The 130352-nt window shown below is 36.8% G+C and overlaps 4 protein-coding genes and 3 pseudogenes across 6 annotated transcripts; 6 read left to right on the top strand and 1 right to left on the bottom strand.

Moving 5' to 3' along the window:
• The first annotated feature begins 21431 nt into the window (after positions 1 to 21431).
• On the top strand, positions 21432 to 26542 carry LOC142613636 (dnaJ protein ERDJ3B). Its single transcript, XM_075786073.1, has 10 exons — positions 21432 to 21860; positions 21977 to 22125; positions 22227 to 22356; positions 23339 to 23450; positions 23904 to 24020; positions 24218 to 24304; positions 24760 to 24819; positions 24899 to 24976; positions 25872 to 25943; positions 26053 to 26542. The coding sequence occupies exons 1-10, from the start codon at positions 21787 to 21789 to the stop codon at positions 26209 to 26211; spliced, it is 1038 nt and encodes a 345-aa protein (XP_075642188.1). The 5' UTR covers positions 21432 to 21786; the 3' UTR covers positions 26212 to 26542.
• A 1425-nt stretch (positions 26543 to 27967) lies between these two features.
• On the bottom strand, positions 27968 to 30758 carry LOC142612741 (transcription initiation factor TFIID subunit 13-like). Of its 2 annotated transcripts, none has more exons than XM_075784890.1 (6): positions 30620 to 30758; positions 30050 to 30152; positions 29924 to 29961; positions 29002 to 29061; positions 28838 to 28912; positions 27968 to 28298 (listed from the first exon to the last, which is right to left on the bottom strand). In XM_075784890.1, the coding sequence occupies exons 2-6, from the start codon at positions 30150 to 30152 to the stop codon at positions 28170 to 28172; spliced, it is 405 nt and encodes a 134-aa protein (XP_075641005.1). In that variant the 5' UTR covers positions 30620 to 30758; the 3' UTR covers positions 27968 to 28169. The 2 variants fall into 2 exon arrangements, with proteins under 2 accessions (XP_075641005.1, XP_075641006.1); XM_075784891.1 differs by lacking the exon at positions 30620 to 30758 and adding an exon at positions 30379 to 30510.
• A 9610-nt stretch (positions 30759 to 40368) lies between these two features.
• Positions 40369 to 48945, top strand: LOC142614266 (exosome complex exonuclease RRP46 homolog). 2 transcript variants are annotated; one of them, XM_075786848.1, is made up of 9 exons: positions 40369 to 40488; positions 40628 to 40766; positions 40924 to 41037; positions 41663 to 41763; positions 45395 to 45415; positions 46358 to 46430; positions 46507 to 46574; positions 46986 to 47118; positions 48380 to 48945. In XM_075786848.1, the coding sequence occupies exons 2-9, from the start codon at positions 40661 to 40663 to the stop codon at positions 48493 to 48495; spliced, it is 732 nt and encodes a 243-aa protein (XP_075642963.1). In that variant the 5' UTR covers positions 40369 to 40488; positions 40628 to 40660; the 3' UTR covers positions 48496 to 48945. The 2 variants fall into 2 exon arrangements, with proteins under 2 accessions (XP_075642963.1, XP_075642964.1); XM_075786849.1 differs by having other exon boundaries at positions 40399 to 40488; positions 40604 to 40766.
• Positions 48946 to 54820: 5875 nt separating this feature from the next.
• Positions 54821 to 63338, top strand: LOC142612281 (carotenoid 9,10(9',10')-cleavage dioxygenase-like; annotated as a pseudogene).
• Positions 63339 to 67100: 3762 nt separating this feature from the next.
• Positions 67101 to 68096, top strand: LOC142612280 (uncharacterized). Its single transcript, XM_075784391.1, has 2 exons — positions 67101 to 67631; positions 67866 to 68096. Exons 1-2 carry the CDS (start codon positions 67101 to 67103, stop codon positions 68094 to 68096), a joined length of 762 nt encoding a protein of 253 aa, XP_075640506.1.
• A 21-nt stretch (positions 68097 to 68117) lies between these two features.
• On the top strand, positions 68118 to 82178 carry LOC142612279 (carotenoid 9,10(9',10')-cleavage dioxygenase-like; annotated as a pseudogene).
• An 8775-nt stretch (positions 82179 to 90953) lies between these two features.
• LOC142612278 (carotenoid 9,10(9',10')-cleavage dioxygenase 1-like) lies at positions 90954 to 125499 on the top strand (annotated as a pseudogene).
• The last annotated feature ends 4853 nt before the right edge of the window (positions 125500 to 130352 follow it).

Below are 130352 nucleotides of genomic sequence, written 5' to 3'. Positions count from 1 at the left end.
TACCAACTTCAATGGCCTCTAGCAAGAACATTCAAGCTTCAACAATAGCTACTTCAATTAAACTTGGTACGGCTACCACCAATAATTGCATTGGTGCAATCAATCGTAGCCAACCTAAAGCTCACAATCAACTTCGAGCTCAATCAACCAAGGAAGCTAAGGTCCAGAAAATCGTCTCCTTAGACCCTCTTACAAGAAACAAGGTCATCAACAAGGACATCTCCACCTTGGAACACCTCAAGTATGGGGGCAAATTCCCTTCTTCCTTCACAAGAAGTTGGTCGCACGATTTCTCTCCCATCAAAGGGAACCCAAAAGATGAGATTTCATGTGCTCACTTCAATTCACTTCCTTCTCCATCATCTGTGGAAGTTGTGTTAGTCATAATGACTAACACCTCTACCATGGAAGAAAAGATGGATGAAATGGAACAAAGGGTCGTCCTTCTCACAAAAACACTTGAAGATAAGGACCTTCAAATTGCAACTTTAATGAACAAACTTGAAGTACAAGATCTTGGTGAATCAAGCCATGGTCATAAAATCACATCTGCGAAGGATGATGAAGGGAGAGAAATTGAAAACACTCCCTGACAAGAACATTCCACCTCAATGACCTCGATATCTGTCCAACAACTGCAGGACATGATAACGAATACCATACGAGCACAATATGGAGGTTCTTCTACAAATTCTCTCATATATTCAAAATCCTATACGAAGCGCATTGACAGTATGAGAATGCCAAATGAGTATCAACCCCCCAAGTTCTTGCAATTTGATGGCAAGGGAAACCCTAAGCAACACGTTGCTCACTTTGTAGAAACTTGTGAGAACGCAGGGACTCAAGGATGCCTCTTTGTAAAGCAGTTTGTTCGTTCACTAAAAGAGAATGCCTTTGATTGGTATATAGACTTAGAACCCAAGTGAATCGATAATTGGGAACAACTTGAGAGGGAGTTCCTCAACAGGTTCTATAGCACACGTCGCACGGTAAGCATGATGGAGCTTACCAATACTAAGCAGTGGAAAGACGAGCCCGTTGTTGACTATATCAATCGGTGGCGTTCTTTGAGTCTAGACTGTAAGGATAGACTTTCTAAAATATTTGCTGTAGAAATGTGCATCCAAGGCATGCACTGGGGACTTCTGTACATCCTGCAAGGGATAAAGCCCTGAACATTCGAAGAATTGGCAACTCGTGCGCACGACATGGAATTGAGTATCTCTAGCCATGGAAATACAAAACCTCCTATACCTAAGGAAAGCAGAAAGGAAGTAAGGAGGAATGACAGGAATACAAAAAGCAATCTCAAAGACCCAATAACTGTTAACACTACCATAGTTAAGATTCCAAGGAGAGAAGCAAAGGCAAATGAAAAACAACTTGAAGGATGGCAAAAGAACGAAGTGCGTTGTCTGACCTTTAAGGAACGTGAGCAAAAAGCATATCCGCTCCCCAATGAAGATGTGCCAAACATCTTAGAACAACTATTGCAATTGAAGCTGATTGAATTGCTAGAATGCAAGCAACCAGAAGACATAGGGAAAGTTAATGACCCTAACTACTGCAAATATCATCACATCATTGGCCACCCAATTCAAAAATGCTTCGTCTTCAAAGAACAAATCATGAAGCTTGCCAAAGAAAACAAGATAGATCTAGACCTTGATAAAGTTGTCGAGTCAAACCATGTGACCGTTACTTATAATGTACTTCGAACTCTCAGGCAAGGGGCAAACACCAATAAGGCTTACAAATTGATTGACAATGATGGTGTAAGGATCGGCCCTATCAATAGGAAGATCCTCAAACGCTTCTATGCTTGAAAACTGAGGACTGCTCTTCGGTAAGAGCTTAAACTACCCATTGCAGCGCTACAAGGGTACATGATGTCTTCCCATTACCTTTGAAAGCGTACAAATGAAGAGAAATTAATCCCACTCTATGCCACCATTTGCGAGTGTGGCGTAGTGGCTGGATGCCCATGTCGCCCTTGAGGCCGAGGTTTCAAGTTCGATTAGAGGTGATACCCACTATTTCACAATTGGTACCCATGAAATGCCGTGGGGTGTAGGGCAAGGATTACACACGTGAGCCCTCCCATTTTGTGAAAAAAAAAAAAAAAAACAAAAGCAAAAACAAAAACAAAAACAAAGAAAAAAAATCATCAAAAAAAAAACAAACAAACAAAAAATGTTGAACTACATAATGACTTGATCCCTCTCTGGGGTACGTAGGCAACTTAGTACGCTTCACTAAGTTCAGTCACATGAAAAAAAGAAGGATTGCTAGTCTAGCTTGAGGAGTTTTCCAAAGATCGTTGTAGTAGAAAATGAAGACTAAATGAAGTCTGCATGGCATTCCCCATCTTCTACGGACATTCTCCCATATTTATGAAGTATGCTTTGCATCACTTATCTCTTGAGGGCATCTTCTTGTACCTTGCAAGTCTAAGCTACATCATCTCTCTTCTGGGTTATGCTGCTTCCAAGGACGGACCCAGGATTTCAAGCTAGGGGGCCGGAGTATAAGCAAAAAAAAAAAAGTTACTAAGTGGTTGATTTTCCCATAATCTACAAATCAAATAAGAAGTACATATATTATCTCACAACAGTACTAATTCTTGATACTGAGTGAAGGTGAAGGCTAAAATTCGGGTAATATGCATTAATTATAAATTTAATATTTCTCAATTGTTAAATTTTCTAATTTTCAATTAAAATTTTGTATAATTTAAAAATATTACTTATAGCATTATGAATTAGCAATATGAGCAAAGTCGCAATTTTATTTTGTAACGTTATTTTGGCATTTTTATTATATTATGTATTTGTTTTTGACTCTTTATCTTTGTCACTCACTCACAACCCCCAATTTATAATGCACTACTTTTCTTACCTTTACTTGTTTTTGCACATTGTCAAAGTCCCAAATACAGAACAAGATTATATCTCTACAGACTCTCTATCTATAATTTTATTTTATTCAAAAATCACAACTCAACTTAGTTCTCATTGTCTCAAACACTGCAAAAACAAATAAAACAGAGACTCCCAAACACAATCATTTTCAATAATCCCAGATAAATAAATAAAAACCACAATCACATAACAGATTCAGAAATCACAAACATTATAAAATGTATTTATTGTAGAGAGAAGAATCATGGCAAAGATAAATGTTAGGTTTTGAACTTGAAGGAGAGAAAAAAAAAAACTCGGAGCAGATCGGATTCGGGATGGAAGCTAGAGGCAGCAGCGGCTGGTGTTAGAGGCGTGCATGAACTTTGGGTCAGTCACTAGGTAGATCGGCCGGTCTGTTGGGTCAGTGGCGAGCCTAGGTCATGGGCAGGATGGCCAACCGGCGATGGCTGTGGTGGCAACGGCGTGGTGAACTCTCCTCTATAGATTCTCCGATCCCTATCTCTCGACTTCCTCTATATTTTTTTTCCTGAATTTGGTTTAGGTTTTAAGTGTGGTGTGGGTTAATCACTTAATTAGGATTTTAAACTTTTTGGGTTAGGCTGGTCGGCTGGGCTAGGGGGGCCGGAGAGGGCTTAATTTTTTGAAAAGAGGGACCCAATATTAAAAGTGTCCAAATTTGGCTAATAAAAAAAAAATTGGGCCAAGGGGGGCCCGAGCCCCTTTGGGCCCCCACCTGGGTCCGTCCCTAGCCGCTACATAACTCTGAAATTTGAACCACATCATCTCCCTTCTGAGTGGTGTCGCTTCACATCATGTCTCTAAAATCTGGACGCCGTCGACTTCCTCCAGAATGATAGTAGATCATATATTTGAAGTCGGTGTTGCATCATCTCTCCTCTATGGGCATGTGTTGACATCTTCAAAGTCTTGGCAGCATGCTCTGGCATCTTCAAAGTATTGGTATCATTTTTTTCCTGCATCTTCAAGGTTTTGCGGGCATTTCCTTGCATCTTCAACGTCTTGTTGGCATCTCTGAAATCTTGATGTCTGGCTACAGTGCTATGCACCCTCGATGTCTGAGCTATGTTGCCTCTAGAAATTGGTGCTGTTGTAGCTTTATTATAAAGGTCAATATTGGTGCAACTTCAATGCGAGTACAAGTGCTAATGCAAGTGTTGACATAGCTTCATGGCAAAGATGAATGTCAGCACGGCCTTAGTGCAAATGAAGTGTTGACGCAAATGAAGTGTTGATGTAGCTTCATGGCAAAGATGGATGTCAGCACGGCTTCTAAGCAAATGAAGTGTTGACGTAGCTTCATGGCAAATATGAATATTAGCATGGCTTCAATGCAAATAAAGTGTCGAGGCAACATTATGGCAAAAGAAGAGTGCTAGTATGGCTTCAGTACAAGGACAAATGCTGGCGCTGCTTCATGGTAAAGACTCTTGATGTGGCTACGTTGCAAAGATTCTTGATATGGCTACGTTGCAAAGACAAGTGTTGGTGTGGCTTAATTGCCAACACCAGAGCTAGTACAACTTCAAAGATGAGTACTGGCGATAGCATTATTGCCTAGCTGAATATCCTTATGGAAACGTTGTTGCAAAGACGAATATCACTAAAAGATTATTAGAAAAGAATGTAACAACATGAATGCATACGTCACTGCAAGAACGTTGCTATCAATTAAATACAAAGCCACCAAATGAAGGCAAACACTTCTATGAGAACGTCAATGTAAAGTTTGATGTCAAAACCCAAAGATCAAGGAAACTCAGCTGCAAAACAAAAACAAGCAACAAAAAAAAATTGTTAGGCAAAAGATCTCATGGCACGTATTAAAAAGAAAATCTTGAAAACAGGAGAAGAAAGCTGAAGGTTGAGCATGTGTCTCAGTGATGAATGAAGGCAATAGCATGGCTTTATATAAAAAACTTCTGAGATAACAGACAAAAAGAAAAAGGAGAGTAGTCAAGCCATTAAATGCTACTACCAAACAGATATTGTTTGAAGTCAGACTTTGCAACTCAAATGCACACAAAGTCAAAAAAATACTGCACTTGTAAAAAATAATAATAATAATAATAATTTGCGCTAGATCTCAGAAAATGCTTATAGGTCTGCAAAGTATACATATATCATCTAGGCCGCATATTGTTCAAAGCGACAGCGCTACCGACCTTAAGAGACAATTGTTGATTAACCAATCTACCCGAGTTGTCAACACTATCAGAGCCGCCGAAGACCATAAATCCACAAAAATCAACCCACAGAAATCTCCTAAGGACTTCGAACAACAAGACCCAGAAAAGACGTTCATAGTAGAGCCATAATGCGCCATCACGCGCGGCCACAACTTCTCAACGACCTGTGGATTCCTCATTCAAATCTGTACAAATCTAAGAAAACTTTTACAAAATTGATGCCACAACTAGATCCATCGGCCTTCGATCTACAAAACTTGAAAATTTCAGGTCCAAAAGATTATCCAAGCACTGCCACATGCACAGCGCCGCCAAAACATCAAAAATCACAGCCTACTCCTTCACATCTGTGCAAATCATATCACCAATTGAGAAAACTAAACTCATCACTTGATCCAGCGGCCCCTGATCCGCAAGACCTAAAATTTTTGGATCCAAACTCACCTTCACGCGCTGCCACGCGCCTCTAGAAGCTCCAACGAACACTTCCTCAACGAACATGCACTTACACGCGCCTCCATCAGTTGTCACGCGCTCCCAATCGCAGACATTACTCCCACGCGTCTCCATGATGCGTCACACGCTCACACGCACCCCTCCAGCGATATGATGTCATGATGACGTCATTCTCTACTACCCGGTTTGACCCGAACCGACCTAGAAATTTGACCCGGATCCGGACCGCCTAAAATTAAAAAAAAATGCTTTGACCAATTTGGACCTTTGACTTTGACCAAAAAGTCAAAATTTTCAAAACGGGCCTATCCTACTCGGTTTTTCGCATACATTTTGATTTTGGGATTTGTGTCTTCAACCAAGACTCAAAAATTGCACAATGGTCCAATTTCTAGAAAGTTGACTTTTGCACTAATCTTGACCAAAAGTCAAAATTTTCAAGAAGGACTTGTCTTGCCTAATTTTTCGCGTATATTCCAATTTTGGGGTCTATTTCTTCATTTGAGAATCCAAAACTGCTCAAATAGTGTGATTCTATAGCTGTTGACTTTGATGGAAGTTTGACCAAGAATCAAGATGTCTGACCAAAACTTGTCCTATTTAGATTTTCACAAAGATTCTGATTTTGAAATCCGCTTATTTGTTTTGAACTTGGAGACCACCAATCTGACCCACTTCTCCGAAGTACTAGCAGTGTCCAAAACTTAAGCTCCCAAAATCAAAATTGGAGATTCATCCACTTAGTTTGGGTTCCCTCAGGGTTATCCTCCAGGCATCATCAAGGCTCCCTTTTCAAAGAACAGATGAACTCTCACAAGTAGGTCTCAAAATTGAAATTACATTGGGTCACCAGTCTCCCACCTACCATTCCCGTTCGGTGCCTACCATCTTCGTCTACCGTTCCTTCCAAAAAATTTCATCCACCATTCTCAACTACCTATCTATCGTTCTTCATCTCTCCATTATAAATAAAAGGGTCGGATTCACTGAATCTCATTAAGAAAAAACACAGTGAATCATGAAATGAAGATTTGCTTCTTTCAAAATCTCAAACCTCATTCTCACAGCCATTCCTCACTATAGTCTCATCATTCTCAATACCTAGCAACCAATATTGCTTCGTAATCAGCTTGAACTAATGGTTCAGCAGAAACCCTCCTCACAACATTATTGTTGTTTTAAAATCCAAACAAGCTTTGTTTCCCCACTTAACGACCTTATTTGTCCATAAAATTACTCATAACAAGGTCTGCATTGTTGTTCCATGCATCGTCGGGCTTGGCTAGCCAAGAAATCTAAGTGCAGCAGAGACACCTGTTCCTAAGATCAGGGCTCCTGTAGTCTCTCTCCAATTGCTTGGTCTTCCATTAGAAGCAGCAATTCTGAAAAAACAGCAACTTGGCTGGTTTCTAAAACCAGGATCGCAAGTTAGCTCCACCTTTCATTTTGTTGTGCTTTTCCAACAAGTGGCATTAGGTGAAGGTGGTGAAAGGTGTATGGGTATCCTAAAAATTGTCTCCCATCCAACACTTACGATGACCTCCAAGGAACCAGTTCATCAAAAATCAGCCTTAGGTGTCGGTAAATGGTCGCCAAAGCCTCATTCCATATTCCCACCAGCGTGGGGCCCAAAGGTCATTGTTGTTGGTACCTCAAAACACACTTTCTGGAATTACTCCAACTTAAAATCAGCTTGAAGAATTTCAGAAAATATACTTCTAAAATTACTTCAACTTAATGTCCATCAGCATGGTCCCGTCACACAGGCACATTCAACGACTTGTTGTTGGACCTTATTTAGCATGCAGTCAGTCCCACATCTGATGCGAACCTCAATCGACACGCTTTGAGACCCAACAAAAATATTGGAATATTTAACCCAGGAAAGCTAAAAATCAGATTTATGATAGAAACCCTGACCCAACGTTTATAATCGAAACGCGAACCAAAGGTATAAATTGACCTTGACCCAATGATTATAAAGAATCACGAACCAAAGGTATAAAGTCTGAACGCCACAAGGAAGAATCCTTGATAAGTTCACAGTTCTTGAAGAACCAAAAGAGAGCAAAGCCTCACCTTTTCTGAATTTTATTCAACAATATCTAAAAAACGTTTACAGACTTCAGAGCCTATTTAAGGGCTCCAGAAAACTTGACAGACAAGAAAATATATTCTAAAATAACTCCTAATTGATACCTTACCATATCAGGAATCAAGTTTGACCTAAAAAGCATTAAATGCACCTAAAAACAAGGAAAATACCTAAAAAAACGTACTAAATAATAAAACCCTAAATAAAAGCTGATTTGGTCTGAAATTAGCAGATCCAAAATAGGAAAAAATCTGCCTTAACTGATACAGAGCTGGAAAGTCAATCAGCCATTAATTCATGCCATAAATCACTCCCAATTAAGTCAGATCAGCCCTAAATAGCTTGAATTAAATTTACTACACTTTCATCTTCCTTTGGGCCAAGCTTGGAATATCCTGCATTAGAATCAGCCCAAATCTCTTGAATCAGCCCATTAAGTGCTTCTTGGATCTTCTTGGATCTTGCTCTTGTAATAGGCCCAACTGGAACATGCAATGGATCCTTGAATGCTTGTTGATTCTCATCAACATCCCAAGGTGTTCTTCCCAGAAACATCTACACCAGAGAGTCCCCAACGTATAGAGCCAGCGCCATGGTGTCATATGTTTCACCCATTCACTTTGCTTCATCTCCATCTTCTTCACCACCAACATCAACATATCCAGAATCCATAAGCTTCTGAAATTACCGCAACTTAACCTAAGTGAAACAATGACATGTGCGCATGCAACCACTCTCCCACATGTCCTCGCCGTAATCCAAAGTATATTCTTCAGAAATAACTTCGCCTGGACTTCGTAAAAAACGCGAGGCTAGCCCTATGACTCTGCATGTTGTACCCAGCCAACATCCTCGCCTCTTCTCCATCTTCTACACCCTATGATCGCCACCAATGATCCAAAATACTCTATTGAAATTACCTCAGCTTAACCTCAGCTGAAATGATTCAATCTTGCAAGTACATCCAAGTTCTTGCAAGTAACTTTCAACCTCACCAACCCACTCCAAGTACCATGGAACACTCTTTTGAAATTATTTCGACTTAACCTCTGCTGAGAAAACTCGATCACGCGAGTACATTCAAATACTCGCAGACCTCTTTTCGGTCTCATCAAAGCCTTTCATATGGGTGGGTCTACTCTTCTGAAATTACTTCATCCTGCTAAAAGCTCCACCACCTTCAACTATTTCACTTGAAGAGTTAAGTATAAAAATCCATTTTCAAGACTCATTCACTCACCACACTCCAAAAACTATTTGCATGAACGAGTCTCAAGGGGGCATTTGTAGAGAGGGAAAATTTCTGACCTATCATAAGCTGACACATCATACTATCAAGTCTACAAAATACGACCAATTACAAAGCGCCACGTACTACTGCTAGGTTTTGCTATCACTATTCAGAAACCAATGGAAACTTGCCAAGTGTCATTGAAATAGGGGCATAAAATGCATCAGCATGTGTAAGCGATGACACAAGCAATCCAGCACGTGTAAGCGATGACATAAGTAAACCAGTCAGGCTGTGACATGTGTCACCAATCAAACTCTGCCACGTGTCGCTCACCCACCCCTAAACTTCTATAAATAGAAGCCTTCCTAAGGCATTTAAAGACACCAAGCCATCTAGAGCACAAGCAGCATCAGAGAAGATTCAGAACCACTCAGAAGTACTGAAGCTCTGCCGTAATCAAGCCCTGAAGCCTCCAGGAACTTCAAGAACTTCAACCTCGAATACGAAGAACATTCGAAGCAGAATCATCCAAACTACTTGTCTAGATCTTAAAGTTCACTAAAATCAAGCTTAAACGCCTCTAGAAATCTCAACAAACCACAAATTAGCGAAGCTCTACGGATTCAAGCCTCCAAAGCCCCGAAAAACTTCCACCACAAACCTTCAAATACGAAGAACAATCGAAGAGGAATCATCCAAATCATATTCCTAGATCTCAAATTTCACTAGAATCAAGCTCAAAAGCCTCCAGAAACCTCACAAACCACAAATCAACGAAGCCCTATGGATTCAAGCCTCTAAAGCACCGAAGAACTTCCACCACAAATCTTCGAAGACGATGAACACACAAAGAACACGAAGAACGTGAAATAAAAAGGATTTCTAACAAGCTCATAGCCAGAGATTCATTGTAATTATGTTTCAAGGATCTTCGTTCCATTCTTTAGCTAAATTGAAGTATATTCGGTGTTCGAATTAAAATCACATTACCACAATTCCAATCAACAAATCTTTCAAGGAGATCGAATCAGAGGGTCAATCTTTTGTAATCACAGAGAATTATACCACACATTCATCAATACAAATTCGCATTTGTGAAACTATTTTACTTGTTTGATTTATTTCGAACCAAGAAATTTAGTCGTCCACAAGTGCAAAGACCTTTTGGGGCCTAGGCGTGAAGCGCAAAGCGCAAGCGCATGCCTGATTGAAGTGAAGCGCACATTTAAAAATAATAATTGAATAAATTTAAAAATAATTATTAATGAGAAATGCAACAATCAAATGATCAAATTATCATAGAAATTGAAATAAAATTTTTTATATAATTCATATAACATTTAGATAAGCCCTACTTTTGCAATTTTAACACAAAAATTGCAAATCAAGTCATTTTATTTTTTTGGATAAGCTAGATATGAGTACTTCCATATAATATCATTTCTTAAATCTCCAATATCCATAATGCCCTATGACTAATTAGTAATATTAGTTAATAATTTAATCACTTGTAACTCTATAGGAATTAGTCTACTACGTTCAACATCAACCACTAAAGTAACTAAACAATTGCCACAAATATGTTATATTGTACTTTTTTTCCCATGAATGAGCTAAGAATATGAGGACATAGCAACATGGTAATTGGTACCAAGCATATATTCAAAAGGGAAAAAATAAAATAAGAAGAAGAAGCTAGGTGGGTTACTGTTTCAAGGAAAAAAATCAAGAAAAAATAAAAATAGGGAAGAACTGAGAGGTTGTGGGTTGGGTTTTAGCCTTTTAGGACAAGTTACACTCAAAATATCTTTTTTTGATAAGTAAGTTACACTAAAAACATGTCAAATCAATGGTTTATATTAATAATGTCAAGATTCTAAAGTTTTATTTTAGTTTTGATTTATTTTTTGAAAAATATAAAAAAGCGCGCTTTGAGCTTTTTGAAAGAGCGCAAAAAAGCACGCCCAAAAGCGCGCTTCTTTGAATAAGCCTAGCTTTTGAGGCAAAAAGCACTAGAGCCTTGGGGCTTTGAGCTTTGAGCTTAAGCACGCTTAAAGCACGCTTCTGCTTAGCTGCGCCAAGGCCTTATTGGTCTCTGCACGAAGGTAGGCCTCAACCTTAGCCTCATTCCTGGCATCCTTGACCCACTCCTTTGCCACAAAAACCTCTTAGATAGCCTACATAAACAACAGAGGAATATGTTAAAAAAAGAGAGAAAGAAAGCACCCTTGGTGAGGCATGTCTAGAAACTTACCAGAGCAAGGTCCCTCTTTAGGGACTAGAAAAGGCCTAGTAGCCTCACATGCTTCAGCACATCCATGTCCCTCAGTAGTAGGAGGGGCTGCTCTAGGGATTCGGCCAGATAGTGGGTGTGCCCTTTCTGAAACTCCCTAATGCTGGAGTTCCATGCATTGGCAAACCCATCCAGCTCCACCCGAGGGTCCCAGGTTGGGTTTTGAAGGTGCACCTCGGCCACGGTCTGGTCTTCCCTGCTCTTGACCGAAAAGGCCTTACCCTTGCCCTTGGTCATCTTTTGCTGCTTGGGGGGGGGGAGGGACCTCATCCTCTAAGGGACCAACTCCCCCTCCTCAATCCCATCCTTATCCTTTTTTTTCTTCTTCAGGCTAACAGGAGCAAAAATGTTGACTAGAGGAGAAAGAGGAAGGGGAAGGGTAAGAGGAGGCTGAAACCCTGAGGCATCCTTAGGGCCTACCCCCCTAGCCTTGAGGAGGTCACGCAATCCCTTCTTTTTGTTGCCTAGCAGCATCTCATCCTCCTTGACTAAGCTACTGTCTGCGCATGCAATGATGAGCTTAGGGAGCGGACAATGGAAGATCTCTCTAGCTCGTCTTCCAAGTTCGAGACCTAGATTATGAGTCCTCCATGCTCATCCCTATATTTCTCAAAGTGGAACTAGTATATCTCCACCTCAAGTGACAAGCGAGAGGACGCTATTTCCTCTCTCTGGACTACGGCCTCGCGGGGAGCATGGTGGGAGGGCAGTTCCATGTGAATGACGTCTTCTCTGGTAAGGAACTCAGGCGTAGTGACGTCTATCCGAGCCAAGCGAGGGTCTCTGGCTCTGATCGCGTGGCCCATGTCCTGGAACGTATCAGATATGTGCTTAAAGCCGAGGATGAGGTGCACGGCTCTCAACTGTCTATCCGCGCTTACGAACACCTCGGACCTCAACACTTTATTGAAATCAGCAACGTTGACAAAGCCGATGTTGGGAGCAATGTACCTTTTATCTGCAAAGAAAGCCGAGAAACAAAACTGTGGTCAGAATAACGAAACACTCCATAGGAAAGAAATAAAACACTAAAAGAAGCGAGAAAGCAGCAAAACTACAGAACTAGTGCCCATGTTAAAGGACCTAAACCTAGGGTACCCCACCTGGCTCTCCCTCCCTGACTAGGCAGTGAAGACCGTCATGCCAGTCACTCGAGACAATCAAGAAGTCGTCTTTCATGCCCTGTTGGATTTGGAGAGACACAAGATGAGCCTCACGATAGAAGACCTAGACTTGAGGTAATACCCCAAGTCTTCGGGCTGATGGCACTCATACATCCATATGACGTCGTGCCAGGTAAGGTTCAACCCAATGTGCTCGTTAAGAGCGTCTACACTACCCAGGACTCTTAACGGGTTGGGCGCGCACTGGTGAGGGCAGAGCCTATAGGCTATCAAGTAGTCTCTAGTGACCCTCCCCATGGGTAACTTCATCCCCCCTTCTATAAAGGCTATCATGGGAATGGCAACCTCCTCTTCCCTTCTATGGGTATGCCAACTACCCAGAGGGCAGTACCACAGGGAAATGCCTTAGGGAATGTGGTACAAAGCTCTAAACCTGTTCATACTAGAGGGAGAATCTACTAGGTGAGTGAACCTACCCATCTAAGTGAATTAATGAGAAGTGGAAGAAGTTTTTATAAGGAAAGAAATAAGGAACAGAAGGCCGAGGATAAAATAACCTAAGAAGGAAAGAACTTACGAAATTAAAGGTGAGGGTCGCTACAAAAGCTTCTTGAGAGTTTGATAATTTGAGAGTTCGAAAATTCAAATGCTTCAAAAAGTGGAAGAAATGAACCCCCCAGGCGCCTTTTCTAGGAGGTGGAATTTGGTGGGAGTTATCACGCCCAAAATTCGAGGAAAAATGCTAGCAGTAGGATCTCCATCTCACCGTAGGACATGGGGAACAAAGCGCAACTTGGAGCATTTAATGCGACGTTATCAGCCCCGAAGCTTCGGAATAGATACTGAATACACGAAGCGACGTTCTCACGTGGGAAAAATAAGGAAGCGTGTGGAACCAATCATTCAAGATCAAAACCCCACTTTTTCTCCTCGGACAATAGGGAAATTTTGAGGGGTTATCATGGGGTACAGAAATCCAATGAGGAGATCAGACCACGTGTCATAACAGAGGTTAAGGAGGCCACTGTAGCTCCGAGGAGGTCACGCCCTCAAATGGTAAGGCCACTTCAGTGGCACGTTACCAGAGGTCATAATGAAGAGAAGGAGCTTCGGAGAAGGGGCCAATCCTGACTGAAGGGATGGTGGCTGCCACCCCATTTAAAACTTCCTACCAAACCTCCTGACCGCATTTATGTGGAGAAGACCCCTAAACAGTGCTGTCTTGATTAACGCAACTCACAAGGGGTTTGGGAAGGGGTCTGATGGGATAAGTATTCAAGTGATAGCCTGGGCGACCAACAACTGGAGGGCCAAGATCATTTAAAGGGAGCTATATAATGTGAGAGACCCTCCAGAGGGAAGGAGATCTGAAAAAATGGTGGAAAAAGATACTACAACAACATAGAACAGAAATTGTAACTAAGTCAAGAGGAATATATTCAATAACTATTCTCCTCAGACTTTGCCAAGGAGCGATTTTCTTCACATACAGTCCAATTTTCTTTATTTTCCTTGTTAACGTTGATCTACTGTGCGCATTGATTCTTCCGTGGAAGCCCAGCCTTCAAGACCATTCTCTACAAATTTATTGTGCCGAGCTCTTTAGGCCTTAGTCTTGTCGCTCTTTAGGCCTAGGATCCAAATCTCTGCCCTTGCATTATTTTTAAGTAAAATTTTAGGCTACAAAAACTTGGAATTTAAACATTTGATTGATTGCGTAGTTATTAAGATTTGATCATCTGAAAATTTTGCAAATATGAAGAATCTAAGAAGAAAATATAATCCAATGGTGACTTTTTCAAAATTCATATCCAATAAAAGATATTTAGTGAAATTGTTGCCATCAACTACAACCAAGTTTGTAACTAAATCTCGTACTTGATAGAAATGCGTTCAAATTACACTTTTTTAAACGATAAATTTATAAGAAATCTAACAATTGAAATAATATCATTAAATAATTATTACTTTTCACCTCACTTACTAAATTAATAGAGTTTTTTTCTCTCTATTTATTGCTTTCGCATTAAAATCATATCACTTGATTCACATATCTAAAATGACACTTCTTCAAAAGTTTTCTTCAATACATTATCCTATTAATCTATCTTTGTTTTAATCTCTTTGTACAATCAGAAGAAAAGAAGTAATATTCCAAGGTTCATTTCATCTACGTATGGCAGATATTAATTTGAGAAGAAGTTGAAGCAAGGTTGCTGTAGAATGTTTCTTACTTCTTACTAAATTAGGATTTTGAACCAGCTCGAGTTGGGTTTTTAGCTGCAAAATATGAATTCCCCCGAATCATTACCTAACAAAAGAAAATGTTAACTTTGGAATGTAATATATACTTTGTTCACTTACCAAAAGATGATTAAGATATGAAGACACAAATGACAGTATTTAATCCAACATCACTTCTAGTAGTTGCACTTCCTATCAATCTCTTTCATAAATCATAATCAATGAAGAAATTTTTTTTGACAAGAGCACTCGACCCACCGTATGTATAACATGATCATTGCTTCATTCATCAAAGGGGCATTAAAAATTACATTAGAGAAAAAGTTTGGGTTTTGCATGTCTCAAAACATGACTAGTAACCTTTTCCAAATGAAAAGAACAAAAATGTTTAAGACATTTAAAGTTTAAATCACTTATTTTTGTTGAAATTATCAGATTATTTTTTAAAAAAATTAAAAATAGCAAAAGGGTCTATAAAATCATATTTTACTTTTTTTCTAAATAAATTCTTTATTGTTCAATAAATAAATAAAAAACAAAAAGAGGAAGATTGGGGATGGGGACTGGCCCAGTCTAGCTAATAATAACTACTTTACCTGTTGGACCAAAAGATGGGTTGAGATATTGCCTCTCTAAAAACAAAAGAAGGTTTTAGAGCATCCACATTAGTAGAGCCATAATTTTAGCTATTTGGCTTTACTAAAAACTACTTTATCTATTTTACCTTTTCACTTTACAAAACACCCAATATTAGTGGTTTTATTTAGCTTTCAACACAATAAAATAATATAAACAATACAAAAATAATAATATATTTACTATAATAAAATAATATATCTACTACAATAAACAGTAATCACAACCACCACTTCACACAACCCACCACCACCGGTCAACCACCACCGAGTTCTTGTTCTTTCTTCATTTTTTTTCTTAACAAATTCAAGATTCAAAAAACTACCTAAAACCCATTGTTCTTCCTTCTTTATTTCTTTCTTAAGACCCAAAAATACCCAAACGCTTGAGAGAAAAGGGTTTGTCGTTAGAATGAGGCTTGAGAGAAGAGTATTTGCTGTTAGATCGTCGCCTAGGTTCAGTCCAAATCGTCGCCTAGGTTCAGGTGCTTCGTTCTCGTTTTTTCTTCTCGTCGCCTCGGTTCTTGGCGAACCACCACACCCACACCCATGGCATGACCCCCCCACCCACACCCACATGGCAAAAGAAGAGACCCTCACATAGCAGAGAAAAAATTGAGATGAAAGAGAGAACAAATTAGAGAAGAAAAAGAAAAGAATTTGAGTGAAATTTTGAGAAGAAAGAGAGAAAATGTTAAGAAAAGAAAAGAGCAGAGAAAATGAGATAGGAGAGAGGGAGGGGCAGAGCATGAAGAGTAGAAAAAAAATATATTAAGATATTTTGAAGCAACATAAAATACTCTTCTTCTTTTTTTTTTTTACCTTTAAGCTATAGCGTACTGCCAAAAGTAGTTGTGCACTGTAGTTATAGAGCCAAATTATTTGGTTTTGACTCCACTAACGTAGCCATATTTTTGTATAGGGGTGTGCATGGGTCGGGTTGAGGGAATTTTTTGACCCAACCCACCATGGTGGGTCAAAAATAATTCGACCCAACCCAACCCATCACATATGTCCAACCCAACCCACATGGGTCGGGTTGAACCCATGGGTTGGACACTTTTTTTATTATTATTATTAAATTGAACCCATATTTTTTTATGAATTATATAATATATATTAAAGAAAGTAATAGGATTTTATATTATATATGTTTGTAGGAATCGATGAAGTGCTCTACAGCTAGGTTTTAACTTTAAAAAAAATATTTATTAAAATATGGGTGGGTCGGGTCGGGTTTGGCGGGTTTGTAATTTTATGACCCAAACCCAATCCGACCCGCTACAAAATAAAATTTTATAACCCAACCTAATCCACCAAGACCTACAAACTGACCCTACCCGACGGGTCGGGTCGGGTTTGGCGGGTTGGTGGGTTTTCTGCAAACCTCTATTTTTGTATTTGGTGGTACTAAAAATAGCAATATAGCTTTTTAGTACCACCAGTATTAATGCTCTAAGAGCACTAGCAATAATGGTGTTAAATAGCTATATAGTTATTTTTAATACCACTAAATATCAAAATGTACCCTGCAATAGTGGAGCCAAAACTATATTTTTTGACTCCATAACTACAGTACATAGCTACTTTTGGCTGTACATTGTAGCTAAAAGGTAAAAAAAAAAAATATACATACATACATACATACATACATACATATATATATATATTGTGTTCACACTGCTTTTGTCTCTCTGTTCACTACCTCTCCATGTCTCTCCCAATGTCCACCATGTGTTCACACTTTTGGCTGTGGTTTTGTTTTGGTGGTTGAATGAAATATTATTGTATTATAATGTTTATATTATTTTATTGTGTTAAAAACTAAAATAAAACCACTGTTGTTGGATGTGAGAATGTCAAATAGATAAAGTGACTTTTTATGGTACTAAAAATCTAAAAATTTAGCTCCACTTCTATGAATGTCTTAGATTGATAAAAAAATTGAGCAATGAAGCTGACAAATTACCCATGTTCTTTGGTTTAGAATATCAAAACAAAACATGACAATGATTTCCCCGTGACAAATACTATCAAATAAAATAGAAAGATCGCCTTTTAATCTGTACTTTCTAATTGGTCCCTGGCCTCGAACTCACTTCAAGGTAACCAGATCAGATGGCTATTCATAGCCGCAAAGTTTGGTGTGAGTGTAACAACCCAGGTCTTTTAGTTACCAACCAGATTTGTATTACTCGCCATGCCGGTTCCACATTTTGGTTAACAGTGTTACTAACTCAATTTTTACCACAGCTTTTACAACAAATTATGATCAAGTGTTAATGATGAACAATCAATTCAATAAGCTGTTGGGCAAAAATTATAGCAAAAGTTGTGTTTTTATATTACTAATAGCACTCACATAAGTGGGTGCAAAATTGTACAAAATAGAAAAAAATATAAAATTTACACTATTTCCTAAATCTACTCCGTATCAGTCCGACTATTATTGTGTAAATATGCATATTTGCTACAGTAACCGTGCAAATATGCACGGTTACTGTAGATGTATATATTACTATTTTATTAATTTTTTCTCTCACATTTACTCTCATCAGTCTCTCTTTCCGCACACTCTCAACATTGCCTAACCACCACTCAATCACCACCACCACAACCCATCACAACCCATGAGATTCCAATCACAAAATCAACCAAAAACAAAGAAAAATCAATCCAAACCCAAAATCAAACCTTCAATGGAAAACTCAACAATTTAGAACCAAAAATCAAACTTTTAACAACAAACCCATCAACCCAAACCCAAACTCAAATTGAAACCGCCGTCACCACTGCCATGGAGAGCTTGCTGCTTTCTTTGCTCGTGGAGAGTTTGCTGCTATCATTAGAGAAGAGAGAAACAAGTGCAAGACAAAGGAATAGATCAAAAAATAAAAAATGAAGGGAAAGGAACATAGGAGAGGAAGTAGAGAAAAGTGGGATTTTGTGAGATAAAAAAGGAAAAAAAATAAAAAAGAGGGTCAGATTAGTGGTGGGGTTAAAAGTGTTTTAGTGGTGGGGGTTAAAAGTGGGGGGAAAGGAAGCTTCCTTACTTGTAAATATCTCTACAATATAATTTAATTATAAAGAATTATAATTGAGTTTTTTTTTTTTTCAATGAAAGCATGATTTTATTTGGAATTTTATTAAAGTCTATATTACAATTTTTAATTCAAATCAGTGCCCTTTTTTTTTTTTTTTAAACTGAAATCACACTAATTGTAAATAATCTCTCTCTCTCTCTCTCTCTCTCTCTCTCTCTCTCTCTCCAATGCATAACCCTTAAACTACACATCGAAATATTTCATTAATGATAGAATGATGGTCGAAGACACTGATCTGTCGGTTGTCGCCGAAGCTATTATTTTGGTGGTCTGGCCACCAGTGCTGGCAGCACGGTGGGCGGAGACACCAATCTAGCGAAGTTTGCCGGAAACACTATTCTGGCGGTTCGACCATTGGACCTCCACCACAAACGGCTTCATTGGCCGAACCACTGGTATTGGTAGTTTACTTAAAATATAAGTTTAAATTAAAAATGTATGACCATTAGGGAAAATAATACAAAATTGATGAAGAATGAATATTTTATTGAAATATTTTATAAAATAGATAAACTGAGGTTGGTGTTTTGTAAAAGTGATGGTGTAAAATAGAAAAAGTAGGGTTTTATGTAAAATAGACGGAATCTTTTAGAAGAGCTGATGCGGTTGCTCTAATATGCTTTGTTGTGATGTTAGCCACTGACACTATTTTTATTATAAACTAATCACTATGTGTAATATCAACAAATATTATTATGTTCTTAGACTTTTTTTTTCTTTCTTTTTTGGTTAAGTGTGTTTTCCCCTCTATTTATTATGCAATTTTAATATGCTCTGGGTTAAAAATAAATTTAGTTCCTTTTTTTTTTTGGACACAAGATAAAATTTCTACTCTAACCTAATCTAAGTATATATGTGTATGAAGCTCTCTCCTGGAGACTTGAACCCCGGCCCTTACCCCCCACACCCTACAAGCACTTATACTTGTGGAGTGACCATCGCACCAAAAGTGTGCGGTAGTAAAATTTAGTTCCTTGACATTTGCTTCAGTTGTAAAATCAGTTACTAAGGTTTATTTTTAAATTTAGTTTCTCAATTTGTTAAAATGAGCCAATTTGGTCCTTCTTCCAAATCAATTAGCAAGTAAAGCAATTTAAACCTTTTTTTATAAAAATAAAAATAATAATACTTATCAAAATGTTTGGATCTATTATATGGCGCATCTCATGAATGTTTTCATTTAAATTTTAAATACAAAAATGTTTAATGGATGTCATTTTCACACAAATTTAAAAGGAATGACTATATTCATTCATTACTTATTATAGAATGGACACTATATATTGAAAAAATTTATCACATTTATAAATATAAAAAAATTAGAAGGAATATTACAACTACACCACAATTAAAAGAGCAAACGCAATTTGTCATTTTTTTCCCCCTAACAATGTGGCCAACCAATTCATATGGGCTTGGGTTTGTATATTATATGGAAAAGCTAAAATAGTGGAAAGGCCCGAATTTTAGGACCATGTGAATCTGTTGTATTTTGGTCTTGGAACAAATGCAAAATCTGTACCTATTGCAAACGACAACAAAAAAGTTTGTTGTCGTTTTTTGGGTTGGAAACTTCAATTCTCTAAGGCAAGATTACGAGGTCCAACATTTCTTGCCCCTATTGTCAAGTTGTCAATCTAATATACAGTTGAAGCCCAGTCTTTGTTATTAGAAAATTATAAGAAATGGTTTGAACGACATTCCTTCAAACTGTTGGGCGGTAATTCTAAAAGTTATCTGTGCATAATTTTCATCCTGGACACAATCAATAATCATAAACTACTGTTAAGATTCCATTTATTTTGAGTTTTTACCACAAAATAAAAAAAGCTATATTTGGTGCAATTAAAACTTCACAAGTATAAAATTCTTGTTAGATGATGGAGGACAAAAACCTAAATTCAAGTTTCTAAGAAAAGTTTTACATACTTATATACCACTTATATTAGGCTAGAGTATATTTATATATATATATATATATATATATATATATATAAACTTGCTAATCAATGGAAAACCATTTTTAACTTCACAAAAAATTACACTGAAATTGCGATTCGTGAGAGGCTCTCTTCCTACCTTAATCATCCTTTTTATGGGGTCATTACTCATTACCACCTTCTCCACCCCTTCCCACTCCTCTATGCCGCTGTCCCAAATTGCTTGGCTTTTGTTCCTTTTTGGGATATTCCAAATGAAGTTCTCTTTTAAAAGTCAATAAGTGAATTTCCTAACATACCCTTCACTTTGATATAAAAGTCAATACCCCTCTTTCACTAAGGTTTAAATTAAGGATGGTAGTTTTGAAAATCGTTTTTTGAACCCATCACTAAAATTGAACCCTTCACTAACATACCCTAGTTTTGAACCCTTCACTAACATACCCTAGTTCTGAACCCATCACTAAAATTGCTTTTTTGTTCACAAAAAACATAGTAACAATCTGTTATATAAGATTTGTTGTGAAAATATTGTAAATGATGTTCTGTTAAAAAATGAAATTTTCTAAACAAGCATAACAAAACGAGATGGAGGGAGTGGAGTAGAGTATGAGAGTATCTTATATGTTATATCTCTCACTATCAATTTAGATAGAAAAAAAAAGGACAAGGTTTAGTTACAAAACTGGTTGTAGCCTAAGACTATAAGTCTATAATCATACTCAATAAAATAAATATTACTACATGTTTTGAAAGATTTAACTGTTAAATTGTATATTCTTTACACTCTTAATACACATGTCCAATTTTGTATTAATTGAATATTATTTATTATATAATCTATAAGGTTATATTCTATACATAATTTTAAATTATTGTAATTTAAGTAATTTATTGATGACATAGCTATTAAATTTTAATTTTCTAAAAATTTTGTAAGTATGGAAGATATAAAAAGATGATATAATCTAATGATGGATTTATCAAAATTTATTTCCAATAAAAAGATATTGAGTAAGCTTTTTGTAACTAAACTATAAAAAAATTCCTTCAATAGAAAATGTTGGGCCAAACAATCCAAAGTGGGCCGAATCTGGGTTTGGGGTTTTCCCCACCCCATCCCATACGTTCAAAATTCCAACCCACTTGACTCGCAGTCGTAGACTTCACTCGTGCCGTGAATTCCACGTCCATTCCTTCATTCAGTTCCAGGAAACCACAAACAAAAAAGGACCCGTCCACGTGGCCAAAACTCATTCGTCGAAACACCCTTAAGCCCTCCTTTCATTGGCCAGTTTTGGCAAGAACACGTTGCAAATCGTAGTCACTACTAAACTATAACCCCCAGTCAATTTATTTTTTTCTTTGATTTTTGAGGTTCAGAGAGTCTTCTTCGATTCCCATTTCTTTGGTCCCCAATTCCACACACACAGATTCAGATACAGAGCCAATATTGTTCCTCGCCAAAAGATCTGAAACCATAAAAATCCCTAGGCATTAATTAAAATTTTTGTTTGGTCCCTATCTATGGCGAATCGAAGAACAACAAAGCTCTTGTTCCTCCTTTGCACTCTGTGTTACGCTCTCTCCGCCATTGCAGGGTAATCCTCTCTTTTTTTCTTTTTTCTTTTTCTCTCTCTCTCTCTAAGCAACTGCTATGAAATTATATGCAAATGGTTGAAAATAATCTTATTTTGTTTGTTGATTTGGGGATTAGAAAGAGCTACTATGATATACTGCAAGTGCCACGTGGCGCATCGGACGATCAGATCAAGAGGGCGTATAGGAAGCTAGCGCTCAAGTACCACCCGGACAAGAACCCGGGCAATGAGGAAGCTAATAAGCGATTTGCCGACATTAACAACGGTACCTTTTTTTTTTTTTTTTTTTTAATAATTAATGATCCTAATTGTGTTTTTTTGTTTAGCGCTTTTAATTAATGTATAGTTGATTAATTTAATGAATAGCGTACGAGGTATTATCGGATAGCGAGAAGAGGAATATATATGATAGGTACGGAGAAGATGGACTGAAACAACACGCAGCTAGTGGTGGAGGCAGAGGTGGTGGAATGAATATGCAAGACATTTTTAGCCAGTAAGTCTTATTGAACTTGTTGTTTGAATCTTTGATGCATGAAAAAAAGCTTTGAGTTTGTGAGTGTTACATTGTTGTAGTACAAAGTAGTTGCTGCATTGGAAGATTGCCCTTAAAGAATGAAAATTTCCCAAAATAAAAACAAAGGACTTGGGGAAAGTTTCATTTTCAAAAAATTAAGCCAAACATGGTATTCATGAAGTTGTGGACAAGGTTCAGGGGTTGTTAATACTCTAATTTGGTCAAAACTTTTCAGGCAGGAGATTGATGCTGTAGTGTAGTGTATTAATATGCTAAAAAAAATGGGACTTCAATGGTTATTGTTGGCTAGTATTTGATAGAAATACACATGAAAGAAATTAAGAAATGAATAAACTCAACTGGTGGTTACTTCCTCCGTTAAAAATGGAGTGGAGGCTGAGGTCAGTCATGGAGATTAATGTATCTCTTTTTAAAGATATGCCAATTTAGTCATGTAACAAGCCAAGAAGTGAGTATCATGTGGGAAGCTTGAGGGACCAACTCTGTTAGAGAAGTATAAAATTGAATCACATCACATGGCATTCACTAATTGGCTTGTTATATGGCTGACTTGGTATGTCTGTCGTAAGATATACTTTCTCAAGGTCATGGGTTCAGGACCCATTGGGGGTGTGTAATCTTTCGAATAAAAAATAATGAAGAATAAATAGAGATGAAAGAATGACCCTCATAGTGTTATCCCCTTGGGCATCACATGATCCAAGAGTTACTACATTGTTCGTTTTTGTTGCTAACTTATATGAGGAAGCTGTTATTGCACATGTAAAAAGGGTTTTTGTGGTTTTTAAACTACATGTACAAGTGTAGTGAACAATCTGAATGGGTAAGCAGATTGCTTTTCTTTGTTGTTTTAGGGATGTCCTGTTTATCTTTTGTAACCTGTGTGGTTGTGTCCACAATGTGCCTGTCTTTTTACTAAAGACTTGAAATTTTCTTCTAGGTTTTTTGGTGGAGGCCAAATGGAAGAGGAAGAGAGAATTGTGAAAGGCGATGATGTGATTGTTGAACTCGATGCAAGTTTGGAAGATCTGTACCTGGGAGGTTCAGTGAAGGTAAGATCATGTCTAGACTTGTAATTTTAGGACATGCTTGCCTTTTTTTTTCTTATTTTTTTAAACAAAAGGAAATCTTTTGTGACATGGGCAAATAGCAGGAAAGACTAGCACAAAGCAGCATGCATATTAGTCCCAAGAAATCTTAAATGGAAATCATTGAAGTACTAATTACTTTCCATTCCTGTCCTATCTGAGAAAATTAAAATGGAAATAATTGAACTATAGTCTGCCCTAATAATCAAGTACTTCATTTTTCTGCCGAGCTGTAGCTTAGTACCTATATTGTTTTGTCTAATTTCATATCTGCTAGCTGATGGAGAAAATAGAATAACATGCACTTGTTCTGAGTCTTCATACTAACCTTCTGTCAGCAGTACAACCAAATAATGATATTTTAATTGGTTAGATGATTGCTTTCTTCTTTATGTGACCTTTGCGTGGGATTATCAGGTTTGGAGAGAGAAAAACATTTTAAAGCCTGCCCCGGGCAAGAGACGCTGTAACTGTAGAAATGAGGTTTATCACAAGCAGATTGGTCCAGGGATGTTCCAACAGATGACAGAGCAGGTATATAATGCCATTGATCCCTTTTTTTCTTTTTCTTTTTTGATGGTGGAGGATTCTTTTGTGTAGCTTCAAATTATAGTCCATACACTGCAGTGGCATGATCAGTTGTGCTATTTTATTCTGTTTCCACCTCTTTGTGGAACACCATCTCTTGGATGCTATTCCTATTTTATTACATGTTTCACATGCCCTTTCAGGTCTGTGAACAGTGCCCAAATGTCAAATATGAACGGGAGGGATACTTCGTCACTGTTGATATTGAGAAAGGGATGCAGGATGGGCAAGTAAGCTTTTTATATTTCATAGTGGATATTGTGTTCCTTGTTCGTGACATAACAGTGTTATACTTATCCTCTTCTTGTTTTCATGTATATGCCTTTATCTTGCCAAAGACTGAATCCCATATTTTTGTGATTGTGGACATGTTTCACATCATTATGTTTGAATTGAATGAATCAGTCAAAAGCAGGGTGCCTTTGCCCTTTAACCTATGAAGGTGTTTCAGTACTGTAGTGATGTAAAGGTTCTTATTTATTTCAAAAAGAAAAGGGAAACTGGGGTGGGGTGGGGGGGGGTGGGGTGGGGTGGGTTGGGTGTGGGGGGGGGGGGGGGGGGGGTGGGGAACTCAATTGCCATCTGGAGTAGAGAATATTTGCTGTATAAGGGTGCACTCAATGGGAAATATTTGTAAATGTAATATTTCTTGATTTTCAGAATAATAATTATATGCTTTTCACAGGAGGTTGTATTTTATGAAGATGGTGAGCCTATAATAGATGGAGAAGCTGGAGATTTAAAGGTTAGTTCTTTAACACTGGTTTAGTGATTGGTCTTCTGTATCTACTATCTACTGACAATAAACACCATGTTTTGGGCAGTTTCGTATCCACACAGCACCCCATGATCAGTTCAGACGGGAAGGCAATGACTTGCACGCTACCATCACTATTACACTGGTAATGAGCACTTAATTTAAGCTCTGTGCATATTAATAGCTCTAGTTGTGGGTTCAATTTGCTTTTAATACTCGTAGGGGAAATTGGGTCAACATGTTAAGGTTTGAGCTTTTTCTTGATATATGATAATTAAAAAAGCAGCATAAGGGACACAAAGTGGTAGTTATGGAAGAGAAATTCCCAAAAAGCAAAAACTAGCTTCTAAAGCTCAAGACAAAGAAAAACAAATTAAAAAAATAGTAGTAGTAGCCACTGTTCAATCATAAAAAGATCTCAAGAACAAAAGATAATATTTCTGATTGGAGTGTTGGACCATAGATGAAAGGAAGCCAAAAAAAAAAAAAAAAGGGAGGGGAGGGGTGGGGTGGGGGAGATGTTCTGTTAGGCTTACTGAGCCAAGAGAACACAAATGATGCAAGTAGATTTTAGAGAAACTCTGATACGAGTTCTAGGAATGTTTTTGCCTTTTACAATATGTTTGGAAATTTTTTTAAAAGAATAGAATGGATAATTCAAAAAAATAAAAAGAATGGAATGGATAATTCAAAAAAAATAAAAAGAATGGAACATGGTGGTATTTTTTTCTAGAGTGATTGGGAGTTTATAAAAGGAGGAAAGAACAGGGAATTTTTTTTATATAGTTTTCTCTCGCAGTCATTCCATTTCCTCCTTTTAAACTTCCAAAAAGAAGAGAATTGATGCAATATTCTTAAAAAATGTCTTTCAATCCATTCCATTCATTTCTTTCCTCCCAGACGGATGATGTTTATAGCTAGTCTGAGCAAATATCAGACATTTGTGTACGCATTTCAATTTTCATCTTCTCTTCAACTTTATCCTCTTGAAACCAAAGTGCTTGTTTTCATGTGGTGTTGATTTTCTGAACCCTCTCCAGGTTCAAGCTTTGGTTGGTTTTGAGAAGACAATCAAACATCTTGATGACCGTTTGGTGGACATCGGCACAAAGGTAAGGAAATATCCTCTAGCTTTGTTTTGTATCACTAAGATCGGTGGCTGACTGGGTGAAATAAATTATTAGGAGAAACTTAACTGACATCACTGTCTTGACTTCACAGGGAATTACTAAGCCAAAGGAAGTGAGAAAGTTCAAAGGAGAGGGGATGCCATTGCATTTTAGCACAAAGAAAGGGGATCTTTATGTCCAATTTGAGGTTCTATTCCCAACCTCTCTAACAGAGGACCAGAAAACACAGATTAAGGCAGTTCTTGGTTAGGGTATAGGTGAAATGTTTTGTTTGGGTTCCAAAATGTACCCATTGTAACATGAGGATGTTCTTATAGAGAATTCAACGAACCTTGAGGTCTCTCCTTTTCTTTTTTTTCTTTTTTTCTTTTTAACTCTCTCACACTCTCTCTCTCTCTCTTCAGTTAAGTAGTATTTTTCTAAGGTGTTTTAGCTGTAATCATTTTGAAGCCACTTGGATAATATTTTTTCCTCATTGGCGGTCTAGTTTCTCCCATGTTTAAGGAGAACTACAATAGAAATGGAAGAGTATTAAATACTGAAATATTTTATATTTATTCAATTTGGTTCTCTTTTGCAAATATAGATACAAATGCTGGGAGTCATTAATCATTATACACCTTTTTCTTTTGAGTAATATTACATTCACAACAAATTCTAGATAACAAGTTAATGCTAGTCTATGTTGCACGGACACGATGCGGACACAGACACGGCGATACTGCAATTTTTAAAAAACAAGGACACGACACGGTAATTAAATAATTAATTAAATTTTATATTTAGGCATATTTTTAAATATTTTTAAACATAAAATTCGTTTATGTCTAAAATTTAAATTATGTAAGAACTACAAATAAGCAAATTAACACCCAAAGTAATACAACAATATACATCTAATGTTTAGAGTACAAACCAAAAGTTTAAATAGACTACATTCAATATCAAACTAGATACATAAAAGTGACCGTGAGAATGGGATTAAAAAAAAAAACATTATATTATATGCCACATAATATTAATGTAACAACATTACATTATATGGCACATAATATTAATGTAACAACATTATATAATATATATCCCACTCTCACGGTCACTGTGTGACCGTGAGAGTGGGATTAAAAAAAAAAAAAAAAAACGTTATAAGTTAAATACAAGCAATCTGTCCCATTCACCCAACCAAATGGCCAACAAATATCTAAAAGAAAAAAAAAAAAAACAGAGAGAAGCTTAAGCCAAGAGGTCGGACCTGAGATGTCCATGCCGAGAAAGAGAGAGATCGGAAGGGACAAGGACGGAGCGACGTCTATGGAGCTCGCCGATTGGCCCGATCTAGCTCCGGCGAGGGACAGAGGGCAGCGGCACAGCGGGCAGAGGTCAGAGGGAGGGTGGGTGAGAGCTTGAGAGGTGGGTTTCAGGCTAATGAGTTCTCACTTCTCAAACTTTGTTTTAGGGTATATCATGAAATCAACGGTATTGGTAAGTCCATCTATCAAAATTTGTGATTTTCCTTCTTTTCTTTTTTTTTTTTCACTGCTGGCGTGTTGGAGCCGCGTCGACGCCGTGTCAGAGACGTGTCGGAGAAGCGAGAAAAAAAAGAAAAAAAAGACACTGCTCGGACACCAAAGTCCGGCGAATCGTACCGGTTCTGGTGTCCGACACGGACAAGTTGCCAAAAATAGCGTGTCCGTGCAACCTAAATGCTAGTTCTAATCTAGACCCACGACTAAAATTACTTCTTTGGCCACCATTAAAAGTCATTGGTTTTGGTGGTTTGTGCTTAAAAAATTTTAAGCTTGTCACATCAATCATCTGAAAACATTTTACTAAATTTTAATAGAGGCATTGAGAAAAACCAAGACAAAAAGGAAAAATACTAGTTCTGTCGGTGTAATGGAGTATAGTGACAAGGAAACAACAAATCCTGTCAAAAATTGTCTTCATTACACAGTGCAGTTGAAAACATGACAATTGTTCAATGGTATCTGCTTAGCCTAAATGCATTAGATATCGTAAGGGTCATAACAGCAGTTTCTTATTTACACCACCCCCAAGTTACAACAGGTATGCATCAGTTGTGGCAAGGAAAAAAAAAAGCATGCATCAGTGCTATCCCAAAATATACATATATATGCCTCAATACAAAAGTAACAACAAATGTTAGCTGATTGAAACACTGGCATGCTACTCTATCCAGTATCTACACTAGTTTTCTTCATCTGCCTCAAAAACCTTCCTCAGCTTCTCTTCATCTGACTCAAAAACCTTTCTTGCTTGTTTCAGCTCCTCATTCATAGACAGCAACTCTGTACAGCGGTTAAGTTTTGGCAAATCCTGCATGATCAAAGTGTAACATTGGCATTTGTTTACTATTTACTAACCGATAAAAAACAAATATAGAGCAAGAAAATGTTGCAGCAGTGCATATCCCGCATCTATAAAGAAAAGGCAAAAAAAAAAAAAAAAAATCAGAAAACAAAGTCGGATATCGTTGAGAATTTTCACCAAATGCCATTTTAATTTAAAGCTAAAGAAAAGAGATAAATGGGGTAGAGGATGAAGTTAACTAAAGCTTTTCTCCTTAAATTGTACTAAAATGGAAAAAGGAGAGTAAAAGTGTTGTCGTGTAGGTTCTTTCTAAACACAAAAGATAATAAGATTTTAAAGTGTATGGGTGCTATTAGCTGAGGCACACAATGTGAAAAGTGTGTTGTACTACAAACATGATAGTAAAGTGAGCTTGCAAGATAGTATGCCTTGAAAATAAAGGAAGCCATAAAGAACTTCGAGGTCAGTGACTTATATTTTTTTAAAGTAGCTTCTAGGTCAGAGAAATGAAGTTTTTTGGTGAAAATGGTAACTACTTAAGGAACCTTGCGTATCAGATACAGGAAATCTTCAACTGATATCTTTCCCCTCTTTGATCCAATATCTTGGGCTTTATGCACCTGCAAAAACGTTAAAGATGTTGACATAAACCTACCATGAGTGTCATCATACTTAAGAGTAAATAGGGAGTACCAAAAGAAGTACTTACCAAATCTGTGATATACTCCACAACAATGTCCTCCACAAGTGCCACACTTTCTGGAAGCGGCTGATATTGCAATAAAAAATATACAAAACCACGTATAAATTGAATACTATAAATAATCACACTTTTCATTCTTTGTAATCAAAGAATTTCATGTCAATAATATTGCACATAATACATAAGACTTTTTGTTTATTTTATTTATTGCAGTTAGTAAAAACAAGAAGAGGTTGGCACCTAAGACTAAGACAGGAAAAGGTAGGGAACCTTTTTTTTCAATGAGGCATCGATAATAATAGCAGAACACCTTCAATAATCAAGTAGTGCAGGAATGAGGTGGATGCAATTGCATAGAAAGCCTAATGCATATGAGTTCGCGTAGGTCTCATCTAGTGGTTTTAGCTCATTGTGGACCCAATAATGCACAAGACACTGCTAAAAGCTTTGCTACAGGTACAAAATGTGGTGAATCATGCGGATTTTACTTTCAATCACGTGTAAACCTCCAAAAAATGTAAAAGCCAGTTTCTTTATCTTCCCTTATATATTTCAACTATGGTATTAATATTATCATGATTCTTGCCATTTGTCTTGGGAGTCTGCTTCCCAAAATCAAAAGGCCAACTCTAACCATGTCAATACCTTAGTGAAAAATGTAACCGTAGCAATTAAAATCAACCTCCGAGATGCTTCTGTGGGGTAATTTATTAGAAGTTTTGAAAAGTACTGGGTTTACACAAATGGATAAACTGATCATAATTTGAGCTAGTGTAAATCAAGTTCTTTTTCTCAAGGAGACGAATCGCAGCAACAGCCAGATTAATTCCACCCACATCACATTCAAAAAATTGCAGCAACAGCCAGATTACCAGTGTTGTTATAGTCCGAAAGCACAAAACATATACAATTAAACAGCACAACTTACATTAGGATCATCTCCAAAACCATACATCATATGCTGCACTGTAAAACCCAAAAAAGAATAACAATAAGGTCATAAAATAAAACTGTGCAATAAACCCAACAAAGCAAACCCATTTTAAATACTCACACTCTTTCTGAAATACTCCACGTTTGCGCTTAAATGAAGTTTCTGAGGACTGCGACGACCCAGCCCTCGATTTTGAGGAGGGTGCTGCAGAATTAGTGTTCATCTGTCACAACAATCAAATATCATTATAATCTGCAATTAAGCACAATAATTTTATTTTATTAATTATTTATTTTAAGTGATTGACATGAAATTTCATATGCTTTTAAATCACCAATTATCAAGCAAAGTTTCATTCAGGGAAAATCAAGCTGATACTGTGTAACATAGTACTTAGTTGGCTTTTTAAGTTTTTCATTTTTTTTTTCTTTCTGAAAACAATAACTTACCAAATCAAGAAAATTGAAAACTTATTTTTTTTTCCTCTATTTTCTTAGCTTCCAAACAAGTCTTCCCAGTTCTCAAACTACCTTAGTTCCTACCTCAAACAAACACACACACAACCCAGAACAGAATCGAAAATTAAAAAACAAAAAACTTAAAATGAATTTTAGTTGCTGGGTAGGAAAGTCTATTTCCTAATTTACTCTTAAAAAAAAAAAATCAGTGGTGGAGATGAAGAGAAATTACCTTTGTGAGGACGGCAGAGAAGGGAAGTAAAAAGCTGTGTCCGCAGTCAGCTTGAGAGCGAAATTACTAATGAGAGAGAAATCGGGGGAAAATAATTTAGGCTAAATTACAAGTGTTACCTTTTAACTTTATCTAAAATTATTTTTTGAGAAAGAACTTTATCTAAAAAACTAGCTTCGTGACACGAATTTGACATGATTTTTTTTTTAAAGTGTTATTGGTTGTGTTTGGGAAAGTAATTTAAGTGATGTTATTGGAGTATTTTTTATATACATGTGAGTGTTTGTCAAAAAAATATATACGTATGGGTGAAGATATGTATGAAAATGTGTAATGTTATTTAAAATGTGTAGAAATATGTTAAAACTATTGTGCTAAACACTCCCATAATGTTTAAAACTAATGTAAAGATATAGGGCCTGTTTGGTACATATGTTAAAAAACTGAAAATTGTTGTTTGAAAAAATTTGTGAAAATACGTATGGTTGAAAAAGTGTGTGAAAATAAGTATAATGTTGTTTAAAAACTGAAAATTATTTAAAAACACAAACCAAACACCCCATAGTTTCTTAATTTTTAGAATATTTCTCTAAGTGATTTTAAAAAAAGTTAAATGTACTGGGGCTTAAAGTTTGAAAGGTTGAATTTAGAATAAAAAGTAGAAGATAAAGAAAAAAAAATGTAAATTTTTTTTAAGTTATTTGAAAAATTAAATTTAAAATAAACAATGGTTGTAAACACAAATTTTTTCACAAAGTTTGAAAATCAAAACAAATTGAAAAATGTGTCACAAATATATGTTTGTAAGTTTAAAAATCAAAAAAATTGAAAAATGTGTCACAAATATATTTTTGTATTAATCAAGTAGTAAGTACAATCTCTGTTTCAATTCTTTTACAAAAAGTGCTCATCTGATTCTATCTTCTTTGTGGTTGGTCTTGATGGTTGTGGACAAAAAGTGCTCATCTGATTCTATCTTTTTTGTGGACTTGTTAGATCGAACAGACTTACAACAAATCTCTCGTCTCATTTGTTGTTCTTCAAGTCTTTCGAATGTTCTTCAAAAATTCTTCTTGAGACAGAATTTCTCAAGAACTTGGGCTTCTTGAAAACTTGGTGTTGAAAATTAGATGGGATATCCTCTAATTATAGGTAGTTTCAGAGGATAAGCTCCACTTTGAATTGATATACTTGAAGATATGTAGTAGACTCTTAATTGACTCAAATTTTTTTTAGAGATAATTATCTCTATTTATTTATTTTGATAAAGATCAAATTTTGATAAAATTAATTATCGATAAAGATAAATAATTATCTCTATTTTATTTATTTATTTATTTTAATAAAGATAAATATCCATCAATTTTGAATATAAAATTTATTTTTATTTTATTTAATTTATTTTAATAAAGATAATTATCTATAAACTTTGAATGAAATTTATCTTTATCTTAGGAGCCAAATGACATTTGGCAAATTTCAATATGTCAATATAATATCAATTTGGATGACACTTGTCATCATTTGATTTAATTAATTTAATGACATATTAATCTAGAATTTGTCCCTAAATTTTAATGTTGCATTTTGTAATTGGTTTACCTTATACAGTGGTAATTCAGATAGAGAAGATAAAGGAAAAAACCAAAAATTTATGAACAATAAATTACTTTTTCAAACAGTTTGTATTTTTTAATTTAAAATTATTTAACTAAAAGATAGAGGTATTTTAGAGAATTTAAGAATTTGTGTAAGGGTATTTTAGTATACAAAATGTTGAAAACCAAATATAGAATTTTTTTTTTTTTTTTGAAAATGAACCAGACATCATTCATTCATTAAAACAACAAGAGTCAAAATACAAAGCCTCTAAGGCTACTGGTGGAGATTCTTCCAACCACACAAGTTGATTATCTAATTGACTATTGGGCGACAGAGTTAGCACTTTGTTTAACAAAGCTTATTGATAAACCCCCAAAATCTGCTGCAATGCATTGCACATCCTTGTATACATCACCCAGTCGAGACCTATTAGCCCTTGGAGATGAAATGGACTTCATTACGTTGATATTATCCCTTTCCAATACTAGCTCCAAGAACCCTGCATCCAACACAAACTTCATAACTTTCCAACACGCTAGCACCTCAACTTCTTCATTGTCCAGCACTGGGGGTCCTTTCATTGACAATGCTGCCATGACTTCTCCCTTGTCAATACAAACAACCACACCAAAACCTGAAGCATTAATGTTGGCCAATACAGCAGCATCAAAATTGAGTTTGTAGACCAAACCCAATGGTGGAATTCAGGAATGGCAACAGGCCAGGTTCAGGCCGGGTTTTTTCATACCTAGACCCAACCCGTTTAATAAACAGGTTTTTTTTATGTTTGGCTTAAACTTGCCCTATCGAGCCTCATGGGCCCCATTTAGCCCTACCGAATTTGGGCCCAATCCGCAGCCCAAATCAGGGCCCAACCGAAGAAAAAAAAATTTTGAATTGAAGCCCAAATTCATTTTTGCCTAGATTCAAGCCCTATGACGTGCAAATTCAAGCCCATATAACGTGGCCTAAATGTAATCAGTCCAAATCATAGGCTATTAATCATAAATCAATAAATCACCTGTTAATTATAAATCTATAAATCATAACTAAGATTATAAATCAATAAATCACCTAGCTAAGATAACAATTTGATCATAAATCAATAAATCATAGCTAAAATCATGCTAAACATAAAAATAAAATAAATACAACAAGTCCAAGAAATAAGTATCACAAGTCCAAAAAGTCCAAGAAATTAAAAAGCTACAAAATAAATCCCACAAGTTTAGAATAATTACAAACCAACAAATTAATTCAACAAGTCTAAGAAATTAAAAAGGCTACTAAATTAATACAAAAGTCTAGTCCTCCACAGTTGTGACACAACTTCCATCCTCTTTATTAGACTCCCCATCATCAAGAATTGATTGAAGTGTACAATCTCCAAACATAGTTGAAGAACCTACAACAACAATGAATTTTAAAAATGGAATAAACTTTATCAAATTATAACTAGCAAATATAAAAATACAACTTTGATTTCATTTTATAAATACAAATTGGTCAATTGCTAACCTTTGATTTCACTCCATAATCAATTCTGAGTACACATCATTACCTCTGTAGTCTTGGGATGAAGCCTATTACAGTGTGAACTTAACAGTCTCCCACTAATACTAAAGGCAAATTTTGAAGCAATAATTGTGACATGAATGACTAAAATATCTCTTGTAATCCTTTGTAAAGTAGGATACTTGAGACCATTATTTTTCCACCATGCCAAAATATCAAAGTCTTCACTCCTCTTCAACACTCCCTCATCAATGAAATGATCAAATTCCATTCTATCATTCTCATGTTTCTTTGAACTACTTGAACTATTGTTCACAAACAAATCAAAAGATGGCATTGCCTCACTCAACCTACATTTCATTTGTGACACATAATTTGAAGTACTTGCAGGCATATGAGAACTTTCTTCATTATCTATAGGGGACTCATCTACATCTCCATACTCATCAAGCAAATCATAACAAAAATTCTTAATATCTTCAATCTCCAAATCAAAATTATCACCATAAATGTTAGGATAATAAAATTACAATAATTTCATCTTATATATTGGATCCAAGATAGCAGCAACAGCCATAACAACATTAACATTAGCCCAATAAGAATTAAATTTAGTAAACATGCTTTCTGTCATCCTACTTATCATCTCATTTGAAGACGAACTACATTCATTCAATGCTATTTTTAACTCACACACCAAAGTAAAATACATATTAGTTGTGGTGTACTTACGACCAGGGAAAAACTTAGTCACACTATAAACAACCTCAACATCCCACAAATATCTTTGGCTACCTTTCAATCATAGTCATGTGGCAAACAAGTATAAGAATAAATAAATGCAGTAGAAATAATTAAGTAAGTTGAAATCCAACGTGTCTTACAATCTAAGACCAACTATTTGGTGCATTGAAAACGCAATTGAGGTGCATTTTCATCAAATTTTTGCCTCCTTTTTGGTGATCCAGTCCAATAAATCACATTATCACGAATCATTTCAATACCATCACCAATAAGAGACAACCCATCTTGAAAAATTAAATTCAAAATATTTGTAGCACACCTCATATGCAACATAGACCCACTCAACGTAAGAAAACTAGTATCAAGTTTATTCAAGAGAAGTCTTATCATGACATCATTAGTGCTACAATTATCAACAATTATTGTGGACAACTTCTTATCAATGTTTTACTCTAAAAAACAATCAACAAGGACTTCAACAATGACATCTTTCATGTGTGGAGAATAAACATAAACAAACATAGAAAAATAATATGAATAATTATAACATAACTCAATAAACATTCAATTTAAGTCTAAACATTTAATTTAACATAACTCAATAAACATTCTAAACATAAAGTTTTTAACATTCAATTTAACCCAATATCATAAACTCAATTCATATGGTTTAAAAGAATTTAATATTCATAGATAAAAAAAAAATACCTTAAAACCCAATTTTGCAACGTCCAAGTGTGATTGATAAAGTGAGCGATAATGATCATGAACCCCATCTTTTTGTTACTCGAAGTCTACATATCAGTTGTAATTGTCATTCTACTTCCATTCTTTTTTGTCATCTTTAAAACTTTTTCCCTCTCATTATCATAAATTTTAAGAATGTAACTCTTCAAAGTGTTTCTTGAGATAAGCTTAAACAAAGGTTGAAAAGAATCCACAAATTCTCTAAACTCAATGTGGTCAACCATTGAAAGTGGGTATTCATGTAGGATGACCATGCGAGCAAGAATTCTTCACTTTGACTTGATCAAATTGGTAAGCAATTAAACTCGTCGTTCCATCCACCTTATTATGTTGTTTAATTAACATTCATTGTCACATATCCCTTATATCTTTAAACTTCAACCATGGACATCTTGCTAAATGATTACGCAAATGGGTTGTACCTTGGCTAGACTCACCCAAGTAAAGCTTGCCACAATGGTGGCATTGGGTTTTAAATTTCCCATCAACTTTCTTCCTTGCAAAATTCTCCTAAATATCTAAGATAGGCTTTCTTTTTCTACTTGTATTCACATCCTCATTTGTAGCCTCTTGCTCTCCCTCTTTCTTTGTCCCTTCTTGTTCCTTTACCTCTAAGTCTTCTCCCACTAAGTCCACCATCGAGGATTTCAGACTCCCAATTGGTTCAGAAGTTTGGGAGTTAGAAATTCTATCAATTAAACAAATATTCACAAATTCATAATTGCACATACTCATTGATTAATGGGCACAAATTCATAATTACACCGATTCACAAATTCTATCAACCCAATCATAATTAAACATGATTAACTACAAATTCAAACACTTACTCGATGTTTAATGGGCATAAAGGTAATAGTGATCCTAAGGGTGAGCTACCAGAAGGCGACAATGGCGAGGGTGATCATGAAAATGGCGAAGGAGACCGCATAGCTGGTAAGGGACAACGTCTGATTCTCAAGGGAGAGTCGCTTGGTGAGGGAAAACTTTTTTTTTTTTTGTCCCCCATCTTCGTTTTAGGCACTGCATTCACAACAAACACAAAAAAAATAAACACAATTTCTTCCATTAAACAATTACACTTTCTTTGAAAAACATTTTCCCATAGAATTTTTTTTTTCCCCATTAAACTACACTCAATTATTCACTCATCAAAAATGAAATCTCCCACTCACTTTTTTATAGCTAAAATAACAAGGCTTTAACATATATTGACAAACCAAACTATACACCCAAAATTTAGCACCACATAGTTTCCCTTTCTTGTAAATAACTGAGCTAAAAAAACATTGCACACTAAATTGAATTCAAGCACCCTATAGAATTATGTAGAATTTCTCACAGCTCTTATAGTTGTAAATCATGTCATGCATGAAAAGGCTTTACCAGGCAACAGAACTCATTAATAAATTTCACACTGTAAAGAAAACAATATCAAACATGTCACCCACTTTTACTAAGAAATTGAGAGGTTAGACCACAATATATTATAGTGATGCCACAAAGTCTTAGAATTTCAAGTCTTTAAACTACAATAACTAGAAGTAGCACAAAATGGTTGAAGTCCATAGTTTAAGTAGAAAACACCAAACAAAAAAAATTGAAACAAACATCTTAGAGACTCAGACTAAATACGATATTAAAAAAAAAATGAAAAGAAGTAGAGACCAGATCGGCAGTGAGAGCTTGGATTGGTGGTGAATGCTTGGATCGGTGATGAGAGCTTGGGTTGGCAATAAGATTGAGAGTGAGTGAGAGACTATGTGAGATTGAGAGTGAGTGAGATGGTTGTGGCTGTGTTGTGAGTGTGATTGTGTGAGCTGAAATGAGATGTGAGGTTAGGGTTTATAACTATATATAAGGGGTTTTTAGTAATTTTAAATGTAACTGGGTTGGGTCCGAGTTTTGATAAAACCTGGACCCGACCCAGATTTGCTTTGGATTTTTTTTAAACTCATACTTGATCCTATTCTTTATTGGGCCGGATAAAACCCGATCCATTAGGGTTAGGTTGGGCCGGTTGCCTGTGGTTTAGGTAGTAATTGCCATCCCTAGTGGAATCCATGTCTACATTGACCCAAGAATAGTTGGGATAGCTAATTAATCCTATGCACCCTTATACTCCTCCAAAAAGTTCATAGCATGTTTATTCAGCTGAGTTGGGTCATGTAAGGTGCCATCATGAGAAACTGAGTTTCTTTTGTTCCAAATTATCCAACATTGAACTAGGAATAGTTCAAGGTCTTCAACAGTCAGCTTATCCGTCAGGTCTTCAACTAACTAGAGTATATCAGCTTGGCTGCTTACACTCTTTCTGCAAGCGTACGTAACTTTTAGCTCAAACATCTTGAGTCACCTCACATTCCCACAAATCATGAAGCATTGACTCAGATGCTTGTTTACATAATTCATAGGTACCATTCTTAATAATTCTTCGATGAACCAGATTTTCTCTTGTTGGCAGAATATCCTGGAATACCCTCCATCCAAACACCTTAATTTTATTAGGTGTATGGAGTTTCCACAGCTTTGGCCAGATCATACACCTATACTATGACCTTAAACTTTCTTCTAAGCTATTAACCTCCATTGAGAGCATTCTATCAGTATTGTAATTTGATTTTATAGAGTACACCCTAATTTTATTAGGGAGCCACAAGATAGTATCTGGTACATGTCACTCCCATTCTAGCAGTATTGAAATTTTGTGAAGTATGGCTTTAGCATCCTCCATATGGAATTTTGCTTCAATTATCCTCCGGTCCCATTCATGCACAGTCTAGTAAATTAAATCAGAAACTCGCCACTCCCATTCCTTATCTAGTGGCTAATGTAGAACCTTGTTTGTTAGGAGATTCGGGATCCACCTATCCTGAATTACCCGAATGGAGGAGCCATCCCCTACCCTCCAATAACATCCCTTTTTCAGAATTGATTGGGTTGTAAGTAGACTTTTCCAAACATAGGAGCTATTGGGAACATTAGAAGCTTCTAGGCAAGGTCGGCCCTATGCCTAGGCCATGACCTAAGGCCCCTTAACATTGAAAGGCCCTCAAATATGGGGGCAGTAAAGTACATATTTATATATATTTTTTATTAGAAAAATGTGAGTTATGGTGTACAATTGTTTTAGCACTCTTAAGAACTAGGCCTAAAATATTAGATTCATGTTACTATATTAAAAGTTTTATTACATAGATCTTATAAATTGATGTCTCCAATCACAAAAAATAATTCAACACTCATTTATTATTTTGTTAAAGTGCTACTTCATTGCCACATTACTTTGTAAGCTTTTTACAATAAAATTTTTAATAACTATAGCATTTTATAAAAAAAATTATGAATTAATAGAAATACAACATAAACACTATCGAGTGAATGAAAAATGCTAAAACTAATGCAAATTTTACTACAATATAATTACAAATTGATGTGACAAGAATATGATTGGTGCCACTTAAACAATATACTAAATAAATGTTCGAATAACTTTTTTTTTTTTATTGGTAACACGCTAGTTTGTAAAACCTATATGGCAAGTATCACTAGCTCACTCTAAGTAACTTAGTCATATTAATATGTAAAAATTAATAATAGATTTGAAATAAAAAAATTATAATATAAAAAGTCAACTAAATATTATTTAAGTGATATGTAAATATAAAAAGGGTCATTTAAAAATTTCACCTTAGGCCACAAACTATCTTGGGCTGGGCCGGCCTTGGTTTTTGCTTCTAGGAAGCTACATCGTGGAAAGTACTTTGCCTTGAAACATCCATACAATAGTGACACGTACTCCTGTAACAACTAGGACTCCTGACATTAATGGTGTGTATATATATAGATTAAATTCAGTCCATTAATTTTACTTCAATTTTGATTTTTTGTTGAATAAAATAAATCAGGGAAAAACAATTTCTCCTATTATTTGAAATAATTTTAGTTACAATCTTGGTTGTAGTTTATGACTACAACTCCTACTAAAAAAATTAATATGATTACATATTTTGAAAATCTAAATGTTCTTTATGTTCTTAATATATATGTCAAATCGCCAAAGACATTGTAGCTGAATTGATAATATTATTTACTATTCAAATCATAAACTTATTTTTTAAACATAATTTTAGACTACAAAAATTTGAGATTTAAACATTTGATGATATAATTTTTTTTTTTATATTAAGACTTTGATCTTTAATCATCTAAAAATTTTACAAGTAAGGAAGAATTAAGAATAAAACGTAATCCAATAGTAGATTTGTCAAAATTCATATATAAAAAAAAAATATTCAGCGGAGTGTTTGTTGCCAAACTTTGTCAACTTATACTGAAGAATAAGTGCTTTGCTCTCCACCTTGAAACAAACACAGCATTGCAAAAGCTTATTTCTCTATTACCTGTAAATTAATCCAACCATGGAAGCCACATTGTTTAATGTGAGATGAAACAAAAAGTTCGTTTCTAAAGAGATAATAACAAATGTTTTCGAGACAATTTCAATCTATGACGCCTGCTCCTGATGATAACTTTTTATTATCAAATCAAGACACTAGTCATTTTTTGGTGCAGGCGAGGATTGAACTCCAAATCTCTTATTCAACCATCAGAGATTTTAAATTGAGCTAACTGGAACCCACAGATAATAACAAATGTTAATATAAAGAAGAAATGGTAAATTGAAAATTTCACCTCTAAAGTTTGGAATTGTTTAGATTTTACATTTTGAAATTTCAAAATTTGGATTTTTCCCCCAAAGTTTGGATTGGTGGCCACCTTCAGTAGAGTTGATCGGCCAATTTCAAGAGATATTTTAGTTTTAGTTTTTTAATTTAAAAACTTAATAAATAAATTAACAAAAAAAACTATGGACTTGGAATGTAAGTTAAGTTTAAAAAATTATATAAATAATTTGAAAAGTTATGCACCTTGAAAATACATTATACAAAATTGCGTAGGCCGAGGGTAACCAGTACATGCAAATTCTGAAATTAATTTTCAGATATTGTGACTTGGGCTGGGCTTTTAGGGTCAACAAAACCGAATTCCATAGCTAGCAGTCTTACCCGACCCAACCCAACCCAATTCCCCACGGGCTGGCTTAAAGATTTAAATACCCGAGCCCAACCATAGCCATCGAATTCAAGCTCCCTCAGACCCGCACAAGTCACACACACACACACACACACACACACACGGTAACATCTCCACAACCTAGCGGCGGGAAGAAGACAACACTCTCTCTCTGGGCTTTCACTGTAAGAACATTACCTGCACTCTCTCTGTCACCATGAGCCCTCTCTTAGTTTTGCATTGTGTATTTGGTGACTATGTACTTTTTTTTTTCTTTCTTGTAAAATTTTGATCATATAGATATATATTTTTGTTCTGTTGAAGAAACTGTTGGTTTTAGCTGTGGAAGATTAGACAATGGAAATAGATAGATTAGATGGCCGTAAAGCAAACCAGTTGAGACCCCTTGCTTGCTCCCGCAATATCCTCAACCGTGCTCATGGCTCTGCCAGTTGGACTCAAGGTAAAAATTTTCCCCCTTAAACTTTTTTTCTTTTTCTGGGCATTTGTCAATAGTGTGTAAATTTTTGAATTATCTTCTCATTCCAGTTCTCTATTTTTTTGCTTATCTTAGTTTGCCACTTTGGATTGGTGGGTATTTTTTGGTTTTTTGTTTTTAGGGGATACCAAAGTTCTTGTTGCAGTGTATGGACCAAAAGCTGGAACGAAGAAGAATGAAAACCCTGAGAAGGCTTGCATTGAAGTTATTTGGAAGCCTAAGTCAGGGCAGATTGGTGAGTTCTGTATCTGTTTTAATTGCCCTATGGTCTATGTTTACCTATTGCAGTATAATATGCCTACTATTGCAATGGGGTTAGTAAGGGCGAGTTGGGATATATTTGTGAACAACATTAGTTTTTGTGGTCGGGCGGGGATGACAGTAGAGTGCAATTTTGAAAGAATTTGTATCCAGAATTTTTTTCTATTGCAATGGATGAAGATACTTGTATAGATTCTTACTTGGGTTCCTCATAGAATCTTATATTCAAAGTTTCAAAATGTGCCATTTTAACAGATCCCATGAAATCATTAGTGGTTTGTTTTCTCAACATGTATATTTGACAGGATATGGGATATATGTATTTGGAAAATTAATACAGGAATTTAGTTTAGCATTTTGTTGGTGCTAAATAATCTTGCTTGAAGCTAGTTAATCTACATGAAACCAAAAAACTTTCACAGTTGATATGCTTCTTCACCGTGAATGGCATCTAACTGTAGCTTTGGGCTTTTCACTTAGTAAGATAGGAATGTGTCGTCTTTTGAGTGGATTATGGGTTTTATATAAACTATAACTGTGGCTTATTTGACTCATGAATCATGCCGTTTAAACATGTAAAAAATTTCTCCGTGGTTCAGGAAAATCGGAAAGGGAGTACGAGATGATAGTGAAGAGGACCTTGCAAAGCATTTGCATTTTGAATATCAATCCAAATACCACAACATCAGTTATAGTTCAGGTAATAGTTTTGGTTCAAGTGGACAATTTTTCTGTCTTTATCTTTTTGATGTTATGTTGCTTTAGCTTTTCCCCTATTAGTCATGCAACTTACAGACTCTAGTTTAAATAGGTGAGATTGATTCTGTCATCTTGTACATTCTATATTTGTTTATTTCATATATATTTTAGGGTAAATTCTAGTTTTAGGATTTGGTGCTTGAAAATTGGGGTAAATTTGATTTTGGTTCCTCTGATATTTAAAATGTGATAATTTAGGCCCTCCATCACTTCTGTCAATAATTTGCATATGTGATTAATGGCACGCTGACTAGATTGTTGTTGTGGAATTCTTAACTGAAGTGGCACTGGTATTTTTTATTTTTAAATTCTGTCTTTTATTTTCTTCCTCATATTTTCTTTTCTTATTTTGCTGCCCACCATGGTTGAGACCCACAACACATCTATGCCCACCAACATCTTCAGCGAGATTTATAAAGCATCCCAAGTCCCAACAGAACTCTCCCACTTAACCACACCAACCAAGGCAGAACTTGATCCAAAATCTCTCAAATCCAATTGTCAACACCCCAATGAAACACCAAAACAAAGGGTCAACCATGAGTATTACCTTTGTCAATACTCTTGATAGTAGCATTGCCTTCACCTCTTGAATCCTATATTCCTTGCAAAATCTTAGATGGTATCCTCTCCTTCCTCCTTCCCAGTCCCACTGTGACTGCTTCACACCTAACCTCTATCACACCCAATAGAGTTAGAACCCAAAATACTGTGCCACCACCCCAAAATACCCACACTTAAAGGCTCCAACCAGTAGCATAACATCCAAGCCACCAAATATATTCCCAATTGTTTTGCATAGTTGCCATGAATACCCCTAAACAGCTCTTAGGTGAGGGCCTTTTGCATAATGTCCCAGGCACTGAAGTCGAGTGTCACGGTGAGGCCTTGCATAATGTCCCAAGTGCTAAAGGTGAGTGCCTTGCATAAGTCCCAGACTCTTGAGGTGAGTGCCTGGCGCATTATTAGTGCTGCTCTCCTTAAGTGATATAAGGACTTGGCACCTTGAGGTTACTTTTCACCTTTGACAGCATGGCATTGGCAAGCATATTTATCTCTTAAATTGTCTTTTGTAGCTCATAACTGAGAGGGCACATAATTCTTCATTTGCCTTAGATGTTGATGCATATTATTTTAAGGGTGTGTTTGGATATCACTTATTTTTCTGAAACTGAAAAATTATTGTTGAAAGTACTATAGATAAAAGTAAAAGTTGGTTGAAATAGTATAGCGGAGCCATAAATATTAGCAAAAATAAGCTACATGGTGAAATAATTTTAATTTTTCATCATCATCCAAACGCACACTAAAGCTATTAAAAGTAGATTGAGGGTTGTGCTAGATAATCTTATCTCTGAGTCTCAAAATGCTTTTGTTGGTGGGAGACAAATCTTGGATTCAGTGCTTATTGCTAATGACAGCCTAGATAGCAGATTGAAGAGTCATGTTACCGGGGTGGTTTGTAAATTGGACATTGAAAAAGCCTATGACCATGTGAATTGGGATGCTTTGTTCTATTTGTTGGATAGAATGGGTTTTGGGGTGAAATGGAGGGGGTGGATAAAGGCTTGTATAACTACTGTTCGCTTCTCTATTATTGTGAATGGGTCTCCGGTAGGCTTTTTTGGAAGCTCTCGTGGATTGAGACAAGGTGATCCGTTGTCCCCTCTTCTTTTCCTTTTAATTATGGAAGTACTAAGTAGGATTTTGAAGAAAATTGAGGATTGTGGTTTGCTTCGTGGTTTTCATGTGGGGCCAACTAACTCTATAGGGGTACGCATTTCACACTTGTTGTTTGTAGATGATACCATATTGTTTTGTGATGCTTCTAGAGATCAGTTGTTGTTCATTAGGCTGGCTTTGACATGCTACAAAGCATTTACTGGTTTGAAAGTTAATGCAGGGAAGAGTGAGATTGTTCTGGTTGGGGAGGTTGGAAATATAGATGCTTTGGCTACCATACTTCGATATAGGGTGGGTAGTTTGCCTATGAAATACTTGGGAATGCTGTTGGGCACCCCATACAAAAAGCATCTATGTGGAATCCTATATTGGAAGTTTCTTTATTTATCAAAGGGGGGTAGACTGACCCTGTTGAAGAGTACTCTTTCTAGCCTTCCTACGTACTATCTATCCTTATTTGTCATCCCTATAGCTGTGGCTGATAGATTGGAGCATATTCAGAGAAATTTTTTATGGGGATCTTCCGAGGAGTGTTTTAAATATCTTTTGGTGGCTTGGGAGAATGTGTGTTTACTATTAGAAATGGGTGGTTTGGGGATAAAGAAGTTAGTGCATTTTAATAAAGCCTTGTTAGGGAAATGGTTATGGAGGTTTGGAAGAGAAGGCACTCATCTTTGGAGGAGGGTTATTGCAACTAAATATGGAGAGGGCTACCTATCAAAAAAAAAAATGGAGAGGGTCAAGGGGGATGGACTACTAAAATATGTAGAAGGGCTCACGGATGTGGTCTGTGGCGTGGTATTCATGATGGTTGGGAGAGTTTCTCCAAACATGTGGCCTTAGTGGTGGGTAAAGACACTCGTATTCTTTTTTGGCATGACAAGTGGGTTGGAGATAACTCACTTAAAATGCTCTATCCTCAGTTGTATGTGTGTTCTAATGACAAGGAAGCTTGCATTTCTGATGTATTATGCTATCAAGAGGGTGGAAATGATAGAATTTGGAACTTGAGATTTCATAGGGATTTTCATGCAAGGGAATTAGAGGCTGCCTTCTTGTTCCTTAAGTTCATTCAATCTCAGATTCCTAGGGGTGGTGGGAGTGACACTTCATTCTGGTGTCTTAACGGGAATGGCAGGTTTGATACCCGGTCCTATTACAATAACATTAGGGGTGCAGCTGCCTCCAATTTTCCGTGGAATGGTGTTTGGAAAGCTAAGATCCCTAAGAGGGTGGCATTTTTTGTGTGGACAGCGGTTCATGGGCAGATCCTTACGTTGGATAATCTTATGCTTAGGGGACGCATTTTGGTGAATTGGTGTTGTATGTGCCATCGTAATGAGGAAATTGTGGATCATCTCCTCATCAATTGTCCTGTAGCTTACTCACTGTGGGTTCATATGTTTAAGATCTTTGGGATCCAATGGGTCATGCCAGACTCTATGGAAAGCTTGGTGTATTGTTGGAGCTATTGGCTGGGAAAATTTAATTCAGATATTTGGAATATGGTTCCTGGCTGTTTGATGTGGATTGTTTGGACGGAAAAAAATTGGCGCTCTTTTGAGGATACTGAGAAATCCTTGGTTCAATTACAAGCTCTATGCCAAAAGATTTTATTTGATTGGTCTATGTGTTGGGGCTTCTAGGATTGTTCCACTATCTTGGAGTTTATTTCTTCTCTTAGTATTGCACTTTAAGTTTTTTCTGGCTGTTTGTTGCTGTTTGTTTGTTTGTTGCATTTCCTTGTGTTCACCATCATGAACACCTTGTATTTGTTTTCTTCTGTTTTTCAGTTTGTTTAATAATACTCTTATTACCTATCGAAAAAAAGTTTTTATATAATAAATAGGTTCTTGCATCTCTTGATTTTTTTCATGTTTCTGTTGCAGGTTATCAATGATGATGGGGCTGTATCCTTCACGGTTATATGTCTTTGATGTAATAGAGTCATAGCAGTTCTGGTGGGCTGCTAATGAGTCCTAGCTCAGATAGCATCTCCTTCCCTTGTAAGAGCAAGGTGGAGGTTGAGGTCATGGGTTTAAGACCCACCATGCAATTCTTTGCTGACCTTTGCCAAACTTGTGCTCTACGAATGTTGGTTTTTATGCTTTAAAATCCTCATAAGATTTACATCAAGGGGCTATTTTATTTTTGCTTTTAACCTTTTATTTTAGTTTTTGTCCTACATTGAAGACATTTCATCTGGGTTGATAGAGCTGCTCTTATAACGTTTTAAAATTTGTGCTCTTAGTTTTTAATAATTCATAATTAGGAATTCATTAGTGAGGATGTGTTTGGATGTCCCTTGGATTTGATTCCTTCAATTATGGGAAGAGTCTTGTAGCTCAATTGGCATTTCTTGGTGTTTCCAATGGAGACATCCAAGGATTTATTCCCCCACCCCCAACTATTTGAAATTTAACAAGTATTCTTTCAATTTTTTATTTTTTTTTTCCACATGGAATGCAATTGTTTGACCTTTGTTTTGTATTACATATATATTTTTTTATAAAATTCCCTGGAAGAGTTTATCTATGTTTATTTGTTTTTGGTAATAACTGGTGTCTTTCATAACAAGTACACAAATGCAATTGCATTGACACTTTTCAAAGGGTTGACTCGTGCCATTTTAGTGCTGTGGAGGTACAAAAGGAATTAACCTTTTTTTACCTTGAGACATCAATTATCCTGTTCTAGGCACTTATGAAAGGAAAAGGAAAAGGAAAAGGAAAAGAAGAATATTGACCAATGCCTTGGAAAATTTGCCAGCTTCTCTCCCTCATCTTATTCTTTGTATTCTTATTTTATACATCAATGTGACGAAACACTCCTTTACTAAATTTGTTGTATAGCTTCTCCCATGTGCCATCAATGCAGCATGTGCTGCTCTTGTAGATGCTGGAATTCCACTGAAGCATCTTGCTGGTAATTAAGAGTAATGGTTAACTTCCATATTTCTGTTTGATGGTGAGGACTGACTGTTTCAAACTTTTCTTTGCAGTTGCAATCTGTTGTTGTTTGGCAGATAGTGGATACATCATACTGGACCCCACCAAGCTAGAAGAGCAGGTCACTGTACTTTTCTTCTTTTACATTTTAGTATTTCTTATGGTTGTGCATGATATTAAGTGAAATGACATACTTAAATACACTTTTTAAAAATTAAAAAAAAAAAAAATATTGTACATGTTACTCTGATAAACCTCATGTTACAGTCTGGATAAGACTCCAAAGTGTTTCAAATTTCTTAACCTGAAAAGGAGAAAACTCATTACCTCGTGAGTGTAGTCATATGTAATATAATTGCACTGTTGTAGTTTTCCATTGTGATAAGAAATGTACCTATTCAAAAAGAAATGTAACTTTTTTTTTTTAATGCTCTAAGGCTTAAAGGGTAGATATTTTGAGGACGTAAATGTCGGGTTGCTTTGGTTTATACTTAAGCTGTCTTAAGCTTAACATTGTCTGAAATTTTTGCAGAGTATGAAAGCATATGCATATTTGGTCTTTCCAAACTCGATTCTCTCAGTTTGCCCAGAGGGATCATTAAAGGTACAAGGTGAACCAATGGAACATGGGGTTATAACATCTGGTACCCAGGGTGCAATGTCAGGTATTATCGCACTTTAATTGTTTCATCTCTTAATCTCGAACGTTTGTTTGTCATTCATCATATGTATTCAGCTTCTGGGCATGAGCATAATCTGCATAGCTTGTTAGGTTGAATGCCCCTGGATTACTTGGCAAATGATTCTGGCAGGTGGGGTTAGTTGCCCGTAGGTTTTATTAGCTAGATGGAGTCCAAAGGGTTCTTTATTAGAAAGGTTCCCTACATTATCAAAAAAAAAAAAAAAAATCATCTGTATTCAATATTTCGTAAGCTTGTTGTTTCTTGACCCTTAGTTTTTAATGGCTCCTTAATTAAGTTTCAATAATTAATGTTTCGAGGTTAAGTGGGCATTTGTTCCAATTGACTGACAGGTGCAGTTTCCCATCCTGATCAATCGATTAATTTAATTTCTTGGATGGAATGCTCCATTCTGAATACCTAACAGCTTCTCATGGTTTCTGTCAGCAATAGGGCAATAGGCATTAAATCCAGAAAAACTTGGTTTCCTTTTTGGTTGTAGGTGTAGCCAACCTGCTATTATAGATATGACAGAAAGAAATATACTATATAATAAAAGTTGGGTCCTATAAGCTGTGGTTGTTTCTAGTGGGTTGTGTCAAGTGGGTTATATTTGTTTTGTGACAAGTGTCTACACTCATTAATTATTAATATAGTTTACCGTAGATTAAACTCTCTTGCCAATAGTTTACATAAAATTCTAATACTAAAACTCTCAAGTAATTTTTACTTCAACTAAAATTTTATTAGCAAAAGTAAAAAGTTACAAGTAATTTAAAATAAATTTAATTTCATTTTATTTACATATAACCCTTGCATCCCACGGGCATCTAGTAATTGTAAAAGAGCTGTTCTCTAGTTGACCATATAAATGGTCTTCCTGGGAAGGCAAGTCCATTGGAAAATTGGCTTTACTATTATTAGTATTGACACTTCTAATCCAGGATCAAATTTGTGTATTATTATCCTCCTAGCTGAATAAAGGTTGGCATATTTGTGAGAGTGAAGTGCAACGTAGCTCACCTGAATTATCAACAGTCTCTCTGGTTAGCAACTGCTCTTATCAAAAGATAAAAAAAGTTAGCAACTGCTCTTCATATTAGGTCTTCTATATGACATGCAAGTGGAAACTTTGACTGGGTTGGAGAATGTTTTTGTCTGTCTCATTAGTTTAAATGTGTCTCTATATGGGTTCTGGAGTTCTGATTCTTGATCTAATTTGGTTCTTGTTTAAAAACTGTTCCAGTGGATGATTATCTTAACTGTCTTGAACGAGGGCGTGCTGCTACTGCTAAGATGTCTACTGTGCTTAGAAGGAACTTGCAACCACAAATTGCCAGTGACTTAAGTAAAGCTGGTTGATTTTGATTGTTATTGTAAGTAGCTTTTACTTTTATAGAGGTCAGGCCTTGTGTGATAGCAAACACCATTCACCCAAAGTGACATGTGGATTCGAGCTTGGGAATCACCCTCTCCAAAAAAAAAGAAAAAGGGGTGGGGGGTGGGGGGAGTTGTGCTATAAGTTTCCTACCGATAGACTCTCCTAGACTCGGTAAAAGTGGGAGTTTTGTACAACCTTTATGGGAAGTAGTACAATCCCATTGGTTAGCATTGAAACTAAGAAAACCCTAACCTAAACCCTAATCTAGATATGTGATGGAGTGATACTGGTGCCATTTTTTAAGCTTACCATTGCTAAATTTGGGCTGCTGGCCTGAAGAAAATATACCTTTGGGCTAGTACTATAACGCCATTACATGTTGTAGTAAAATACTTTATGTGAAGAATTAATCTGGCCCAGGTTGTTTGCCATATCCATGTTCCCCTTTTTCTCTTACTCTCACTTGTGTTTGACTTGTTGCTTGATAGAAATGCCTATGAAACATCAATTCTAAAAGGGACTCCGTGTTATTATGCATGAATATATATATATTGAAACAGGAATATTCGCATGGCCTTCCAATCTTTCAATGCGACCAAAAACAGGTTCTGCCTACCAATAGTTGTGTCTGGAACTGAAAGAATCTCACGAGCAATGATACCTTTATTTTGGAACAGCCAATCTGTCTTATTCCGTACCTTACTCAATCCAAATTATATTGGCTCTGGGTGATATATCCATTGACTACAATTATGTTGGCTCTGGTTAAATATCCATTGGCTATAGAGATTGATGGATGCTAAACCCAATTAATCCATTAGCTGTACTAAATAACTATATTGAAAGCAACCAAAGATTAAGCTAGTTAACTTTAAATTTAATTATATGCCCTGTTCTTTGATAATTTGAAACTAATCTAAGTTCCTTTAAAAAAAATTAACTTACCATCAACTAAAGCGAAAAATTCAATGAAAAAATCTGTTACTTAAAAATATTATGTTCTAGAAAAGCTAGGTCTTTTTTTATTAGGTTTTTCGTAATAACAAAATTTTAACTATAAAGAAATGGTAAAAATTAAAAAAAGTCATCGTATCACGAGAGCGAAAAAAAACTAGTATAGGAAATATATCTACATATGTAGTTCTACAAAATTACAAACTACATTCCTTTTTCCTAAAATGGAGCAAAATGGATCATTCGCATGTTCGATGTAAGGATATTTAGGTAATTCACAATTGACATTGGTATTATTAAATTTAGATTTGAAACATTTCATATATTATAGTTATTTATTTTATGCAAGAACCTAATTGTAACTAAATGTTAAAATTTTCATTCAAAATAATTATAATCTTTTAATTATAAGGATAATTATTCTCACAAATCATTATTTCACATCCACTTTTATTGTTTTAAATGTGAACATGACTTTTTGTGTTTAAAAAATATATATATATATATATATATATATATATATATATATACACACACACACACAAACATTAATGTATGTAATTGTGAATACTTTTATTGTTTTAAATGTGAACATGACTTTTTGGGTGCTTTTATTTCAGTGTAAAATATTTTTCAAGTGAAAATATTTTCAGGAAAGGAAAATATTTTCTAATATTTGGTTCTATTTTAAAAATTATATTAGAAAATAATTTCAAGTGTTTGGTAATATTCTGAAAATGAAAATTTCTACTAGTTTTTCACATTTTCTCAGTCATTTTCTCAGCTTTCAAACAAATTTTATAATAGAAAATTGCAATCCATCAACTTTTAAACAAACAAAAATAAAAACAACACCATTCTGAGCAAGTAAATCATTTAGTCAAACTGAGAGAGGGAGGAGGAAGAGAGAGTCATCGCAAATCGAGGGAAAGGGAGAGGTAGATTGAGAAAGAGAGAGATCGGTGGTCGGTGGGTCATGGGCGACGAGACCAGTCCAGCGGCGGCAGGCTTCAGCGATGCGATCTCACGGCGGGACGATCTCACGGCGTGAGTTCTATGGCGCGATCTTGCGGCTCGATCTCACCGGCGCGAGCTCGACCGCGTGATCTCGCGACTCGATCTCGCTAGCGCGAGCTTGACGGCGCGATCTCACTGGTGCGAGCTCGACGGTGCGATCTCGCGGCTCGATCTCGCCGGCGCAAGCTCGACTGCGGGGCTTTGGGTTGAGGACAACAATCTAGGCTTCATCGACATGATCTGACCGGATTCGGCGATCTCCCTCTAGCTCTCTCTCTCTCTCTCTCTCTCTCTCTCTCTCTCTCTTTTCTAGTATGACTACCGTTGCTCTCTCTCTCTCTCCTTTTCTGTTTTCAGTCTGAAAAATTCTATTTGAAGGTAAATTGAAAGTGTAAATTATTTTCCACCTGAAACCCTCTAATTTTACATTCAACATAATTTTCTGAGCATCCCAAACAACAAGCATGGTGGAAAATATTTTTCTGATTTCATTTACCGTTGAAACAAATGCAGCCTTTGTGTTTTTAAAAATATATACATTAATGTATATAATTGTGAATACTGTGTAGAACATTGTACATTGTACGTTGTATGTAAAATGAGTATAAGAAAATATTTAGCCTAATTATATTATTTGCAAGTCTTTGGTGTAACTCTTTTTTCAAGACAATAATTGATCAGTACATATTGATTATCTATACTACTATTTAATGAGCTTTCTCTGTTTGGACCGGATTTTTTTGGTTCTAAAATACCCCTACACCCCTAGGTTTAAGTAGAGACAAAACTAAAGAATAGTTTGATAAAAATACATGTCTAACTTACACTAAAATATTACCTACAAAATAGGAACACTCTTCCACTAACTCACTTCTTCAAAGTAACTATATGTTTATTGTTTTTTTTTTAAAATAGAAAAATAAGTTAAACACCCCATGTTTATTCAAAAACAAGAATATATATATATATATATATATATATATATATATATCTAAATATATATATATATATATAAAACTAAAGGACAATCTTGATTTTTTTTAAATTCTAAAATACCCTTATATTCTTATGTTTAAGTAGAGACAAAACTAAAGGATTATTCGGTAAAAATACAACCCTAACTTCCACTAAAATATTGCCTAAAAAATAAGGTCACTTTTTTATTGATTTTCAAATTTATTTATCCACTTATAAATTAAATTCTCAAAATAAAAATTATATATATAATAAAAAATATAGATTTTTTTTTTGCTACTACCACTAAAAAAAAGAAAAAAGCCTCATCTCACGCACGAAGCACGAGTAATGAGGCTAGTTACTATTAAAAATGTGTCCATGCATATACAAGTATACAAGCCAGTAATAATAAAATTATGACACCAATCTTAAAATGCTTATGAGAGTTTTAGTATTATTTGCCAATTTGCGGTTTATGATATGCGTATATATAACTAACTATGGTTACACCTAACTTAGGTTTAGGTGGTCACACTCTCAGAAAATTTGATACATAAATCTTTATAAGTTGCAAATAAAAGTTAAAATATTCCTGTTATAATTTGAAAAAAATATTTTTCTTTAAAAATTTTTTCCTAATTAATATTGTAGGTCATCCTTATGTTTAAGTTAAAACTTAAAAGTCAAATATATTGTGGGTTCCAGTTAGCTGGTAAAGTCTTTGATGGTTGTATAAGAAATCTGGGGTTTAATCCCCGCTTACACCAAAAATTGATTGGTGTCTTGATTTAATGATACAGAGCTATCATCAGAAGCGGACGCCATAAGTTGAAACTCTTTCAAAAAAAAAAAAAAATCAAATATATTGAACCCTTAAGATTGAAAATATAAATTTCATTTTTACTTTCTTATTGTTACCGATTTTATTGTCTAGTGATCATAGAGGTGGAAATCTAAAGTTTGATCCATAGTAGGTGTGGACTTTGTAGAATTAAGGGAATGGATAGAACAAGTTGGAGGTTGACTCTAAAATTTTTAAAAAGTCATTAAGGCCTTATGTAAATATTATTCAAAATAACTTTTTATGCTTTGAAGATCTAGTTTGAGAGATCGCAAAATGTAAATATTCATGAGCTAGATCAGAATTTTTTAGGAAACAAAAGCTTTCTAATAAAATAAGTATATAATGTATATGCAAAACAACAGAAATTTTCAATCGATATTAAATTTAAAAAAATAAAAGTTAGGTCTTCCAAGTTTCAATATTGTATGAAGATTTTTCACTAAGCTTAATTACAAATTTTAATATTTGAAAGTTCAAAAAGAAGATTAAATTAAGAACCTTTCCAATAGTAGTTTTAGTTTAGTAATTTATCAAAAAAAGAAAGAAAGAAAGAAATTTGTCATTTATTCTTCCATGCAAACACAAACATATATCATGAACAAATATTGTTAAGGGAATTTTCGTCCACATCCGTTGGGATGAACAAACTTTGCTTATAGTTCTTCAGCCAGCAACCATATGCCTCCTAAGCGATCTGTCAAGCATCACCTAGTTAAATTGACAGTTGGCTCATGCGTAAAGACCGTCCAACGAAGGACTACACCTAGGTTTGGATACAGATAAAAAGGTAGACGTTTACGTCTGCATTTTTCTTTTTTTATTTTAAGCGCGTTCTGTGGGTTCCGTGCATTGTTCACGAGACCCACAAACTTCTTTTTTCATACAAACTTTCATTAAAAATGGGTCACACGATACTATTCACACATTTAAAAATTATTTTGCTACAGTGTTTTCAGTTTTCAACAAAATAAGTGGTATTCAAATACACGTTATATGTGCCAATGGAGGAACACATTTGGCCCCACGAAACCCTTGTGTAATGTTCACTCACATACTAGCGGACAGAGCAACCATGCCGATGGACATATGACCATACAGTCGAATGAATGATTATGCTGATGGTTGAGCATGGTGGGTCCCACTAGTTTTTGCTTGTTCTTCACTCATGAATCTCTACATAAAAATAACTTGCACACCACGCCCAAAGACCCTACTATGCGCTCATATATTTTTTATATGGTTAAAGGAGCCCCAAGATCTCGGAGCCTTAACTCCAAGATCTTCCTCATAAGGAAAGACCGTTCATTCAAGGGAACTTGATCAAGCTCTACACTACTATATGTACCAGACCCCCTCCTATTCAAGGTAACTAGAAAATCCCTAGCTCTTACACTATTGAGTTCATGGTAATTATTCTTTCATTGACTTAATTTTTAGAGGGTTTTTGGCCAGCATCCCACTGGTGCTCTCTGTTGGTTCTTGGTTTTCTTGTTTCTCGGGCATCCCATTGGAGTGCTCATGGACAATCAGCTCATTGATGATTTTTGTGCATCATCAAATATGTACATATACACACCAATGCATGTGTGTACATTGTACAATACAAATATGTACATACATAGATTTAGCATGTTTTGATATTATAGTACGGTCTTCTTATCCTCAGAAATTCTTGGTTTTATCCTTGTATAAGTGAGTAAGATTTTGGTGTTGGCGTGTGAGTATATTCCCTTATTTCATCCCTCTTCCCCCTATATATATATGTGTGTGTGTGTGTGTTTCTCAACAAAAAAAAAAAAGTGAGTAAGATTTTTTTTTCCTTGTAATCTTTGTTAAAAGGGGGATTTTTTTTCCCTCTCGTTGAACAAGCAAATCTGCATAAAAAAAAAGGCGAAAATGGGCAAATGCCCATTTCGTACAAAAAAAAAAGAAGGGCAAATGTCCCATTTACCAAACTAATTAAGAAAATGCCCCTCTTTTGAAACTCGATTTTCTCAAAATCGAGTTAAAAAAAAAAAAAAAAAATTCTAGAGCCCTATAGCGACGTTTTAAGGAGCCTATAGTGATGTTTTAAGGACCTATAGCGGCGTTTTGTAATTCGACCTCCATGAAATCGAGTTACATGCAAGTTTTTTTTTTTATTTATTTTTTTTTACCTATAACTCGACTTCATGGAGGTCAAGTTACAAAACGCCGCTATAGGTCCTTAAAAACGTCACTATAGGCTCTTTAAAACGTCGCTATAGGGCTTAACTTAATTTTGAGAAAATCAAGTTTCAAAATATGGGCATTTCCCTAATTAGTTTGGGAAATGGGGCAACATGCTGATTTTTTTTTTTTCACGAAAAGGGCAAAAGCCCATTTTGGCCTAAAAAAAATGCTACATTATTTTAATAGAATCTATTTATTTACTCACCTCTTTGATGTTCAGCTCTTAGCTAGCTAGATCCCCCAACATTTGGTTGGATCTCAGGAGAATATAGTATTAGTATATGTATAATAATTGTATAAAGGGAAATGTTAATGAACACCGCATGGTGCTGGTTAACGTTTCCCAAATTGGGTCTTACTAAATAAAGATGACAAAAAGTTATTAAAAAATTGCCAAATAAATATAAAATTGCTAAAAAATTATCAAAAAGCTGAAAAAGCAGAATAAATGCAGCAAAAAGCTGCAAAAGATTGTTGTTAATGGGTACCGTAAGGTGCCCGTAACACAACCCTTGTATAAATATGGGTATCTCGTTTACTCACATATAGTTGTTAAAAAAAAAAAAAGAGTTTTCTTTGTTTTCTTTTTGATGAAAATAAAAAATCTTATCCTTGTTGAATTAATCATCAAAATCTGCACAAAAACAACGTACATTATTTGAATAGAATCTATTATATTATTTATTTCGTCACCTATGTTTAGCGCGCTTGTAGTCCCAACAATTTATAAGTTGTCCCTTTGCATTCGGAACTGAGTTTAAGGCGAATAAAGTGTGTATGTATAAATTTGGGCCATGCACGCAAAAAACATAAATTAATTAATGCTTGATCGTTTTTTTGATAAAAACTTTGTATCTTAATTGTGTCAAAATTACTTGCAGAGTAACTTTGCTCCAGTGGATGAGTTGAAAGAAGCCCTTCTCATCACTGACATTGAAGGGAAAAGTCCCGATAGTTTCCCAGAAGGTGTTTACGTGAGAAATGGTGGGTAATTTATATTATCTTCCATTACCTATAGTATAATATTCTAATTAGACAGAAACTAGTAGGTTCCAGTTAGCTCAACTGGTAAAGTTTTTGATGGTTGTATAAGAGATCTGAGGTTTAATCCCCGCCTACACTAAAAACTGATTGGTGTCTTAGTCTGATAACAAAGAGCAATTATTAAAAGCGGATGTCATAGGTTGAAACTCTCTCAAAATTAGACAGAAACTAGGATAGCACGCGTACAGTTTATGGGCCCATATATATACTTTCTTTTTTAATGGGGAGGTTTTGTTTATAATTCGGTTTATTCTATATGTTAATAATTAATTCTTATGCATTTAAATAACGTACATTGTTAAAATTATTAAATTCATCTCTTATTTTAACTAGAAAATAAAAGTGGGTTCCAGTTAGCTCAACTGGTAAAGTTTCTGATGGTTGTATAAGAGATCTGGGGTTCAATTCTCGCCTACACCAAAAACTGATAATTGTCTTGGTCTAATGATAAAGAGCTATCATTAGGAGCGGATGCCATATGTTGAAACTTTCTCAAAAAAAACAAAAACTAGAAAATAAAAGGAATTATATATATATATATATATATATATATATATATATATATATATATATATATATATATATATATATATATATATATATATATATCACTTTACTTCATTGGTTCAAGTGACATTGAAATATTGTCTAATTTAATCATATATATATTTATTTCAAAAGGTGTGGTTCAATCAACTCAGATAAAGCACTACTCTATCATGATTTCTCCTACATATTCTTTTATACTTACATCTATCGTATCTTGAAGTAGATGCAAATTTCTGTTTGTTTTTGTTACTTGTTTTAAAGACAATCATTATGTATTTGGTTGAGCTTATTGTTAGCTTTTTTTATCTGAAAGAAAGAGAGAAAAGGTAGTTTAAGTAAATAATATATATATATATAAAGAACCGATTTATTTACTTAAAATCACTTTTTAAAATAAATTTTTATAGGTTAAAGTGCCTAAATGGTCAATTAGGCATATAAGTTCTTTTTTAAGATGATAACTGCACTACCCACAAACCCACCATACAGCTAGCCTAGCTAGGAAAGGATTAATAATAATGTATACATTATAGCCCATCTATATAACATCTAAATTTTTTTAATGTTGCTATTTTTCTGTTGAGTCACATCGATCATTAGCTTGTTACTATTTTTTTTTATTGATTTTTTCATCTAATTTTTTTGATAATATTAAAGAAATTACATGATTGATTTTACATGTTCATCTATGACGCTTTATTTTTTTTAAAAATATCTTGGATTTTAATTTTACATCTACTTTAATTTGCCTTTTGAGATTCATCTACTTTAATTTAAAAAGAACTCCTTCCACACTTTTCATTTTCTTTGCTACAGTGTTTTCAGTTTTCAGTTTTCAATTTTCAGCAATAAGTTCTATCCATACGGACCCTCAATTCACTGGCTCTCCCTTTCAGTGGGGTATGGTATTATGGCCATGACCAACAGATAGTAGAAAAAAATATAGGGGCTATATGGAGTGCTCAAAAATGCACTTGATATATGAACCCACACAATTCTATTTTACCAAAATTTATGAGTCAGCCATGGAGCTATTAACATACTACAAGAAAAATAATTTTGCATGCAAGGCAAAGCTTTAATGGGAAATATTGGAGTAATTTCAATTGGGTTAAAGATTGACCTCGGTTAATTAATTCAATTTTCCAAATTGATTAATTAGGTCAAATTACATATAAATTGTAGAGACACTAACAAATCACCAAATAAACTAAGTATGTAGTGGAAAATAAATAATATGGTGATTTGTTAACGAATGGGGAAAACCTCTCACAAGGCAAAAACCCCATCGGGTAAATTTTAGGTCACTACTTCCAAGAATCCACTAATCAAGAACAAGCGGTTACAAGTATAAGGAATCTTACCACTACCCTGGACTATCCCAAAATACCAACTTATAATTGAACCTTTACTCCAATCCCCAATTAAACTTGGTCTTGTTAAAGACTTTTTTATTTGCACGGATCCTAGTACGTGACTAACTTCAAACAACTGATTGATTGTTGTTGGTTGCAAAGTTCTTTACTTCAAAGTATGTTGAAGATTAGGAAGCACTTGGTTACAAAACCCTAAGGTGTACAAAACGCAGTAGCTTCTCACAGAGTGTATGAGTTCTCTAATTGAGTTTCTGTGTCTCCTTGATTACTAAAATAAGCCTTCTATTGGGGCTGTAAATGAGCCAAGTTTTGCTGAGTAGTGTATGTTTGAGTTTGGCTCGTTAATAAAAATCAAATGCTCAAGTTTAGCTTGAGCTTGAGACAAGCCTAAAAACAATGTTTGAACTTGAGCTTGTGAGAATGCCAAAAAGCTTGAGCTCGGCTTGGCTTGGTTGATTAATTAGTCAAGCCAAGCTCGAGTTTAATATCAAGCTCAAACTCGAGCTTAAGTCAAGTTTTTTAGCTTGGGATCCAAAAAAATTGCATCATCAAATGCTTATATCACCAAAAATCAAGTAAACAAATACACACACACACACACACACACACACATATATATATATATATATATATATATATATATATATATATATATATTATACTCATTTTATCATGCTTCCAATACCCGTGAGTAGAATTTGTTCACATTACAACTCTACATAATTAAATCCATCCATCAACATTTATTGTCTATAGCTTGAGTAACTGTTCAAAATACAATTTTTACATTCACATTTGTCATTCGTACAACTATAATCTTCACAAATCTAAATAAATTAACATTCCAAAACATATATGAATAAACAAGTTATAAATTAACATTCCAAAACATATGTGTAATGTCATAAATCCTTGAGATTTTTGAAATTGTAAGTCTCGATAGATTGATCTTGTGTCAAGCTTCTTTATTAATCCTTGACAGATGCTAGTGTCGAGACTAGTGTCGAGCTTTAATAAAACAACTTTTATTCACTTATTTTTTGGATCAATTTTCATGTTTTAATGATGTCACTTGATATGTTTAAGTAACATACTTCTAGATACATTAAACTCAACTTAGATTTACCCAATGCAAAAGTGTGTTTTGTTAAATGATAAGCCAATATATATAAAATATGACCCTAACACTTTCAATACTTTGTAATGGCTAATAAAAAAAAAAGAAAAATTACATACCAAATTCTTAAAAGATAAAATCAAAATCCTTATTGTGATGCTTAATTTTCAATCCTATTTTACAAATCAATAAATTTCTATCACTTCCCAAAAAAAAAAAAAAAGCATGTACACATGTAATTCTGTTTATAACCAAATTGATGTCTAGGATTCTTACTGGTACATGCCTTCAAGTTCAATCCACTTCCATTATATCAGTCCATTTTGGTCTAGATCGGTACATTTAGGTCCATTTGGTCTATTTTGGTCCAATTTAGTTGATTTTGATCTAATTCGGTCCAGTTCGGTCATTCCCTCAACTTTGGTCCCTTTTGGTCCTTTTTGTCTAGTTCAGTCTATTTAGTCTATTTGGGTTTACTTTAGTCTTTTTGGTCCAATTAAGTCCAATTCGATCCTTTAGGTCTATTTTCATCCAGTTCAGTCCATTTATACCAGTTTAGTCCTTTATGATCTACTTCAGTATATTTGGTCTAGTTTGGTCCTGTTCAGTCCATTTCAATCCTCCTTGGTCCATTTGGTCCACTTCATTTCATTTGGTCCAAGATGACAAAAAGTAATATTATTATTTTTAATTGTTTAATTTAATGATTTGTGGTATTAACTTTTTTTTTTTTGAGAAGGATGATATTATCTTTCTTTATGTTCCTTTTTGACCTTAGCTGATATCACTATTTTAGTTTTTGAGTGAATTACATAGTTTTAATGTTTTACATTGCTTAATATCAGTAAATAAAAAGTAGACACAAAATTTTAGTAACATCTTTTTGATTATTTTTGAAAAGTGATGATAATAGGTTTTAAAATCATACTACAAAGTTCATAATGCAACTTATTTGTACATGATACAACTAAAAATCTTTTTATTTTATTTTATTTTTATTTATAGAAAATATAAGTTTCATATAATTGTGAAGATCATGAAATAATGGGTATATGTGAGAGACAAATTTATAAGATGATTGGCGTATTTGAATGTATGGATTTCAAAATTTTTTGAAGTTCCTAATTTTATTTAACTACATATCATTTTATTTTCATGTCTTTCATAATTTCAGCCAATGATTCATTAATTGACTTCTCATCAGGAGTAAACAAATTTAAATTATATAGAAATAAGAATATTGCTATAACTATGGCTCTCTTAAGCTTTTAATTGAAAGTTTTTTTATTTCTCTTCGTTCTCTAAGTTGGTGCATTTTAATGTGATTGCAGGACCAAACCCCCTTTTTGGAGCACTTAAGGGTGGGTTTAAATAGAGATGATTGCGTCTATGATTTGGTTTTTCACGTTTCAGCCTTTTTTTTGCGCATGGGTTTCAACCAGGGGACAAGAGGTACTGTTTACCACTGTGCGTTTATTGTTTACGCACTGTTTCACACTATTCACGCACTTTTCAGCCATTTTTTATATATTAAAAATGGGACCTGCGACACTATTCACACATTTAAAAATTATTTTGCTACAGTGTTTTTAGTTTTCAGTTTTCAGCTGGAAGGAGAAGGAATGGTTCATGTTTTGCATTTTAAAAAAGATGGTGATGGGAGTTCGAATGTTGTCTACAATAGAAGATATGTTGAAACAGAAACTCTCAAAATAGAAACACAAAGAAACAAACCGTCCTTTCTCCCAGCCACTGAAGGAGATTCATTGGCAACTTTGTCTGCCTATGTGCTGAATTTGGTGGGCAAATCAATTTAACAACATCATTTTAAAATAAGTAGCCTTTTTTCCTCTAAGATATTGTTGCATGAGTTGTAGATAGAGTTCATTAGAATTAACTAGGTAGTCACAGAGGATTACATATTATGAGTTAAGACTTTAAAAAAAAAAAAAATTATAATATGCTACTAATCTCGCAAGTCAAACTCGTTTCTCCCCTAACACCCTCAAGCACTTTGTACATAAAGAGGTTTCAATTTGGCGTGAAATCTGATATTCACACGATAACAAAACCAGAATAAATCTACTCATCATTTCCCATACTAAAGTTTTTTGGGAAACTTGTGAAATAAAAGCTTTAGCTAACTTGTTTATCACTTTGATTTGAATTTTTTAGTTGAGGTTTGGCAAAGTAAACAAATATTTAAGTAACACCAGTGTTTTTGAGCATGCCGGGAAGTTCTACTCAATTGCAGAAAATCACATGCCTCAAGAGATTGACATTTTAGCACTTAAAACTTTTGACAATTGGGATATTGATTGAGCCTGGAAACGACCTTTTACCAGCCACCCAAAGGTCCCTCTTCTTATACACATTAAAAAAAAAAAAATCATTCTACATCTAGATTTTATGAAAGGTCTTAAATTTTGCTAATTTTATCTGTGCTCATGTTACAGAAGGCTGCAGGAACTGAAGAGCTAGTTATAGTTGGGATTGATGCTGTTAAACCTTTTGTTAAATTGGGAGTGATTTCTGGTATAATAAAAAATAGGATAATTATGTTGATACTTTGAGATATAGCAAAATTAGATTCATTATACCTTTTTAGAATTATTTTGGGAGTTAAAATGACAACTGTTTTGATTATTTTGAGGCCGAAGTGTCATTTTTTAGAAATTGGGTATAACAAGTTTAATTTCGCTATATATATCTCAAGGGTGTCAGTGAAATTTATAATAATAAATAATATATATATATCTATATCTTATGATCCTTGTAATTAAAGTGTAGCAACTCTAATAAGCCATGGCTATTTTATTTTTGAAGCCGATGGAAAAAAATTAGTTCATAAAGTGGATCTTAAACTGGATAGGTGCTGCCTTTGCCATAAGATAGGGGTCACCCAGAGGTAAGATTTTTTTTTTGTTATTAATAACAACTTTTGAGATAGAAAGTTGTTGTTAATATATATGTAAAAAAATGATTTCAATGGTGAATTAATATGAAAATTACTAAAAACTTGTCAACTGATCAATTGTTAAGAAAAATGTTGTGAAAATTATTAAGTCTACAGTATTAATTAGACAATGATGATAGGTCACCTAGAGGGTAAGTTAGTGATCATATTTCATATAGTTTTAATTCTTTTGAAACATTACCAAATGATTAAAATTGATCAAGCCCTCATAAATTTTGCTATTGCTTTGTAGGTATAATGTGATCCCTGATGTTCCACTAACTATAGACTTGAAAAGACTTCTTAGAGGAGGCCCGTGAGTGAACGTCCTTTGCCTCCAATTTATAGAACTTTAAAGCATCAATATGTTGATCACTAGTACTTTCTGTTTTTAATTCACTTTATAAACCAAACTTAATCTATATGTAGATTGATGAAGTACAACAAGTAAGAATATGCAAGGATTGGGATAATGCCTCGTTATGGTGTTTCGGATTCAATCAAGTGGTTTGAGGTAGAAACTGGTTGCACATATCATATTTTCAATTGCTTTGAGGATGGCGATGAGGTAAATTATAGAATGAGTGAACTTAAATTTGTTTTAAACCTTTATTATTTTTTAGTAAAATCAATCATATATAGTTGACTGATTTCTTTCAAATTATGTTTGCACGAGGATAAATAGGTTGTAATGTGGGCGTGTAGAGCCCTTGATTCAATCATACCAGGACCTGAAAATGGTTTGAATAAATTTGAGTGGTTTTCCAGAAGATTTAAGCATATAAATTCAATTGAAGGAGATATTAATAGCTCAACAGAAGATGGACTATTATTTGCTCGTTGCTATGAATGGAGATTAAATATGCAAACTGGTGAAGTTGGGGAGAGAAATCTTACTGGAACTGAGTTTGCTATAGATTTTCCTATGATTAATGAAAATTTTACAGGTCTTAACAATAGATATGGGTATGCCCATGTTGTTGATTCCACCGCAAGCGCTACCTCAGGTGACTACATAAATTTAAAACAATCTCTTTAATAGAAGTAATTATCCATTACTCTCAAAGTGCAATGACATGACATTCCTTACTCTTATATGAATAGTATGTCTCATTAATTACATTCATAGTGAAATCTACCATTTATGTGAGAGGAGTCATTGTATTTTGGGGTATTGAATAAGTTCTCTTAAATAGTTGCTATTAACCTTGTCTTGAACAACCAATTATGTCTCATTAGGCATTGTTAAATACAGAGGACTAGCCAAGCTACACTTTGAAGAGACAGACACAAGATTTTATTTGGTAGAGTCCTAATGTCCCTTGTTCTTATCTTTTAACACATGGATCGGTGTTAATTTGATTATCTCAACTTTGATTCTATGAACTAGAGAAAAAAAGATTCCGAGGAGCTGATCAAAGTGGAATATCATATGTTTGAGGAGAACACATTTTGCGCAGGAGCTACCTTTGTCCCAAAAGAAGGAGGTTTTGAAGAAGATGATGGTTGGGTCATCACTTTTGTTCACAATGAAGGCACTAACATATCTGAAGTAAGTCAATTTGATATATGGCAATTGCATCTAGCTCATATGGATTTGTTTTTTTTTTTTTTTGCATGTTATGAACTTATGATATATTGAAAGATATTTATTATCCTTGCAGGCTTATATAATTGATGCAAAGAAGTTTTCTAGTGAGCCGGTTGCCAAAATTACATTACCACGCAGAGTTCCATATGGATTTCATGGGGCTTTCATGCCAACCTCATGTGAACTGAATGACATAATGACATTATAAACTTATGATTATGTATTTTGTCCAAGAATAAATCAAGCTACCTTGATCTTCGTAAACTTTTTTGAATTTGGAATGACGGTGTTTGATGTCTTAATGTAAAAATGTATTTATTTTGTTGTCATAGTTTCATTTGTCTTGCATATGGAAAAAGTAACTTAGGAAATTGCAAGCCATGCACCTAAGAACAGTTATCAGTCTATTTGATACTATCTTTACGTGGCTTAGGAAATGGCGAGTGATGCACCTAAGAACAATTATATTGTCTATTTGATACTTTCTGTTGTTCATAAAAATAGAGATACAAAATACGGGACTCGCATTTTCCCTGCTTTCATCTTATCATTTTGTTTTCTTTAATTTTTCATGGTATCAGTGCTATAACAATCTTTATCATGGCTTCTTCATCTTCAACCTCACAAAACACCAACTTTTCTTCAAATTTTACATAGCAAACCCCAATAATTCTGTTCTATCCACCATCTCCAACTTGATCTTTGTGAAACTTGACAAAACCAACTATATTCTTGGGAAGTACCAAGATCACCTCAATACTAAAAACTTACTCACACCTTAACTTCATAAATGAACTTATCCATGTCCAAAAAAGTACTTGAGAGACTAATTTGGTGCTTTTGTTCAACCTAGAGTTTGTATAACATATTTATTTTTTGTTTTTCCTAAAAAGAGATTATCTTTGTTTGTGTGTTTTAAGTATGAGCCCCGCTTTTACGATAAGTACACAAAATGCAATTGCGTTGACACTTTTCGAAGAGTGAACTTGTGTCATTTTCGTCCTATAGATTGAAGAACAAAAGGGATTAACTTCATTACCATGAAACATCAATTATGGTGCGTAGGATCTTCCAACTTCTCAAGTTAGAATTGAGCATTCATTGATTGAAATTTTGTTTTTTAAAACCGGTTAGATATGACTCATTTAATATAGTCGAGTGCCATTAGTATGTTGGAGTCATATTTATTATTGGAATTTGGTATATGACCTTGTTTTTATTGGGCTTGTGCCCTAATTAAATGTTGAGATCGGGTGTAGGGTTTTAAGCTTAATCAATGATGAATTGGTATTTATTATAAATGTAAGACTAGGTCCTTATGTTAGACAAAGCCCTAGACATTCTTTTTAGAGATGCAGTGGCTTGCCCTATTGCATGAGAGCCACCTTGAAAGAAGAAGCATAGAGAGAAAGATCTACCTAGACCGTGTGTTGAGTGGGCACATTTGATTTCATTGGTGCTAGTACTTTATTAAGGGTCTGTTTGGATACTGTTTATTGCTGAAAAATGAAAATTTATTGCTGAAAATACTGTAGCAAAATAATTTTCAAATGTGTGAATAGTGCCGTGGGACCCAGTTTTAAAGCAAAATTTACTAGATTCCATACTTGCGGGTCCCGTGAACAGTGCACAGGACCTAGGGAAACGCAAACGCAGACGCAAACGCTAGAGGAAAAAAGTTATCCAAACTCACACTAAGATTCACTTGTGATATGTAAACATACGTATCTACGTATCCTATAAGATTTAAGGTTTACCAGTGATTTATTTGCCTACGCTTTTATAGATTTATTGATAATATGTATTCTATTAGCAATTTAGCATGTGTATGTACTTAAATCTTATATCTTCTACATTTTTTTTGTGGGTCTTTTTACTAAAAATTTTTGTATAGCTTCTCCCATGTGCCATCAATTAAAAAATGAAAGCATTTGCATATTTTGGCCTTTCCAAACTTGATTCAGTTATCCCTCCCAGAAGGATCACTAAAGGTGGCAAGGTGAACCAATGGAACATGCAGTGGCAGCTTCAGAATTTTTTTTGAGAGTGATCATTAAGAAACTTAAATTATACAAAATTTAATGAAAAAAAAAAAAAACTTCATATATTGAAGACAAAAAAAAAAAACACCCAAACATATAAATAAAGTCTTACAATTTTCTTCCATGATTTTTCTTTTTTTGAAATCGTTATATGATAGCCTCATTATTAATGTTGTAAGTTATATCTCTTTCAAAATTTTAGTAAATTAAAAAATTTCTTGGACTTTTTCTTTTTGTTTGTAAAGACCAAATATATTGTTAAGGGACTAAAGTTTAAGGGGAAATTATAATAAACCCACTTGTGGTTTGGCCCGTTTTCACTTTGCTTACCCATGGTTTAAAACTAAACACTTTGCGCACCTGAACTTTAATCTGTTTGCTCTTCGTTACCCACCTCACTCTCAAACGTTAGAAAAACACCCTTTTATTAAAAATCAGAACATAACACTGATCAAAAACATGAACCATTGAAACTTTTCCTCACGAGTCCTAGAAACACGAAAAACTCTATTCTACATTTGATATTGAAATCGTGTTGCAAGTATAAACCTAGACGAGCAACGGGTTGTTCGAAGGATTAAAATCCTAGTAAGAAATCAGTCACTGTTTGGGTTTATAATTTGGGTTTGTGATTGTTTTATGGTTTTTTGAGTAATCGGTCAATGGTCAATGTTACATGTAATGGAATAAGAATATTCATTGTGTTTGTTGATGTTTATGAAAAATGTGACCACCTGTTGTTTGGATTTGTATTTGTTTATAAGCATGTTGTTTGTTGTGGTCATTGTGTCTAACATTGGACCCAAGTTTTTGTTGGGTTTAAATTTTAGTATTTGCATGTGCTTATTAGTAAAACAGAAACAAAAACAAAGAAGAAAATGTGGTCCCTTTGATGTGTGTGGCATCCCAAAAGCAAAACAGAAATATGTAAGTGTTTACTCTTTATGTGTCTATTGTTTACAATTCTTTAATTGTGTACGTGTCAAACGGTAATTTGTTATTGCAGATGGATGATGAAGAAGTGGAATTTGAGGTTCATTATGGGGGTACTTTTCTGTGGAACCCAAGTTTAGAATACTTTAGTGGGAAAGTTGAAATAGTGTATAAGGATCCTGATAGGCTTACTTATTTTGAAATAGAAGGAATATGTGAGGAATTGGGGATTGATGAACCATCTAGGGTTCATTATTTAGCTCCTGGAAGCAACTTAGAGCAAGACTTGAGGCTCATAGAAGATGATAAAGATGTGGTGTCCATGTGCAAGCTTAATGAGGGAGGGCCAAGAGACACCATCATATGGTATGTGGAGAGAGGTCATGCTTCACTTGCAGTTGAAGTTCCTAATGGGGTTGGTCAAAGGGTTGGTGCAAGGGGTTGTGCAGGGGGTGCTACAGGGGGTGTAGGGGTTGGTGTAGGAGCTGGTGCAGGGGGTGATGCCAGTGTGGGGGTAGAGGAGGAGTTTGATTGGTTGAATGAAGGTCTGGAAGGAGAAGACTTTGCTGATGATATTTTTGGTGAGTTTTCTCCACCTCACAGTGTTCCATCTGAGCCTAACATTGTTCCACCTCAAATAACCACTGATACACCTCAACCAAACAAAGATACACCTTAGCCAAGCAATGTTCCACCTCCAAACATAGATTTAGATGAAGAGTGGGCTGAACCAACTTTAGAGGATGATATTGCAAGTGTGGATGGATCTGATGATGAGCAAGGGCCTGGCAACCCAGAATTCAATGAGAGGACTAATATGAAAAATGTTCAGTTGGTAAAAGGGATGGAGTTTCCAAACTCTAAGGTTTTTAGGAAGGCTTTGAGGGAGTATGTGATTCAGCATCACATTGATATCAAGTGGAAGTTGAATGAGAAGAAGAAGATTTTCTATACATTGTAAGAACAACTGTGGATGGAGGTGTTATGCCTCAATGATGACTGGAGAGTGCACATTTGAGATCAAGACACTTAATCCTGAGTGTACCTGTCCCCTAACATTTCAAAATGGGCAAGTTACATCAGCCTATGTGGCAAACAAGTATTTGGAGGATTTTCGTAAGAATCCTAATTGGGAGGTCTTAGGTGTTAAGCACCATGTGATGCAACAGATTTTAGTTGATTTAAGTCTTAGTCAGGTGTATAGATCAAGGAAGGCAGCTAGGGGTTTGATCACTAAGAATGAAGAGGCTCAATATGGCCTATTTAGAGATTATGCAGAAATGATAAGGAGGACAAATGTAGGAAGCAAGGTGATACTGCAAACAGAGATGGAAAATGAGAATGCAGAACCTAAGTTTAAAAGGATGTACATTAGGTATAATAAGCAGAAAGTTAGGTTTCTAAGTGGTTGTAGACCCTTTGTTGGGCTGTATGGATGCCACTTGAAGGATAGGTTTGGCGGGAAATTGTTGTTTGCCACTGCTAAGGATGGAAATGACAATATATTCCCAGTGGCAATGACTATGGTTGAGTAAGAGAACAAGGACAGCTTGATCTGGTTCTTGGAGTAGTTTATAGATGACATTGGCAGGCCAGAGGATCTCAATCTGGGGTTCATCAGTGAGAGGTAGAAGGTATTATCATTTAGCTCATGTTTATGACTTGATTACTTACTTACTTGCATAGTTGCTTACTTGAATGCTTACATGCTTACTTGCTGACATTGATTGCTTACTTGCTTAATTGCTTGCAATACTCAGGGTCTTCTACCTATAATGGAGACGTTATTCCCAACTATAGAGCACAGGTATTGTGTGAAGAACATATTCAACAACTTCAAGGTTAACCACAAGGGCATGGAGTTGAAAAGTGTACTGTGGAGGTGTGCTAACACAACATCAGTCAGGGAACATGAGAGGGGGATGGAGAATCTTAAGAGTTTGGATGAAGAAGCTTGGAAGTATCTTGCAGATATAGAGACTGCACAATGAACCAGATCCCGCTTTTCTCCAATGGCTTTGACAGATTATCTGGTAAACAATCTGAGTGAAAGTTTTAACTCTATGATTGTGAAGGCTAGAGACAAGATAATATTATCAATGCTGGAGTGGATCAGAGTTCGGCTTATGAGCAAGCTGTATATAAAGAAGATTGGCATAGAAAAGTATGGTGGCAAGTTGTGTCCACGCATACAGGACAAGTTGGAGAAGTTGAAATTAGAGTCTAAGAACTTTTGTGCAATGCCATCTGGGAGGCTTGTGTATGAAGTTGACAATGAGAGGGAAAGGCATGTGGTGGACTTGGTAGGGAGGACATGTAGTTGTAGAGTATGAGACTTGATAGAGATCCCCTGAAAGCATGGAGTTGCAGCTATTTTTGTGAATCATGAGAAATTAGAGGATTACACCCATCCGTGCTACTACAATGATGCTTTTGTGGAGACATACAAGACACCTATACCTTCCATGCTTGGCTAGTCTAGGTGGATCTCAAGTGGCCAACCCAAGCATGTTGCACCTACTATCTATAAACCACTAGGTAGGCCACTCATAAAGAGGAAGAGAGATGCTGATGAGCCAAGGAACCCTTATAGGGTGACTAGAGCAAACAAGCCAGTAAGGTGTGGAAGGTGTCAAAAGGAAAGGCACAATGCAAGGGAATGCAAGACCAATGTCATTGGTGAAACACCATGGGAGAGGAGGAAGAGAGTTCAGAAAGAGAAATCTGTAAGTTTTTACAATTTTTATTATTATATGCAAAATGCCAATAACTGACACTGTAAACATGCTCATATTTGGTTGCAGGCAAGGGGAAGGTCTTCTACATACAAACAAGGATCTTAGGCCCCATCTTTATCACAGGACCAATCTTCATCCTAAGCCCCATCCTCATCTCAAACCTTAGCATCATCTCAGCCCCCACCAACACATCAGCCTTACACTATGGCCTCATCCAACCAGACAGTAAGGTCACAACTATCAGGTCAGATTCATGGTCATAACAACCAAATCAATGGTACTTTTTAGACTTCAGGTACATAGCTAAAAGAGCTTATTGGTTCTCTTCAAGCCAGCCAGCACCACACAACCCTGCAAAAACATGGGACACTAGAGCACCATCATCACAGGTACTGTAGTTTTATGTTTGATGTTTTACTTATAAAATTGTGATACTGGTAGCTAACATGTGAATTCTTAAACTTTGCAGCCTACAAGACCACTTACTACCAGATGAGTTGCTTTGAGAGGAAGGGGTAATGTAGCTAGGACATAGAAATGTAAAACAAGAGGTGGAAATGCTAGCTGTGGTGGGAGATTTAGGGGCAGTAAATGAAGCTTATGTCAAGACAATATTGTTGCTATGTATATGTAGTGTTAAGGCAATATGGTTCTATGTTAGGGTTATATGTAATTTGTAGACAATGGCAGGACAGACAATTGTTAATTATATATGCTATTAAAACACTGTTGGGATTTATTTGTATTTTTGTAAGTTTTGTAAACAAGAGCAGGTGCAATTGTTTTGGTTGTTGTACCAAATGCCCTATATTTACTGGTGATTGATGAAAGACTATTCAATGCCACCTTAAATGTGTATACAATTTTTCAACTTAATGGTAGGTGTTTAGAATTATTATGTTGACTATTGTTGTCTTGTGGTTGATTATTACAGTTGAACATATATAGGTTTGTTTATATATGTATGTATTGAATATAACATTCACTTTTAAATACAACATGTGTATGTGTTGAATAGCAGGTTTATGTGTGCATTTTTTGTCTTTTCTTGCAAGTTGATAGATAGTTGTCATGCACTTTCAACAAAATCACTTTACACAATGTACTTTAAATTTTAAACAATTCACTTTCAACACAACTATTTTCACACAATGCACTTTATGCACGAACCAACACATCTCACAACATCCAACAAAACAACAAGTCACAAGTTGCCAATTCATTTTAAACAAAAACACCAATAACATCTAACATAAATAATACTTTATCTTAAAAAAGCTTATATTATTAAGTGACTTTAAGCCAACAACATCTACCATCTTACATAGTTCTATTACAATACAATTGAGGACCTGCTTATACAACACAACCCATCAGGTAGACTCAATCTCATCATTCCAACATTCTCACTTAAGCCAAAACATGAAAAAAACAAAACCAAAAAAAAAACCATGACAGAATTAGTGCAATTCTGCATTTTTTTTTCTTGCTCTAAAGCTCTCATTGCTATCTCATTGGCTTTAACAGAGGAAGTTTGAAACTTTCTCGCCCTCTCAGTGGCTTTTGCTGCCATTTTTGGAGCAATTTCTGCCATTTGGGTAGTTTCTTGCAATTTCATTTGCAAGTTGTAGCTCACTTCGTAGTAAATCCAACTTTTGTTGCACCAAATAGGTAGCTTCATTCCCACGCATTCAAGTGGGATTATCAATCCATTGAAAGAAAAGGTCACTTGGGACCAACCTATTCATAAATTGAATTGAACACATCATTTTCCAAACTCACTTGAGTCAACTAGATTAAGTAAAAACTATACTTACATTATATCAGCTATAACCCAGAAACCTTCTCCCAAAATTATCCACTGTCATACTTGTTCTCAGCACACAAGTATTATATGTACACATATGCCCACTTGAACCTAAGTAATTTCCTCTCGAAGAAGACATTGTTTATTAACTTTGTGTGAATCAAAGCTACCATCAAAAGTTGAAACCTAAAATCACATAAAGTAGGAATTTCATACCTGGTGATGATGTATCTTTGAATATTCAATACCTCAAGACAACCCAAAGTCACAATCTCACCCTTACATGAAAGTGCTATGCACCATGATTAGAAAAATCAAAACCCCAGCTCAATACAAGGGTTTTTCATGTTTCTAGGGCTTGTGAGGAAAATTTTCAATGATTCGTGTTTTTTATCCGTGTTATGTTCTGATTTTTAATAAAATGGTGTTTTTCTAATGTTTGAAGGTGAGGTGAGTAACGGAGAGCAAACGGATTGAAGTTTAGGTGGGCAAAACGTTAAGTTTTAAACCACGGGTAGGCAAAGTAAAAACGGGCCAAACCACATGTGGGTTTACTATAATTTCCCCAAAGTTTAAAAACAAAGTTTTGCTACAAACTTAATTGTAGCCTAAGGCTTCAACTCTCATTAAACAAATTAGCATTGATATATATTTTGAAAATCTAACTGTTATATTGCATGTTTTCTATATTCTTAAAACACAAGTCAAATTTCATGCCAATCAGATATTATTTTTCTATTCAAGCCATAAACTTATTTTTTTTTTGTATAATTTTAGACTACAAAATTTATTAATATATGATGTTGAATTTTTTGTGAGTATGGGGGATAGAAGAAGAAAATGTAATTAAATGGTGAATTTGTCAAAATTCACATCCAATAAAAAAAATTATTAAACAGAGTTGTAGCCTTAGTCTACAACGAAATTTATTGCCAAATTTTGTCCAAAATTTAATTATATTAGGCATAAAAAAAATTATGATGGTTACAAAGTTTATTTAAGGATAAAAAATTATAAATTTTTAAGATTCATACATAATAAAATTTTTTTCCAGGGTGGTCTAGTGTCCACCCTGGACTTTACGTGGAGCCGCCCTTACGAGCATGGGGTTATCACATCTAGTATCCATGGTGCAGTTTTGGGAATTTGTAACACTTTAATTGTTTCATTTCGTCTCTTAATCATGAACATTTGTTCATCTTTCATCTCTGTATTCTATAATTCCCTAGCGTTCTTCTTTGCAATAAGCTCTTTTTTTTTTTTTTTTCCTCTTAAAATTTTAATGGCTCGATCCTTGATTACCTTCTATAATTAATGTTTCTAGGGAAAATGGATATTTAATCCGATGGTATTTATGGTGAAACCTTTTTTTTTTTTTTTCCAGAGTTATAATTTGAATGGCTGTTGCAATTTCCCATTCTGATCAATTTAGTATTTTTGAAGAAAATGTTAATGGTTCAAAATCATCTTTCTTCCCTCACTTATTGAGTTATAAAAAATAAAAATAAAAAATAGAATAAGGAGAGAGCTTGAATCTTTATTTAATTTGGATCTTGCTTACTATTTCATGAGTGGACGACTATCTAAAGAACAAAGTTTAACTACAAAGTTGATTATAATTTAAGGCTATAACCTTATTCAATATCTTTTTATTTGAAGTGAGTTTTGACAAATCCATCATTAGATTACGTATTCTTTTTATATACTCTATGCTTGCAAAATTTCTAGAAAATTAAAGATCTATACCTATGTTATCGATAGATTGTTTAAATCGCAAGTTTTATAATTTAAAATTATGTATAGAATATAAGCTTATAGATCATATAATAAATAATATCTGATTAATACAAGATTTGATATGTGTATTAAGAGCATAATGAACATGCAATTTAACGGTTAGATTTTCAAAATATATAGTAATGTTTATTTTATTAAGTAAGGTTGTAACTTTAAACTACAACAAATTTTGTAACTATACTTTATCCTTATTTAAATGCATTTAAGGAGAAGGCGTGCTACTATTCTTTAATCATTGTCACTGGTTGATGTGCATTGGTGCTATTTTTTAAGCTCATCCTCCCTCAATAATCAATAAGGGGGGCTGACCTATGACAATAAATGTCCTTTTTTTAGAGAGATAGTATCAATTTATAGGGTCATTTTTCGATAATTGTTCTTTATTATTAGGTCAAAACACCAATTAAAATTTTGGTGTAAACAGGCTTTTGATAATGTTCTTTATTATTAGACCAAGATACCAATTAGATTTTTGGTACAAGTAGGATTAAACTCCAAATTTTTTATTCGAGAATAAGAGATTTTATCAGTTGAGTTAATTATAACTTTCCAAATCTCTTATTCAAGAATAAGAAATTTTACCAGCTAACTTATTATGATTCCCGTTTCTCTGTCACTTGTGTTTGAATAATTGAGTTGTTGGTTGGTAGAATTAGAAGAAATGCTTACGAAACATAAAATTCTATAAATAAGTCATTATTTTACTGCCCAGTTGAGGTTTCTTTTATACATAGGTCACTTGTCATGCATGCATGTAGGGCATGGAGAATATTAAAAAAGCTGTCCGTTAGAAACCTAGATATACATGAAAAAAAAAAATTTGAAACATGAATATTCCTTACTGAAACAAGGATTTCAATTGAAACTGTCCTTTTAAGCTTTGCAAGCGGCCGAACACATATTGGGCCCAATATGTGTTTGGAACTGGAAGCATCTCACGAACAAATATACCATTCTGGAATATAATATGGCCAAGCTGTCTTCATTCTTATCCAACTCATGTGTTTGGAACTGGAAGCATCTCACGAACAAATATACTATTCTGGAATATAATATGGCCAAGCTGTCTTCATTCTTATCCAACTCATGAGTTGGATAATTGCAATTGATCAATTGCAATTATCTTGGCTCTGGGTAATTAATATATATATATATATATCCTTGAACACAATTATCTTGACTCTCGGTAATATGTCCATTGGCTACTAGATCGGAATAAGGATTTCATTTTTGGGGTACTATAAACAAAAATATATTATCAGATAATAATGAGAAATATATAAAAAATTTCATATTAAATTAATACGTGAAAAAATAAAACTTGGGTCTACTTATACGGGTTAACAAAATATATATAAGATTGATAAAAAAATATCTTTTTTTTTTTCAAAATTAATTCTAGAGACATAGATTAGATGATCAATTAGGGTGAGAACCCTTGTTATAACCTAAATCATGGGTAGCATTGAGTACCTCAAGATATAGGTTGTCCTGGATGAGTTGATAGCACTTTTTGAAATAGTTGACACCTTCAAGATGATATATTGCACTACTAAAGTGAGGTATTTATTAATTAAAATATTTTTGTTTTTTTTTTTGTTTTATGAGGGGCCATAGATGTAAGCCAATTTCTAGTTTCCATTTTTGTTTTAAGAGGGAGCATAGATGTAAAGGGTGAATTTGCATAGCGGCTGCGTTGTGTTTGCGTGCGTTGCGTTTTTATTTTTTTGGCTGGTTCCATAGCACTGTTCATGGACCAGCCAAGTGATAAAAATGCGTGAATAGTAATTTGCAGCAATAAAAAATATTTTGCTACAGTGTTTTCAGCAATAAGTTTTTAGTAAAATAAACGATATCCAAACGCGCACTAAATCTTCTAATTTTAATTATATAATATACTACAAAATAATTTAACTATATATATATATATAATGAAATTGGTGGGTATGGAGGTCATGGCCGTCTTGGTCTCAAAATGGTTACATCACTAATTGGCTAGAGAATTTAACAAAAACTAAACCCAACCCAACCTTCCTAATCCTTTCTAATTATACCAAATAATCACATTGTAAGTATATAAAAAAAAAGATTCAGTTAACTAATTTTGATTTTATGCCAAGTTTCATTCTAGTTTAAAATTACATCTAAACAATTTAAGTGATATCTAGCCAATATAAAAAATGTCATTAATCAAAGTACAAACTTTGGTGAATTATCAATTAACAATATTAGCTTCTAGAAAAATTAGTTTCCTTTTGTAATAGATGTTCATAATGACTGAATAAAAAAAATTAATTTCTTGTTAACAGATTTTCATAATGATTGAATTTAAACTATAAAAAAATGTAAAAAAATATATTAACAAAATTTCGTTGTATTATAATAATTGTATGAAGTAAAACTAAATATATGAATAATTCAATTTTAGAAGATTCGGTATAAAAAAGTCTAATTTCACTATACCTCATTGGTGTGAGTGTAATTTATCTATTTTTTCCTCAATAAAATGAAGCATTAATTAATTCTATCATTATTGATGAAATTCACAAATAGATATTGGTTTTATTAAACTTAGGTTAGAAACATTTCTTATTTATGTAATTGTAGTTATTTTCTTTTGAAATATACATAATAATATCTATTCACAAGTGATTCAAGAAATTTTTTATATATTAAGGGTTATTATTTTTAAAAATAATTAAATTAGAAATATTTTATTCAAAATAATTATAATATTTGAGAATCTTTTGCGCAACTTGTTTTCTAAGACAATAGCTAATTAAGTACAAATAGATTATTGCTATTAAAAGAATCCATGCGTATGCAAGAATATAATTTAGTAGTTGAAAAATTAAAATCTACTATCTCTTGAAAAATTATTGTTCATTGATCATAGTCTATTCTTTGCCATAAAAGTTCTATTCTACAATAAATTATGGAACCTTAGTTATTTAATACTATTAATGTTATAAAAGGGAATCTAATTTCTTCTTTAGAAAAACTCCCTAAAATCATATTGATCATCCTTACCTTTACATTAAAAATCAGATATAATAAGCCCTTGAAATTGAAAAGATAAATTTCATTTTATTTCTTGTTGTTAACGATTTTAAAGTCTAATGATACTTTTTCTCATAGAAGTGGGAATCTAGATTTTGATCCATATATAGTAGCTAGATGTGGAATTTGTAGAACTAGGGCATGGGCAGAACTAGGTGGAGGTTGATTCCAAAATTTTGAAACAGTTATTAATGCCTTATGTAGATGCCTTATAGTAGCTGGAGTTCGATCAATAATTTAAATTCAAATTATTAATAATGTTTAGGAAACAAAAAGTATCTAAAAATATAAAAAGAGAAGGTATAAGTATATATTATAAAAACAATAGAAATGTTCAATTAATATTATTGAATTTTAAAAAAATTTAGGTCTTTAAAATAATCAATATTGTATGAAAAAATTTCATTAAGCATTATGGTTTTCCATTGAAGGATTATATTTAATTAATAAATTTAATACTTAAATTTTCATTAGGGAAATGAATTAAGAATCTTTCCATTAGTGTTACTCTAGTTATTATATCTTTAAAAAAAATATTTTCAAACACACGTGCACAAATATAAGTTGTTAAAAAAAATTATTTCCCTTAGGGTTCATGGTGTCTACTTCTGATAATATTTTTTATCATCAAATCAAGATATCAATTAATTTTTGATTAGACAGAGATTAACTCTCAGATCTCATATTTAACTACCAAAGTTTTTACCAATTGAACTAACTAGAACCCACAAAAAATATTTTTTTTTAAAAAATTAATTAATGATCAATATCTGCACAAAAACAACGTACATTATTTTAATAGAATCTATTTATTTTCTTCGTCACCTACCTACGTTTAGCATTTAGCCCCAACAATATATAAATTGTACTTTGCATTTGGAATTGAGTTTGAGGCGAATAAAGTGTATGTATAAATATGGGCATAGTTGTAACTTGCAAGTCATAGAATCCCTAACTTTGAGGCAGCATAGAGAATAAGATATGGCAGCCGCAAATATGGCATTTCAAGTGAATTGCAATATTGAAAGGAGGCCCTACCTCTGGAACAGCTTCGATCACCTCAAGACCAGACTTTCTTCTGTTTTTAAGGTCTCTCTCTCTCTCTCTCTCATATGAAGCTAACTCATTATTTTGCATAGTTTTGAAGAGAGGACTTGAAATTTGAAACTTGTTTGAGTGGCCAACTATTGCACTGAATTTGGATGGCATTTGATGCCCCTGAACTTCAATCAAAGTCTTCAAAAAGGAATTACATAATTACTATTTTAAAAAAAATTTAGTACTATTTTCATGAAAAATGTAAAAAATTGTGAAAAAATCAGTTATAAAAATAATTCCTAAACTAATGGTCTTACTGTTAACTTTTATCTATGGATAAAAAATAGCAACTAATAAAGAAGATTTTGACCAAATTTCTGAATATCTGGATGTGATTTTCCATCTAAATTAATTTCGCACAACTAGTTCGTTTCTGACTAGAAATTAAAGCTTTCATGATCAGCCAGTGAGCTAAATTCCAAAACCATCATCTAATTAACCGGAAAAGGTTTTCATGAAAACAGCCCAATTTCATAGATTCGCAGCAAGTTCCCATGCAATTTGATGCTTCCAAAACCATCAAGAACGCTTCGGTGAAAATATTGGACGCCTTTGTTGATTTGGTGTTTGAGTTTGATGACCAGCCATTGCTCCCATCTCAGGTACGTACCACGTTATAACATTTTAGAGAGCATTGCCATGCATGAACACGTACCCTTTAAGCACGCAAGCACGCACAAAACATGAATAATGTTGATCATTTTTTAATAAACGTTGTAACTTAATTGTGTCAAAATTACTTGCAGAGTAACTTTGCTCCAGTCGATGAGTTGAAAGAAGCCCTTCTCATCACAGACATTGAAGGGAAAATTCCCGATAATTTCCCAGAGGGTGTTTATCTCAGAAATGGTCGGTACTTGAGATCTATATATTATGTTCCACGTTACCTAATATAATATTTAGAGAGAAACTAGGATAGAATGGTGACCAGAGATAAATTGTAAAGTCAATAATTCTTATTTTTACTAGAAAAAAATTGTTTTGCTTTAAATATATGGAAAAAGTTAATAAATATCCTAAAGACATTTTTTTAAAAAATTTATAGGAAAAGAAAAAATGGATTAATTGTTTTATTTAACAAAGAGTCGCTTTCAAACTACACCTTCTGTATGCCAATATCTCGAGCAAAGGTTACAGCAGCTTCTATAGCCTTGGCTTCAATTGCCAAGGCTCTTAAAGGGACCTCTAGCTAGCTTTTGCTCATTGCAGCTACCACCCTAGGCCTCCCATACTCGTATCTGATTATCACGCCAATACCAGACCAATTAACGTTGAATTCTTCATGCATATATTAATCAAAAGTAATTGTCCGTTGGCTATTTGATTAGGTGGGCGCACCCTTTTTTGCTAACCAAAATTGGATTTTTCTTGATTAAATTTACCCAAATGGCCAATTAGAATATATTGGCACAGTTTTTTCAAAAAAAAAAGAGAAAAAGAAAAAAGAAGAATATATTGGCATAGAAAGAAAAAAAAAAATTAAAGAAAGAACATGATAGCTGCGTTGCACAGCAATACTGGAAACAACTTACCTACAAGCAACCTACCTAGGTAAGGATTAATAATAGTGTATAAGTAACAGTCCAATATATATATATATATATTGTAAGTCTCTTTTGGGCTACTACTGCGCACCCTTAGTGCAGTGGTCACTTTACAAGTATAAATATTTGTAGGGTGTGGAGAGTAATGATTGGAGTTCAAATATCTAGGAGGGAGTTTTACACACATATACACTTAGATAAGGATAGAGTAGAAATTCAATTTTGTATATAAAATAAAATAAAAAAGTTTCTTTTGGGTTGTTACGTCATTATGTGTGTGTGAATAATAATATAAATATATAATACATATAAAATGTTATTGGGCAGTAAATGTATCATGAAATTAGGGTTGGCTTTTGACATGTGAGTCCTTAGCATTATATATAGGATATTAATAGGTACTCTTATAAGAAAAAGATTAAACCGTTACAATGAAAGAAGGAAGATTTGTACCATGAATGTTTTAGAAAGATAAAAAAATATGAAACAATTAAGTTGCAAGGTTCTTTAATTTAAAAATAATAGAATAAATTAACTTTTAATCATTTATTCCACTACTAGTAGTTTACCAATAAGCAGTAGTTTATCTTTATCATACATATTTTTCTACTATTAATTCAACAAGCAGTAATTTATCATGTTATTTAGCTTACCAGCTAATATAAAAACCAAAAGTTTTGGCTAATTGATGGAGTTTTTCAATTCAGTGATATAACCTGATCTCCTTTATGGGGAGAATTATGGTTAAAATTTCTCCTTCTCCACTTGGTGTAGAAATTAAATTATTAAAGAATTGTGACTAATTGGTGCATTTTAATGTGATTGCAGGATCAAATCCCCTTTTTGGAGGACAAAAATCGACAAAGTCCATGTTTGGAAGGTCAAGTCAAAGTTGGGTGGAAGGAGAAGGAATGGTTCATGCTTTGTATTTGAATAAAGACAGTGATGGAAGCTGGAATGTTGCCTATAATAAGAAACATGTAGAAACCGAAACATTCAAGCTAGAAAAGCAAAGAAATAAACCGTGCTTTCTCCCAGCTACGGAAGGCGATTCACCTGCTATTTTGTCTGCATATATGTTGAATTTGGTAGGTAAATCATATAAAATAAATAGTTTATTTCCCCCTTAAGGTATGGTTGCATGGTGAGTTCTAATTAGCTCTGCTATCGTTAAATAGAAAATCTGAGATTTAATTTTTGTCTATATCAAAACCAATTGATATATTTTGGCATGATGATAAAGAGGGTAATTATTATGAAGCAAACATTATATGGAGTTTATTAATTAGAATTAACTATGATGTGGATTACATATCTTTTAGATTTCCCAAGCCTAGTAGTTATAAATTAATAATTATGTTAATGGGTGCCTTTGGAACAATTGTTAATAAACCTTTTGATGAAAGTTTTAATATTACTTTTATAGAATAAAGAAAAAATTATCAAAACATTAATTGTTTTCTTTCCTAAAATAGTTCACTATAAAATTTTCTTAAGACATTTGTTAACTTTTTCCATAAATCAATAAGTACACAATGTTTTCTCATTTAAGTTGGGCGATATATATAAGAGTTTGGCTTACATCAAATACTTTTTTAACTGGGATCTCTTTTATTTTAATGAGAAATTGTCATATCACCTACTAACTAAATAAAATATGTAGATTAACCCTCATTATTACTTGCTATTGTGTATTTAAAACAAAAAGAGACCTCCAGTTAAAAAAGTACTAGAAGTAAGTCAAACCCTATGTATAAAATTGACAAGATAACAACTCATAATAAATCTGCTCATCATGACCCCACAACTAAAATTTTTGTAAAACTTGTGAAATAACTAAATTGTTTGGTACCTTCGATTTGAATTTTGTAGTTGCGATTTGGCATGGTAAACAAATACTTCAGCAACACCAGTGTTTTTTAGCATTCTGGAAAAATCTACTCAGTCGCAGAAAATTACGTGCCTCAAGAGATTGACATTGGAGCACTAAAAACTTTAGGCAATTGGGATGTCAATGGAGCCTGGAAACGACCTTTTACCAGTCATCCAAAGGTCCTCTTTGTGCATGTATTCATATACAAACTATTCTACATCCACTTTTTATAAAGGTCTTATATTTTGATCATTTCATTAATTCTCATGTCACAGAGAGATCCAGGAACTGGAGAGCTCGTTATTGTTGGAATGAATGCTATTAAACCTTTTCTTGAATTGGGAGTGATTTCTGGTACACTAAAAAATAATGGTTTTTCCTTTTGTTCCTTGTAAAGTGTAGCATTAATCTAATGAGCATGCATGGCCTATTTTCTTTTGAAGCTGATGGAAAGAAATTGGTTCACAAAGTGGATCTTAAACTGGATAGATGTTGTATTATCCATGAGATAGGGATTACCCAGAAGTAAGTTAGTGATCTTACTTGGTATTAATATTGAATTATTATCAGATAATTAAAGTTGATAACCCTAATAAACTTTGCGCCTTTGCTTTGTAGGTATAATGTGATCTTGGATTTTCCACCAACCATAGAAATTAAAAGACTTTTTCGAGGTGGCCCGTGAGTGCATGTGCCCTTAATTTGACTCCAATTTATAGAATTTGTAACTTCTTCATTTTTTTCCCTTATATTTCATATGCATAAGTATAGAGCTTTGAAGAATCAATACATACATGTTGACTAGAATAGTGATACTCCTGGAAATCTTTCTATGTAGCTTTACAAACTCAAATTATTTGTAGATTGATCAAGTATGGTAAGGAAGATTATTCAAGGATTGGGATAATTCCTCGTTATGGTGAGTCAGATTCAATCCGGTGGTTTGAGGTGGAAACCAATTGCACATTTCATGTTATTAATTGCTTTGAGGATGATAATGAGGTAAATTATAGAGTAAACAGTCTCAAATTTTGTTTTAAACCAATAACTATCTTTCAATTAGATAATCATATTAAATTGTCTGACTGTTTTGAAATTATGTTTGTATGATGATGAGTAGGTTGTAGTGTGGGGATGTAGAGCCCTTGATGCAATCGTACCAGGGCCTGGAAGGAGTTTGAATAAATTTGAGTGGTTTTCCAAAAGATTTAAGCCTATAAATTCAATTGAAGGAGATATTAATAGCTCAGAAGAAGATGGATTATTATTCACTCGTTGCTATGAATGGAGGTTACACATGAAAACTGGAGAAGTTAGGGAGAGAAATCTTACTGGAACTGAATTCTCTATGGATTTTCCTATTATCAATGGAAATTTTACAGGTTTGAAGAATAAGTATGGGTATACCCAAGTTGTTGATTCCATTGCGAGCTCTACCGCAGGTGACTACAAAAAAGTCAAAACAATCTTGCTAAATTAATTAGTTACCATTGCCCTTATCATTATCATGTTATTAAATAAGAAAATATTATTATTTTTATCTTGATTAATTTAGGCATGCCTAAGTACGGAGGAGTAGCCAAGCTACACTTTGAAGAGACAGACACAAGATCTTCTTTGGTAAAGAGTCCTAACATCCCTTGTTCTTCTCTTTTTATTCATACATCAATGTAAACTTATTTGATTATCCCAACTTTGAGTTTGTGGACTAAAGAAAAAGACATTCAGAAGAGCAGATAAAAGTGGAATATCATATGTTTGAGGAGAATACCTTTTGCACGGGAGCTGCGTTTGTCATGAAAGAAGGAAGTTTTGAAGAAGATGATGGGTGGATTATCACTCATGTTCACAATGAAGACACTGACATATCCGAAGTAAGTCAATTTGGGATTTGGCAATTGGATCCATCTAATATAGATTTTGTTGTATGTTATTATATATAGATTGAAAGATATTTTTTATCTTTGCAGGCTTATATAATTGATGCAAAGAAGTTTTCTAGTGAGCCAGTTGCGAAAATTACATTACCGTGCAGAGTTCCATATGGATTTCATGGAGCTTTCATGCCAATCCCAAAAGAAATTAGTGCCATTATAAATTTATGAATAGGTATTTTGTGATTTTGTCCAATAATTGATCAAGCTAACTTGATCTTGGGTAAACCTGGTTGAATTGGCAATTATGATGTTTAAGTCTTTAATGTAAAAATATGTTTAGTATGTTTTGTTGAACTTTCATTTGTCTTGTACTATGGAAAAAACTACTACATTAGAGATGTTCAAAAACTTTATTTTATGTTCATTTATATTTATGCGTGTATGTATATACATATATCATTACAATTTGGTATGTATATCATTAGGATTCATGAGTGTTGGCTAATTCCCCGAAAAGTTTACTTGTATTTTTTGGGTTTTGCAATTGTAATGTGAATTGTGATAATGAGGGCGAGAAGTCAAAACTTCTATTCATTGTGCAAGTATAAAGACCTCGGTCTAATGAGATCAAGGCTCAATCAAGCGAGATTAGATAAAAACTCTTGGTAGAGTCTCATTAGACACTTGGTTAACCGAGACACTATTATGGAAATTTAGATATTTGCTTTTACAACAGCTTATGCAGCCACCTTAAGCCTAAACGCTACTTGTATAAACCCTATTATCTACCCTAATTTTGTGAGAAGGAAGATGGCCAAAAAAGAAAAAGAAAAAAGAGAAACTTAATGAGAGCCTCTTTCTTTGTCCTCTAACCCTCTCTCATTTATCATCCTTGAGAAGTTGAGAACTCCAACCACAAAGATTATGTTGGAAGTGTTGCTAAACCAAAGAGTTGCCTACAAATCTTCAAGTGGCCTTGGAGTGACCTAGAGATTAGTTTTGTGGTCAACAGATTGACTTGTGGCTTCAAGTGGTTGTGAAGGAATAAGGTAGGAGTTTTGTAGTTGCTAGCAGAAGTAGGGAGCTCGTATACGGGGTCTAACTACTTGCAGTAGCGGAGCCAAGAATTTAGGTCGAGGGGGCAAGATTAAAAGACAAGATTGGAAGTAAATTGACGCTTTGTTTTGCCAGCTAGGATATGTGCTGCTAGGACTGTCATGCTATATTCCAACCAACTAGGATATTCTTTGAACCACACTGGATTAAATTGATGCTTTGTTTTGCCAAATTGACTTTGTGGAAAATCATGGTCAATTGGTTGACAATGTTTATTTTGTAGATAATGCCTTCTAATTTGATCTCTTTCGTTAGGATGATAGTTAGAAATTTTTCTTCTTAAACCAGGATCCGTGGGAAGATTTGCAACATCCACTTCGATACGAGTTTGTTTAAGATTTGAACCGGACTCATTATTATGATCAGGATTCTCTATAATCTCAATTAACTACAAATATATATGTCATATCATTAAAATAAAGAAAAAACAATTACAATTTATGATTAAGAATAATCAAATTAAGAGATCATTATAAATACAAATAGTTTAAACATATAATTTGAATTATAAATTTATGGTTAAGAATAGTCAAATCAAGAGATTCATCTAAATATAAACAGTTTAAACATATAATTTGATTCTTTAAAAAATTAAATAAATAAATAAATCAAAGTAAAAGTATAAAGAGTATGCATACCTATGAATATTTGAATGTGTGACTTAAAAACCCAACTTGAATGCTTTCAAAAATTGCACAGAAACTCTGAAATCCAAAGAAAGAGACTGGTTTGAAAATAATTTTTTTTTCTTTTTGATGGGAGGCGTGCTTTGTTTGCATTATATATACTTTTTTTTTTTTTCCAGAGTTCTATGCTAGTACTGATTTCTATTCTGTGTAGGTGTAGCAAAGTTTTATTTATTTTTTAATCATTGCCAAGTGGGACTCATGGTTTTATTGAATAACGTGAATTCATTGAATAGTAGACTTCTACAGGCGGCTTGGTATAGGGCATAAAAAAATTCTACAGGCGGCTTTGTTTAGTCAATCAAGTTTACTAAGAAGCTGGAAAGGTAACGTGAATTCACTTAATTGGGATTTTTTTTGGGTAATTACACTAAACCCACCTGTGGTTTGGCCGAAAATCACTTTGCTTACTCGTGGTTTGAAAAGTATCACTTAACCCACCTGTGGTATGTTCTGTTTGTTTTCTATAACCCACCTCTGTTAAAATCAGGGGTAAATAGGTATTTTTGCTCAAATTTTATATCTCTCTCCTCCCAAAACAAAAAAATAGCACAAAAATGAAAGAGAAACAAGATCAAAAATCGGTATTGGTATATGATCTGGACATCATCTTTAACCACTTTTTATAGATAGTATAACCCCAAATCTAAAAAAAAATTCACAAGATCTCAAATTTCTAAACCAAACCGACAATTGCTTTTGTCCCAAAATCACTATAACTGGCCACGATCTGAAATTGGTATCATCGAAAAATACATCATTACAATTAATTTCACAAAAACGAATATTTTTCAACAAAAAAAAAACCTAGTTCCTAAAAATCAAAGCTTTAACATACGTAGCTATCTGACATCCAAATATAGCAAAAGATCTATGAACACAACACTCCCATTTAATAACAATCTGAATGATGAAAATTCAAAACAAAAACAGAAGCAGTCTGGATCTTCCTCAACTTCTCTGTCATCGTGTACAACAAGTACATCCTCGACCGCAAGCTCTACAACTGGCCATTCTCGATCTCACTCACCATGATCCACATGTCCTTCTGTTCCTTCCTCGCTTACCTTCCCGTCAAAGTTTTCAAGGTCGTGGAACGCCTATCCACCATGACTCGTGACCTTTACCTGAAATTTGTGGTACCCATTGGAGCTTTGTACTCCCTTTCCCTCTGGTTCTCTAACTCCACCTACATCTACCTCTCTGTCTCCTTCATCCAAATGCTCAAGGCTCTTATGCCCGTTGCGGTTTACCCCATCGAGGTTTTAAATATAAGGAGAGGTGAAAACAAATGGGGTCTTTAGAATATAGGGTCCAAATATAGGAGTTTTGAATACAGGGAGAGGTGAAATTAGGAGTTTTGAATATAGGGTTCAAATATTAATTTTCACAAAACCCTCCCTTTTGATCTTATTTCTCTTTCATTTTTATGCTATATTTTGTTTTAGCACTTGAACAAAATCTGAAACCCTAAATCGAGAACAAACATAAATACCTTGATTTTCTTTACCGAAATTACCTTCCCTAGTTTCGATGTTGCGAAACTTGTGTTTTCTCTCCCTCCAGACACTTCAAACCACGAAGAACACGTTGATCTCACCACAAGTCTCTCTCTCGAAAAGTTTCTGAGTTTTAGGTGTTTTGATTCGCGTTATGTTGTGTTTTGGGGTTAAGAGGTGTTTTTGTAACGGCTAGGCTTGAGATGGGTTACGAAGATTGACGGAAATATATCACAGGTGGGTTAAGTGATACTTTTCAAACCACACATAGACAAAGTAATTTTCACCCAAACCATAGGTGGGTTATGTGTAATTACTCCTTTTTTTTGTCTTTTGTGTAAGGGGGCAAATATGGTATTTTAGGTCATTATTAGTCAAAACATTTGAAAGTTGAGGGAGCACCTGCCCCCCCCCCCCCACTCCCACCCTCCCTTTGCCCCTGACTACTTGTATATGAAATCTTGTAAGTATAGTCTATATTCTGTATTGCAACAACTTTCATGGTGGATTTGATGATTTACTTGGCACTAAGGTGTTTTTACTTTTTACCTTTTGGCTTTTCGCTTTGCCAACCTAGGTTGATCTTTGTGTACGTGTGTTCCTGATTTACTTAATTGCCTTACTATTTATCAATGGTTGTAATTGAAATTGACTAATTTACTACTTGGACTTAATCTTGATCAATTGGTCAAAAATTGGTAGTAAGCAATACTAGGAATCTAAGCGTCATTTTTCAATGTCAATTTCTATGAATTTGCAATCACAAAATGTCACTTTGACGCTAAAATCATTCCAAAATCAAGAAGGACTAAGTGAGTTCTAAGCAACTTTTTAACTTTTAGAAAATAAAATCTTGGTTCGAACTCTCAATGGACAAGCAGGCAGAACTGCTTTTAATGAAAGGTCAAGAAGGTTATGTTGAAATTTTAAGTGAACTAAATTTCAGCTTCAGCTTCACCTGTTCTTTTTCTCAATAATAGAAAGATCATTAGAAGTGACTTTCCAATTAGGTTCCAGACAGCAATGACCCAACCCATCTAAACACAAATGATAGTTAATGCTAATTGTGATTCTAAAAATTTGATGCTGCTAGGGAAAGAGAACTAAACTTCAAAAGCATGAGATGAGACTACACAAACAATAAAGACACCTTGAACTCAACTTCAAAATCATGCACATTTCAAGGACCACACCGTCATATGTATCAATTTCTAAGGTATCTTCTTTGTTTGACTAAAATTTGATTGAGCTAAGTAATATATATATTTTTTCTAATTAAATTTGATGACAACTGAATGATCCTTACATTACATATGAGTAATAGAAATAGATACAGACAGACTGAAACTTTAACACAAAAATCGAATTATTCTGAATACCTTTTCCAACTTGTCCAGAAAAATTCAAGAAAGAAAAAAAAAACATTAAAAATATATATTTGAAAACATGGTCAAAATTTGCCAATAAACCCCATATGTAGTTTAGCTAAATCCTAGCCTTTAATAAATGGACATCTCCATTTCAAAGTAAAATGGAGAGGATCCGGATCCAGTGAAAATGTGTGCTCCAAGCTCTCAGAATGTCCACTCGGTTAATGACTTGGGCCACTCGGCCATGATAATTCGTGAGGTTACAACATGGTTGGGTTGGAATTGTGAGGGCTTATTAAATTGGTAATGGGCTGAGATTATTTAAAAAGTATGTAGGCCCATGAATTATTTAATAAAATGGGCCCATTCTTTCTCGCTCTCACTAAATAACGGTGGTGTCTAATAGTACAAGCCCCTGTTCAATAAAAAGGGCCAACCGAGCCCCTCTTTTGAAGGCAACCTTTATGTTTTTTGCCTTTTGCCATTAAAGCTTCACGAAAGCAAATAAGGCCCATTTACTTTCTCTTTTACGAATCAACGCTTAGATCCTCTTGAGCATCTTTATGTGATAAAAACAAGAGTTCAAAATATTTTAAAAGTTCTTTTTTATTTCTCAAAGAATTTAAAATAGATTAAGTTAGTCTTTCCATTTAATCTCCATTATAATTGTTGTTGATATGGTTAACGTGGTGCCAATGTGACACTGATAAATGACAATGGCTTGCTACAAGTTTCACCTTACCAAAAAAAAAATCCTATGGATAGCAAGTGAAATCTTCAAATCCAGCCTTAGGACTAAATTAATATTACTCAATATATATCAGACCTCAGAACTAAATATAATGGCTCTAAAGTTTGAATGTAATTGTAGAAACTTGATTTTGCACTAATAATTTAATCAAGGAAGATGGCTAAAATGAACATTCATATACTCAAAATTCATGATTGCATTACATGCATTAATTCATTCATTGCATATCATAAAAATGATATTGAGGTTCTAACGGTCGCGACAATATGTCCGATTTCCAAATCAGACTGTCGGATTAAAAGATATCGTATGATCAAGTTTGCACGGTCTATATGCATTTTGTTTAGGAGGAATGTAAGTGCACAATTGCACCTGGACCCAAAGAAGGTTATGGGCTCGGACCCAAAGAAGGTTATGGGTTCAGGCCCAATGAGCCTTAAACAATCAAATTTGTAGAGTGTGGGTTCGAAATCTAGATTCAAGGTACTGAGAACTTGATAACGAGCTTTTATAAGCAAACACTTGTAAATCATGAATGATAATTGCAAATGGGTCTCCTCGGACTTGAGCCGAGGACTACTTCTGTATTATTTCTCTTTCTTTCTTTAAAAATTACAATTCTTAAGTTCTTTCTTAGTTACCAACCTCCCATCTCTTTGGCCTTCACCCCCCTTAAATACTTCCTTCCCTGATGTCTTTTGGACAGTGACTAGAAGTTTCACCCTACCTGTTCACAAGGGGTCATTTCCCCATTAATGCGGCCAGGAAGGTAAATGCAGAGTCTTTAATGCGGAGGTGGCAGCTTTTGCTCTTGATATTTTCTTTAACACTGGTGCATCTAGAAGGTTTAGGGCCTCCCTCTTTTAACCAACAGTCTTTCCAGAATTCTGCCTTGACCTTTGTAGTGAATCTCCAAGTCCTCTTGGAACAGTCCGAGAAGGAACTCACCCTCGGCTGTATCTCCGGTCCCTCGGCATATGGGCCGATTTATAGTACTAACAAATTCCTAGCTTATGAACAGATCGGCCCTCCTTGCTAGAGCCCAAAGGCCCACATGCCCACTTGAGTCCTTTTACTCCCCACAATAGCCCCTAAAAACTCTATTTTTCAGCATCCGAGGAGAAAAATAGGGTTTTGATCCAACGAGAATTTTCCCCACACGTTTTGTAAATAATTGCACGTGTGGAGACCGTTTCGCGTTCCAGAGGGTGTCACTTGGCGGTTTTATTTTAAAAAACGCACGCATTTATTACCGTAAGTTACGCCTTGTCCCTCACGTTCAACGGTGAGATGAGCATCCAACGGCCCTTGTTACTCCATGAAAATTGGGGCGGGACAAATGTGATTTCGAGGCCGCTTCCCGCACGTCGTGACGCTTCGGGAACCTGCGCCTTCATTTATTTCTTCAGAGGCTAATCCCATCAAAACATCAGTAATCACCTTTTGTCTGCACAAATCCGTGGAAACTCGCACAACTTCAAATTTGTAAGTGATTATTCCCTTTCCTTAACCCATTCTCCTCAGATCCTGTCCTCGGCTCCCCTTCTAACCGTTTCCCCTTTTACAACTTAGTCTTTCGTTTCTTTCTAATGGGAAAATTTAAGTGTCTAGTTGACACCGCCACTGGGATGGAAGGTTTTAGAGCCAAATACCGTATTCCCAGCGACGTAGGATTAAAATACTGCCCGGCGAAAGCCGTGGCCGGTTCTAGGAAAACCGGAGAGGTCATCATCCCCATGGTCGCCTTCGTAGAAAGTGGGATGACCCTCCCAATGAAACCCGTAACCAGGGAGTACCTCCACAACCACCGGTTGTGTCCCGATCAGTGCGCTCCAAAAGTTTTTAGAGTTTTAGGAAGCGTCGATGCTCTAAACGAGCAAATGGGTCTGAACCTCACTTGGCATGATGTCGTCTTTATGTACGAATGCCACAAACTCACTGGGGTAGGTTATTACATCAAATCCCGCTCCAGCGTAGTTAGGTTGATCTCCTGTTTTCCCAAGTCCAATAAAGGCATGAAGGATGACTACCTCATCGTCTCTGGCAACTGGCACGACGGCCCCCACTGCCCAGTTGAGTGGGGAGATCCAGGTGCGACACCTTAGAATTTAACTTCCCACCCCATAACTCCCTAAATCATCTAGGAATGTGCATTCGCATTTACTTGAGCGTCTAACTTTAATTTATTATATGTTCTACGCATCTGACCATGTTTGTTTATTTGGATGTTTTTCTTTGCAGATAAGCAAAACGTGCGCCCCCGTTTAAGTCACTGCAACGTTGCAGATTTGAATCGAATGCTACGCTCCGAAGTGTTCGTCAGTGAAGACTTACAACTTAGGGCGGCTCATTTGATTCTAGGGTACAAACCTATCTCCTCGGACTTTCAGGAGATTGAGAACACAATAATTGCGGGTGACCGGAGGCGAAGAAGGATTCACGTGGCCAGGCCACACTTCCTAGCTGACAACGACATTCCCGACGACCCCAACACCATTCTGTACAACCGTCCTATCGCGGCAACCCCCCTCTTAACACACTCCCAAGCAACTGCTGTCCCGGAGGAGCAGGTGTCCTCTTCACACACACTAGACGACGAAATAGATAACTTTCAGCTCGAGGACATCAAAAGACCCCGAGGAAACCAATTCGTCATACTTTCTGACGAGGAAGAAGGGCCCACCGAGGCCTCCGGAGTTGAAGGGTTCGTTGTTGCCCACCCCCTAGTCAAATCCGAGGAGGACATGGACAGACTTCACGGCCTTCTGACCAGGAGAGGCGAAAAAGTCGCCCAGAAGAAGACAGGAAGGTCCCAAGCTCTTCCATCCTTGCCACCTCCCCCTCCTCCAGCCGAACCCAAGCTTCCAGCTGAGGAGCCGAAAAAGAAAAGAAAGGGGGAGGCCGAGGAGACTGCTGGCGAAAAACAAAAAAGACCAAGACAACAGCTGCAGCCAACTCAGCAGCAGAAGCTAGATAAGGGCAAAGGCAGGGCTCGTTCAGTCGAGAGTGGGGAGATCTGAGATGTGGCCGAAGTGCGCCGAGCACCGGCCACCTGGTCTCCTGACTTAAGACTGGACGGTGCACCAATTTCCTGCCAGTCTAGTATTAGGGAAATCTAACAAGGCCACGCCCACCACCTGGCTGATGCGTTAGAGCGCCCACTTCTGCTGCCCAAGGACATGGAAACCTTGGAGAGAATGAGCCAACCCCAACTATTCATGTCTTTAAAAAGGGAATTAGCCCTGGTAAGTTTAATCTTTTATGAATATTTCCTTCTTCATAATACTGGATTATTAATGAGTGTCCTGCTACATCTAATTCTTTAACATTTTATGTAGGCCGTTCAATAAGTCTTTGTAGCCAAGAAGTTTGTAGAAGACTCTCGGAAGAAGGCCAGACTGGAGCTTGACATTCGAATGGAGACTGAAAAGTCCCTAGGCCAAGCCCTCGCAGAAAATGAGAAACTCGTCTCTCAGGTGGCTGATCTCAAAAGAGAAAGAGATGGTGCCGAGGCCAGCCTGAAGACTCTGAAAACTCAAATAGAAGGGCAGCGCAAGCTTCTCCGTGAAAAAGATGACGAGCTGGCCCAAGCCCAAAGGGAGCGCTCGGATTTGGAGAGGGAGATTGCGCGAATGAAGGAGGAAGCCGGCGCATTCAAATGCTCTCTGGAGGCCGCCAAGCAGGCGAGTTATGAGGAAGGGGTAGCTGCAACAGAGGAGTAGTTGACAGAGGCTTTCGCAGCCTTATGCCGGGAGTACTGTCAGCAAGTCTGGGGGGAAGCCCTAAATGTAGCAGGGGTTCCTTCAGCCTCGGAGCTGAGGAAGTCCGAGAACGTTTGGCTTCCCCTGGACATACAGGAGATAGAAGAGACTCCTGCTGTTGCTCCTGCCCCTGAGGCAACTCTTCCTGCTCCTCCTCCTATGGCCCCAAAGCTCATTCCAGATCCTACAGAACCTTCAGGTTCCAACAAAGAGATGGAAGGGGGTGGGGATGCCGAGAAAGGCTTGAGCCAGACTGTGGAGCCCAATGTCCCTCCAACAAATGCAGTAGACAAAGGGAAGCAAGTTCTGTCTTCCTTTAAGTTGGAGCTAAGAAACACCGAGGCAACCAGCACTTCTCAGCAAAACCCCCCTCCAGGAGTTTAGGGACCAGCCTAGGACTTCTCTTTTTTTGTAATCAGAACTTAGCATGTAATGTATGCCAGAATTATTAATGAAAGACAATTTTTGTGCAACTTTCTTTTATGATATATTTGTTTTACTTTATTATTTTTGGACTTGTCGTAAAGTTCTCATAAATACATAGTTAAAGGTAGGTCAGAACAAACAAATCTAACTCCAGGGATTGCACAATCATAACCTTCACACAACCATGCCTTAGTTAAACAATGCCTTAGTCAAACAATGCCTTAATTAAACAATGCCTTGTAATCTATGGTATTGCTTTTAGTAGGATGTAAGGTTCGAAGACCATTCCTTACAAAAATTTACTTAACACCTAAAGACATAGAACTTAAAATCCGAATTAATGAATGGTAAGATACTGATTTCCACAAAACGTGTAATAAGAATAAGAACAGTGACAAGATATTAAGAATAGTAACTTTAACTGTTAATTTTCCCAAAGTAGGAGGTCCGAGGACCCGGCATAACTAAGGTTCTGTTTAACAAATGATAAGATATCAATTTTCACAAGGTTTGTGGTCCGAGGACTACACTTAACCAAGTTTCTGTTTGGCTCTTAAGAGTAGTAGCTTCAAATGTTAATTTTCCCAAAGTAGGAGGTCCGAGGACCCGGCATAACTAAGGTTCTGTTTAACAAATGATAAGATATCAATTTCCACAAGGTTTGTGGTCCGAGGACTATACTTAACCAAGTTTCTGTTTGACTCTTAAGAATAGTAACTTCAAGCGTCATAGGTACTTATAACTTTGAAATGTTAACTAACAAAAGCACATTTTATTAATAATAATACCTTCTAAGGTTATTTACATTCCATGGGCGTGGTACAATTCTTTCATCTAGGTCAGCTAGCCGATATGACCCTATGCCTGCTACTGAAACAATGCGATAGGGGCCTTCCCTGTTGGGACCTAGCTTACCCCAAGCTGGGTTCTTAGAAGTGCCCACAACTTTTCTTAGTACAAGATCACCGGGTGCGAGCGGCCTTAGCTTCACGTGGGCATCATATCCCCGTTTTAGCTTCTGTTGATAATAAGCCATTTGGACCATAGCTGCCTCGCGTCGTTCCTCAAGTAAATCAAGACCTTTCTCCAGGAGTCCATTGTTATTCTCCGGGCTAAAAGAACTCGTCTTCAGGGTGGGAAAACCATATTCCAGGGGTATAACCGCCTCGGCTCCATAAGTCATAGAGAATGGTGTTTCTCCCGTGGACCTGCGCGGCGTAGTCCGATACGTCCACAGAACATGTAGGAGTTCTTCTACCCATCTGAATTTCGCATCGTCCAACCTTTTCTTGAGCTCACTAACTATGACCTTGTTAACAGCCTCGGCTTGCCCATTTCCCTGAGGATAAGCTAGGGTGGAGTATCTATTTACGATGCCCATATCACCACAGTATTTCCTAAAAGCCTTGCTATCGAATTGAACGCCATTGTCTGAGATAAGTGTGTGTGGAATACCGAATCTAGTGACGATGTTTTTCCAGACAAATTTCTTAGAGTCAACGTCTCTGATATTTGCTAAGGGCTCGGCCTCAACCCATTTAGTGAAATAGTCTGTCCCCACGAGAAGCCATCTTTTGTTTCCTGCAGCTCTCGGAAATGGCCCCACTATGTCCAATCCCCACTGCGCAAAAGGCCAAGGACTGGAGAGAGGGTTAAGAACCCCTCCAGGTTGATGAATATTAGGGGCGAACCTCTGGCATTGGTCACATTTTCTGGCATAGTCCTGAGCCTCTCTCTGCATATTGGGCCACCAATAACCCTAAGTCAGGGCTCTATGGGCTAAGGACCTTCCCCCAGTGTGGCTTCCACAAATTCCCTCATGCAGTTCCTCCAAAAGTGCTTCCGTTGATTCAGGATGCACACACAACAAGTACGGTCCTGAGAAGGATCGTTTATACAATTTTTGGTCCTCAGACAACCAGAAACTTGGCGCCTTTCGACGTATCTTATCTGCTTCAGATTTGTCCTGAGGAAGGATGTCATTCTTAAGAAAAGATATAACCGGGTCAATCCAACTAGGTCCCGGCCTTATCAGATGAATGCGAACTGTGCTAACAATGGTAAGAGTTGGCTCTAGCAAATCCTCCACGAGGATAATCCTGGGCAAACCCTGAGCCGAGGACGTCGCTAACGTAGCCAAAGAATCTGCATGAGTGTTTCCACTCCTAGAAATATGAGCTAAGACGAAGGAGTCAAATTCAGCTTGCTCGACGCTTCGACCCCGGGCCAAATATTCCTGCATTCTGGGGTCTCTAGCCTCCATGGTCCCCATGACTTGGCCGACCACTAACTAAGAGTCCGAGAACACATGGATTTCCTTTCCACCCATCCTACGTACCATCTTCATGCCCACCAAGACTGCTTCATACTCGGCCTCATTATTAGTAGCCAAGAACGCCAATCTCAAAGATTTTTCGAAGACAATCCCCTCAGGGGACATTAGGACAAGTCCAACACCAGACCCTCTCTGATTAGCTGCCCCATCCACATACACTTTCCAAGTCGGAGGTACTGCAGCTATGATCACACCAACTGGTTTTTCATCCATGTGTGCCTCTTTCAGGGTTTCTTCTAGCAATGGTTCGGTAAACTCTGCCACCAAGTCAGCGAGGACCTGGCCCTTCACCGAGGTGCGAGGCTTGTATTTAACATCAAAGGCTCCCAAAATGGTTCCCCATTTTACCACCCTATCAGAGTAATCGGCATTGCGTAACACCGCCTTAAGAGGCAATTGGGTTAGGACCACCACAGTGTGAGACTAGAAATAATGAGGAAGCTTGTGCGTGGCGTGAACTATGGCCAGAAGCGCTTTCTCCAAGAGCAAATAGCGCACCTCGGCCTCATTCAAAGACTTACTAACGTAGTAGACCGGTCTTTGCACACCGCTTTCATTCCTTATAAGGACCAGGCTGACCGCGTGGACGGCCACTGCCAGATAAGCAAACAAGACCTCGTCCGCCTCGGGGCGAGACAAAATGGGTGGCCGAGAAAGATATTGCTTAAGCTGTTGGAAAGCTAACACGCAATCCTCGGTCCATTGAAACCCTTTCCACTTATTCAACAATTGGAAGAAAGGACGACATCGGTCAGCTGACCGAGAGATAAACCTATTCAATGCAGCAATCATTCCGGTCAATTTCTGGATCTCTCTTGGGTTCCGAGGCGGCTGCAAATCCTAAATAGCCTTGACCTGCGCTGGGTTCACCTCTATACCTCTGTGAGTAATCATGTATCCCAAGAACTTTCCGGACCCCACGCCAAAAGAGCACTTTGAGGCGTTAAGGCGCAGCTTGTACTTTCTTAGCACCTGAAAGGTGTCGGCCGCATCTTTCACGTGTGAAGGTATTGTTTTACTCTTCACCACCATATCATCCACATATACTTCAATGGTCTTCCCTAGTTGTCGTTCAAACATTCTCGTCATCATTCTTTGGTAGGTAGCCCCGCATTCTTCAAACCAAATGTCATGACCTTATAAAGTGGTAGTTCCCATTGGAGTAATAAAAGCAACTTTCTTGATCCTCCAATGCTAATGGAATCTGATGGTAACCCTGGAAGGCATCCAAAAAACTCATACGAGGATGCCCGATAGTGGCATCCACAAGCTGGTCAATACGCGGCATTGGGAATGAATCCTTGGGGCAGGCCTTGTTTAAATCCGTAAAGTCCACACATACTCTCCACGTTCCATTCTTCTTTTTAACCACAACCGTATGCGCCAACCACTCGGGGTAGAAAACTTCTTTAATAGCCCCGGCCCTCTTGAGTTTGAGCACCTCTTCCTTAACAGCCTCGGAATGTTCTTTGGAGGAACGCCGAGGTGGCTGCCTTCTCAGGACAATGGCAGGGTTGACGTTTAAACGATGACAAATGAAGCTCGGATCTACACCTGAAGCCTCATAAGGATTCCACGCAAAAACATCGATATTGTCTTTCAGAAATTGCAACAACTCCATCTTCTCCTAGTGCGGCAAGCGTATGCCGACCTGGAAGAATCTCTCTGGGTCATCTGCTATTAAAAACTTCTCTAACTCCTCACAAACAGCCTCATCTCCTGTCACCGCTCCAGGTGCATCTGGAGCTGTTAATTGCTACGACTCTTGGATGGGCAAAGCTGATGACTCGGCTTCTGACTGATGAAGCACTGCGGCCGATATGCATTGTCTGGCCACTGATTGGCTGCCGAGGATTTCCTCAACATACTCCCCCGAGGGGAACTTAACCTTAACATGCAAGGTAGAGGAGACAGCTCCTAGAGCATGCAGCCATGGCCTGGCGAGGATGGCTGTATATGGGGAGTACGCGTCGACCACAATGAAATCCATTTCAACCGTTTCTGAGTCAGATTGGACGGGCAAACGGATCTGTCCCTTCGGCACAATGGCCCTTCCTTCGAATCTTATGAGTGGCGAGTCATAAGGAGTAAGATCTTCCAGCTTCAGCCTTAGCCCCTTAAATAAATCAGGGTACATGATATCTGCACCGCTGCCTTGATCAATCATCACTCTCTTCACATCATAACTCCCTATCCTGAGAGTGACCATAAGAGCATCGTCATGGGGTTGAATGGTACCAACTTTATCTTCCTCCGAAAATCCCAAGACGGGTAAGGTCACCTTCAACCTCTTTGGCCTACAGCCTGGTTCCTCGGCCTGAGAATGGGAAACCGCCATCACCCTAGTGGGACCTGAGCCAGTCTTGCCAGGTGCGGCGAAGATAACATTAATCGTTCCCAATGTGGGCCGAGATGGATTATTCTTCTGATTGTTCGAGCCAGATTGACCGCCCTGTCCACCAGGTTGACACAAGTGTTGCTTTAGTTTCCCTTCACTGACCAGCTGCTCCAAGTGGTTCCAAAGGGTACGACAGTTCTCGGTAGTGTGGCCCACATCCTGGTGGTATTGACAAAAAAGGTTCTGATTCCTCTTCGCAGGGTCTCCTGCCATCTTACCAGGCCATCTGAAGAAGGGCTCCTTACGAACTTTCTCCAGCAACTAATGTACTGGTTCTCGGAACACAGTGTTCACGGCCTGAGGTGCTGCCGAGCCAGACTGCCCAACATAATCTCTCCTCGGCTTGTTGTTGTGGTACTTGTCCGACCTGAAATCCCTTCTCTCTTACGGGATAACCTTCTCCTTACCCTTTCCTTGCTGCTGGTCTTCCTCCACTCTCTTGTACTCGTCAATACGGTCCATGAGGCGACGTACGCTGTGGATGGGTTTTTTGGTCAAAGACTTTCTCAAGTCGTGATCAGTAGGAAGACCTACTTTAAAGGTATTGAGCGCCACCTCATCAAAATCACCATCTATTTCATTAAACATTTCCCAGTACCGGTCGGAATATGCTTTCAACGTCTCCCCTTCCCTCATGGTCATGGATAGCAGCGAGTCCAATGGCCGAGGCACTCTGCTACACGTAATGAACCGCGAAGCGAATGCTCTAGTGAGCTCCCCAAACGAACCTATAGACCTTGATTTAAGGCCGTTGAACCACCTCATAGCAACGGGTCCCAAGCTAGAGGGGAAAACTTTACACATCAGGGTCTCGTTATGAGAGTGCATCGCCATCCTCTGGTTAAAGTGACTCACGTGCTCCACTGGATCAGTCCGGCCATTGTAGATGGTGAAGGTGGGCTGGGTAAACCTCCTAGGGAGCCTCCCCTTCTCAATCCTCCGTGAGAATGGAGATTTGGAGAGTTGGTGCAATACCTGACTCATAGCATCGTTCCCTAAGCCCCTAGAAGGAAGCTTCTTGCGTCTGCGAGATGGCTGGTCGTCCTCCTCACCAGAGGACATTGCACTGGGGGGCGAGCATGACCTTGAGCTGTAGCTACCTTCCCGGACCTCCTTTGAGGAAGGATTAGATGAAGACGGCGAAGACCTACGTCTGGCGCGGCGTAGCTTCCTCTTCAAATGATTAATCTCCTTCTGCATGGCTTTAGCACCATCCTCATGGGTGGTACTACCCCCACCATGAGTATGGCTAGCCCCGGAGTATTCTGTATGGACACTTCCCTCACGGTCCCTTCGACTCTCAAGACGCTCGAAAAGATCCTCTGGTTGTGATCCCTGTGACTCTGCATAGTGAGAATTCAGGCCTGCCATAGTATCCCAACTCCTTCTGGACTAGATTCCCCACAGACGGCGCCAATTGTAAGTGCACAATTGCACCTGGACCCAAAGAAGGTTATGGGCTCAGGCCCAATGAGCCTTAAACAATCAAATTTGTAGAGTGTGGGTTCGAAATCTAGATTCAAGGTACTGAGAACTTGATAACGGGCTTTTATAAGCAAACACTTGTAAATAATGAATGATAATTGCAAATGGGTCTCCTCGGACTTGAGCCGAGGACTACTTCTGTATTATTTCTCTTTCTTTCTTTAAAAATTACAATTCTTAAGTTCTTTCTTAGTTACCGACCTCCCATCTCTTTGGCCTTCACCCCCCTTAAATACTTCCTTCCCTGATGCCTTTTGGACAGTGACTAGAAGTTTCAGCCCTACTGTTCAGGGGTCATTTCCCCATTAATGCGGCCAGGAAAGTAGATGCAGAATCTTTAATGCGGAGGTGGTAGCCTTTGCTCTTGATATTTTCTTTAACACTGGTGCATCTAGAAGGTTCAGGGCCTCCCCCTTTTAACCAACAGTCTTTCCAGAATTCTGCCTTGACCTTTGTAGTGAATCTCCAAGTCCTCTTGGAACAGTCCGAGGAGGAACTCACCCTCGGCTGTATCTTCGGTCCCTCGGCATATGGGCCGATTTATAGTACTAACAAATTCCTAACTTATGAACAGATCGGCCCTCCTTGCTAGAGCCCACATGCCCACTTGGGTCCTTTTACTCCCCACAAATTCCTAGCTTATGGATAGCAAATGAAATCTTCAAATCCAGCCTTAGGACTAAATTAATATTACTCAATATATATCAGACCTCAGAACTAAATATAATGGCTCTAAAGTTTGAATGTAATTGTAGAAACTTGATTTTGCACTAATAATTTAATCAAGGAAGATGGCTAAAATGAACATTCATATATTCAAAATTCATGATTGCATTACATGCATTAATTCATTCATTGCATATCATAAAAATGATATTGAGGTTCTAACGGTCGCGACAATATGTCCGATTTCCAAATCAGACTGTCGGATTAAAAGATATCGTATGATCAAGTTTGCACGGTCTATATGCATTTTGTTTAGGAGGAACCAACCACACATGATTAATTTAAATTAATTCTGATTGGCTAGATAATTAAAAAAATATGTGATTGGTTGATAGTTAGTGTCAAAAATAGACTTGCTTGCATGAGAATAAAGTAGATAATCAGAAAACAACAAAATTGTGGATAATCAAGGCTTTTTGGAGTGTTTCTCTACAAGATAATCATCATTGTAAAAACCTAAATATCCAGAAAATGGGTTTAATTTTTAGAACACGGATTAAAACCGCGTCTATGTGTTGACACCCCATTTTGCAACCCGCATTTAACCTCACATGGAGGGTAAAAGGGTAATTTTGCATTGAAAATATGTATCTTGATTTTGGTCATTAGATCCTTAATCTTATTTCACCAAAATGATTTTGATGTTGTAACGATTGAATCGACTGGTCATAAGTTCTAATTGGACCACCAGATTGAAAGTTATCATTAAATCAAGTTTTAATGGTCAAGATGCACTATCACAAACTGAGTCCGACTATATGTGATTATGAACAATTGATTTTAATTGATTATAATTATAATCAATTTGAGATTAATGATGTGTCATAATTTGATTGATTAGGACTACATTTTATGGTAAGGTTGCACACAACTAATTAACTAGATAATTAAACATTAATTATTTAATAAGTAATTTGTGAAATTATCTTTTAATTAGGGTAAATCTGAAACTAATTAAGTCTGAAATAGGAGTGATTGGAGCCTATTAATGTTAATTGGAAACTAATTTGGGACCTATTAATGTTAATTGTGCTTAAATTGTTTTCTAACAAATGACCTTTGCTCACCATTTCGTTGATATCTCTCAGAATATTTTGAATCTATGAATGAGGTTAATTTTTCGAGAAACTATACATTCAGGGCTTCAATTTGAGCACAAGAACAAGACAACTCTGATCAGAATTGAGTAATATATGATTTTTTGAATTTGGCTCTACAGTCTATTACAGTAGTTATGGGAAAATTGAATTTTGCTTGCTCCTCACTCCCACCAATCTATAAATTTAATGCACCTGATTTCCCAAAAGGCTAAAATAAGGTCTAGGTTCATGATTCTTTGTCAACCCTCATTAAATGACCTTCTATTCATATTTTTTCCACCACTATTATATAAACCCCCACTCTCCTCCATTCCAAAAGACAAAAAAAAAAAAAAAAACCCCCTCTCTTCTCCTCTCGAGTTCTAGTGGAGTAGACTAATCTTGTCTAGGGGTGTGCGTGGTTCGGTCGGGGCGATTTTTTTCCAAATTTATCACCGAACCGATAGGGATCGGTTTTTCCATAACTGAAACCGATGCACACCGACAAGGATTGGTTTTCCGACCTACAACGGTGCGGTTTTTTGCAGTCGGTTTCATCGGTTTTATTGGTTTGAAATATAAAAACAAAAATATTAGTCATTACTCAATCACAATTAGGTCCAACTACAACAATAACATAATAATTTTTTTGACCAAATAAATGTTTTACAATGAATGAATCTTATCAGAAATATTATTTGTATTTTATATTATCAATATCTTAAGTTAAGTTAGTATTAGTGCATTAGCGAGGAAAAAAAATTCAGTACTTGTGCAAGCCAACTGTAAAGTGTAAATCATGTAAACTACAAAATTTTAGAGTATCTGCATAAGTTTGATCACAAATTAATTAGAAAATACCAAATTACCTTTACATGAGAGCAATAATTCATACTTTAAAGTTATAATAACATAAATAATTAAAAATCATATATACACCACCTTTAACTATTAGTTAAAAAGATTTTTTAAAATTTATAATAAGAAAGAAAAATTATATATCATGTGTTATATTGTATATAATTCATATTCATTTAGGTAAACTTAAGGGAGGAGTATTCTTATTATCTTTTTCTTTTAGATTTTTTGTTAACTATGGGCTCATTATCAAAAAAACGTGTAGTGGTTTTCTGTTTTTATATTTTCAAATCAACGTGGTACTCTAATTTTTATAAAACTAAATAAAAGGAAAAAAAATATTGGATAACTTAGAAATCAAAACGTGGCATTGTCATTTAATACCCCACCTATCTCCACTTTCTTTTCATCTTATCTGTTTACCTCATTGTTCTCTACTTTTCTCTTCATCGGTTTTTAAGTTTAACACTGACTCTCTCTTCTGCATATACGGAAGACTAAAGCATCAATGGCGACCCTAAGGTGAAATCTACCCAAAAAAAAAATATTACCTTCTATGTTGGGGGGCATAAGTAGGATTTCTTTCTAGTAATTTGCTAAGAATATTTTTCTCTTTTTTCCCTTAATTTTATCTCTATATATGAATCAGTCGGTACGGTTTATGGGTCGGTTTTGAAAATTAGCTTCGACTGTGTCACCGCACCGGCGTCAGAAGGGTCATCAAGTTCCATTCGTCGGCATTAGCTCCTTCGGTCAGCCCAAAGCTCGGTATGGTTTGGTCGATGAGGTTCGGTTTTGTCGGCGAGGTTTGGTCACTGCTCACCCCTAGTCTTGTCATATCTTGGTCTTCTTGAGACTTAAGGTATTGAGTGAGACCCATTCTCCCTCTCCTAGCTCTTCTTTTCCTCCACCCTTAGGACCTCCACCAAAAGTCTCCTCCTCTACCATATGGATCTTGCATGAAGGTATAATCCATTTCCATAACTTATATTTTATGTCGCCTCCCTTTTGGTCCCACTCTAAGCCACACACTTAAACCCAATTGGAATGGCCCAAAAGGCTAGCCCAATTAGATAATTAGTTAGATACAAAGGGAGAAACATACATAATTTTGTGAAAGTGAGAGACACTATTGTGAAATGGTGTATGTTTGAGTGCATGCCACTCTCTCTAATTCTCCATTGGAAACTGATTGAGAGACTACACTTCTTGTGCATTAGTAGAATTGGAGTGAAGATTAAAAGTGTTCCCAAGTGCTTCTGATATTTGTTTTTGAAATTCACCGCACCAAGGTACACTCTCTTGTTCTTAAATTCTGAAACTTACATAGTGCATGTTATCAATTGCGAATAAAGTAGATCCGTTAATTTTTCGCTGCGTATGTTTTGTGTGTGATACAAACATGTTTTTAACCAAAAATTTGTACATCTCAATGTGTTTGCCATAATACTGTACAAGTGGCATCTATAATTAAAATTTTGAATGAACTAAATGCATTTATATAGTATGGTATTTAAGTTCATTTTATAATAACAATACTTTTTATACAAAGGAAAAAATTTTATTATTATTGTGTGCTTCGTTCTTGTTCTTTTATTACTCATTTTTATTTATATATATTCTCTTTATCTGTCTTAAAATTTACATGCTTATTATTTGCGATGGGAATTTTTTTTATCACTACATGTTTGTTTTTATATATCTACTATCAAAGGTACCTCTACCTCTACATCTCTATACACCTCTCTACCTCTCTAATTAAACCTCTACACCTCTCTAACTCTCTACACCGCAATATATACATCACTCTCTCTACACCTCTACCCCTCTACACCTCTATACCCCTCTCTACCTCTTTACACCTCTACACCTCTCTACCCCGCTTTATATACACCACTCTCTCTCTACACCTTTCTACTCCCCTCTATACCTCTCTACCTCTATACCCCTACACCTCTACACCTTTCTACCTTTACACCTCTTTACATCTACGCCTCTCTACCCCTTTACCTCTACATCTTTGTAGACCTCTCTACGTATCTCTAATAGTGGAGAAAAAAAAAATGCAACTGAAAAAAAAAATTGTCATCAAAATTCCTAAGTTTGTTGGTTATAAGAGGGCTAAAGAGAGAACATATTTATATCTAAAAAAGAAGATGAGGAAGATGAAAGGTTGGAGAAGATGATGACATATTATAAATGTAGATGATTGATGTTAATGTTATTGTAATTGCTAAAATAATGATGTGATATTAAAGAAAAAGGAAATACACACACGTTTATGTAAAAGAAAACATCAAGCTAAAAGTTAGGAGAATATTGTATACATTTTATTGCTATATGTGTACAATTTTAATTTCATATGTCTAGAAAGTGAAAAATAAAAATAAAATGATTTTTGGCTTCTTTTCTAATTGTGATGTATTTAATTATGGTTCCAAAATAAGTTTTTTAAAAACCTCAATAGATAATATCCAATAGATAATTAGATTCATATTTCAACAAATTACTTTTTTTTTAGAACAAAATACTTGAATAATCTTAAGAAGGGGAATGGTTAGTAAAATAAATAGGTAAATAACAAATTAAGAATTAGTAGTCATAAATAATAATAATAATAAAAAAATGAACTTAAATACCATACTAAATAAATGCATTTATTTTATTCAAAATTTTAATTATAGATGCCACATGTTTAGTATTATGGAAAACACATTGAGATGTACAAATAATATTTTAATGTGTGGCATTATTTGTCCAATCATACCATTAAATATGGGAAGTTACTACGGGTTATTATAGTATGCTTTAAAAACAAATACCTATCATTGTAGCATATATTTACCAATTTTCAAATCTGATTTTTATAATATATTATAGATAGATAGATAAATAAATAGACATAGATAGGAGAAGTTGAAAGCATTATTATTGGTGGTGCTAAAAAGCCATATTGCTATTTTTAGCACCACCAAATACAAAACTATGCCTACATTGGTGGAGCCAAAACGAAATAATTTGGCTCCACAATTACAGTGCGTAACTACTTTTGGTTGTGCACTATAACTCATATGTCAAAAAAAAAAAAAATATATCCATGTGTTCACATTTTACACCGCTATATACTATTATTCACGTGTTCACATTGGATTCACGTGTTCACACTATAGCTCATATGTAATAAAAAAAAATTATTTTTTGTATTTTTTATATTATTTAATTGTATTAAAAACTAAAATAAAATTAAAGATGTTTTATAAAGTGAAAAAGTAAAATAGATATTGTAAGTGCACAATTGCACCTGGCCCCAAGAACAGTTACGGGCCCAGGCCCAATGAGCCTTAAACAATATGAATTTGTAGAGTGTGGGCTTGAAACCCAGGTTAGAAGTATGTGGGGATTAAATGACAAACTAAGGATTTCGAATACTTGGAAACAATAAGGAATATTGTAAATTGGCCTCCTCGGACGTAAGCCGAGAGCTGTTCTTATATTATATCCCTTTCTTAGTCTTTTCTTTCTTTTTAGGTTACAAAAGTCCCCCCTTCTTTCTGTCTTAAATTGCTCTTTATATACTACTCTTTTGAATGCTTTGTACACGTGTTGCCTCACCTTCCCCTTAGCCTAGATATTTCTTTTCTCAGTGCCTTTGAATAGTAACCAGAAGTTTCTCTTCCACTGTTCAGGTGTCACTTCCCCATAAATGCGGCCAGGGTGGTAGGTGCAGGGTCTTTAATGTGGAGGTAGCAGCCTTTATCTTTGACATTTCTTCAACACCGGTGCTTCTGGGGCGTTCTAGGGTTCACCCCTTTTAACCATTGGCCTTAACTGTGTCATCCCCTAACCTTTACTATGAAATCCCGAGTTCTTAGGTGCTCGTCCGAGGGTAAGTTCACCCTCGGCTGGATCCTCGTATCCTCGGCGTATGGGCCGACCCATAGCACTAACAACTTCCAAACCCAGGGTCAGGTCGGCCTTCCTTAACACGGCCCAAAAGGCCCACGTTCCCATTAGGATCTTTTACTGCCCACAATAGCCCCTCAAAACTCTAATTTTCAACGTCCGAGGAGAAAAATAGGGTTTTGATCCGACGAGAACCTACTCTACTCACTTTGCGAGTAATGGCACGTGTGGAAATCGTCTCGCGTCCCAGAGTATGCCATTTGGCGGTTTTATTTTGAACAACGCGCGTATTTATTACTGCCAGTTACATTTTGTCCCTCACGTTCAACGGTGAGATGGACATCCAACGGCCCACATCACTCCACGAAATTTTAGGCGGGACAAACATAATTTCGAGGCCGCCTTTTCGCACGTCGTGACGCTTCGGGAACCTGCGCCTTCATTTAATTCCTCTGGGGGTAATCCCATCAAGACATTAGCCATCATTCCTTACTTGCAGAAAACCGTGGAAATTTGCACTCCTTCAACCTTGTAAGTTCTTGCTCCTATTCTTAACCTTTTTCTCCTTGATATTTGTCCTCGGCTATCACTACAAACACTATCCCTTTTAGAGTTTAGTCTATCGTTCCTCTGTAATGGGAAAATTCAAGTGTCTAGTTGATACCGCCGCTGGGATGGAAGGCTTTAGAGCCAAGTACCGTATTCCCAGCGACGTAAGGTTAGAATATTGCCCGGCAACAGCCGTGGCCGGTTCTAGGAAAGAGGGAGAGGTTATTATTCCTATGATAGCCTTTCTAGAGGGTGGGATGACCCTTCCAATGAAACCTGTAACTAGGGAGTACCTTCGCAACCACCGGTTGTGTCCCGATCAATGCCTCTCAAACGTTTTTAGAGTTCTAGGTAGTGTAGATGCTCTAAACGAGCAGATGGGTTTAAACCTCACATGGCACGATGTCGTGTTCCTATATGAGTCCCATAAACTTTCTAAGGTAGGTTATTACATTAAATCTCGGTCCAGCACCGTTAGGCTAATCTCCTGTCTGCCCAAATCAAACAAAGGCATGAAGGACGACTACTTGATCGTGTCTGGGAACTGGCACGACGGCTTCCACTGCCCAGTTGAGTGGGGGGATCCAGATGCGACGCCGTAGGATTAATCTCCCCACAACACAACTTCTCCTAACACTCACACAGAAATGCATATTCGTAATTACTTAAATTTGTTAAACATCTATGTAAATCTGACCAAGTTTGTTTGTTTTGACGTCTTTTTTGCAGATAAGCAACACGTGCGTCCTCGCCTGAGCCACTGTAACATCGCAGATCTAAACCAGGTACTTCGCTCCGAGGTGTTCGTTAGTGAAGACCTACAACTCCGGGCTGCTCACCTTATTCTTGGGTACACCCCCCTTTCCAAAGACTTCCAGGAGATAGAGAACGCCATAATTGCGGGCGACCGAAGACGAAAGAGGATAAACGTAGCTCGGCCCCACTTTTTGGATGACCGTGACCTTCCGGACGCTCCTAATACCATTTTGTACAACCGGCCGATAGCAGCAGTCCCCCTCGCCGTGCACTCACAAGCAACTGTCGTTCCAGAAGAGCAGGTGTCTTCTTCACACACACTTGACGACGAGATAGACCAATTCCACCTCGAAGACACCGAGAGACCTCACGGGAACCAATTTGTGGTACTTTCCGACGAGGAGGAAGAAGCCACCGAGGCCTCTGGAATTGCAGGGTTTGTGGTTGCCCTTCCCGAGGACGAATTAGAAGAAGACATGGGAAGAATGGAGGGTCTCCTCACCAATAGGGCTGCTAAGGTTGCAGAGAAAAAGAAAACGGGGACGTCCCAAGTTCCCCCAACTTTACCTCCTCCTCCTCCTCCAGCTGAGCCAAAACTGCCAGCCGAGGATCCCAAGAAGAAGAGGAAGGGAGATAATGAGGGGACGATTAATAAAGACCCCAAGAAACCACGCCAACGACTCCCACCGGCCCAGCAGCAGAAGCTGGACAAGGGCAAGGGTAGAGCCCGTTCGGTTGAAATCGGGGAATTCAAGGACGAGGCTGAAGTGCGCCGAGCATCAACCACCTGGTCCCCCGATCTAAGGCTGGACGGCGCACCCATCTCCCCGGCCACCCATAAGGGCAGTTCAACAAGGCCACGCCCACCACCTGGCCGAGGTCTTGGAACGCCCTCTTCTGCTGCCCAAGGACATGGAGACCTTGGAAAAGATGGGCCAGCCACAACTATTCCTCTCACTAAAAAGAGACTTAGCGTTGGTAAGTTTTTCTCCCTTTTAATAACATTTATAGGTAAGTTTGTTTCTTATTATTCCTAACTCCATCATACTTTACTACAGGCTATTCAGGAGGTCTTCGTAGCTGAGAAGTTTATTGAAGACACTCGGAAAATAGCCAGGGGCGAGCTCGAAATCGGGATGGAACCGAGAAGTCCTTGGGCACAGCCCCTTGCCGCGAATGAGAAGTTAACCTCGGAGGTGGTTGATCCGAGGAGAGAGAAAAATGGGGTCGAGTCAAACTTGAAGACCATGAAGACCCGTATAGAAGGACGGCGCGAAGCTCCTTCATGAAAGAGATGAAGAACTCTCCCAAGCTCAAAGGGAGTGCTCGGATCCGAAGAAGCAACCGGCTCGATAAAGGAAGAAGCCAGCTCCTTCCAACTCTCTCTTCAAGCCGCCAAGGTGCAAGTTTCGATGAAGGGGTAGCGGTACCACAGAGGAGCAACACGTAGGAGTTCGCGGCTTTATGCCGTGAATACGTCAAAAGTATGGGGGAAGCTTTAAACGTAGCAGAGTTCCCCAATCTTCAGATTTGAGGAAGTCCGAGAATGTTTGGCTTCCCTAGAAATACAGAGATTGAAGAGGCTCCGTCGCTACTCCTATCCCCGAGACAACTCCTCTTGCTCTACCTCCGTGGTCCCACAAAGAAATTCGATCCTACGAACCTTTCGGTTCCAATAAAGAAAAGGAAGGAGGAGTTGGATGCAGAGAAGGACTTGAACCAGACAAAGGGAACCCAACGTCCTTCCAACAAAGACAAGTGGATAAAGGAAAGCAAGTTATGACTCCTTTTGAAATGGAGTTGAGAAAGACCGAGGCACTAGTACCTCACAAGATCCTCCTCCAACAGCTTAGGACTTAGCTTAGGGCTTCTCTTTTTCCATTTTTTTTTTGTCTTTGAATTATATATTGTAATGCATATTCAACTGATTAATGAAGAACGATTTCGTTTACTTTTCACTTGGATTGTATCTGTTTTTACTTTATTCTTTTTGTACTTATTACAAAAGTTTCCCATTAAGTCATATCAAAAGTTTCTCAGAGTATAAAAATCTAACTCCAAGGATTGCACAATCATAACTTCCACATAATCATGCGTACATTATTAAAGATTTAATACAAGGTGACATGGTTAATTCATTTGAACAATGCCTCGATTAAGAAGAAGAGAGGGCCTCATAAGAAGAAGAGAGGGCCTCATATAACGATTAAACCCTTGTAATGCATAGCTCTGTTTCTAGTAAGATGTAAGATCCGAGGACCATTCCTTACACAATCAGAAGTTAACTTTACGATTTGAGTTAATAAACAGTAACGTATTAACATCCAGACACAATCAGAAGTTAACTTTAATCAAAGCCGTAGTCCGAAGATAGATATTAAGCAATCTTTCGTTTAATTCTTAAAAATTGTAACTGTAAATGTTAATTTTCCCAAAGTAGGAGGTCCGAGGACCCGGCATAACTAAGGTTCTGGTTATAAAATGATAAGACATAAATTTCCACAAGGTTTGTGGTCCGAGGACTCGCACTTAACCAAGTTTCGTTTGATTCTTTAGAGCAATAACTTCAAATGTTAATTTTCCCAAAGTAGAGGTCCGAGGACCCGCATAACTAAGGTTCGTTTAACAAATGATAAGACATCAATTTCCACAAGGTTTGTGGTCCGAGGACTACACTTAACCAAGTCTCTGTTTGATTCTTTAGAGCAATAACTTCAAATGTTAATTTTCCCAAAGTAGGAGGTCCGAGGACCCTAGTGATAACTAAGGTTCTGTTTAACAAATGATAAGACATCAATTTCCACAAGGTTTGTGGTCCGAGGACTACACTTAACCAAGTTTCTGTTTGATTCTTTAGAGCAATAACTTCAAATGTTAATTTTCCCAAAGTAGGAGGTCCGAGGACCCGGCATAACTAAGGTTCTGTTTAACAAATGATAAGACATCAATTTCCACAAGGTTTGTGGTCCGAGGACTACACTTAACCAAGTCTCTGTTTGATTCTTTAGAGCAATAACTTCAAATGTTAATTTTCCCAAAGTAGGAGGTCCGAGGACCCGGCATAACTAAGGTTCTGTTTAACAAATGATAAGACATCAATTTCCACAAGGTTTGTGGTCCGAGGACTGCACTTAACCAAGTTTCTGTTTGATTCTTTAGAGCAATAACTTCAAATGTCAGAGCTAGCCATAACTTTGAAGCATTAATTGACAAAAGCTCATTTGATTAATAATAATACCTTCTAAGGTTATTTACATTCCATGGACGTGGTACAATTCGTTCGTCTAGGTCAACTAGCCTATACGACCCTATGCCTGCTATAGAAACAATGCGATAGGGGCCTTCCCAGTTAGGTCCTAGCTTACCCCATGCTGGGTTCTTAGAAGTGCCTACAACTTTCCTTAATACAAGATCGCCAGGTGCAAGTGGCCTTAGCTTCACGTGGGCATCATATCCTCGTTTTAGCTTCTGCTGATAATAAGCCAATTGGACCATAGCTGCCTCACGCCGTTCCTCAAGTAAATCAAGATCCTTCTCTAGAAGTCCCTGGTTATTCTCTGGGCTAAAAGAACTTGTCTTTAAAGTAGGAAAACCAGATTCTAGCGGTATCACCGCCTCGGCTCCATAAGTCATAGAGAATGGCGTCTCTCCAGTGGACCTGCGCGGTGTGGTCCGATATGTCCACAGGACATGAGGGAGCTCTTCTACCCATCTACCTTTCGCATCGTCCAACCTCTTCTTGAGCCCGTTAACTATGACCTTGTTGACGGCCTCGGCTTGTCCATTTCCCTAAGGGTAAACAGGGGTGGAATATCTGTTTATGATACCCATGTCACCACAATACTTCCTAAAAGCCTTACTATCGAACTGGACACCATTGTCAGAGATGAGGGTGTGTGGTACTCCAAATCTAGTAACGATGTTTTTCCATATAAATTTCTTCGAATCGACATCTCGGATATTGGCTAAGGGCTCAGCTTCAACCCATTTAGTGAAGTAGTCTGTTCCCACCAGCAGCCATCTTTTGTTGCCAACAGCCCTCGGAAATGGCCCTACAATGTCCAAGCCCCACTGTGCGAAAGGCCAAGGGCTGGAGAGAGGGTTAAGAACCCCTCCAGGTTGGTGGATATTAGGGGCGAACCTCTGACATTGATCACATTTTCTGGCATAGTCCTGAGCTTCCCTCTACATATTAGGCCACCAATAACCCTGCGTCAGGGCTCTATGGGCTAAGGACCTTCCCCCAGTGTGGCTCCCACAAATTCCCTCATGCAATTCCTCCAACAATGCTTCTGTTGATTCAGGGTGTACACACAACAAGTACGGTCCTGAAAAGGATCGTTTGTATAGCTTATGGTCCTCGGACAACCAGAAACGCGGCGCCTTTCGACGTAACTTTTCTGCTTCAGCCTTGGCTTCGGGAAGAATGTCATTTTTAAGAAAAGATATGATCGAATCCATCCAACTAGGATCAGGCCTTATTAGATGGATGCGAGGTGCGTTAGCAGTTACAAGAGAAGGTTCTACCAAATCCTGAACGAGGATAACCCTTGGTAAACCTTGAGCCGAGGATGTTGCCAACGTAGCCAAGGAATCGTACGCATGAGTGTTTCCATTCCTAGAAACGTGAGCTAAGGCAAAGGAGTCAAAATTAACCCGCCCGCCGGCGCGTTTGACACAGGCCAAGTATCCCTGCATTCCGGGGTCTCTAGCCTTCATGGTTCCCATGACCTGGCCGACCACTAACCGAGAGTCCGAGAACACGTGGATTTCCTTGCCACCCATCTTATGTACCATTTGCATGCCTACCAAGATCGGCTTCATACTCGGCCTCGTTATTAGTAGCCGAGAAGGCCAATCTCAAAGATTTTCGAAGACAATTCCTTCAGGGACATTAGAACAAGTCCAACACCGTACCCTTTTTGATTAGCAGCCCCATCCACATAAACTCTCCAAACCGAGGGGCGATACGTCCGTGATCACACCAAGCTCGATTTTTCACCCATGTGTGCTTCTTTTGAAGTTTCTTCTAACAATGGTTCGGTAAACTACGCCACCAAATCAGCGAGGACTGTCCCTTTACCGATGTGCGAGGCTGTATTTAACATCAAAGGCTCCCAAAATGGTTCCCCATTTTGCCACCTACCGAGTAATCAGCACTACGCAACACGCCTCTAAAGAGGCAAGCTGGGTCAAAACAACCACGGTATGAGATTGGAAATAATGAGGAAGTTTGCGCGTGGCGTGGACTACAGCAAGAAGTGCTTTGTCCAAGGGCAGATAGCGCACCTCGGCCTCATTCAAGGACTTACTAACGTAGTAGATCGGTCTCTGTACCCCGCTTTCATTCCTTATAAGGACTAAGCTCACCGCGTGAATAGCCACGGCCAGATAAGCGAATAAAACCTCGTCCACTTCAGGGCGAGATAAAATAGGTGGCCGAGAAAGATATTGCTTAAGCCGTTGGAAAGCTAATTCACAAATTCTCGGTCCATTGAAACCCTTTCCACTTGTGCAACAACCGGAAGAAAGGACGACACCGATCACTGACCGAGAAATAAATCTATTCAACGCAGCAATCATTCCGTCAATTTCGAATCTCTTTTGGGTTCCTAGGCGGCCGCAAATTCGAATAGCCTTAACTTGCACCGGGTTTACCTCTATGCCCCTATGAGTAATCATAAATCCCAAGAACTTCCCGAGATCCCACGCCAAAAGAACACTTGGAGGCGTTAAGGCACAATTTATACTTCCTTAGCATCCGGAAGGTGTCGGCCGGTCTGTCATGTGTGAAGGGCACGTCTTACTCTTCACCACCATATCATCCACGTACACTTCGATGGTTTTCCCCGATTCTTTGTTCAAACATTCGGGTCATCATTCTTTGATAAGTAGCCCCAACATTTTTTAATCCAAATGGCATAACCTTATAATGATAGTTCCCGGTTGGAGTAATGAAAGCAGTCTTCTCCCGATCATCTAACGCCAATGGAATTTGGTGGTAACCCTGGAAGGCGTCCAAGAAACTCATCCGAGGATGTCAAACAGTAGCATCTACCGGTTGATCAATCCGTGGCATTCGGGAACGAATCTTTAGGACGAGGCCTTGTTCGGATCGGTAAAGTCCACACATACTCTCCACTTGCCGTTCTTCTTCTTAACAACAACAAGATGAGCCAACCATTCGGGGTGAAAACCTCTTTGATAGCACCCGCCCTTTTGTGTTTAAGAACCTCTTCCTTCACGGCTTCGAATGTTCTCGGGAAGATCGCCGAGGTGGTTGCCTCCTCGTAACAATGGCAGGATTGATGTTTAAACGATGACAAATAAAGTTCGGATCTACGCCTGGAGCCTCATAGGGGTCCCACGCAAAAACATCTAAATTATCTTTCAGAAATTTCAACAACTCCATCTTCTCTTGGTGTGGCAAAAGTATGCCAACTTGGAAAAACCTCTCTGGATCATCTCATTACAAACTTCTCTAACTCCTCACAAATAGCCTCGTCTCCTGTCATCGCTCCAGGGTGCCTCCGAGCCGAATTGCTATGACTCCTGGATGGGCAAGGTTGATGACTCAATTTCTCGACCGACGAAGCACCGCGGCCGATATGCATTGCCTAGCCCTTGCACAGGCTGCCGAGGATTTCCTCAACATGCTCCCCGAGAGAATTTCACCTTAACATGTAAGGTAGAGGAGACGGCTCCCAAGGCGTGCAACCATGGCCTCGGCGAGGATGGCTGTATATGGAGAGTACGCGTCAACCACAATGAAATCTACCTCAACCGTTTCGGTGCGGATTGAACGGGTAAACGGATCCGTCCCTTCGGCATAACGGCCCTTCCTTCGAAGCTTATAAGTGGGGAGTCATAAGGGGTTAAATCTTCCAACTCCAATCTTAGCCCTTTAAATAGATCGGGGTACATGATACGCACCGCCGCCCCGATCTATCATCACCCTTCTCACATCGTAGTTCCCTATTCCGAGGGTAACCACAAGAGCATCGTCATGGGGGCTGGATAGTCCCTACCTTATCCTCCTCGGAGAAACCCAAGACAGTAAAGTGCTCTTTAATCTCTTCGGCCTGCTACCCACATCCTCGGCCTGCGGATGGGAAGCCGCCATAACCCTAGTGGGACCCGAGCCGGTCCTACCGGGTGCGGCGAAGATAACATTAATTGTTCCCAATGCTGGCCGAGATGAATCGTTCCTCCGATTGTTTGAACCAACTTGACCGACCCGCCCGGTGGACCGACACAAGTGCCGTTTAACTTTCCCTCACCGACGAGAGCTGCTCTAGATGGTTACATATTGTCCGGCATTTCTCGGTAGTGTGGCCCACATCCCGATGGTACCGATGTAAAAGGTTTTGATTTCTTCTAGCAGGGTCCCCCGCCATCTTGCGGGCCATCTCAAGAAGGGCTCTTTACGAAATTTTTCTAATAATCGATGCACTGGTTCTCGGAACACGGTATTTACACCGGGTGCTGCCGAGCCGGATTGTCCGAAGTAATCCCTCCTCGGCTTGTTGTGATATCTGTCCGACCTGAAATCCCTTCTCTCCTGCGGGATAACCTTCTCCTTTCCTTTCCCCTGCTGCTGGTCTTCCTCTACCCTCTTATATTCATCAATACGATCCATAAGACGGCGTACACTGCGGACGGGCTTTTTCGTCAAAGACTTTCTCAGGTCATGATCAGTAGGAGGCCCACCTTAAAGGTATTAAGCGCCACCTCATCAAAGTCGCCGTCTATTTCATTAAACATCTCCTAGTATCTGTCGGAGTATGCTTTCAGTGTCTCCCCTTCCTTCATGACCATGGATAGTAACGAGTCCAATGGCCGAGGGACTCTGCTACACGTAATGAACCGCGAGGCAAATGCCCTGGTTAGCTCCCCAAATGACCCTAAAGATCCCGATTTGAGACCGTTAAACCATCTCATAGCCACAGGTCCCAAGCTGGAGGGGAAGACTTTACACATCAAAGTCTCGTTGTGAGAGTGCACTGCCATCCTTTGGTTGAAGTGACTCACATGCTCCACCGGATCAGTCCGGCCATTATAGATGGTAAAGGTGGGCTGGGTGAACCTCCTGGGAAGTCTCCCCCTCTCAATCCTCCGTGAAAACGGAGATTTAGAGAGTTGGTGCAACGCCCTACTCATGGTATCGTTGCCTAGGCCCCTAGAACGAAGCTTCTTACATCTGCGGGTTGGCCGGTCGTCCTCCTCACCGGAGGATGTTGCGCTGGTGGGGGAACATGACCTTGAACTGTACCCAACTTCCCTATCCTTCTCTGAGGAAGAACTAGACGAGGACGGGGAAACATTACGCTTTGCGCGGCGTAACTTCCTCTTCAAACGATTGATCTCCTTCTGCATGGATTTAGAACCCTCATCGTGAGTAGTGCTACCTCCTCCATGAGTATGGCTAGCGCCTGGGTATTCTGTATGGACGCTTCCCTCACGATCCCTACGATGTTCAAGACGTTCAAAGTGATCTTCCGGTTGTGATCCTTGTGACTCTGCATGGTGAGAGCCTAAGCCTGCCATAATATCCCTACCTCTTCTAGACTAGATTCCCACAGACGGCGCCAATTGTAAGTGCACAATTGCACACCGGCCCCCAGACGGTTACGGGCCCAAGGCCAATGAGCCTTAAACAATATGAATTTGTAGAGTGTGGGCTTGAAACCCAGGTTAGAAGTATGTGGGGATTAAATGACAAACTAAGGATTTCGAATACTTGGAAACAATAAGGAATATTGTAAATTGGCCTCCTCGGACGTAAGCCGAGAGCTATTCTTATATTATATCCCTTTCTTAGTCTTTTCTTTCTTTTTAGGTTACAAAAGTCCCTCCTCTTTCTGTCTTAAATTGCTCTTTATATACTACTCTTTTGAATGCTTTGTACACGTGTTGCCTCACCTTCCCCTTAGCCTAGATATTTCTTTTCTCAGTGCCTTTGAATAGTAACCAGAAGTTTCTCTTCCACTCGTTCAGTGTCACTTCCCCATAAATGCGGCCGGGGTGGTAGGTGCGGGGTCTTTAATGTGGAGGTAGCAGCCTTTATCTTTGACATTTCTTCAACACCGGTGCTTCTGGGGCGTTCTAGGGTTCACCCCTTTTAACCATTGGCCTTAACTGTGTCATCCCCTAACCTTTACTATGAAATCCCGAGTTCTTAGGTGCTCGTCCGAGGGTAAGTTCACCCTCGGCTGGATCCTCGTATCCTCGGTGTATGGGCCGACCCATAGCACTAACAACTTCCAAACCCAGGGTCAGGTCGGCCTTCCTTAACACGGCCCAAAAGGCCCACGTTCCCATTAGGATCTTTTACTGCCCACAGATATATTAGTTTTTTGTTTTTGGTCCAGCTGCTGGCTCTTATCGGGTTTGTTTGAAGTTCTTCGGTTGTTGCGTTGCTGCTCTCTGAGCTTTGTTTAATGTTTACGGGTTGTTGTTTGGAACTGTAGCCGTGTTGTGTTTGTACTCTTTATATTTATCTAATAAAACACTTGTTATGCAAAAAAAAAAAAAAAAAGTTTTTTGTGAAACCATATTACAAAATTAATAACTCAGATGCTCTTCGCGGGAGCAAGCTGTGAGAATTTTGGACAAAACTTGATAAGATATTGTAAATACTAAGGCCCTGTTTGGCGAGCAAGTTTTAATACATATTTTCACATTTTAAACAGCCTTACACATATTTTAACATACTTTTTCACCTACACATATATTAAAAACACTTAAACAACATTACTCAAATTTCTCTGGACCTAAATAATTAATTGATCCGTCCGGAACTGGAAGCATTTCACGAACAAAGAAACTTTTCTGAAACTGCCAATCGCAACTACGGCTTACGTAATGGGATATCATGTTGTATTTTCATAATTATTACCTTTCAAATTCTAGCAGTACCACACATATCGAAGTTGGCAGAAATTAATTAAATCGAACATCCCACAACCTTATAAATATAGCTGCACCTGGTTAGCAAAAAAAATGTATATATAGTTGCACCTAACTTGCATATGCTAATTGGTGTGATGGTCATTCTATAAATGCTTGTGAGGTGTAGGAGGTGAGGATTAGGGTTCAAGTCTCTAGGAGGGAGTTTCACACACATATATACTTAAATTATACTAGAGTAAAATTCTATCTTATATAAATAAAAAATAAATAAAAAACTTGCATGCGCCAATATTTTATAGATAATCTGGCTTTTTTGTATTTTGACATTAATTTGCAGAGTTAAGATTTTTTTTAGAACTTTATTTTAAGAGAAAAAGATTTTAATAATTTCCTTGTTGTTCTATTACAATTTATTTATTATTTACTTTGTCAGTTCTCGTGATGACTCTGTGGTTCCATCCAAACTCACTGCCCCACAAGTCATTGAGTTATCCAACAAAATAGTATATTATTTTATGCTAATGTTGTCCAATAATTTTTTTTTTTTTGCTAACAATTCCAATAATATTTGTAACATAGGCTGAGACGAACATATATTTTGTGTACAAATAGTGAACATTTCCTTTACTTATAGTTGTAAATTTGTAAGTTATAGCATCTTAGGGCAGCAAAGAAAGTGAGAGATGGCAGCCGCAATTATGGGATTTCAAGTGCATGGAATGTTTTGAGGGATTCAGATCCTCTAAATTTTCTAGGGTACTCTACCAAATAGATTTCGTTAAATCTTAATCATTCTTTCTGAATTTAATGGTTTAGATTCTGTCATGTCAGCATTTTATTAACAATAATCTTAATTTTTTTATTTGCAATATTATTTTATTCTTTTAAAAATATTATTAGTCGAATGCTGACAGAGCAGAATTAAGACCATTAAATTATTAAAAAATGGTTAAAATTTAAAGAATTCTATTGGTGGAGTACCCTAAAAAATCTAGAGGATCTGAATCCTGTTTTGAGAAGACCCTCCCTTTAGCACAGCTTTGATCACACTAAGAGCACTCTTTCTTCTGTTTTCAAGGTCTCTCTCTCTCTCTCTCATACGAAGCTAGCTCATTATATGCAGGGCTATGTGTGTTGTACTTTACACATACTGTATTTTGAAGTCACCTTTTCGAGTTATAACAACAGAGTGTGTGTAAAACATACTGACACGTATAACAGGATTTTCCTATTATACATATTTTTGAATCCAAAAGAGGACTTGAAACTTGAATTAGTCGCAAACTTTTGTAACAAATTTTGGATTCAGGTTGATGTCCCTGAACTTGAGTCAAATTTCAGAAAGGATTTTACATATTTAGCATTATAAACACTGATAGAGAAAATCGACTTATATATGGCAACTGTAGCAGTAGAGAAGATTTTGACCAATTTCTGGTTTTGATTTTCCATCAAAATTTAGCTTTTCAATTCATTAATTCTGGCAACTATATTTAGGTATGGATTTCGATCTACTGCCATCCTATCAGATAAAAAGTATAAACATATTGAATTGTTGGAATGAAAGGTTAAGCTTTTTAACTTTTCATCTCAACCATTCAAAAGGTACTGTATCTCGTGCAACATTTGCATGGGATAGATAAATCCCTTCATCTGATAGGAAATGTTTTCATAAGCAGCCAGTCTTGAGAGATCTGCGACAAGTTCCACTGCGAATTGAGGTTTCCAAAACCATCAAGATCGCTTCTATGAAAATATTGGATGCCTTTGTTGACTCGGTGTTTGAGTTTGTTGACCAACCATTGCTTCCATCTCAGGTACGTACCACCCCTCTCATTTTAGGCATCATTCCCATGCACAAACAAGTAATTAAGCTAAATATATATAGCATATCTCAATAGTGTCAAATTACTTGCAGAGTAACTTTGCTCCAGTAGATGAGTTGAAAGAAGCCCTTCTGATCATTAACATTGAAGGAAAAAGTCCAGATAATTTCCCAGAAGGTATCTACATCAGAAATGGTATGTACTAGACCTTTACATATATTATTTATTACCCTCCATTTCCTGATATAGCTCCTTTTACACTTAGAAATGTCATCAACATCCACAGATGGACTTGTCCGTCCTTGTTGCCTATTATAATGGCAAATAATACATAAAAAGACAACGCTGAGAATAAATATATACTGGAAATCTTTTAAATATTTTGTATGGATGTGTAGTGTAGGTAACTATGAAGTTTGAACATGGCGCATATATTAGACGTTACTCCTAGAAAATACTGGCATACAAAACAAATTGGATAGGAATCTTGTTGATTTTGGATTATTGTATGTATATGGTAACCCAAGGCTGACGTACAATATTGTATATTTTATGGGATGAAAGCAAAACTTTTCGACCAACAAACTGCGATAAGTTTCTCAAAAAAAACAAACAAACAAACAAACTGAGATAAATTCAAGCGGCAAAGAATAAAAATAGTGGAGTATTATATTTAATAAGCATTGAATTATCCGGGCCTATAACCTTGTATTATATGTACTGTTAGAAATACTGAATTGAATAATATTGTATTTCTCACTAAAAGAATATACATGAGTGCCTTTATATAGGAGACATATGAGTGCAGTACAAGTAAATATGAGTGTAGTACAAGTAAATATGAGTGTAGTACAAGTAAGAGTGCTAAACAAGTAAACTAGTTGGGCCTAAAGCCCACAACACTATATATGTTAACAGCCCCCCTCAAACTCAAGGTGGATGTGAGACCAACTTGAGGTTGTCAACCAAAGTACGAAGGCGTCCCTTAGGATGTGACTTGGTGAAGATATCTGCAAGTTGATCTGTAGAGGAGACTGAGATTAGCTTGAGAGCACCATGGACAAGATGATAACGGATAAAATGACAATCGATCTCGATGTGTTTAGTCCGTTCATGGAAAACATCATTGTGAGCAATATGAATGGCACTTTTGTTGTCACAATAAAGAGGAGTAGCAGAGGATGTCGACACATCTAAGTCTTTGAGAAGCCATCGTAGCCAAAGAAGCTCGGAATGCGATATCGCAAAGGCACGATGCTTTACGCCGGTACTAGAACGGGCCACATGAGTTTGTTTCTTGCTTCGCCAAGAAATCGAGAGAAGAACCAAGAAGAAAGCAATAACCGGTGGTGGACCCGCGATCGGTGGGATCTCTGCCCAATCGGCATCGAAATGCACGGAGAACAAGAGGAGACTGAGCAGAGTAGAAAAGACCATGGAAGAGAGTACCCTTTAGGTACCGAAGAATGTGCAGAACAGCAACATAGTGAGTCGATCGTGGAGCAGACAAATATTGGCTCACCTGGTGAACGGCATAGGAAATGTCTGGACAAGTAACAGTAAGATAAACTAGGCTGCCAACTAAGCATCTGTAAAGAGAGGGATTAGACAATGGTTTCCCCCCTGAGGGAGTCAGATGCGCATTAAGCTCGACTGGAGTGTCAACAGTCTTGCTATCAGTGAGTCCAGCTCTAGACAAGAGTTCAGAGGCATACTTGGCTTGAGTAATGTAAAGTCCATCTGTAGAATGAGTGATTTCAAGACCCAAGAAGTAGCTGAGATGTCCAAGATCTTTCATCTCAAACTGCTGACTGAGAAAATCTTTGAGTTCTTGAATGCCACTGAGGTCATCACCAGTTATGATCATATCATCCATATACAGGAGAAGTAAAATAGTGTCTTTGTCAGTGCGACAAAGAAATAATGCAGAATCATAATGACTGGCCATGTAACCCAAACGAGAGATGGTAGAGCTAAACTTGGCAAACAAGCACGTGGAGCTTGTTTAAGGCCATAAAGTGCACGTCGAAGGTGACAAACCTTGTTTGATTCAACAGAGAGACCAGGAGGAGGTTGCATATAAACTTCTTCACTCAAATCCCCATTAAGGAATGCATTTTTGACATCCATCTAGAAAAGATCCCATTTACTGGCAGCAGCAACAGCTAAAAGGGCACGAACAGATGCGATACGAGCAACCGGAGCAAATGTCTCTTCATAATCAATCCCATACTCTTGTGTAAAACCTTTTGCAACAAGACGAGTTTTGTAGCGCTCAATGGACCCATCAGAGCGAGTCTTAATCTTGTAGATCCACTTACAACCAACCACAGATTTCCCAGGGGGGAGAGTGACCAAGTCCCAAGTATGGTTTTTAGATAATGCATCAAGTTCTTTTTTCATTGCAATCTGCCATAAAGGGTCAGTGGAAGCCTCACGATAGGTGTGAGGCTCGTGCAATGTAGCAAGGGTAGTGTAACAATGATAGTCAAGTAAATGTGCAGGAATGGACCTTACCCGAGTTGAGTGACGAGGTGGAATGTCTTGTACATGCTCTTCAGGCGGAGCAGGAGCAGGGGAACCAGGATCAAGGTTGGGTAGCTCGTCTTCGACCTGTTCATCTTCCACCTGTTCATTAAAAGGGGAACTAGGAAAGGCATCAAGGATTTCTGGTGGTTGGACAGAGAAGTTAATAGGAGAATCAGAAGCAGCTACAGGAGGATCAGGATCAGCTATAGGAGGGTCAGGAGCAGCTACATAAGGAATTTGCGTCTCATCTGGAAATAGATCTAAGACAGAAGAGGAAGATAAAGAAGCACGGAAGTGAGAGAGCTCGACAAAGAGGCGATGTTCCCAAAAGACAACATTGCGGGAGACACGAAGACGATGAGAAATAGGATCATAACACCGATACCCCTTTTGAGTTTCGCCATAACCAAGAAAACAACAAAGTCTTGACCTAGGCTCAAGTTTGTTATGCTCATATGGCTGAAGAAGAACGAAACAAGCGAGCGGGCGAACGAGCGTAGGTGGTGATAGTGGAGATGACCCAAAAAGGCGCTCATATGGAGTTTGATTTTGGATGACAGACTCGGGAATGCGATTAATAGTATGAACGGCATGAAGAGCGGCTTCGCCCAAAAAGGAGCGGGAACTTTGGCAGAGAAGAAGAGCACGAACAGATGTCAAGAATATGACGAAGTTTTCGTTCGGCTCTACCATTTTGCGAGAGGTACCTGGACAAGTTAGTTGATGAACAGTGCCATAGGAATGCAAAACAGCTTGGAAAGCATATTGAGTGTACTCAAGAGCATTATCAGATCGAAAAATTTTGATACGTTTAGAAAATTGAGTTTCAACCATCTTTGCAAAATTAGAATACACTTGCAATAATTCAGAACGATGTTTCATATTAAAGATCTAGCTATAGCGAGAGTAATCATCAACAAAGACAACAAAATATCGAGATCCACCAATACTAGAGACAGAGGAAGGTCCCCAAACATCAGAATGAATAAGGTCAAAGATATCAGTGGATATAGATTCACTAGAATTGAAAGGCAAAACTGGTTGTTTTCCTAATTGACATGAAACACAATCAAAATTTTCTGTAGACATTGAACCTAGCAAACCTCTAGAAGCCAATTGTTGTACACGGGAAGAAGATGCGTGACCAAGTCGAGCATGCCAAAGAGCAAGAGAAGGAATAGAGGAAACCTGAGCAGGCGTCAATAGAAACAGGGAGCAACAAGTGGAAGACGAAGGTTGTCCACGGGAAACATACGCCCAACTCGGGACCGGTCCCTAGCTCCTGTCCCGTCCTTGGATCCTGCACAATACACCCAGAATAATCAAATATGATTCGATAACCCAACTCAGCTAATTGTCCCACAGAAAACAAATTGTAAGAAAGGTCAGGAACATTAAAGACCCTAGAAACGGAGAAGTTGGAGGTTGAAACGGAACCTATATTATGACTAGACATTGTGGAACCATTTGCTGTGCGAATAGTAAGAGGGTGTGGTGCAGGTTTAAGTTCAGAAAATAAGGACGAGTGAGGTGTCATGTGATTGCAACAAGCAGAATCCATAAGCCAAGAGGAAGGAGACATACCGGACAAAGCTGAGAGAGAAGAGGAATAAGATGCATTACCAACCATATGAATGACATTGGCGATGATGTTTTTAAAGTCATCTGTGGTCATGGTGAAAGTGTGACCTGAAGACTTAGACTGTGCAAAGACGGGAGCCATTGGTTGGACACTCTCAATGTTAGCAATAGTGGCAGAAGAACTTGAAACAGCTGATTTATTGCGCTAAAAGCAAGTCTCAATATTATGGCCAAAACGTTTGCAAAAATTACAAAAGCGTTTACTAGATTGTCTGCGATGATTGTTGCAAAAGGAAGAAGACCTGTCCTTATGCTTCATTTAGAAGCAAAATATGCAAAAATGGATTGCAAAAATGAAATCTACGCGAAAAACTGAGTAAGGAGAACCTGGGCCGCAAAAAGTCAACTCCAGAAAAAGTCAACGGTCAACGGTCAAAGGTGACGTCAGCAGCGCGCTGGAAGGTGACGTCAGTGATGACGTGGCAGGATGACGTGGCAGATGACGTGGCAAGCTGACGTGAGCAGCTGACGTGGCAAGCTAACGTGAGCAGGATCAATCTGGCACGTGGCGGCGAGTGAGGGCGCGTGGAGACTCCGATGACTGTGAGGTTTTCACGAACAGGTAGATCTGAGCAAGACGATCTTCTTGGTACCTTCGAAAAATTTTTCGGAGCAATATTCACGGCGGTGCCGGAAAAGGCAGTGGTCTTTGCAGTGTTCGAACTCCCCAACGGCGGCTGCTACAGGTCCGGAACCTGAGGACGATGTCTGGAAGACTCGAAGGTTCAACGGCGAAAGGCTGTGGCAGTTGTTGTGACAGCGGAAGCAATATTAAGAATGGAGTTACACCAATAAAGACAAGACTGCGAAGAAAAGGTCAGAGCAGTGGCTCTGATACCATGTTAGAAATACTGAATTGAATAATATTGTATTTCTCACTAAAAGAATATACATGAGTGCCTTTATATAGGAGGCATATGAGTGCAGTACAAGTAAATATGAGTGTAGTACAAGTAAGAGTGCTAAACAAGTAAACTAGTTGAGCCTAAAGCCCACAACACTATATATGTTAACATGTACTATTTGCTTGTACTTACTATAATCCTGATGCTAATAGTGACAGAATCAAGTTTTTAGTTCATAACAAATTAAGTTTATTCTAAAAATATTAATTAATATGAGTAATAAGTTTGATAAATAATTAAACCCGAAAATTAGACTAAATTACAAATTTTTTTTTACTGTTTAGGGTTGTTTTCATTTTGGCCTGTAACATTTGGTTATGTTTTTGAAAGTTTACTGTCATCTATCTCTTATTTAGTCTCACTCAAGTGTCAGATGAGTCATCGAAAAATGACGCGGTATTAGTCCAAGGTCAAGAGTGTGGCTTAACAACTAACTTGAGAAGTAAAAGTGTGGCTAAATGATTCATTTAACTTTGATTAATTACAGGACCAAACGCCCTTTTTGGAGGACTGAAAATGACTAAGTCCATGTTTGGAAGCTCAAGTCACATTTGGGTGGAAGGAGAAGGAATGCTTCATGCTTAATTTGTATATTAAGAAAGATGGTGATGGGGACTGGAATGTTGTGTACAACAAGAGACATGTTGAAACCGAAACATTCAAGCTAGAAAAGCAAAGAAACAAACCGTCCTTTCTCCCAGCCATTGAAGGCGATTCTGCGGCTATTTTGTTTGCCTATCTACTAAATTTGGTAGGCAAATCAATTTTAAGTCATTTTAAAATAAGTAGCTTTTTTTTTTTTTTTTTCAAGATTGTCATTTTGGATTAAATATTGATTCAAACTAATAGATTATACATTTCCCAAAGCTAATAGCCATAAAGTGCACACACTTTTATTATTTATGTTGAATAAATTGCAATTTACATCTTTAAAATTTGAGAAAAAATATAAAATTTCCGTTAGAATGTATATATTAGAATAAATTTAATCATAGCCCATAACTAAAATTTGCAAGAAACTTGTGAGATAAAAGCTTTAGCTAAATTGTTTGATAACTTTGATTTGAATTTTGTAGTTGAGGTTTGGCAAAGTAAACAAATACATAAGCAACACCAACATATTCGAGCATTCAGGGAAATTCTACTCAATTGCAGAAAATCATATGCCCCAAGAGATTGACATTTTAACACTAAACACTTTAGGCAATTGGGATGTCAATGGATCCTGGAAACGACCTTTTACCAGCCACCCAAAGGTGCCTCTCTGCATAAGTATTCAAAAACTATTGAACATTCACTTTATGTTAGAGCTACATAAATTTTGTTTATTCCATTTGTCTTCCTGGTACAGAGAGCTCTAGGTTCTGAAGAGCTTGCTATAGTTGGGGTCGATGCTACCAAACCTTTCCTTGAATTGGGAGTGATTTCTGGTATATATGCTCAAAAATAATATTTCTTCTGATCCTTGTAAAGTGTTGACAGTTTAATGAGCATGGCCTATTTCCCTTTTTTGAAGCTGATGGAAAGAAATTGATTCACAAAGTGGATCTCAAACTGGATAGGTGTAGCATTTGTCAGGACATAGGGCTCACCCAAAGGTAAGTTAGTGAGCTTAATTACTTTGTATGAGACTGAGTTTTGAAATATTTCGTGCCAAATAGTAATTAAAATCAAACAAGTCCTAATAATTTGTGCTTTTGATTTGCAGGTACAATGTGATCATGGATTTTCCACTAACTATAGACATAAAAAGACTAATTAGCGGAGGCCCGTGAGTGCCCTTGTCCTTTGAATCCACTTTATAAAATGTAAAAGCATCAATATATGAGTAAACAAAAATTTAAGCAACTTTTCAATTATGTGTAGATTAATAAAGTACAGTAAGGAAGAATATGCAAGGATTGGGATAGTCCCTCGTTATGGTGATTCGGATTCAATCCGGTGGTTTGAGGTGCAACCCAATTACATATTTCATATTCTCAATTGTTTTGAGGATGATAATGAGGTAAATTATATAATAAGTTTTCTTAAATTTTTTTTTAACCTTTACTATCTTTCATTAAGATCAATCATGATATACAATTGACTTATTGTTTTAAAATTTTGTTTGTACGAGGATGAACAGGTTGTAGTGTGGGGGTGTAGAGCCCTTGATTCAATCATACCAGGACCTCATAAGGGTTTGAATAAATTTGAGTGGTTTTCCAAAAAATTTAAGCCTATAAATTCAATTGAAGGAGATATTAATAGTTCACAAGAAAATGGATTATTATTTTCTCGTTGCTATGAATGGAGATTAGACATGCAAACTGGAGAAGTTAGGGAGAGAAATCTGACTGGAACTGAATTCTCTATGGATTTTTTATGATCGATGAAAATTTTACAGGTATTAATAATAAGTATGGGTATACCCTAGTTATTGATTCTATCGCAAGCTCTATCTCAGGTAACTATAAAGAATTTGCAATTGTTCCTCATAAACAGTTACTAGAAATTACCCTTATATATCAGTATCATTAACATGTTATTAAATATGAATATGTAACTTCTCAACTTGATTATTCCAGGCTTGGTAAAATTCGGAGGTCTAGCCAAGCTAAACCTCGAAGAACTAGACACAAGATTTTCTTTGGTAAAGAGTCCCTTCACATTTGTCTATCTCTTATTTTTCTCTATATTCTATGGATCAATGTTAATTTGATTTTCCAACGTTGATTCGATGACACTAGAGAAAAAGACATAAAGAGGAGCTGATAAAAGTAGAATATCATATGTTTGAGGAGAACACCTTCTGTACTGGAGTTGCCTTTGCCTCCAAAGGAGTTGGTTTTGAAGAAGATGATGGTTGGATCATCACTTTTGTTCACAATGAAGACACTGACATATCTGAAGTAAGTCAAGTTGGTATCTTGCAATTGGCTTATTGGGAATTTTCTTTATGTTATTATAAATTGAAAGATAAATTGTTCTCCTTGCAGGTCCATATAATTGATACAAAGAACTTTTCTAGTGAACCAGTTGCCAAAATTAGATTGCCATGCAGAGTTCCGTACGGTTTTCATGGGGCTTTCATGACAATGTCATTGTGAAATTAATTAATAGAATTATAAATTCATGATTACATATTTTGTAAATATTGTTATATTAGGGATGATGATGTTTGATGTATTAATGAAAAATTTATGTTTATGTATATTTTGTTAAACTCTCTTGCTTACTAAAAAAGAAAATTTTTGTGTTTTGAGGTGTTTAAAGGTATGTTTGAAACTAACGGAAATGGGAGGAAAAATCACAAAACAGAGAATTAAAAACTGAATATTCTCATTAAAAATAAGAGTGATTACAGAAGCTATATTTATACTAATCTGTACAAGTGTGAAAGCAAAATAACTAACCAAAACAGAATTAACAACCTATCACACGTGTTGTCACTTAAGTAAATATCTAACTACACTAAACTACATGCCGTATAGAAACTACTTCTCATTGTTGTCGTTTTGTCTATGCTCTGCTATTGATGTGTCTGCACTGTGATCACTGTTATGGCCTCTGATCTTGCTAGCTTCTCCTCTGCTCTTGCTACCAATTCTATTAGCTTCATTTATACTCTGATACTCCCCCTCAAGAGCAGCTGGTGTATGAATGTTAAGCATTCCCATTTTGCAAATGAGACTTGAGAATTGATTGAAACTTAAGGCTTTGGTAAGCAAGTCAGCCAATTGACAATTAGTCCTAACATGATTCAACTTAATCACCTTCTCTAAGACCTTGTCCCTCACCACATGGCAATGGTCTCTATGTGTTTTGTTCGCTCATGAAAAACTGGATTAGATCCAATGTGAAGTGCAGCTTGACTGTCACAGAATAGCAAGGCTTCTTTGTCATGATTCACTCCTATGTCCTTAAGGAAATATAAGATCCACACTATTTCACACGTTGCTACAGCCATGGACCTGTACTCTGCTTCTGCTGAAGACCTTGAAACTGTAGATTGCTTCTTGGACTTCCAAGACACTAAAGAATCACCAATGAAGATGCTATAGCCAGTCACGGATCTCCTAGTATCAGGACATGCAGCCCAATGCATCCGCAAATCCTTTTAAATGTAAATCTGGTACTAGAAGAGAACATAAGACCTTTGCCTCGGTTCTCCTTTCAAATACTGCAACACCCTATATGCTGCATCCAGATGAGGTCTTCTAGGCTTGGCCATGAATTGACTGAGTCTGTGGACAGCAAAGGTTACATCAGGTCTTGTAATAGTTAAGTACAAGAGTCTGCCCACAAGTCTTCTGTAATGACTAGGATCCTTGAGCTCTTCTCCTTCAAACCTGCTTAACTTCAGACTATGCTCCATGGGTGTTTTAGCACACTTACAGCCAAGCAGTCCAGCATCATTTAGTAATTCAAGGGTATACTTCCTTTGACAAAGGGCAATTCCTTTGTCTGACCTGGCAACCTCCAAGCCAAGAAAATATTTCAAGTCACCCAAGTCCTTAAGCTTAAACTTCTCATCTAACATGTCCTTAAACCTGTCTACTTCAGCTTTGTCATTGCAAGCTATTAACACATCATCTACATAGACCAAAAGAACCATAAAAATGTCACCATGTCTTCTGGTAAACAATGAGTAATCAGCCTTGGACTGAATGAAACCAAGCTGAAGCAAAGTATTTGAAAATTTGGCAAACCACTGCCTAGAGGCTTGCTTAAGCCCATACAAAGATTTGTTTAGCTTACAAACTACCTCCCCCTGGCTGTGAAACCCCTGTGGAAGAGCCATATACACTTCCTCATCCAAATCCCCATGGAGGAAGGCATTATTCACATCTAGTTGACTCAAAAACCAACCTTTGATGGCAGCCACTGCAAGAAGAACCTTGACAGACACCATTTTAGCTACTGGAGAAAAAGTCTCAAAGTAATCAACACCCTCCTTTTGAGTGAAGCCCTTAGCCACCAATCTAGCCTTGTATCTCTCTACTGAACCATCAGCTTTATATTTGATTTTATAGACCCATTTGTAGCCAATGGGCTTCTTACCAGCAGGTAAAGGGGTCAAAGTCCAAGTATTATTGGCCTCAAGAGCTGCTATTTCAGCAGCCATGGCAGCTTGCCATTGGGGTTCAGACACAGCTTGGTAGTAAAATTGGGGTTCAACTAGAGAGGAAATAGCACAACAAAAGGTCTTATATGAAGGAGAGAGGTGGTGATAAGAAACATGAGCAGAAATGGGATGAGAAGTACCTGAATGAGATGAATGCATAGGCTGATCAGCAGCAACTTGATTGCAATGGAACTCCTGCAGATAAGAGGGTCTTTTAACAGACCTAGAAGATCTTCTAAGAGGAAAAGGGTCTGCAATAGGTTCAGGAGAAGCTTCTAGTAGGTCATCAAGGAAATCATCATCAAGAGTGTGATGGACTTGAATGATAGAATCAGAAGAAACAATAGGGGTAGAAGGACTGGATAGAAAAGGATCATCATGCAAGGAAGGAACAGAAGGAACACAAGGCAAGGGCAAAGGAATGGCAGGAAGTGAATTATTTGATGAAGAGGCATAAGGGAAAACAAATTCATGAAACACTACATCCCTTGAGATAAAGACAGAATGAGTGTCAAGATCAAAAAGTTTATAACCCTTGACATTACAAGGATAACCAAGAAAAACACATCTTCTTGCCCTTGGTGAGAATTTGGTCCTAGAGTGGACAATAGTAGAAGCAAAGCATAGGCAGCCAAAAACTTTGAGATGATCATAATCTGGTGTCTTATGAAACAAAAGTTCAAAAGGTGTTTTGTCATGCAATAAGGGAGAGGGAAGTCTATTTATAAGGTATGCAGCAGTCAAAACACAATCACCCCAGAACTGGAGAGGTACTTGTGATTGAATTTGCAATTCCCTTGCAATGGAAAGAAGGTGTTGGTGTTTTCTCTCCACAACAGAATTCTGTTGTGGAGTATAAACACAGCTGTGCTGATGTATAATACCATGATATTTGAAGAAATCAGGCATGACAAACTCTTTGGCTTTATCAGTTCTAATGGATTTGATGTCAGTGGGCCAAATTGAGTAACAACCATAGTGTAAAAAGATTGAAACAAGGATCTGACATCAGATTTAGATTTCATTAAGAATAACCAAGTTGCACGGGTTGCATCATCAACAATTGTTAAGAAATATTTGAAACCATCTGGAGTAGGAACATAATAAGGACCCCACACATCCATATGAACCAAATCAAAAGCACAAGCACTAATGTTATTATCAAAAGGAAAAGGTAATCTTTTAAGTTTGGCCATAGGACAAACTTGACAAGTCTTATTACAAGGAGACTGTAAAGAAGGTATATGAGGACCTAAAAGTCTAAGCTTGAGATCAGAAGGATGACCTAATCTTGCATGCCAAAGACGAGAAGAAGAGGAACTTGGAGTTGCAGAAGTGGCTGCAGAGAAAGGAGAATTAGTAGCAGCATGAAACTTGTGATTGATTAAGTAGTCTGCAAGTGAAGAAGAAGAGATGTGGTGGAGAGTATCACATTGCAACAAGTACAACCCATCAACAGCCTTGCCCACCCCAATCGTTTTCCAAGATAAAAGGTCCTGAATACAACAATAAGTGGAGAGGAAAACAAGACAATAAGGCTAAGAAAGTGTAAGTGAGCTAACAGATAGCAAGTTAAAACTAAAAGATGGGACACAAAGAACATTATAAAGGGTAAGTGAAGAAGAAAGAACAACAGTTCCAATGTGAGTAACTTGAGCTGATTCCCCATTGGGCAAGTGAACCAAAGACTGCATGGTAGCAGTAATTGAGGTCAACATATCCATTGAACAAATAAAATGGTCAGTAGCTCCGTATCTAACACCCAAGTTTGTTTGTCATAAGCCCTTCTATTCACTACTTGGGCAGAGAAAACACTATGAGATAAGTCAATACCTGACATTGGAACACCAATAGATGCAGAAGATGATGCTACATTTGACATTAGACTCTCCTTAGGTGAAGCTGAAGTTGCTACAAGAGATGAATTGGAAGCCCCAAACAAAGCAAGAAGCCGCCTGCATTGTTCAAGGAGTAAAAACAGGTCTGTGATGCAGGGAAGTCGTGGACAATACATCCTGAAGAAACTTGATGAGCCATAGAAGGTCTGTTCTTGAACTTGAACCCAGGTGGAAAACCATGCTTTTTATAACACTTATCTACTGTATGACCAATCTTGCCACAGAAAGTACAAGTTGGTCTCTCTTTCCCTTTACCACCAGAATTACCAAGATTTGGACCAAGATGTTCATTGAACAATTTAGCGCTGTGAGCGTAGAATCAACCTTAGCAACAGAGGCATTAGGTACTGATCTTTGTGTCTCTTCTTGAATTAACAAGGAGTACACCTTACTAAGAGATGGGATAGGATCCATAAGCAAGACTTGAGATCGAACTTGGGAGAAAGAATCATTCAATCCCATTAAAAATTTTATCACAGACTCTCTCACTTGTAGATCAGTAAGCCTCTTATTAATATTGCAAACACATTTACCACAAGTACATGAAGGAAATGGACTAAGGTTTTGCAATTGATCCCAAAACACCTTCAATTGAGTAAAGAAATTAGTAACAGACATCTCACCTTGGTGAAGCTCTGCAATGTCCTTTTGAAGATTGAAGATTCTAGGTCCATTAGTCTGAGCAAAACGATTCTTCAAGTCATTCCAAATTTCCAAAGCAATGTCTTCATAAATGATGCTTGCTTGTAACTTTGGTGAGACTGAATTGGTTAGCCATGTGCCAACCATGTTGTCAAACCTTATCCAAGCTTGCACATTCGAAGGAGTAGATACCAATGGTGATGAGAGAGTCAGAGTCCCATCAATAAACCCTAATTTGTTCTTGGTGAGTAAAGCTTTTCTCACTGCACGAGCCCAAGCTGCATAATTTTCTCCA

The sequence above is a fragment of the Castanea sativa genome, chromosome 10, assembly GCF_040712315.1.
Source record: "Castanea sativa cultivar Marrone di Chiusa Pesio chromosome 10, ASM4071231v1".
Classification (NCBI taxonomy): Eukaryota; Viridiplantae; Streptophyta; class Magnoliopsida; order Fagales; family Fagaceae; genus Castanea; species Castanea sativa.
This window is presented reverse-complemented; position numbering and strand designations above follow the sequence as displayed.

Coding starts and splice junctions, on each gene's coding strand:
- LOC142613636 (XM_075786073.1), top strand. CDS start 21,787: ATGGCGAATCGAAGAACAACAAAGCTCTTGTTCCTCCTTTGCACTCTG. Junction 22,126..22,226: donor ATTTGCCGACATTAACAACG/GTACCTTTTTTT, acceptor TTTAATGAATAG/CGTACGAGGTATTATCGGAT. Junction 24,977..25,871: donor CTACCATCACTATTACACTG/GTAATGAGCACT, acceptor AACCCTCTCCAG/GTTCAAGCTTTGGTTGGTTT.
- LOC142612741 (XM_075784890.1), bottom strand. CDS start 30,152: ATGAACACTAATTCTGCAGCACCCTCCTCAAAATCGAGGGCTGGGTCG. Junction 29,062..29,923: donor GTTTTGGAGATGATCCTAAT/GTAAGTTGTGCT, acceptor TTGCAATATCAG/CCGCTTCCAGAAAGTGTGGC. Junction 28,913..29,001: donor TGGAGTATATCACAGATTTG/GTAAGTACTTCT, acceptor ACGTTTTTGCAG/GTGCATAAAGCCCAAGATAT.
- LOC142614266 (XM_075786848.1), top strand. CDS start 40,661: ATGGAAATAGATAGATTAGATGGCCGTAAAGCAAACCAGTTGAGACCC. Junction 45,416..46,357: donor TTATCAATGATGATGGGGCT/GTATCCTTCACG, acceptor TTTGTTGTATAG/CTTCTCCCATGTGCCATCAA. Junction 47,119..48,379: donor TACCCAGGGTGCAATGTCAG/GTATTATCGCAC, acceptor AAACTGTTCCAG/TGGATGATTATCTTAACTGT.
- LOC142612280 (XM_075784391.1), top strand. CDS start 67,101: ATGACTGGAGAGTGCACATTTGAGATCAAGACACTTAATCCTGAGTGT. Junction 67,632..67,865: donor TCCCAGTGGCAATGACTATG/GTTGAGTAAGAG, acceptor TGCAATACTCAG/GGTCTTCTACCTATAATGGA.